The following is a 139,353-nucleotide window of genomic DNA, read 5'->3' as shown; positions in this document are numbered from 1 at the left end:
CCCAAATGGAACCCCATCTGCACTGCCCCTGGCACAGAAGGTACAACTGTTACAGAGCAGCCCCGACATAAAACGGGTTGCCTGGCTGTGGCGTGGAGTCCACAAAGCCTGTATGGAATTAGCTTTAGGACATCCTTTCCCCCCTAACACAACCAGTCCCAAATCTACAGGGGCCTTGGAGGTCATCCTACTCACTGTACAGTGGGAGAAACTGAGGCCAGAGAGCACCAGGGAAACCACCTCAGATCCCATAGGGATCACTGGGGATCAGACCTCCCTGCAGAGTTCTTTCCTCTAGAAGCACCCACAGAGCCCCTCCTGAGGGTTAGAAAGCGCATCCTGTTATGCAAACAGTACAAAACACTTCTGCTAGGAATCCTGGTGACTGGAGACAAAAGGAGGGGGTTGGGAAGTCTCAGGAAGGGGGGATGGGCCGATGAAGCAGCAGGGAAAAGGAGGGTGTGGTCCAAGCCAGAGATTTCCAGGGAACCGAATTCCCCTAATTTTCCCATACCTCCATCCGGGCCTTGCTGCCCAGAGGGACCAGCCGGAAAGCAGGGAAGAGGAGGGGCAAGCCTTCAGGCCATGCTGGAAGGGGCCTGGGTTCTTTTTCTTCCACTCCACCAGCTCAGGAATGTTCCTAAGCTGGGGGGCAGGAAACCCCAGCCTCTGGTAGTGGCCTTAACCCCGTAGTTACTCCAGGAGCCAGGTGGCAGTAAACAGATGAGGGTGGGTGACTCAGTGTTCTAGTCATTTCTTCCTTTCCCCTTTGCTGGGAGGAGAGAGCTGCAGACCCTACTGACTCCGCTCATCCTTGGGCGTGGGAGGGAGGTGGTCAAATCCCTCCTTTAGCTGCCATCACCTACACACGCTGGCTCTGACCAGAAATGGAGCCACCCTTGTCGACTCTTTCCAAACTGAGGGGACCCCAAGAACCAAGACCCACATCCCTGGAAAATTCAAGACTATTTTCTCACCTCTTCTACCCACCTAACTTCAGGGTGCCCATATAACCCCCACAAACCTATGAGGAGGCTGATCCCACCAATCCTTGCTGACCCTTAGGCCAGAATAGGAGGCACCGCAAACACCAAGCTGGCCTGGCCTCCCCAACCCTGCTTAAGGGACCCTAGGCCCCAACCCTGTCCCCTGCCTCCTCGTTCCTGCAGAAGGTGGAGTCTCCGCGTCCCAGCCCCCAGTGTACTGTTTCCTCTCTGCCATCAGCAGTCCAGCCCCAAACTTCTGGGGAGCCCTGCAGTTCTCTGGGACCCTCCGAAGGCCCGACTTCCGCGCTGGGCTGCGACCTGCCCTCAGGCGCGCTGCGCCACCGCAATCCAGCCCGGGTTCTGGATCCGGACCCTCCTGCTGCCCCCAGTGCCAGGGACTTAACTTTGTGGTCTCCAGGTTGGTCCCTAAGCCTCCCGGGGCTGCCCGCGCCCTCCGCTCCCCGGAGCGCCCCCCTAGCGCCCGCCCCTTACCTGGGCCGGGCTGGGCAGGCGCCGGGACCCGGGTCTGGGAGACGCGGAGCCGACGGATTCCACTCTCCGGCGCTCCCCCACTCTCCAGACCTATATATGGTCCCCCCCCCTCCCTCCCGCTCGTCCCGAGAAACTTCTGGAAAGTTGGAAAAGCTTCCGGAGGGCGCCCCGGCTCAGCCAAAAAAAGCCAAAGACCTCCCCCAACCCGCCCAGGCTCCCGCCCCCTCCCTGTCCGCGCTCTCCCGGCCCCTGGGTCCTACTGCCCCCCTGGTCCGAGGAGCGGCGGGGCGCCCCGCCGGGACCCCAGGCCTCGGGGGGGACTAGCGCGGGGTCCAGAGAGTCGGGGCGTGCTTGGACGCAGCGGAGACTCAGGACCCTGTGGCCCCCGAGGTGCTGGGAAGGGAGAGTCGGGCCACCGAGAGGAGGGGACGTCCGGTCCCCAGGTCCAGTTCCCAGGATAGGAGTCCCCCCACTGCACCCCCAGGCTTTCCGCACAAATCAGACTGTCCTTGAATCACGTTCCTAGCAGCAGCATCTCCTGCTTTGCAGGGGCTCTGCCTGCAAGTGGATCTGTTCCCAATTTTCCAACTGAAACTAAACCGGGTCCCCCTGCATGCTCCCTTCTGGGGGAGGGGGCAGTGGAAGTGGGGGGGTGCGCTCCTTCTTTGCCTCAGGGAAGTGGTCAGAGGTAGGAGGTAGGGCCCTTCTCCATCAGAAGATATTTATCCTGAACACCTTAGCCCAGATCAACCTCAGTGACCACCCTGAGGGGGGAATGGGAGCAGACCTAGCGTCTGACCCTCACCCCACCAGAGCCACTGGGGAACCTCAGTTGGCCTGCCTGGGCCTGGGGTGCACAGGAAGGAAGTTGTGCTAAGTACTATAGGTGTCCACTAAGTAATAACAGTGTGTGACCCTACGCAAGTGACTTTCCTTTTCTGGGCCTCAGTTCCCTTGGCTGTGAAGTGTGGTGCTAAGTCATTCCTGGCTTCCTTCCACTGTCTGCCTCTCTCCTTGGTCATCCCTACCCTCCTGCAGGTTTGGGACCCTCCCACAGAGAGCCTGTCTCACTATCAACTCCTCTCATCTCATCCTCCCACAACTGATAGTCCTTTAGCTCTGAGCTAAGATAAGTTACTCATTTCTGTTCTAGGTGCTGAAGACACAACTAATAGGACAAAGTCCCTATTCTCAAAGATGCAGCTTCTCGTGTTGGTCCAGAACTCAGAAAGACAAAGGATTGCTTAGAACAACCCTGTTCCGCCTAAAATCTTTAATAGTGAAACGATAGATAACAGAGGGGCACGACATGGAGGAGAAGGGACAAGGTAGAAAGACACTTTCTTCATTGATTCCGTCCTTCAATCAGCAAACTGTTGAGTGTTATCTTCCTTCCAGGAACATCCCGGGACCCCTCGATCTTGGGAGTAAAAGAATCCCAGCACCCAGCAAGTGATTCATCTAAGTCCTTGGCAGCAGAGGTGGGAGATGGACGCTTTCTGGCTATCCCAGCCTGGTGGTGGTGGCTGCTCCGCCGGGGTCAGGGTGCTGCTGCTCAGAGCCTGCTTACAAGAAGAGCTGCAAGTGGAAAATGTGAGATCCCCAAAGCTACAGACTCTTTGAATCAGGATCAAAGAATCAAAGATTATTTGAATCCTAAAGTTCTCATCATAAAACACTATTATCTTACTGGAAGCCTCTTGGAATCTTTGAATCCATGTAAGGAATCTTAGAATGTTAACTCTCAGCCACAAAGAATTTTAGAATAAAAGTGTTAAGGAAGAAATGACAAGGCATGGCAGAGGTTCTGGATTCCTGTTTGCAGCTGCAGGCAGAGGTCTTCTCTGCATATCCCAAAAGGGCATGGCCCCAGGCACCTCCAAGAGCCAGGAGCTCACCCTCTTTGGAGGCAGCCCAGTTTTCTTCCTTAGGACACTTCTGATCATTAACAAACTCTTGCAACCTTAGAGTGGAAAAAAAATCTCTTGGGTGTGATGTCCATCTCTTTGGGGTGCCTGTCCTTGTTCTTGTGCCTCAGCTCAACATTGCTTTTAAGGACTTTTTAGTTCTTGCTGTGAAGGAAGCTGCCAGAGTTACACACTAAACCCCACTTTCCACCTCACACCCCACCTCCAACTAAGCCCTCAGATGGTGATTGGTCAATGAGCTGAGCGTCCATCAAAGCTAGAGGAATGAAGGAATCACAATCCCACAAAGACTGCCTTTCTTCCACTCTCTTCCATCTCTCAACTCTCCTAGTCCTTTGGAGTGAGCTGAGTGCTGTGCCTGTCAGTGGCTGCCCTAAGAGGGAAGGGTAAACTGAGGCTTCTGCTTTAAAATAAACCCACAAGCCCAGAAGGTCTGAGTAGAAAGGACCAAATGTCTGGCATTTACAGACAGGGAAGCTAAGGCCTAGGGAAGGGGCTGTGTCTAAAGGCCCTCTGCCAGCCTCACCAGACCCCTGCCGTAGCCTCACTTGGGTCAAGAAGCGTCCTCCACAGCTTGTTGTGCTGCATTATCTCTGTCATCACCCTTTATTGTCACTGAATGTCACTGGGGGCTTTGGTACTCTGAGTCCCCAGAACCAACTCAAGTCACGCCCAGAAGAGGCACTTGGAAAGTCTAGCCTGTGACAGAGTGGATTGGGCACCTAGCGTGGCCCTCTATGGAAAGGAAGGCAAGGAAGGGCTCCTTTAAATTTCCAAGATCAGGAGAAAAATGTCAAGGGCCTTTGCCACAGTATTCTTAGCTCTGAACCCAACCCAGACACAGCTGACTCTAGCCCTTCCCCCACAGTCCCAGGGTGCACTTTCTGGAAAAAGCATTCTTTTTAAAGTGGGGAAAGACTGTGATGCAGAGAAACTCTCCAGCATTTTGTGTCTGGATTCTCCCAGTGCCTTGGCTCAGAGCCTGAACTGCTCCTGCCCCCTTTTCTCCCCACACAACTAGAGCCACAGCTGGAAATCCTCTAGGTCCCAAGAGGTGTTAGCAGCGGAAATAGAAAGCCATCCAGCTCAAGTACAGTCACACTCTCCAACACAGCTACACTGGCAGAGAGGAAAGCAGGCCCAGAGAGGGCGAGGGATCCACCCAAGGTCACACAGCAAGTCAGAGGTGCAGCTGAGCCAGAGCCCAAATCCTAGGCTCCCAGCACCCTCTTCCCTCATACCACCCTCTGTGACCCAGGCAGGTAGGCAGGCCCGGGTCAGCCAGGTATTACAGAAACACCTTTCCCGGGCCCTGGGACTAGAGTCAGAGGACTGGAATCCCACAACAGAAACTAATAAGTAGTTAAAGTCTTGGCACATGCAGACAACCACTTCTAACTTTCAGTTTAGGCAATGTCCCCATTTTAAACATGAGCAAACTGAGGCAACAAGTCACCACCAGAACTGGGGTCTCAGCCGGGTCTATTTGTCCTTGGGAAGGGGTTGTGGCAGAAGAGAAGCAACATTTGTGGGGCACTTTGCTGTGGCCAGGGCCCGGACTGGGCACACTCGACAGTGGAAGGATGTGTAATCTTTTTTTCTTTTTTACATGGGATAACATGGGCACAGAAAGCTCCAAGACGGGCTCTCTCCCTGAGCCGGGGACGCCACAGTCAGCTCGCCTTGGAGACACTGACCAGGAACCAAGAATGTGCTCACAGCCCAAAAGCATGAGTCAGGGAAACACAATTTCTGCAATCTCTGCTTCTCTCTCATGGAGCAAGGGGCCTTCTGACGGAGAGAAGGGGCTGTCCTGCAGGCTGCCACGTTGGAGGGTGGGAGGCTGCGAGGCTGCAGCGGGAGGGGGAGGGGAGGGGAGGCATGTGGTTCCTTTCTTCCTCCTCCCAGATCAAGCCCGCCCCCCCCACCCCTCCCATCCTAGTGCCATGAGAAGTCCCTGTTCCACTGCCTCGCCCACAGCCCTGCGGCAGCACCCTGGTGACACAGCCCACTGACACACCCGCTGCAGCACAACACATTAGCCTTCGGGCGGCCCACGTACACACACGTCTGTGTGACTCTAGCAACACAACTGCCCCGTGTGCGGGACTTATGCATGCTTTACAGGCACCTACACAGGCACAGCCTCCAGGGCACAGGGGACAGGCTGGAAGTCCCTGATTCCATCTGTCTGCGCCCCTTACTAGCTTATAGTTTCTCCTCTTGGGGCTTCATTTCCCATTTGTAAAATGAGAGCGTGTAACTTTTTTCTTGCCAGCTAATCCCTGCCAGTGGACATTCCCCCCTGCCTTCCCCTCAAACCTGCAGGCTTTTCTTGAGTACCCACCATGTGTGGGGCTTAAAACCCTTCGAGGCAAGGATACAGTTCCCCTTGGGAAATGGGATGAGCCAGTGCAAAACACAGGCGGGCTCCACCATTGTACCCTCAAAGCCCTTCCGGGGCCCTGTGAGCCCTGGAGGAAATCCAGGCTCCTTTGTTGCCCTCATCTGCTTGTATGGGGCCCACTAGGTGACCAGCGCTCCCAGCCTCGGGCAGACACCTTCTTAGACCTTCCTAGGGTCACAGCTCAGGTTTGGGGAATAGGGGAGCACATTTTATTTGGGGTGAATGAGGAGCTGTCTTCCTTCTCCTAGCCTCCCCATCCAGGCCCCCTCTGGCACCCCAAAAGTTCAGGTGGTGTGAGAGACAGTTGCCCTTTGAACAAGGCAGGTTTGGACTGTGTGGGCTCAGACTGAACATACACTTGGATTTTCTTATAAACAGGTAAAATTATGGTATCTGTTCAGTACTGCAAATGTATCTTCCTTACGATTTTCTTAGTCACGTTTTCTTTTTTCTTCCTACCTTTATCGTAAGAATACAGTATATAATACATAAAGAATATAAAATGTTGTTAATTGTTATTATAGATTTTCCATTGACTGCTGAACTCTTAGTATTTAAGTTTGGGGGGAGGTGTCCCTGGGCAAAGGGAGAAGAACCCAGACTAGGAGTCGCTGAGTGACCTTGAAAGCTCTCTGCACCTCTCTGTTCCTCAGTTTCCTCATCTGAATCATGGGAATTCAAGCAGGATCTGGGAGAATCTGAGAGATTCATTTTAGGCAGGAAGACGGGTCCATCCACATTGTTGGCAGGAGAAGTTGGTTGCCTTTTCTAGAAGGCAGTTAGCACTGGAAGCTTTAAAGATGTTCCAGAATCATCTCCTGAGCCATTGTTTATGATAACAAAAACTGGAAACAAGCTAACTGTCCCCCCGATGGGGGCTGGGAAACCAAGAATCTGGGAAAAACCAAAAGTGAGTATGTTCTTTATGACCTGGTGTTGACAAAAGTCTTACGGTGAAGAGCAAAGTGGAGAAGAATGAATGTCTTGCTTCTCTGCGCAGATGATCCCGAAGTGGGTGAGAATCAGACACTATTCCCTGCGGGCAGGGGGAGAACCAGGGGAGGGAGAGGGGAGGAATGACTTCTCTTTCATCCCTTAAGGATTTGGGGACTATATGAAGGTGTTACCTATTCATACATTTAAAAATTATTCTGGAGGGAGAATAATTTTTAGAAATATATCCAAAGGGAACTAATTTTTAAAAGATTTATTTATTTATGCATACAATAATGGGGTACAGGCCAAAGGTGTGGGGGGTGAGAGGATTCACCAGAGACAGAGTGGGGAGCAGAACAGGCAGACTGACGACATACACTGCTGAGGGGAGCAGCGGGTGAGACAGGAGAGGTCTGCTGCGCCATGTGGGTAGCTCCCTGGCCGGGGGATCAAATTTGTGCTGTAGCGGCTGCGGCTAGCTCCATAGGTTGCGTCTTAACCCCCTGTGCCACCAGGGAGTCCCAGAAATGGTTTTTTTTGAAAAGATAGATTTATTTATGCATACAAGAACTGGGGTATAGGCCAGAGGTGCATGGTGGGGGGTAGGGGTGAGAGAATTCACCAGAGACAGAGTGGGGAGCAGTACAGTCAAATCTACTGAAACACACTGCTGAGGGGAGCAGTGGGCGAGACAGAAAAGGTCTCCTGCGCCTTGTGGGTCACCTCCCCAGTCTGGGATGGAACCTTGCTGCAGTGGCTCCTAATAGCTTCATAGTGCTGAGATTTAACCCGTTGTGCCACCAGGGAGGCCCCCCAAAGGGAATGAGTTTTGAAAATATGAGCACAGCTACGTGCACAGCTGTGTTTGTAGAGGCCCAGAATTGGAGACGGAGTCAGCAAGGGATGCACTAGGGACAGGCATCATTCTAACACTGCAGGCAGTGGAGCTGAGGGAGAAAACAGAGCCATTTATAACATGCCATGTTTATGAAAACTCCGCGTGCAGAGGCACACGTGTGGAGTGGCGCCACATTCACCAGAAAGTCAGTGCTTACTGTTTCATGATTTCCACTTAATTTTTAAAATGCTTCTGCTGTTTGGAGATTTTTCAAATAAGTGCACATTAATAAAAATTAGAGAGTGATATGTATGATATTCACAGGAAAAAACGGGAAGGAAACACTCATAAGTGGTTTAATACTATTTATCTTTGGAAATGGAAAGATGCATTAGCTCTGCTTCTTCAATAGCATATGCTACTTTTATAATCAGTTGAAAAATAAAAATCAATGAAGTGGCTAGGAAAGAACCTCCAAGGAAAGTCAGGCCTGGAGTCTTGTCTGGGTGGAGACTGGGGAGGCTCAGGCTGTGGGGCCAGGCCTGGCTTGCCCACCACCACCACCAGGATTTCATGGGAAGCTGCAGGCAGGGAAGAGTCCCGACAGAGGTCACCCCTCACCACATGTGAGGGGCAGGAATACGTGTGCGGACATCTGCAAAAGATGGCCTGGGGGTGTAACAGGGTGGCCCCCTGCCCTGTAACAGGAAGTCTCAGAGGAGCTTCCTTATGAAGGCAATTTAATAGGCAAATGGTAAGGTCACCTTGGTGTTCTTAAGACTTCTCTGCCTGCTGAAGGGGAAGTGATTGAAGGAGACCAGAGAGAATGTCGCAGTAACCCAGTATGACCTGCTGGTGACAGGGCCGTGGGACTGGGGGTGTTGGGTAAACTGTGGCAAATGGCCCCTTCCTGAGATGGAGGCTGTGGGGAAGATGGTGAGGGCTGTGGTTTGCAGATTGGAGACATCCAAGAAGCTGTAGCACCCGCGAGTCTGGCCTCAGGAGCAGCTCAGGCTGGAGATGACAATTTGGCACAGGCGAGGAATGGAGCCATGAGGTGGGGGGGTGGATCAGGGCAAGTACAGAGGGTGAGAGGAAGAGAAGCCGGGGAGAAACAGCCCACGCTGGACAGAGGGGGACCTCTGCCATCTTCAGGAAGGGATGTCAGGCGGAGCTGGAGCTGACAGGCCCCTGTGGGGGCAGGGCCAGGGGAGGAAGGCCGTGCTGAATGGATGGAGCGGTGGCGCCCCGCCCCCCTTGGGGAATGCTGAGGGAAGGTCCTGGCTGTAGAGTGGTGATTCTGTGTGGCGGGGTGGGCCAGAGCAGGGGTCTGTACACTCGGCCAGACCCCATTGGCTGGCGGGTGGAGCCAGCACAGAGACAGGCCAAGCTGATGCAACGTGGGCCTATCATTGCAGGCCTTGCTGAAGGAGATGCAGCTGTGCTGGCCGCTGCCCAGAGGTTCCAGCAGGGAGGGGGTTGTGCTCAAGCAGCCAGAGCTCTGGGACTACAGCCCAGCCAGGCGTGAAGGCTGTCTTTTCTGGGACTGCTCTGACTCAGGAGAGAAACACGCCTTTCATGGAAGCACCAGAAGCCTCTGCTCTGGGTGTGTGGGTGTGTGGATGTGTGTGTGTGCGCGCGCACAGGGCGCAGCTGATGCTGCTGTCCTACAGCTGTCCCTGGCAGGCTCAGCCAGATGGAGAAACTGCAGGGAGGAGATGACACCTGCAGAGCATAGGCTGAGAGCGGAGTCCTAACTATCTGGCCCCTGGGTCTATGCTCTTGAGGCCTCTGACTAGTACATGACTTTGGCAAGTCCCTGAGCCCTCTGGGACTCAGTTTCCCCCATCTCTTTATCTGAGACAGTGAGTTGTGAAAATGAAGGTGAAATGAAATAAAAAACAGGCTGGGGGTTGGAGCATGGCAATGATAAGGCGAATTGGACCATTGCCGGGGGAACCTGTAAGAGAGGGCTTACCCACATCAGGGAGGGAGACTTTGAAGAGAGAGGGCTAAGTGACAGGGAGCATGAGGGGCACAGCTGACCAATATGGGCACCAAACCAGGCACAAGAGAAAGGGAACTGGTATCCACTGATGTGTGCCAGGAATTCTGGAGTTCTGTGAGGGAGGCATTTTAATTCCCAATTTGCAGAAGAGGAATTTGAGCCTCAAAGAGCCTAGGCATCATCGAGCCTGGATTTGAAGTGAGGGTTCCTTGCCTTCTGTCCACCACAGCCACCAAGGCCATCTCTGAGGCCACCGGAAGCTCCCATTAGCATCACTGATGGCCAGGACTCGGAGCTGCCCAAATCTTGAGCATTTACTCCAAGTTGATTCTTTGTTAACCTCCCCAGATCCCCATGTTAGGCAATGAAGAAGGGGAGCTGGGAGAGTGGCGGCCAGGTCTGAGGGAATCCAGGGTATAGGTGGGGCTCTTAGAGGACAATGTAGGCTGAGGCTCAGGGACTGAAGGGCAGTTTCCTCAAGCGCCCCTACATAGGGTCCCAGCCCAGGAAGACCAGCAACAGTGAGGCTGATTACCAGGAAAGGTCTCAGACACAAATCTAGACATCAAGGCCTAGTCTGAGGAACAGGGCAGGATGTGGAAGTCTGGCTATTGGAGCCAGACTCTAGGCCCCTGAGGTTAAGAACCACCCAGCACAGGGGCCCATCAGAAGGCAGAGCTCAGCAACATTGCTGTAGTGAGCAAGTGTGTGTGTCTTTTGTTTTGCTTTTATTTTTTCTCCTTTTTCATTTCTTTTTCTTTTTTCAATGAAGTATTTTTAAAAATCAAAATCAGGGGCCTCCCTGGTAGCGCAAGGGGTTAAGCACTGCACTATGAACAATCTGCAGCTTCTTCAGCACGAGTTTGATCCCCGGCCAACCAGGGAGCAACCCACATGGCATGGCAGACCTCTCCTGTCTCCCCTGCTGCTCCCCTCAGCAGTGTACTTCGGTCAATCTACATGTTCTGTTCCCCACTCTGTCTCTGGTGAATCCTCTCACCCCCCATACCTCTGGTCTGTACCCCAGTTCTTGTATACATAAATAAATATTTTTTTTTAAAAAAGGCTGTTGCTATTTAAAAAAAAAAAATACTGCAAAGGCAGTAACTTAATTCTATATAAATATATTCCCCTATCATCCTGGAGGTCAGAAGACTACAATGGGGTTGCCCTAGCAGGGCTATAATTCTTCTAGAGGTCGTAGAGGCAAATTTGGCTCCTCTTCCTTTCCAGCTTCTAAAGGTCACCTGGTTTCCTTGACTCAGAGCCCCTTCCTCCATCTTCAAAGGGAGTGGCACCTCCCCCTTCAAATCTCGCTCTCTGGGCTTTGTTTTTGTTTGGTGACTCTGACCACCTCACATCTCTTATATAAGGACCCTTGTGATTATACTGGACCACTGGGATAGATCTCTATCTCAAGATCCATAATTTAATCACATCTGCAAAGACCCCTTTACCATGGAAGGTAACATCCATAGATTAGGCCATGGACATCTCTAAGGAAGCCTATAAAAGCTCTGGGGTGAAAAAGGTATCTCAAAAGAGGAGGTTACATGTGCAAAGGCCCTGAGGCTAAAATAAAGTAGCCATTTCTAGGATCAACAAGAAGGTCAGTCTTCTAGAAAGTGGTACTCCAGGGCCTCCCTGGTGATGCAAGGAGTTAAGCACCGCACTATGAAGCTATCCACAGCCTCTGCAGCACGAGTTTGATCCCCAGCCAGCCAGGTTGCTACCCATATGGCACAGCAGACCTCTCCTGTCTTGCCTGCTGCTCCCCTCAGCAGTGTATTTCAGTAAATCTGCCTGTTCTGTTCCCCACTTTGTCTTTGGTGAATCCTTTCACCTCCCCGCACCTCTGGCCTGTACCCCAGTTCTTGTATACATAAATAAATAAATCCTTAAAAAGAAAAGTGGTACTCCTTCTAACTTGGTTTGAATCAGCTCCATCCATGAGTCCAATCTCACCATCATGACTAATGGGGTATGCTCCAGGAACCCTGGATGAAGCAAGACAACCCTTGTATCTCTTTGCTGCTTAAGGTCATCTCCTCCATCCCCCTGCTTCTAGCTGGTCACCCCTTCACATGCTTCCAGCAAAAGTCCAGGATGCTTGAAGAAGCTGCCTGCCCAAGTGCTCACCTGGAGCTAGGAGCTGAACTCTGGCCGGGGAATAAGCCCAGTCCCTGCTACCTGCACATAATCCTGCTCTTTCTTCCCCACTGAAGGCCAGAATTGTATGGCTGAGGAAAGATGGGGCCAGGAAAGGCTGGGCCTCGAGCAGTGGAAGCAGCCATCAATGGCCAGATTGTTAGCTCTGGCTGCAGAGGGGAGGTCTGGCTGAATGCAGCGTCTATGTTCGTGAGGTCAGGATGCCAGGTCAGGGTTCTCCTGGAAGTTGGGCCTTCACCTCTGCCCAGACCCTGCGATGTGGCATCTGTGGCATCCCTTGTACCCACCCCTCCCCGAGGAGCCTGGCTGTCACTGGCTGACTGATGATGCCACTGGTGGCTGGATGGTGGCCTTCCCTGTAGGCATGTAAGCTCTGCAAGGACAGGAACTATCAGCGCTGATGGCCACCTGTCCCAGCACCCTGCACCCAGGGCTCGGATAAGTCGTTCCATAAATGCATGCAATGAAGGGATGAATGAGTGAGGGAGTTGCCGCCCTCGCTTCATCGGGTTACCTCCTCCTGGACCAGGGTACCAGTGGCCTCACTAGTTTGCCTGCCTCTGGGTTTCTCCTCCACGCCATTGCCCCAGGGGGTTATTCTAACACACCAGCTGGTTATAACTCTGCGGACACCCACAGGAAGCAGCCAAGTCCCCTAACCTAGCCGCAAAGCCCATACTCAACAGATGTTGAGGGGCGGGCACCAGAGTCTGACTGAACGCAGCATCTGTGCTCGTGAGGTCGGCATCCCTTCTTCACCTCCACATTCCCGCCCCTTCCCGAGTCCTCCACCACACCCTACACGTCCCATCTTGATGCCCTAGGACTGTGGCTGCTGAAGTCCAGAATGTTTTCTCTTCACCTCCCCTCCTGGGTGACTCCTGCTTGCGAGTCAGGCAACAGGCTCTTTCTAGCTTACCACCCCCAGCCTCCGCCCAGCTCCCCCAACATCTCCTCCCCACCCCATCCCACCCAGTTAACCGCCAGTTAAGCGCTCTGTCTCCCTCATCAGACCCCAAGCTTCCCAAGGGCAGGGGCTGAGCCTGACTCGTAGCCTTGCTACCGCAGGGCCCTGGAAACCTTCAGACACAGCTTGCGCTCAGCAAAGGCGTGTGTAAGGCCTGCCCAAGACAGTGGGTGGGGTCTGAAGCCAGCTGAATGGGTGCATCTGCCCTCTGGTGGTCATTTTGGGTCACTGCACTTTTCCGTGGCCTTCACCAGGGTAATGGACCTTTGGAACAAGGATTCTCAGAACGTGGCCCCAGGACGACGCAGGACCAGCCGCAGGAGCATCACCTTGGAACTTGCTAGAAATGAAAATTTGGGACGTCACTCCAGTCCGATAAGTCAGAAGCTCTGGGGGTGCGGCCCAGCATCTGGCTTTCAATAGGCGCTCCAGGTGACTCTGAGGTAGACAGAGGTATGACAACTGATCTCCCAACAGTCCCAGCGAACAGCACACACCCCTGCTAGGGTGGCTGGATAAAATACAGAATGTCCAGTCAAAGTTACATTTCAGCTCCACAGCAAGAGATTTTTATTGCAAGTATTGCAAGGGTCACACTTACACTAAACAATTATCCATTGTTATCGGAATTTCAACTTTAGCTGAGTGTCCTGCTTTTTTTTTTTCTTTCTAAACCTGGCAACCCTAAGCAAAGAACCCTGTCTTGGCTGAAGGCTCTGGTGTCACCATCTTGAAATTCTTTATCATTTTTGAGCATGGAACTCTGCATTTTTATTCAGCGTTAGTAGCCGGTCCTAGAAAGGACCCTTACCAAAGCTGTACTTGGAATATTCAACACCCAGAACTCAAAGACAGGTAGAGCCAGACCTCCAGCAGTTGAGCTGTACCTCTGTTTTCCCAGCTCCCCCGTCCCCCACACCCCCCCCTTTCCCCCTCCCCAACTGGGTCAAACGTTCTTCCCAGATTTGACCTACTTCTGGGTCAATCTCTTCTTCCCACATTTCATTATCTATTTTTTACTATTTGCTGCCTGTATTCTTTTTTTTTTTTTTAAAGATTTATTTATTTATGCATACAAGAGCTGGGGTACAGCCCAGAGGTGCGGGGGGTGAGAGGATTCGCCAGAGACAGAGTGGGGAACAGAACAGGCAGACTGACTGAAATCCACTGCTGAGGGGAGCAGCAGGCGAGACAGGAGAGGTCTGCTGCGCCATGTGAGTTGCTCCCTGGCTGGCTGGGGATCGAACTCATGCTGCAGAGGCTGCAGATTGCTTCACAGTGCGGTGCTTAACACTTTGCGCCACCAGAGAGGCCCCAACAGGGAATGTTTTGAGTGGTGGGAACACATAGAAGGGCTAGGAACCCCACCTTCCGTTGGAATGACTCAATGGGATCTATGAGCTCTGAACTCAGATTTATGCCCTAAACTCAGTGCCCTAGTAAAACAGAAAGGATGCTGGCTATTTTTACTTTAATTTTTCACAGGTGAGGAGGAAATTGTTCTACTATTTTCTATGATTTGATTTAAAATGACCTTGAAAGCACTGAACAGGCACACAGATGACTGGTGCAACCAGTCATTGTCCCAGTGGCTGATGTGTCCATGGGGGGTGCTGACACGTACCTCTAATTTCATTTATGCCCACATGTTGAAAAAAAAAAAGAAGCAAAGTTCAAAGTAACATCAACACTCCAAAATCTCCGGTCTAGACGGGGAACTCTGCCAGGCAGGGCCACCTCAGAAGCGGGAAATGCAGGAAGAGCACTGTGAAGGCAGGACCCTGCTCTCCCTCCACCACCATCTCTGGCTGCCCCCAGCGGCCTCTCCAGCCTCAGTGCAAGGGGGCGGGGAGGGCAGAGGACGCTCTCCCTGCCCTGTGCAACTGCAACCTGGCCTGGGGCCCTCGGGCAGATGGCCAACACTGATGCCTTCACTCTTGGGAGCCACCTGGCTGGGTTTCAGGGAACCTCCTCTTCAGGGAGCCACTCACCTATACTTTCCTTGAAGAACCGCATTGGTTTCAGCCATTTCCCCTTTTCAGGGGGTTGCATCGCTTCCTCCAAAGCGGCCCTCAGGCAGCTGGACACTGACTCAGGCAGGCCCCCATTAGTCCAGCAGAAAGGCAGGCAATCTGTGCCAGTTTACCCTGGTAAGGAGCTGTGACAGTGTGACCAGCTCCCCCTTCTGCCACCACACACAGCCCCCGCTTTAGACTCTGCCTCTTTGTCCCCCAAAGTCTAAGCGCACATGTCGAGCTCTCTGCACAGCTCTTTGGAAGCTTCAAAACTTGAGGTCTGGGACCACACCACCTGCTGGCCTGCAGGATGACCTGCAGATGCTGGGGTCTCTTATCCGAAGCTTCTGGAGCAGCTGCATGAGAGGCCAGTCAGCAGGATAAGCCTCATTCCTACCCCACCCCTCAATACCCATTGTCCCTTGGATTACCTGGATAAAACCTGCTCCTCTGTAAGCCTCTGCTCAAGCACTGCCTCCTCCAGGATGCCTTCCCTCTCTGCTCCACAGAGGAGAACTTCCTCTCTGGTGTGCCCACCATACCATGTTCACTCATCCATCAGAACAATTATTATTAAATTTTTTTGGTCTTTTTTTCCATCAGACTGTGAGTTCCTTGAAGAACCCCTGGATGGCTTCTGGTGTACCACCGGGTCCCTGGTGTCTAGCACATGGCTCCGGGCACAGAGGAGAGACACTGTAGTAACAGTGTCAGTGACAACCTTTAGGAAAGTGGATGTGCCACTTTCCCTGTGTCAAGCTTCATGGCACATGGCCTCATTAATCTCACCACAGCCTAGGGAGGTAGGTACCATTATCCCTGTTCTCAGATGAGAAAGCTGAGGCGGAAAAGGTGAACTCGCCTAGCAGGGGGCACGGGTAGAAGAGAGCTGGGATCTGAGTGCAGAGACCCCTGCTGTCCTGAGATGGGTTCAGCCATGCTTGATGTGTCTGGGTGCAGGTGGAGAGGACCCTCCTCAGGTCAGCGTGGTTGCCTCAGACCTCGGCAGGCTGAGGTCCTGCTTCCATGGGGGTCACGGGATAGGCAGAGCATAGCCATAAAGAAGGCTGAGGATGTGTTTGGGGGTTGCAGACTTCTGAGGCCCATGCTAAGTCAAATTGTAATTGAGCTGCTGCTTCTTTTCCTTCCTGACACTCATTTCCTTAGACTCTTACTCCCTGCCTCAGTCCCCCAACATCCGGAGGCTCTCAGATCAGGAAGCTCCCAGGACTTGGGGGTGGGGGAGTGGGGGGGCGGTGAGGAAAAATGCTTAGAAGTTGGTAGATTGTTATGGCACCATGTCCGGGTGCCCCCTGGGGTAGCGATGGTCCTGGCTGGACCACAGCTCTGAGGTGACCACCTGTCTGGGCTTGCTCAGGATTGAGGGGTGTGGGCCTTCCAGGGCTAAAATAGAAACAGTCCAGGGCAGACCAGAGGTTGTCACTCCGCAACAGAATCCACAAGGGGGCCTCCCTGACGGCAAAAGGGGTTAAGATGCAAACTATGAAGCGGTCCACAGTCACTGCAGCACAAGTTCGATCCCCAGCCAGGGAGCTACCCACATGGCGCAGGAGACCTTTCTTGTCTCGCCCACTGCTACCCTCAGCAGTGTATTTCAGTAGATCCATCTGTTCTGTTCCCCACTCTGTCTCTGGTGAATCCTTTCACCCTCCACACCTCCGACCTGTACCCTAGTTCTTGTATGCATAAATAAATAAATCTTAAAAAAAAAAAAAAAGAACCCATAAGGGATCCTTCTACTCATTAGATGTTTCTGGACCCTGAGGAAGCATTCCTGGGAAGAAGATATTGTACTCACTGCAGATGTATACACACAGATGTGTCAGAGAGCAGGGCCTGGGGCTCAGAGTGACCACGGTTTGCACCCTCTCCAGCCGTGACTGACCAGGTGGCCTTAGGCCTCTGTCTAAAACCTCGAGTCTCCTTACCTCTCTCTAAAATGAGGTGGGTCACATCCACTTTATAGGTCTGTTGTGAGGATGAGAACGAGATGACTCAGAAAAAGGGAGGTGTCACCAGCGGATTAAGCTCAAGTAACAGCATGCTAGAATTGTTCTGGTTTAAATTAGAGTTTGTTTCTCTCTCAGATAAAAGTCTGGAACTAGATGGTGCAGGAATAGTGTGGGGTTTCTGCTTCCCTAAGTCCTTGGCATTCAGGCTCTCTCCAGCTCAGGCTCCTCCATCCCTAGAGTGTGACCCTTGTCTTTAAAGACCAAAATAGCAGCTGGAGCTCCAGCCGTTACATTCGTGTTCCAGGCAATGGACAGAAGGGGGACCAAAGAAGCACATGCCCTTCACTTTAAGACCACTTTGCGGAAGCCATACACAGCAATCCTGCTTAGATCCTGTTGATCCCATCAGGGTCAATTTAAGAGTCTATGAAATGGGGCCTCCCTGGTGGTGCAAGGGATTAAGCACCGCACTATGAAGCAATCCTAGCCTTGGCAGCACGAGTTTCATCCCTGGCCAGGGAGCTACCCACATGGCACTGCAGACCTTTCCTGTCTCCCTGCTGCTCCCCTCAGCAGTGTATTTCAGTAGATCTGCCTGGTCTGCTCCCCACTCTCTCTGGTGATTCCTCTTAGGCCCCACACCTCTGGGCTGTACCGCAGCTCTTGCATGCATAAATAAATAAATCTTTAAAAAAAAAAAAAAAGAAAGGGGAGAAAGATGAGAAAGATGAAGAAGAGGAGGAAGAATAAGCTGGTTCAAGTGCAGTTTATTTTTCTTGTCTATAAATTATTTAGCCCCCTGTACACAACTCACTCCTTTTCAAGAAAAAAATTGAAATGTAAGGCCGTGTAAGATTTGCTTTGAAACTGTACAGTGTCTTTTTGTTTTGTATTGCTGTTGGTTTATTTTTAAAGATTCATTTTATTTATTTATGTATACAAGAGCTGGGGCATAAGCCAGAGGTACACGATGTGAGAGGATTCACCAGAGACAGAGCAGGGGGCAGAACAGGTGGATCTACTGAAACACACTGCTGAGGGGAGCATCAGGCAAGACAGGAGAGGTCTGCTGTGCCATGTGGGTCACCTCCCTGGCCAGGGATCGAACTTGTGCCTTGATAGTGCTGAGACTTTAATCCCTGCACCACCAGGAAGATCTTATTTTGTATTGTTAACATGTTACCCAGGTGTCTTTAGACAGCTTTGTCCTGGGGTTATTTTCTTAGCCATAATCTTGCCTGGTACAGGATGGAGGTTGTAAATTGGTATGGAAACTTAAAGCAGGTTCTTGTTGGTGCACAGCACAAATTGGTTCTATATGGGGATGGGAGATTTTCATCTTCAGTTATCTCTGATACAGCTTATATGAAATAATTATTGTTCTGTAACTGAAGATCACTGTGAATTGCAAAAAACCCTAAAGTTTCAGCTGTTTTGTTGACATTTTGAATGCTTCTAGGTAAATACACTTTTTTCATTAAAAAAAAATGGCAAGGCGGGAGACTAGGAGGTTATTGTTAATGGATATCAAGCTTCACTTTGGGAAGATGAAAAAGCTCTAGAGAGGAATGATGGTGATGTTTTCACAACAATGTGATTGTACTTAATGCCACTGAAATGTTTAATTAAAAATGGTAAAAATGTTAATTTTATGTTATGTATATTTTACCACAATGTTTTAAAGTGTAAAATGCTTGGACTAGGGCCTAGCACACAATACATACTCCATAGCAGACATCAGACTCTCCCAGGGGGCATCACCAAGGTCAAAATTCTTTTCATAGTGACACTAAGGCATCATTTGTCTTTTACCCTGGGGTGATCTTGCACAGATGCGGCAAAAGCACTGGGGGTAAAAAGGGGCTCACATCTACTAAAGGCATCATCCTCTTTGCCATGCCCTTGTGGTAAAACACTGCCAAGATCACTCAAGAGAGTCTTTGATAAAACAATAAATGCTACCATTCATTTTCTATTGACCCTTGAACACACATCTCTATAACATTCTGTGTGATAAAATGGTACTTCCGCTGTGGACTGAGGCATCAAGGTATTCTCCAGGGAAAAACATTTGTGCGATTGTTTGAACTGTGAGCTCAACTAGCCATTTTTTTCATGGCACATCATTTTTACTTGAAAGAAATATTGACAGGTAAATTGTGGTTTTGCACACTTGAGTATCTGCAAGACATTTTCTTAAAATTGAATAAAGTGAGTCTGTCATTTCAAGGTAAAATGGCAGTATTTGTTACCAGATAACATTATAAAATTCCAGCTTTTAAGTAAAAACTAGAATTTTGGAAAACTTGTGAACTTGGAGACTTCCCAATACGTAAAGACTTCTGATGAGATCAGAAGTGATATTAATGACAGATTTTTTTATATTATATTCTAAGATTTATCAATATTTGAAGGATCTGCATAACTTGGTGAACCATTTTCCCCCAAATGACCCATGCATGCTGTTGCAAAACCATGCATTTATAAAAAGATACAATCCAAGTGTGAAAGAAATCAAAAGATTTTAGGGCCTCCCTGGTGGTGCAAGGGGTTAAGAGGCAACCTATGAAGCTATCCACAGCCACTGCAGCACCAGTTCAATCCCTGGCCAAGGAGCAACCCATATGGCGCAGCAGACCTCTCCTGTCTCTCCTGCTGCTGCCCTCAGCAGTGTATTTCAGTAGATCTGCCTGTTCTGCTCCCCACTCTGTTTCTGGTGAATCCTCTCATCCCCCCTGTACCCTTGTTCTTGTATACATAAATAAATAAATCTTTAAAAAAAATAAAAAGTGCATTAACATGTAATAAGATTACTTTAAATTACTTACCATGGTGTTTTAATTTCAACATAAAGTCAAAAATACTGTTCAAATTTTTAAAATGTCAATATAAATTATAAAACCAGTAGTTTTTTGGGGTCCTCCGTGATTTTTTAGGTGTGAAGAAAGGTCCTGAGACCAAAAAGTTTTGAGAACCAGGGCTTAATGTTAATGCTATGCTCTGCACCAACCAGTATTAGGCAGGAGGGGGCAGCAGAGGCAGCCAAATGACAGCAGCTTTGATTTTTTTTTTTTTTGGATTTTTTTTTTTTAATTGAAGTAACACTGGTTTATATTGCTGTTTGTGTTTATTTGTTTATTTATTTATTTAAAGATTTATTTTATTTATGCAAGAACCGGGGTACAGGCCAGATGTGCATGAGGGTGAGAGGATTCACCAGAGACAGGGCAGGGAACAGAACAGGCAGACTGACGAAATACACTGCTGAGGGGAGCAGCGGGCGAGTCAGGAGAGGTCTGCTGCACCACATGGGTTGCTCTGAGGCCAGCGGGGATCAAACAGGCACTGCAGAGGCTGCGGTCAGCTTCACAGCGCTGCGCTCAATGCCTGCACCACCAGGGAGTCCCCTGTTTGTGCTTAGTTAATTTTTTGTTTATTTATTTGTGCTTGTGGATTAGAAGTATAGGCTCTCTCCCCCAGGTGTTACCATACCACACCCACCACCAAAACCCCCATAGTCTACCATAGGAGTCCATCCTGCTCTCTCCCCTTCCCCTCTGGTAGGCTCAGTTTTACAGTCAGTTTTCTAGCTTTAGTTCTTAGTTTGGCTTTATCTGATCCTTTGCTTGGTGTCTCCAAATTCCACATATAAGTGACACCGCCAGTATTTATCTTTCTCCTTCTGACTTATTTCACTGAGCATAATCCCCTCCTACTCTAACCATGTTGCTGCAAATAGCAAGAGTTTATCTTTTTTGATCACTGAGAAATAGTCCATCGTGTATATATACCATACCTCCCTGAGCCACTCATCTGGATTTTTTCAGAGAGTCAGCTCAAGTGCTACTGTTAGGGGGAAAATGATGTCCCAAAGCAATCTGGGAAGCCACCTTGACACCCCATACCCTCCCACCCCCCACTCCCCCCCAATTAGGCAGCCTGGACTGTGTTCACAAAGTGCTCCACACACCTCCACTGCTGCACACTGCCACTGCAGAGAGCCTGGGCCTGGGGGCTCCTTGATGTGGAGGGCAAGGCTTCCTCACTGTCCCCTCCCTGGGTGTCTAGGACTTCAGCGGCTCAGGACATGCCGGGATGAGCTGTGAATGTGGGATGAGCTGGCAACACAGAAATAAACCAGACTGCATTTCTTGCCCTCTATAAGCTCACACACTGGTGGGGAAGCTGAACCACAAAGAGGCCAAGATCCGAGGGATTTGGAGGCCAAGAGAAGAAGAAGAGGCTGCAGCATCACCATCTCCAAAAGAAGGCACTGCACTACACACTGGGGAGTGGGGCAGGTCTCTCAGAGGGAGCTGGAAGGATAGAGAAAACTCAGTGACCAAATGGGGAGCAGCAGGAGAGCTGGGGAAAGGATTCCAGGCTGGCAGAGTCCAAGCAGAGAGGTGGGAAAGCAGGATGTGTGAGGGCCATGGTGTTCAGTGACAACTAAGGAGCTCACCCTACCTCCAGCAGACAGTGAGTGGCAGGAGTCAGGGCCTGTGGGTTTGGTGCTCTGTAGTGTCCCCTGCCAGCATCCAGCACCTGCCTGCACACAGTGGGTGCCTGCAAAGATTTGTTGAAAGCAGGGCCTCCTGGTGGCGCAGGGGTTAAAGTCTTAGCACTATCAAGCTATCACCAGTCACTGCAGCAAGAGTTCAACCCCAGGCCAGGGAGTTAACCCCCATAGCGCAGCAGACCCCTGCCTGCTGCTCCCCTCAGCAGTATTTTTCACTCGATCCATCTGTTCTGCCCCCCACTCTGTCTCTGGTGAATCTTCTCACACACACACACACAACCCCACAACTCTGGTCTATACCCCGTTTCTTGTATGCATAAATAAATAAAAATAAATCTTTAAAAACAAAAAAAGATTTGTTGGAAGCAGATCTTGAGGAATGTGAAGTGCTAACACAATTACACAATTCGGTGGCTCTATTTAAGTAAAAGAATGCAAAATCCCTAATGTAAATACCAAAGTGAATGTTTATGGGAATGGGAAGGAGCTGTGGGAGAGCTGAAGCTGCAGCCACTTCACAGTCCATCCTCCTCTGATCAGAGAAATACTAGAATAGTGGAAAGTTCTTAAAGCTATGGAGGCCAGGTTGACAAGACTAGCATTTTTTGTCAGCCCAGGAGTCCCAGGTCCAGGGTCAGCCTCTGAGCCCCCAGTCAGCCTCCCAGGCAAGCCGCTGTGACCATACCTCTGGCAACCGGCTTTATAGGCCTCTCCCAGGTCAGGTTTCCTTCCCTCCCCCGCCCCCAGGAGATTTTCTCCCCCCTTCAAGGGGCCAGAGGGTAAATGTGGGTGTCTGAGAACTGTTTGCTGGTCACCTCCTCATGACCTTGAGCACTCCTCTCCCAGGCCTCAGAGGTCACTGAGGCTCATTCTGAAAGCTTTCTTTTCATTGTGGTATTCAGCTCATCTGACCCACTGAGGAGGCTCTCCCAGCGGGGCAGCCAGAGAGTTGAGAGCCTCATTCATTCATTTTCTGGTGCTGAGGTCTTACAGGGGCCAGCAAACATTCTGCTGGGTGGGGGTGCACTGCCACAGAGGGGCTCACCTCCACCCAGTGGGGCCAACTGGACATAAAATACATAATCATAGTTTCCAAGCAGAGATTCCCAAAGGCAGATTGTTGGGGGAGCCCAGGAAGGCTTCTCAGAGGAGGAGACACCATTTGAGAGTGGGAACAGCATTCATTTAACAATTATTTGTTCAACATATACTATGTGCCAGGCTCTGTGACACAGCAGTATAGACAACAGATGTGCATTTGCCCCAAAGGTTCTTGCCTTCAGCCCAGAGGGCAGTAACTCAGAAGAGAAGGTAGTAAGGTCTCTAGTCAAGGGGAAAAGCAGGAGCAGCAAAAGACAGCTCCATCCCACTATGGATGGAGCTGAGAAGTTTGGTGTGAGGGTTGAAGGTTGTGATTGGGACACAAGGCTGGTGGGGTTGGCAGAGAACAATAATGGAAGGGCTAGAACACCCAGTTTGGAACTTAGGACTTGATCATGCTGCCAACTGAGAGCCATAGAAGGTTCTGAGCAGGGAAGAGAGAGCACTCTCTCCCTTTCCCAACCTCTCCATGGACTTCAGCCTCCAGCTCATTTTCTTCCTTGTTCTTCCAAGCAGACTGTAAGGCTAGTGCACACTGAAGAAGGATGGGGCAGAGCCTCAGGGGCCAGGCCTCAGTGAGCACTGGAACTCTTCAGTAGAGGCTTCACACTAGTTGCCTCCTGTGGGCTTTCAATGTATTCATGCTACCTCCTTTCCTACAAAGTTCGTCTTTCCCTTATCAGTGTCTGACTTAAAAACTTCCCAGGATCCCCTCTGACAACTATTGAGTCCAAATTCAGGGTCTTTAAGGCTGGGCCTCAGCAAAACCCTACTGGGCTCAAGGCCAGGAGCAAGACTCCAACAGAGTTCTTGACCCTTAGGATGGTGTTCAAACTCCCTTCTGGCCCAGCCTATCTCTCCACACTCTTACCTTCTCATTGATTCCGCTGTCTGTTTCCCAAGAGCTCCAGGCCCCTGAACTGTCTCCTTTTTTAACAGAACAATGTTTTCCTGGAGGGTCTCTTTCCAGAGCACTGCCTATTCCCTGAGGCTCCCTCCTAACCCAGCTAATGCCTATTTCTGTCCCAAGCCTGCCTGTCACTCCCTCTGGCAACCCTCTTCTCCCAGAATAGACTCAGGGGCCCCCAAAGGTGTTCTTTCAGGCTCAATGACTTCGCATATGCTGTTTCCTCTGCCAAGAAGACCCTTCCCTCTGCCCTTTAAAGTCTAGTACCTCTGCAGGCCCTGCCAGGTAGCAGCATCATTTTCCTTTTACAGGCCAGAAAACAGAGTTTCAGAGAAGCCAATTATCTTTTCAAAGTCACACAGCTTTGTCCTAGAATAGTGATGAGTGGAGTGAACCCAGGGCCAGCTGCACAGTCCTGGAATATCACTTGGGCCTTCTTTGCTCTGGTATCTTCATCAACAAAATAGGGTGCCTCCTGCACAAAGTTAGTGGGGAGACTCAAAGAAAAGATGTACAGTGGGACTGCCCAATCTTCACTCCCCAGACCAATGAGGGGCTCTCTCATGTCATCTCCCTGAAGCACTTTCAGCACTCACTCATTCATTCATTCATTCGTTCATTCCCTCCTTCCAATGTCTGTTTGGTGTCCACACTGCGCAGGGCGCTGGGACTCAGACAGTCCAGCAGAGCTTTGCCCCCACGGCGCTGGGGGAACGAAGGGACGGGAGCACGAGCACAGACACTGTGATTCTGCTAGGGGGAAAATGATGTCCTAAAGCTAATCCCATACAGGCTTCGTGCACTCCACCCCCACCCCAGGCCAAAGCCAAAGACACTGGGAACTCCAAATCCCATCACCACCAAAGTGAAGGTGGCTGGGACCTGAGGGGGGGGTTAAACAGCCAGGTGGATAGAAAAGGCAGACACGTGGGCTTTGGGGGACCCCATTTTGGGCTCTCCACCAGCTCGCAGCGTCCGGCCAGCTCTGAGAGTGCCTTTGGGTTTCCAGGTCGGCGGATCGGGTAGGACGCATTAAAGACTTTATTTCCCTATTTTCTCCCTGAGTTGTACATTTTCCTTATTTCCCTTTCCCTTGTAAATAAACCTTTTATGAACCTTTTGTGTGTGTCTGTAGTAGAGTATTCATAAGTCCCTTGTAAGCGCGCGGGTGAGGACCCACAGCCAGGAACCCGTTCAATATCGGGGCTGCCCTATAACAATTTCCCGACTGGCAGTGTGCGCGCGCGTCCGCACACCCCTCTGCTCTGGACAGCGCCAAGCGCCGGCTCCCCCTGAAGATACGCCTCGGAAGGGGGAAGCGTTGGGGAAAAGATCCGAGCTTTATTTTCGAAAACATATTTTTCACCACTTCCTGAAATCTGTGTGTGTCACTGAACCCACGCTCAGCTCCGCGCGCCGGGACCTGGAGGCTGGCAAGGGGGGAGCACAGCGAGGGGGTGTCCCAGCATCCCGGGGAACCCCCCCGGGACTGCAATACCCCCGGATAACCCACCCCGACCCCTGTCCCTAGCCCATGCCTGGCCCCCGCACCAACCCAGGGCCGCTCCCCACACAAACGAACCCTCGGGTCTCTTCCTTCCATGGGGCTACCCGCTGCCGCGCCCCGCCTTTGTCCTCTCTGCAGCCGCACCCCTCTCTCTTATCTGCCTCTCGCTGTCCGAGGTAGAGTCCACGCCCAGCCGAGCGCCCCGCTTTTCCCACTCTCTGATTGGCTCCTGCTGCACGGCAGCGCGGGGCGGGGGAGGGAATCTGGGGCGCCCCCGCCCCTCGCCCGGTGGCCGTGCCGGGGGCGGGGCCTGCGGTGACTCCGCCTCTTTGGGGCGGGGCCGCGCTGGGGGTCGCTCGGACTCCGGACGGCGCCGCCTCGGCTCGGCTCGGCTCGGCCCGGCTCGGCTCGGCTCGGCCCGGCTCGGCCCGGCTCGGGCTGCAGCCCTCGCGGGGGAGGGCGGCGCGGTGACAGCGGCTGCGGCGCGCGAGCAGGGCCGGCGGGGGAAGGAGAGAGGAGGAAGCGGCCCGCGGCCGGAGCGCTGGAGCCGGCCGCGCGCCAGGAGCGCCCCGCTTGCTGAGCGAGCCCAGCCCAGTCCCGTGGGGGGGGGATCCCCGCCCCCCGCGGCGCCCGCCCCGCCCGCCCGGTCCCGGCTCCCGCGCCGGGACGCTCCCAGCCCCGAGCCCCGAGCCCGGCGCGGCGTGGCCAGGACGCCCCAGAACCCGACTTGGGGCGCCGGGGAGGGACGCGCTTGACCCACCACGCGGATCCGGGCTGCGGACTCGACCCAGCCGCCCTGTATTGTGAGGGAGCCCGCAGCCCTCCGCCCAGGGGAACTCGGGGCGCTCCCAGACCCCCGACGGAGTGCAGGGGAGCCCGGGCGCCCTCAGTCTCTGGCTCCCCGAAACCCGAGCGTGCAGCTGCCTGCGACCGGCGCTTCGGACTTGGGACCGAGCGCGCGCCCAGGAAGTCCAGCGCCGGGGCCCCGGTGGGCTGGGCCGTCGGACTGACCGGGACGGGGCCGTGCTGCTGCCGGAGCCGCCGCCCTCCCGCCGCCCCGGGCGAGGGCTCAGCACTTGCCCCGAAGGTACACAGCCCCCCACCGCCCCCCACTGCCCGGCCCTGGCGGCGGGCGAGAGCCGCGAGCTGCAGGTGAGCGAGCCCGGGTGCCGCGAGGGTGGCCCCGGACCCCGTCGGGGCGCGCGGGGCCGCTGCGGGCGCGCGGGGAACAGTGACCGGGGCTGGAGCTGGCCAGGAGGGAGCGCGGAGGAGGGAGGAGAGGAACCCACACTTATTGAGCGCCCATTGTGCGCCGGCCCGCGCCCCACCCCGCGAAGGGTCCTTCCTGCGAGGCGCGCTGCTCTTCGGGGAGACGAGAGGTGTGCGGTGCGGTCACGGGCGCTCACCGCGGGGCACGCAGGCTCGGGGGCTGCACGACCGCGGTCAGAAGGTAGTGGGGGAGAGCGGTGGAGGGGAGCCCATGGGGCCATACCAGCCCTGATTTTAAGCCTGGGCAAGTGGCTTCTCCTGGCCTCTCCCTCCCAGGAGAAGTCATGTCGCCTCCCAGGAGAGGTGACCCAGAGTTGAGGGCAGAGGTGGGAAGCTTCCCAGTTCCACAACTTTCCTCCATGTTGGCCCAGGTTGGAGGAACGGCTGTCCCTGACCCTAAGGCCAGACTCCAGGATCTCTCAGGCACTCTGGAGGTCCTGAGACGCTGCTTCTGTGCTTAGGAATTCACCGTGGAGGTCCCCAAGTCAGAGCTTGAGGTGCTGTGACCCCTGGCTCAGCTCACCTCTTCCCATGACCACTGGAGTCCTGGAGGTGGGGTGCCAATTGTCCAAGGTCCTAGTGAGTGGTTGAGCCATCAGCACAGTTGATAAAACTTTCCCAAACATCCTTCAAGGTATCCACTTCCCCTCCCCAGTTAGTATCTTCTCCGTGAGCGGCAGAGGCTTTCCCCAGCCTGATGTGATGTGAGTTTAGGGTGACCACCTATGAGGTTGCTGTGAGTCTGTGGTTAGTGCTGGGGACCAAGACTTGCCAGCAGCTTTATAGCCTTTGACTCAGATTGAAGGTCTGTCTGATCTCAGCCTGCCCTGGACTGGGGAAACTGCAGGGCACCTCTGGCTCAGAGGGGAGGGGCTTGCTCAAGGTCTCCAGGCTCCTGTTGGGGGCACAGTCCCAGGTGTCTGGATTCCCAGGCATGCTCCTGCTGCTGTCCCCTGGGGCCGTGCAGGGAGAGGGGTGTTGTGAAAGAACCCTTGGCATGGACTCTGTGGGCTCTTGTTCTGGGTGGGTGAGGGGAGGGGACATGGTCCTGGTCTGAGCCTTGTGCCTTGACTGGGACTAGTTAACCCCTGCTGTGTCCATGTTCCCAGAGTCTAGGGGAAAACACCTTGGAAAGCCCCGGGGAGTTGGAGGAGGGTGAAGAGGTTAGTTACAGTCTGGAAACGCAGCCCCTGGGGCAGGAGGAGTTGGGAGGAACCTGAAGAAAAAGTGACCAGAGGGCTTGGAATCCTCCTCACCTGTAGGGTTTCAGTTGCTCATGATAATCTCTGCACCTAAACAAAGCTCCTCTTTGCTGAAATACTTTCATATCTGTGATCTCATTTCTTGGTGTGTGGAAGAGCCTGGAACCTGGAGTGAGTTTCCCGGGGAGCCTCCCGGGACCTCTCAGACACATCCAGGGCTCCAAGCCTCACCTGTAAAATGGGGTCAAGGCAGCCTGTGTGTACCCTGCTCGGATAATGGGGCCATCCCATCCGGTAAAGTGTCAAGTGCTAAAGAGTTCTTTGTGTTTGCCAAGACCGGGCTTATTATTAAAGCCTACCTTGTGTGTGGGAAATTGGCTCAGAGAGGTGAAACCACCTGCTCAAGGCCTTTGAGTTTGTTCGGGAACCCAGTGCCAACTGTCCAGGAAGGTTCCCAGATGGAATAGGCGTCGTGGCCATGAGCCCACAGTGGGGTGGGCTGGGAGGCACGGGCAGATAGTGGTACGTCAGACAGACTGGCCGGCGTGGGTCTGCTCTGCCTCCTGCTCCATGTGGCAGCTCATCACTCCTTGGAGCCCCAGCCTCTCTGTAGGCCAGAATTCTCCTTCCCAAGGTTGTGAGGATTCAATGAGATAAACACACAGTGCTTGGCCAAATATCTATTTCCTCCCATGTAAAGAAAGGAAGTTTGAATTTTGACCAGGAAATCTGGGAAAATTCTCACTTGCTTTCCATTAGGCTGGTGGCTGCTGCTGCTGCGGGCTCACAGACACGGCTCCGCCAGGACTCTGGTATGGGTAAGGAGTCCCCAGACCGCCTCCCTGGTCTTAGGGCCTTCTGGAATCTGCTTCGTGACCCTGCAAGGGGCTCTGGATTCTGACCCCCCCACCCCCACTCCAGGGCTATTAGCCTTCTGCGGGGTTGGGGGGAGCTGGTGTTCATTCCCTGTGGCCCATTGTCTGGCCTCCCTCGGCACAAAGGTACAGTGAATAATTTATGACTCCCCTTGCACTGGGAGGCAGGCTCAGGGAAATTGCTCTGCTCAGCTGAGCTTTTGAACTCCACCCGAGGAACTGGTGGTTTGTGTTGGTGCTATAAACAGTCTTGGATATGGAGTTGGAGGGTAGGTGGAAGGGGCCACCAGGATAGGATGAAAGAAAGGGACATTTTAACCTCAGCTCTGTCTCGGGGGACCAGGTGGACTCAGAGGAAACCATCTGAACCAAGTTACCTTAGCTAGGATCAAGGTGTGGGCCTCTGATTCAAAAGAGTGGGGAAGGGGAAGGTTCAGGGTGAGGAGGGTGGCAGGGGACTCTGAGAAACGGAGTAATCCTGAAGCTTCAAGAAGGAAGGTGCCTGGGCTGGGGCTAGAGGCAACTTACTGTAGAGAGTAGGGGTTCTGACATCAGTTCAAGGTTGAATCTTGGCTGTGCCACTTACTGTGGGAGCAGGGGCAAGATCTTTGACCCTGCCAGGCCTCCGTTTGCTCCTCTGTAAAATGTGGGTAGTGTAGGGGCAAATATTCCAGGCCAAGAGAAAGCAGGGAGACAGGCGTCCAGGCAGGCAGGAAGGCATGGGGAGACGGGAGGCAACCCTCCCTTCCCGTCCCTGCGCCCCCTCTCAGTCTCAAGTCCTTGCGTAGTCATTTTTTTTTTTTTTAAGATTTATTTATTTGTGCATACAAGAGCTGGGGTACAGGCCAGACGTGTGTGTGTGTGTGTGAGGGGTGAGAGGATTCACCAGAGACAATGGGGAGCAGAACAGGTGGAATGACTGAAATACACTGCTGAGGGGAGCAGCGGGCGAGCCAGGAGAGGTCTGCTGCGCCATGTGGGTAGTTCCCTGGCCGGGGATCGAACTCGTGCTGTGGTGGCTGAGGATAGCTTCATAGCTTCGTCTTAGCCACTTGTGCCACCAGGGAGGGCGCGCCCCCCCCCCCCCCCCCCCCCCATAGTTGTCCTTTTATTACCCTCTTCTAGGCCCAGGTGTGTGCAGGTCCGTACTTCCTGGGCCCAGGTGTCCATAATCTTGGTAGAATTGCAAGACCACAAGTGCCGGTCATAGAGGCAGGCTGCGGGAGGGTGGGAAAAATAAAAATAGCCTTAAAAAAAAAAAAAAAAAATAGCCTTATTCACTTCATAGCCGGGCAGTAGTTATGGGTGACCGCAAGGTCACATATGTAAAGCTTGCTTCTCAATAGGCACTTAGTGAAAGGCTGCTTCATTGTACATGAAGTGGGGTGTGCTAAGGCCAAAGATGTATGGTATAGTGGGCAGAGAGGTGGGGAGAACTGGAATTAGTGCTGCCGAGGTTTGTGGGGTCAGTGAGGGGGTGGAGAAGAGGGGTGAGTCATCAGATAGTAGAGGGGCTTGAATGTCAGAATTCACACTTCAGAAAGCATCACAGAGTCCCCATTTAGAACTCCTTGGCTCCTTCTTGCCTGCAAGATGAAGACCAAGCCCCTTTGTGCATTTAAGGCCTTCCTCACCAGAGCCGCCCCGGGACCCCTGGCTTAAACACAACATATGTGGCCCTATCACTGCCCTGGCTTGTGGGGTTTCTGCCGTCAGAACCACCGTCCCTGCCTCTGCTCCGCCCACCTCCCATCTGGCAAGGCCCAACTCAAGTCATCAGTCCCTCCAGAAACACTCCTGGATTATCCAACCCTTTAACACACCACGGGAATAGTAATAAGTAATACCAGCGCGTCATATTTTATATTTTGTCGACTGTACCCGCTTACTCACTAACTGCACGGTCATGATGATAACAATAGCTAAAGCTTTGAATACTTACTAGAAGCCAGATGCTATGCTTAAACACTTAAACATTCTCATTCACAATTATGGGAGGTAACCACTGTTACCCTCCCTCCCCGATACTGGGGCTCAGAGGGTGCACTGTCTCAAGGTCACGCATCTAGACATGTGGGGACTGAGGAGTCAAGCCCTCGCTCCTGACTGCCCCTGAACGGACAACTTGACAGCTCTAGAAGATGTCTGGTCGGCTCAACTCCCCACCCAAGTACCTCGAGAGCACGCGTTGCATGTCAAAAGCTTGAAAAAGTCTTTTTTTCAAGGGTGAGGGAGGGCAGTGCTGGATGAGTACAGAGCCCAGGAAGGAACCCTTGGCAGGGCAGCCAGGCCCTGCTGGCTGTGCCACTTGGGTGCATCCGCCTCCCTCTGTGGTCTTGTTTTCCTGAGCCTATAGCGAGTGGGGTGGTGACCCAGCTCCCGGAGCTCCGGCTTTCTGCAGTGTCCTCCGTGACCCTGGAAGGTGGAGGAGATCACAGCATCGGGTCCAGAGGATGTGGTGTGTTGGGCGGCTATGATTTTTGGCCTGGCTGCTCCTGGGCAGCAGGCTCTGTAGTTAGCTGCTGCCTCACCCAAAGGAGGGCGGCGGCCTGGGCTGCAGGCAGCCTGGTCATTAGCTGGGCAGAGAAGACCCTGTGATTGGGAGCTGGCAGGGCCAGGCCAGGTTGGGAGGGCTGCAGGCAGGCTGGCCCAGCCACAGTGGGGTCATTGGCAGGGCAGCTGGCAGGGAAGCCACTATTTCTCCTCTTGCAGTCTCCAGGGTGGTGGCAGGCACCCATCAGGCACTAGAGTGTTGTAGGCCAAGGCTTGCCCTTTCTCCTATTGTGGTTGTAGGGAGTAAGCAGTGAAGAGTCTTCTAGATGCCTTCTAGAAGCGTCCAGGACTCCTCTCAAGCAGACAGAGTCCATCCTTCTCTGCAGATCGATAGCTGTCACCCCTGACTGTGCTCTGTGCAGTGGGGTTGTGTAGATGTTCTTCCCTTGCCACCCTGGCAGAACTAGGTTCTCTGCCACCTCCCCTCAGAGCACCTGAGAGCATGCCTGCCACAAAGTGATGACCCTCCATCAGGGGAGGCAGTGCCAGCAACACCTTTGTCAAATCACTCAACGTTTTTACCGCTCTTTTCTTCCCTGTACAATGAAGCCGATAATAACAGCGTTGTGGAGGTTCAATGAAAGGGGCAGCAAGGTGCCCGGCCAGGCCTGGCATGCAGGTAGGTGTCCCATCAGTGTAAGTCCCATTGTCTATCCCCTTATTAGCCTGGTGAACAAGTGACTCAGTAAGAAACTGACTGAAGAGTTCTGCCAGTGATGCCAGGGGAGAGGAGATGCCTCCCAGGTGGCAGGGAGGACCTCCCAGAGGAGGACACTTTGCAGACTGGGGAGGACTTCTGAGCATCAGGTGGCATTAGCAGAGCTGCGATCCCACCACCTTCCTGGCCCATAGGAGGCTGTCAGGCCCGAGGGCCCCAGCTAAGTTCAGGGCTGTGAGCACTACTGGGGTGTCCAGAGATTTGGTTCCTTCAGGCTTCCACAGCAGGAATGACCTGGTTGGAGGAGCCGTCTGGCCCAGGCATCAGGTGCCAGGTGGGACAAATCCTTCCTTAAAGGGGAGCAGCTTTCATATGATCTCGCACAGACACATCCAAAATGTACCTTGATTGGGGATTTTGGTCTGGGGGAGACACAAACATTAAACAGACACAGAACTGGCACAGTATCAAGAGTGAGCTCCCAGGCAGGGCTGGGTCATTGAGGCCTGGGGCTGGTGGTAGAGGGTAACAATTAACTCACAGCTCGAGTGGGAATCCTGTTTCTGCCACTTACAGGCTGTGTGTCTGGGGGAGGTGGCCTAACCTCTCTGGCCTTTGTTTTCCTGTCTGTGAAATGGGGATGGTGATGGCACCTTCTTCATGAGGTTGTGGTAAGGATAAATGAATTTGACTATAAAGTGCTCAGAAAAATCACTAGCCCATGCTAAGCACTCAGCACACGTTAGCTGTCCTGAGCTGTGTCTCTAGCCCGTGGCAGAGTCTGGAAGAGCACAGGTATTTGGGAAGGGCATCCAGAATGGATCCCAGGCAAGGGCTGCTTGCCTTGCTCTGGATGGATGAGCCGCTGCATAGGGTTGGGAGGGCACAGAAACAATAACACAGAATGTGCCGTAACATAAAGCGAAGGCCAGGGGCTGGGGTTGCCCCGTGCTACATGGGGTGCTATTCAGGAAAGGCTCCCTAGAGGCGATGCTTGGAAGTATCATTAGCACATACACGTGCATACACACCCCAGCGCTGCTGAGACGTCAGTGCTAGCGTCAGTGCTAGCGCTGAGCTCAGAGAGCAATGGCTCCTGTGCAGAGTAGCCAGCTAGGGTAGAGCTGGGGCACACCCAGGTCTGCCTGGCTCCGCAGGCCTTCCTCTTCCCTCCACCCCATGCTGTCTCCCCATCTGTGACATTCCGCTTAGAGGGCATGAAGAAGGCAAGGAGGCAGGTGGGGAGGAAGTGTGGGCTCAGTCTCAGAGGCCCAGCTCTTCCTAGGCCTGGGACCAAATGTCCTACAGAAAAGAATAAACAGGTCTTGCTCAGAGTTCTTTTATCTTCTGCTCCCAGGGCTCCCCCAAGCCCCAACACAGGTGGTCTTCCAGGATTAATCCTGCAGCTGTTTAACTTTTGAAGGAGTGGACACAAGAATTCACCTCCCTCTCCTACCCGAAGGCCCAAAGGGAGTTTCCTTCTACTGACAAAGGAATCAGGACCCCGCCCCACCCCAAGTATCTTAAAGGAGTTCACCCCAGAGGTTCCTGAAGTCAGGGCCCCTTGTGTTGCCTCCTTGGTATGGCTGTGGGGCTTTGTCTTTTGCCTGGTGTTTGCCCCTCTTTGTAAAATGGGGTCAGAGTAATAAAGTCTTCTCTCCTTCGAGAGATGTGGATGGGAGAAGCTTAGGTGGCCTCTGGGCGCATAGCTCTCAAACTTTGCTGCACACGTTAGAATCATAGAAAACTTTTAAAGAATAGAAAACTTTTTAAAATACAGCAATTGACTGTCCTCTGTGGCTGCCTCCTGTCGCCTCCCTGGACAGCACCTGCACATTCCCACAACCAGTAGCTCTTTGCTTCCAGGCCCATTGCTTCTGGGTCGCATGGCTCTCCCTGGGGCCTCCTGGCCTGGGGAAGTGGGGGTGTGGAAAGTCTCTGCACCTGATACTCCTGGGTTCCAACACTCCCCTGCTCCCAGCTTGGGTGTCTTCTCTGAACCTTGATGTCCTTCTCTGAAAAGTTTAACCGTTGTCTTTCTTTAAAGGGCCATGGGGACCAAATGAGGCCGAGCCGCCAGTGCCCACCACATTGGCAGTCGCCATAGAAGCTGCACATAGCCCTAGAGTCCTGCAGCAGTCAGGCCCTGGACTCCCCCTGCAGTGTTCTGCTACCCAGTCCCCACCCCCGGATCCCCCCCAAGGCTGACTCTGAGATGGCAACCTGTAGGGGAGGGGTCAACACCCAGCTTTGGGGCCCTTCCTTGCCCCCCTTCTTTCTATAAGATAAGACAGCAGCAGGCATTTTGCTTTGCTTGGTTTTGTTTTAATGGCCAGAGAGCCAGGTTCTCCTTAACAATGAAGCCTTGTCTGAATCTGCTTGTTTTTCCAACCCGGACACCCAACTGCACCGCCCTCTTGGGGCCCCTGTCCCACCTGGGAGAACTGAAGAATGTCAGGGTTTTTTTCCATCTAAGGGAGGGTGTTGGGAGACATTGGAGGCCTCTGTCTGGCCTTCACCAGTCATTGACCCCACACAAGTCAGCTGCCTCTGCTGGAAGCCAGTTCAACAAAATCAAGGTAGTTCCTAGCGTAGGTTTTGTGTATAGAAAAATTTGTGGTTGAGTCCTGGCTTAGTCACTTGCTGGTGCTATGACTCTGGGTCAGTCATTTCTTTGGTCAAATGCAGAGATAGGGTGTACTTCCCAGTCACGCGAAGCGAATGCATTGCTTGGTATGTGACGCTCAGTGCCTGCCGCGTGGCAAGCACTCAGACAGTCCGTGATTGTCCTCCGGAGGAGCTGAACTCTGCCTCCTGCCCCTGCCTTCATGGTCTGTCCTGTCCCCCAGCCTGCTCTGGTGCTCAGCTGGGCCCAGGTGGAGAGAGTGGAGACCAGCACACTTCGTCCAGCATCCCTGCAAACTGCTGTTCTATAACCTTTGTTCCACGAGTCCTTGGAGGAGGCCCTGAGGGCTGTCCCAGGGTAGACTGCAGAAGGTGGTCATTGGTGACCCAGCCAGAGAGGAACCAGCCCAAGTGAGCTACTCCACCCAAGGAGATAGCGGTGCCCAGGGAGCATGATGGCCTAGGGCGTGGGCCTGAGGGTGCAAGGGGAAGCGGCAACTGTCTCACAGGGGCTATGGTCTGCAGTAGGGGCAGCCAGTCTACCTGGAACACCTGATGGGGAATAAAATCCTAAGTATCTTTCATCCTTTCTCCAGTTGCCCACCGGGGCATCTGTGCCGGAAGCCAGTAGCAGCGAGTCCAGTGCAGTTCTTGCAAATCAGCCCCTGGGGTCCCAAGAGGAGAGCACATGGATGCGTCCCTCACTTTGGAGTCACCGGTCTCACACTGCTTGGAGGCAGTTTAAGGATCATCCCTTGTTATCTGAGTCTAACCTTTTGAAGGGATCTCAGCCCCCACCCCCTAGGCAATCCAAAAGCATTCCAACTGCTTCGGTCCTCTCTGGGAGAGTTCTGGGGTACCCAGCTTTTCAAATCTGTCTCACTGGAACTGCTTTAGCACCCTTTTGAGAAGATGCCCAAGCCCACCACTTCATCCAGCTGTGCCCTCCATGCACTCTCTCCCCCTCACCCCCACTCCGCCCTGTCCTCAGAGGCCCTGGCACTGAGTTGTCTGCAGCCTGAGCCCCTGGACAGCCTGCTTTTGATTCCTCATCTTTGAAATGGGCAGAGCAGAGTGCTTCACAGGGGTGTTGCAATGAATGGAATGAATATTGAGTATTCAATGAAATGAATAAAAGTGAAGTGGTTAGGAGGATGCTGGGCTCAGGAGTGCCCGGCAAGGGACAGTTGTTGCCATTATCACAAATAACCCAGTGTGATGCCAGTAATCACACGCCCAGTGTGACTGTCACGCCCTCCACCCAGACTCTGCTCTAGCATGTGTCCCGCAGTGCCCTGCGGCCTGTGCTGTGGACACTCACCTGTCAGCAGCCCACCTCCCTGCTCAGTCTCCTCCTCCTCAGTCTTCTTCTCAAAGCATGTACTGGGAGAAGTAGCCTCTCCTATCAAGCCTCAGTTTCCTCATCTGTGAAGACGGGATTATCGACTCAGCGTCCTTAACTTCTGCCCCCCCCTTCCCCCAACGGGCCACCTGCACTGAGAGCTGGGAGGAGAGGACCTCATGCCGTACTGCTCTGGAGGAGCCTTGGCTAAGGGTGGAGTGAGCAGGGCAGAGCCCATTTCTCTTCACGGGGTAGGCTGGGCCTCCGTGAGCAGGAGACAAGCAAAAAAAAAAAAAAAAAAACCATCTCAGAGGAGAATGAGAGAACTTGGGGAGGCTTCATGGATGAGGCCTTTAAAATAAATCTTGAAGATAGCTCAGGACCACAGCTGGTCCAGACTGGATGGGAAGGTCATTCCTGGAGGTGGGGATAAGGAGGCATGAGCCGGGGGCGTGCAGTGAGGGCCGTAGCAGGTCTTGCAGCCGGTGTTGAAAGGTACAGTGATCTGAGAAAACGCTTGTTTTCCGGAATCAAACAGACCTTGGTTTGAATCCTGCCTCAGTTTCTCGTTGGTTCTTTGTAGGGGAGTGGCCTACAGTCAGGTGGCTGCAGAGAAGTCAGGGACCAAAGGGGCTTGCCTTGCTTCATGCCACCTCCCCCAAACCAGGCTACAGGTGGTTTCTGGGGTGGCTCTTGCTAGGGGCAGCCTTGTCGCAGAGTCAGGCAGGCATAGGTCACAGTGTTAGGGGGAAATGATGTCCTGAGCTAATCCCATACAGGCTTTGTGGACCCCACCCCCACTCCAGACTAAAGCCATCAAGACCTTGGGAAAGACAAATCCCATCATCACCAAGGGAGGGTGGCTGGGACCTGAGGGTGGAGTTGGGCAGCCAGGTTGGGTATAAAAACCAAACACGTGGGCCTTGGGCTGGCTCGCTATTGCTAGCCTCCTGGCTTCACGGCTCCTGGCTGGCAGCCAGCTCTCAGAGCGCCATTTGGGATTCCAGATCAGCGGATCGGGTAGGACTCATTTAAAACTTTGTCTCCCACTTTTCTCCCTGAGCTGTACATTTCCTCATTTGCCCTTCCCTTGTAAATAAACCTTTTATTAACCTTTCGCGTGTGCCTGCAGGAGAGCACTGATAAGTCCTTTTAAGCGCGCGGGTGAGGACCCACAGTCAGGCACCCCGTTTTGTATCGGGGCTGCCCTATAACAACTGTAAGCTGTCAGTGAGCCCAGTGCTGTCCCTGGCGTAGCCACGTGACATGCTCTCCTGAGAGGTGGGCAGCTCCCAGGGGCAGCCTCTGACCCCCTCCCCCAGAATGGGCCTTGTTGCCAAGCTGAGGTGTTTCCTGGGAACCAATGAAGACCAGCTAAAGGGAGTATGGGGTCGGGGCCTCCCTGGTGGCGCAAGGGGTGAAGACACAGCCTATGAAGCTGTCCACAGCCACTGCAGCACGAGTTCAATCCCTGGCCAGGGAGCTACCCACATGGAGCAGTAGACCTGTCCTGACTTGCCTGCTGCTCCCCTCAGCAGTGTATTTCAGTCACTCTGCCTGTTCTGCTCCCCACTCTGTCTCTGGTGAATCCCAACACCCCCCACACCTCTGACCTGTAACCCTGTTCTTGCATGCATGCATAAATAAATCTTTAAAAAAATAAAATAAAGGGAGTGTGGGGTCAGGCATGTCTGGGACATGCAGGAGGTGTGGGCCAGCCCTCCAGGCCTATGATGGTAGGGGATGTAAAGAGAGCATGTGGTTCTCACCAAGTAGGAAGCCGGAGGCATAGTCAGGGAAAGAATGGCAGCTGTGTTGGGGCGCACATGGAAAGTGCCTGGGAGGCTCCCAAGGCGTGGTAGGTCCTGAGGGTAAGCTGGGCAGGCCTAGAATGCAACACCCCTTCTTTATAGCTGGCCACCGCTGAGCTCCCTTTTCCTCCCTGATAGGACCCTCCCAGCATCTCCACCAGCTCAGTCTGGGTGTCTGAGGAGGGGCTGTGAGATGCCTGTGGCGGGCGTGGTGGGCCTTAATCCTCAGACACCTTCCTGAGAGGGAGGTGTGTGGGCTTCCAAGGCAGTCCTAACTTTGAAGCCCAGCTCTGCCTCTTTTGAGCACAGCTTTGAAGACATTGCGCAAGTCACTTAACCTCTCTGAGTCTTGGCTGCCCGTCCTCCACTAAACTCATCTGATGAAAGGTTAGAGCCATTTGCTGAGTCCCTTCTTGGAGTAGACCCTTTCCCATGTGAACTCTGTGTCAGTCCCACATTTTGCGGTGGGGAATCCTAGGTTCAGAGAGATGAGACAACTGCCTGCGGTCCCTGGCCTGGCTTGGGGGCGAGGGGAGGAGTAGAGGGCAGAGAGAGGCTGCAGCCTCAATTCCACACGGCTGTATGGAGCCTGGGCCAGGCTGTGCCCTCTTGGCCCTCCCCAGGAGCGGGGTACCAGAGCCAGGTCCTCCTGAGTGAGGCTGTCTCCTGGGAGTGTGTGGCCCGTTGGCCTTGGCACTGAGTGACCCTGGTCGGCTCTGGTTTCTGCCTTTGCTGCTTGCTGGCTCTTTTCACCCTGACCCTTCATTCTGCTGCCCGCAGACCTGCCTCCAGCCCAGCACCTCCTTTTTTCCTTACTGCTTCAATGCATGTCTCTCCTTCCTGATTTGCTACTTTTATCAGCTGGGGTCTAAAGAAGGGGACAACTGAGCTTATTAGAATCAGTTGGTTCATTCATTCATACCTCCTTGGCCAGCCATTTGTTGATCTTGGGTCTTGCTAGCAATTCCTCCCTTCCTGCCTCCCTTCCTTCCATCCATCCTGATTGAGGGCTCTGCAGGGGCTTGTGATCCCTTAAGACATGACCACACCCTCCTGGCCATACACACAGGATATAATGATGTATGTAGCAAATGCTGGGACAGGACTTTACAGTTTGTAATCTGCCTCTGCTTGCATTACCACCCTGAATCTTCACAACAGCCCTGAGTATTATCCCCACTTTGCAGAAGATGAAAGCAACGCTCAGCAGGATGAAGGCCCCAGCCCTATGGCTAGCACCCATCACAGAATTACAATCAGAACTCAGGTTTGAGTCTGGCTGATTATTTGTTCCCTCCTCTGTGCTCAGTTTGAAAGCTCTGTGGTGCTCTGTTCATTGCTGCTTGTCACAAGGGCTTCTGGTTAGTGCTTTAGGCCGAACCTTCTGCATATATAAATCTGTCAGTGCAGGAAGCATGACCTTAGCTGTGTGCCAGCCACAGATGCCTTTTAGTGTGCAGACCTTACCCAAAGTGCAGTTGGTCCACACCTCCCAGACTGTGTTCTGAGGATCACTAGTTCCCTGGAATTAGGTAATTTACAGGTCCCAGGATATGCTGGGGAAGAGACTAATCTTTTCTTCCTCTTCTAGGTCTATATGATTGGAAAATAAATTGACGCATGAGAGATTAACAGGAGAAAAGACAAACTTTAATTATGTTCATATAGAGGCCCATGCATAGAATAATGGAACCTCTCATCTGCTCTTTCAAGTGAAGTTTTATAGTCTAAAAGAGGGAGCAATAAATCTATGAGGAAACAACAGAACAAAGAATTTTGCAATTTAAATAAAAAGGAACTTTGCCTGGTTTATCTACATATGCATCTGAAACAGACCTCAGAAGCATGAGTCTGGGGTGATAAGGCTGTCTCTCACCTCCTGACCACCACTGAGATTTATTTCCTGTTTTCAGGGAGACAGATAATTAGGCAAAAAACATCATTCTGTTTCTTAATTTCTTCTAATTTAAAATTATCAGCGTGCCGCTTAGCTAAGTTCCAGACAGCCTGTCGTTGGTCCCAGCAGACACATGGACAAACATGGGAAATGCTAGGCCGTGTGAGTCCAAACAGGACGTCTCCAGGCCTTTATTGTGTTGGTATGAATTAGAGCTCTCCAACAGAGGCAGGGCGTGGGGCCAGTCTTTCCCAGGCTTGCGTGGACCTGTAGCAGCTTTGTTACAGAGCCGGCCTGGGACTAATCGTAGACACAACACTTTGGGAAGAGCTGATCCCTCACTTTCCCGTTCTGCACAGGAAGCCTCCAGCTAGAGCTTGCTTTTGACCCCGGGCTGTTTGCATTTTGAGAGAAGATCACAGGAGCACAGTTTAGCCCCAGGAAGGAACTGGTAATGATGTGGAGTTACAAGAGGCTGGGGGAAGGGGAAGGTGGAGATATTTTTATTCTTTCACCCACCAGGCAACATATCTCAGACATCCACTGTGCGGCAGGCATAGAGCCAGCTTTGGGAAATGCTAAGATGAGGCTAAGAACCTTCCATTTCATTTTCCCATACCCACTAAGAGTTTTAAAAGAAAGACAAACCCAAGCCTTAAAAGGAAGAAATAATTTTTAAATTGTTCTGGGTTTCGTGGAGGGTGTGGGCGTGTATGTGTCACATTTACTCAACGCGGGAGCACTAGTCCCAGGTCCTGAGGGGTGATGAGACAGTTCCAGGGACAATTACCCTGGGCAGAGTGCACAGATGTTGTTAAGGGAGGTCAGGAGCCCCTCAGGAGGGAGGAGGGGGGAAGGGAGACTCCCCTGGGGATCCATCAGCCTGAGCTTGGGGGATGAGGCTTGAGAGAGGCTGCTAAGAAGGGCAGAGGTTACTGGTGGGGTGTGGGGGATGGGCAGGCTCTGGCCAGCTGGGAAGGGCATTTTTGGAAGAGCAATAGCCAGAGCAAACTTATATTCATCTTTAAGTTACTGTAAGAGGCCTGGTGATGGGAGTAAAGGGGAAAAGAGGGGGTGCTGGAGATGGCCTGTAGAAGCTGGCTAGGGCTGACCAGGAGGGTGCAAACTCCTGAGCAGTGCCCACCTGTCTGGGAGCACCTTGAGTGCTGGAGCCATGTCTCGTTCATCCCAGTGTTTCCAGCATCTGGCTGGTGCCCAACAGTAACCTCTGCCCTTCTTAGCAGGTTTGAGGACTGACTGGACTATCACTGTGGGACCTTGGACAAGCCCGTCCCCTCTGGACCTCTAGCTGCTCATGCTCATGGCAGGGCAAGGTCGCCTAGCACATTCCTTCCAGCTCTGAAGGGCTCTTAGGGAATTCTTGGTGTGCGTGCAGGGCAAGACCAGACCTTTTCTCCTGCTGCCTTCAGGTCCTCTGGGCTTCCTGATTGGCCAGGGCCAGAAGCTCCCAGGTAAAGGGCAGCTCATTTGCTGGGGCAGAGGTCAGGATGGCTCTGCTGGTAGAATTTGCTTCTCTTTCTCTCTTTCCTCAACTGTTGGCCTGATAAGCACTGAATGAATGGCTCTGGATGCCCCCTGGGGCTCTGAGGCCCTAGACCTTGATTTGGAGGGGAGGGGAGGGGAGCCAGACTGGGGTGGAGGGTTGTGTGCTTGGACAGGAAGTTCTGTTTCTTCCATCCCCGTGAAAGTGGGCTGGTTACTTAACCTTCAGCCTCAGTTTCCTGGGCTTTTGTGAGATCAAGTTTGTGAAACTGACTTGCCCCACAAACATGTCAGTCGTTCTTTTTGTTAATATTTATTTGTCCAATTTCCTTTAACCCCCACCTCCACCCCCTGCCCTGGTCACTGGCCCTCTGGCCAACCTACTTCTTTCCGGGAAGAGCTTCCTGGCAGTTGCCCACTGTTCTCCACGCAGATTTCTCTGACTGGATACATTTTATCCAGGTCAATGCAACAGGCACCTATGAATTATGTACAAGTCGCACACATAGGCCACAGGGCTGTGTGTTTGCACTCCTGTATTTGTGTGCGTCCCAGTGGGAGGAGAACCGATCTGGCCCTCTTGTCTGCCCGCCTCTGGGACCAATGCTACCCCCTTTCCAGCTCCATCCCAGAGGCCTGCAGTGTGGGAAGGTGGGGTGAGCATGTATCAGGAATTCTCCTCCCGAGCCTGTCTGTCCGCAGGCTGGGTCCAACAGGACCTGCTTGGCATTCAGGGGACTCTGGCCTATGTCCCTGGGTAGCTGGGGCGAGGTTGGGAGGCATACAGCCTCAGGGACAGAACAAGACAGTCACACACACACACACACACACACACACACACACACACACACACACACCCATGCTCTCTACTTCCCATTGATACCAGTAGACCTTAGTCAGGGGAGCTCTGGTGTGGACAAAGACAAAGCTTTGTTTCAGCAGGGCTGGGGGCACCCCTTCTAGGGGTGGTGAAAGCCGCACTGCCCAGGATGGGGGTGCAGGGGGTAGGTCTAGGGTATGCCCAATACCCATTCCCCCAGAGCCCAAGGGTCCCTCTCAGTACCCACGTTCCTGAGTGGCACCCAGATAATGTCTTGCCCCACTAGGACTGAGGTCATGGGCAACAGCTGGGCTCAGCTGGCACCTGGGGGCATCATAGAATGGTAGATTCTCCCTCTGCTTGCGCTGGCTTGAAGCCTGGGAGGAGCTAGGATCAGAGAGGGAGAAAGATAGCATATTACCAATAGACATGAACTTGAGCAGCTTATTGAAAAAAAAAAAAAGCCCATTGATAATAAATATTCATTTTCCCCTGTCCTAAAGGGCCTGACATACCTGGGTAGCTCAGGTACCCCTCAGGACTTGCTCCACTGTGTACCCGTGCAACCTCACATTTGTGACATAGCCTCATCAGTAAAACGATCAGGCCAACCCTAATAAAGCTAATATAAGGTCAAATCAATCCACCCAGTGACGGGACACCCCCTAGATGCCATGTGCACAGTAGGCCACCAATTTGCAGAGGGGGTTTAATTCTAGCCAAGAGCAAAGAAATTAGATGATTTAAGTTCCTTGAAATGGATGCAGCACAACACTGCACCAATAGGTGCTCACAATACTCTCACCTATGACGCAGCAGAGGAACCTTTAAATCACCAGGGTGTTGTGGGAACCTCCCTTTAGCACCAAGCAAGGGAGCCCTGGGTGCGAGGCCTGACTCTGCCATCTTCGCCAATGACCTAGGGTGAGTCCTAGTCTCCCTGTCTCTGTCAAAGGACATGATTATGAGCACCTAACTCTCAGGGTTGTGAGATTCAAAAGAGGAATGATCTACAGCGCTCTACTCAGGGAGGAAAGGCAACTGATACTCAGTGGGTGCTTGGGGGAGGGTGGCCTGGGGTGCAGCCAATGACTCCAGCAGCCAAGGCTGGGTTCTCCCTCCTGATGACCAGCAGGCTTGTGACTGCCAGCCGAGTGGAGCCTCATCTGCTTTTCTTAATGGGACAACTGGTTAATTAGCCTCTGTTTCCCTGACAAGTACCCCCGTGAATGTTCCAAACATATGTCAGGGTCAGCCCTTGTCAGACTGTGTATGTGCTCAACTGGCCAGCCTTGGGCATGAGGCTGTGACCCACTGTCTCACTCCCTGATTCTCAACTTGCCCCTCAGGTGATCCCAAAAGGCAGTGACTTGGAACCCAGGGAGCAAGAGACAGCCCTGTCCCTGGCTCCAGGATGTTAAGAAGGTGAAATCCTTGTCAATGGTAGGGTCCTGGCTAGGGGAGGGGGCGTCCCACTGCCAGCATGGGACTGATTCTGATCCCATCTACTGCCAGTGTCCTGTGACTCTGAGCACCTGACTTTTTTGTTTTTTTCATCTAAAAGAGGTGGTCCTGGGAAGCTGTGGCCTAAAGCAGAGCAGCGCAAGGTGAGGGGTGCTCTCTGTAGCCAGGCAGACTGTCCCCTAAATGCCTCCATTCACCAGGCTTGACCTTGGGCAGTGACCCAGCCTCTCCAAGACTGTCTAAGGGGGATGCCGGCCCTGCCGGTGAGGTGGGATAGGCCCTGCTGGCGCTGAGCAGACACGAAGAGTGGATCCTGGCCCTGCAGCATCTGGCTTAGAGATTTGGGGGCAGGGGGCCGGGGACCCTCAAGGCAACTTTGGCCTATCTGCTTCTCTCTGGCTTCTCCAGAAGTGCCCAGAAGCTCCCCAGAAACTCTTGCCCCAGGGGAGCTGTAAAGTGGGGGAGCTTTGCTGACCCTGATACCAAATGTGCTAGGGTGGGAAGTCCTTCTCATGAAGGAGTTTGAGGGGCAGGGGCAGGAACAGTATGGCGCCGATTTCCTTTGCCTCTCAAGGGAAGGAGTGGGGGTCCACACACTACAGCTGTCCTCAGGGCTATGTTGGCATCTTAGAACTTTGATGTTCTGGAAACACAGAATCTTTCTATTCCTGAATTTTGGAAGCACTGATCATAGAACTTTGGAATCTTGGCTCGATGAAATCAAGACTTTGGGAACCAGGCTAGACTTGGAAGTGACCTTCGCAGCTAAACTGCCATCCAGCCCAAGCAACCCCTCTGCAGACTCCCAGACACCTTGGTACTGGGGGTTTACTCTGCAACACCCCTCTTCAGGTGTCAGCTCCAGTAAGATCTCAGGGCTGCCCCTTGTCTCCTTGTGGGCATGACTGACCCCAGCCTGGTCTGGGGCTGGTGGCACTGATGGGCAGCTGGGGAAGAACCAGGCCCCTGTGCAGCCAAGAATAGAAAGCTTTGTGCGATTAACTAGCAGCCTGATCATATCAGGCCTCCCAGCCAGGCCCCAGGGACTTATTAAGCAGGATATGGAGCCTCCTTGGGTCTTCCTGGGTGGAGGAGGGAGAGGGTGGGTGAAGGGAAGAGGCAGCTGTGGCTCCTCTGGGACTGACTGCTCTCATTTCATTTCCACATGACGTGGAAGGTGATTTTACTTTTTCCATCAAGTAACACTCGTTGCTTCTCCCTCCTTGCTGGGGCTGGCTGGGGAGCACCCTCATGCTCCTGGGGGAAAAAGCTCTTCTGAGAAGAGTTCAAACAAACAAACCGACCTCTGAGAGGAACAAACAGATCGATGAAAATGGCTTTGTCTTTGAGGAGAGAGCTGATGGTGGAGTCCATTTATTGAGTGCCTACTGCATGCCAGGCCCTGGGCTTGGCAGTTTGTCCCTTGCCTCATCTAACCCCACACAAGGGTGCTAAGGGGAGGCATCCCTACACCATGATACCCATCAGGACACCGAGGCCCCATTAGTGCTTGGCAGAATTAGGATTGGATCCAGACACTGGCCCCCCTCGTTTCTTCTGGGGGCAAAGGATTCCCAAATCAGGGGAAGTGGTGAAAGTCAGAATTCTCGGAGATAGCCCTGGCCACAGAGGACCTCGTCAGTTCAATAATTTGTACTTTGCCTCAGTGTTTGCTTCTGTTCCACTCTTGGCTGCCTGGAGTAGGAAAAATAGTGCTGGCTTGGGAGGACACATTATGTTCCTAACAAATATAGTACGTACAGGCACCTGTTTGCTGAGTTGGAAAGAAGCCCCTTGGGTCTCAGATTCTGTGACCTGAGAAGAGGCTGCTTGAGGCAGGATCGTGAGGCCACAGCCCCAGATTCCTGGTCTTTGACCAGGGAATGTCCTGGTCCCCCTCTCTCTGCCCCTATTCCCTGTCCTCTCAGCGATTATCCCAGTGGGAGAATTGAAGGACTCATGGGCCTCCTTCAGATTGTACAGTGAGGAAGAGGGAGGCCGCAGAAGGACAGGGACTCAGCCAAGATCACAAAATAAGTGGCCTGGGAGCTCATATTTGGTGTTCCTTCCAGGCCAGTGCTGGCTCCAGGGGCCCCCTTATCTGTGAAGCCCACCAGAACTCCCTTCCCTAACAGCCCTCCTAATCCCGATACCCCAAGAGTAGAGATTTCTTATTTAAATATGGCAAAAACCACATAATAGAATTTACCGTCTTTCTCGCGTGTGTTGAGTAAAGAAGTGTTAGCTCTATTCACCTTGTTGTGCAATCCCCTGAACTTCTTTCATCTTGCAAAACTGAAATTCTATACCTATAAAACAACAGCTACTCAACCCACCCCAGTACCCATAGCCACCGCTTGCTTTCTGTTTCTAGCAATCTGATTATTCTAAATACTTCCTATATGTAGAATCACGGAGTATTTGTCTTTGGTATCTGGCTATTTTACTTAGCTTCATGACCTCAAAGTTCATCCATGTGTGTCAGAATTTCCTTCCTTTTAAGGTTGAATAGTTCCCATTGTATGGATATACCACATTTTGTTTACCCGTTTGTTGGTTCATGGACACTGGGTTGCTTCTACCTTTCACTGTTGTGAAAGAGTGGGGGTTTCCAGTAGAATGGGCCTGGGTTGGATCCTGTCCTCCATCAAGCACATTAGCTGTAAGTCTGAGACCTTGTGACTTGCTGCTGCACCTACGAGGGTCACTGCAAATTTTAGAAACTGTGCGTGTACTGTGCCTCGCACACAGCAAACTCCAGTAAGTGGTAGGTAGAATTCATTCTCATTGGTCACTTCTTTCTTTCCTTTTTTTTTTTTTGAAGATTTATTCATTTATGCATACAAAACTGGGGTACAGGCCAGAGGTGTGGGGGATGAGAGGATTCACCAGAGACAGATTGGGGAGCAGAACAGGAAGACTGACTGAAATACACTGCTGAGGGGAGCAGTGGGCGAGACAGGAGAGGTCTGCTGCGCCGTGTGGGTAGCTCCCTGGCCGGGCAGGGATCGAACTCATGCTGCAGAGGCTGTGGATAGGTTCACAGTGCTGTGCTTTACCCCTTGTGCCAACAGGGAGGCCCTCATTGGCCACTTCTAGGGACAGATCCCTTTTGTGGTTTATAAGATCACAGATTATAGGACCCACATACATCAGCTCGCCTTGTCCCCCATCCACAAAATCAGCTCAGCATCTGTTGAGTCTTACAACAGTGGAGCTGAAGAGTACTGGGAGCTGGAGAATGGAGCTGGAGAGGGACAGGGACTTGCCCAAGTCCACAGAGCAGGTCCATGGCCATGCTCGGATGGTGGACCCCGAGCCTCCAATCTCCCAACCTGGGGCCCTTCTACAGTGGGATCCAGGGCACTCCAGGGGCCTGTGTCTACCCTGCAGTGTGCACGAAGTGGGGAGCAGGGAATTGAGCCTTTCAGTCATCTGTGAGGGGCAGAGGTAGGTGATATCTGAGCTCTCCTGACCAACATCTCCCGGGCTGTGGGAGTGGAGCTGCCCCAAGACCAGGGGTGCTGGTCAGGTTCTTTTGGTGCAGTCTTGTCTAAGGTCCTGGCCTTGCACCTAGGAACCCTGCCTTCCCTCACTCCCACCTAGCTGTTCCTTTGCATATTCCTCCCCTCTGTCATTTACTACTCAGGCATAGCCTTGAGTAGTGTGGATTCTGTGGGTGAAATCCTGGTGCTGCCAGGTACTAGCTCCGTGACCTCAGGCAAGTTGCTTAACCTTTCTGTGTTCTGTGCTATTCCTCCATAACAAATCAATCCAAAAACACAGTGACTTTGTATAAGAACAATCATTTTATTATCTCAGTTTCTGTAGGTCAGGAATTTAAGAGGCCTCAGCTGAGCTTCCTGCTGAAAGACTGACGGTGGCGAGGAGCTGGAGCAGCTGGAGGTTGGCCAGGCCTCTGTTGCTTTTCATGCAGTCTCAGGGCTCCGTCCGTCTGCAGACCTGTCTGGGCCTCCCCATAGCATGGCAGCCTCTGAGCAGTCAGATTGCCTGCATGGCTCCGGGCTCTGGCATGAATGTGCCAGTGAAGGAGACAGAGCTTAGATCACATTTGATGACCTGACCTTGGAGGTCTTGGAGTGTCACTTTAGCCATTAACAGGGGAGCCACTTCTGAGGTGGAATCAGTAGGACTTGAAGAGGTCTAGATTGAGGGGTAGGGAGGGGTCAGGAATGATGGGTTCACACCCGGATGTTTGCCTAGGGCCTTTGCATTGGGTTTGCATGTGCTGTACATGCCCGCATACCCACACTGGCTGGCTGGCTTTCCTTCCCTCTAAGATATTGGACCGTCTGTGATTTCTCTGCTCACAGAGGCTCTCCTGCAGGGAAGGTAGAGGGGTGGCTGGGCGACTTTCTTGGCAGAGGGGGTAGAGGTGCCGGCTGCCAAACCTGGGGCTTGGACAGGATTCCTCCTCAGTCCCAGCCCCGTGGTGGGGAATGACCCTGTACCCCAGTGCTCTCCCCTTCTAGTACCCCTCCTTATTGCGGGGTCCAAGTGAAACAGATCCTGAGGGTTATGATATCCAGGTCCCCTCATATAACAGATGTGGAAATAGAGGCCCAGTGTAGGCTGCAAATCCTGCAATAAGTTCATAAAGGAGCCAGGTGCAGGCCCTTCCGGTGACTGCAGCCAGGTGCCGTGGCACTGGGGCTGCCTCTGGTTCAGGTAGGAACAGGTACCTTTTGGGGGCAAGGTACCTCCCCGTCAGATCCTCCCAGCCACCCTCTGGGTCTGTGTTCACTTCTGAGGAAGGGTGTGCCTGGGAACAAGAAGAGAAGAGAGGAGCTTCATAGGTAATTTGGTCCTGGGAAAGTCACCTCCTCTCTCTGAGCCTTGGTTTTCTCAGCCTTAAAAGGAGTGTGAGAACTCCCACCGCAGCACGGTGGTGCCAGGTTTTTAGCCGCGGCAGGGAGCCGTCAGGGGCGACTGGGAAGGGGTATGCGAGCTGTGGTTTGGAGACAAGGCGACAGGGCTGGGAGAGGCTCCTAGACGCCCGGAGAGGGACCAGCGTGGTACAGCCCTCCCTGTGCGTCTGAGAAGGGCCCAAGGGAATATTAGGGTGGGATTGCCTCTCTGTGCAACCTCCCACCTTTGACTCTGAAAGGGAGAGCGTGTGATGAGGGAGGGCTCCCTCAAGGAAGAGGTGGCAGAAACGTGGAGGGAAAGGACTGAAGCAGGCAGAGCCCCGTCCTGGGGGCTGTTGTCCCTCACCCCGCTCGCCCGCCCAGCCGCCCCGAGAGCCAGCCCCAAGGTCCAGCCGAGCCGACCTCGACTCCCGGAGCGCAGGACTCCCAGGGAAGCTGGTGCCCCAAGGGAGGCAGTGGCACAAGTCCACACCGCCTCCAGGAGGCTGGGTCCTCGCGGCCCTGTCTGCACATCTGCATGAGCTGTGTGCTGGAGCTGCCGAGCGCCCCTGTCATTTCCCCGGGCTATTTGTGAATGTGTGCTGTGTATTTTTGTATGCCTGTAAGCATTGCGTGTGCGCTCACACAAGTGTGAGGGACCCCTTACTTCCCCCCCAGACCTTGTATGCTAGTCCCTTGTAAATGGCAGACAGGTTAGGCTGTCTCTGAAGAGGAATTAGGTGCTCATGTGTCTTCAGCCCTGTGGAGGGGCAGAGCAAAGAGAACCTTTGCCCCGGGGAACCTATGGGTTGTGAGCAAATCCTGACCTCACCAGTGGGCAAATTCAGCAGAAATACAGCTTCCCAGGTTTGGGGATGCTCTCCTGGGGTCCCTCTGTGCTGACCTTGGGTTGGGTGCTGCTACCCTGAGTCAGATCAGACCCTGCCCTGTGCTTCTGAGCCACTCAGTGTGCAGCTAGACATTAGCACGGCTGCTGAACTGAAGGCTGTACAGGGCACAAGACAATGGGAAAAGGAATGCCTGAGTCAGGGAGGGCTTCCTGCAAGAGGAGTTTGAGCAAAGACCTGAGGGATATTGGTGGGAGATGAGAGGGGAGCAGGACTTGGTGCCAGATGAGATATGGGGGAATGTGCATAGGGGAGGTGGGAGGGTGATTTCCTCTTCCAGTTCTGGGAGATTTGGAGAATGGACATGCCTTGAGATGGGGGGAAGGAGGGAGCAGGTTGAGGGGGATGAGAAGAGTTTCTGTCGGGCCACTGTGGGTATGAGGGCCGTGGATGTCCCGGGCATCACTGGCGCTTGGGCCTTGAATTTGGTCCAGGCAGACACCGGGTAGTAGGAAGCCATAGGAGTGGATGATATCACCCAAGGAGAGTGTGAAGGCAAGGAAGGAAAAAAGCTTAGGAAGCGTAGTGACAACATGAAAGCCTGGCTGGAGAGGGGCTGGCTAAGGGCTGGGGGCAGTCTAAGTGCGAGGAGAGAGCCAGAATATTGACTGGTGTCCTGGAAACCAGGGAAGGAGGATGTTTCCAGCAGGAGGGTGAGGTCCACAGTGTCAGGGAGAATTGACGGTGTCAGGGAGAATTTACTTGCATGGAGGTCACAGTTGAACTTGATGGGAACAGAGGGTGGTAGGGTTAGCAGCAGGGGGAGGGAGAAAGTGGAGACCTGAGGATAGGCAGCTCTCAAAAGTTTGGATGGGAATGAAGGAAAAAAGGGAGTAGCAGCTTGGAAGGGGTGAAGGGGATGAACTAGTGAGACTCAGGCTATTTTATTGCTGCCTGGAGGATGGGCAGGCGGGGGTGGGGGGAGGTGAGGGTGAAGCTCTGGCCTGTCAATGCCTGCTGTACCCTCTGCAGCAGTGGCGGCAGAAGTGTAGTGGCCAGGGGGCATCAGGAAGGGGTGGCCCCGTCTTAGGGGATGGCTGATGAGAGCAGAGGCCCAGGAGGAGGCATGACAGCACCCTCAGTCCTGCATTGAGCTCTGCAGGCTCCAGGCCTCCATCTACTCTGGGTGTGTATGTGGGGAGGCAAGGGAGGGGCGTGGAATCAGGGGCGCTCTCCTGCATAGACTTTTGACCTCCTAAGAGGCAGAAGTCCCACAAACTCGGAGCATGCTCGTAAATGAGCTTCTAGGTCAGTGGTTGAAGCTCAGGACTGGGTGGGGTTGAACTCAAGTGGTTTTGTCTCCAGTGCTCACCTCAATGGCTTCATAGACACTTCAAACAAGAAAATCCTGGCATGTCACGCTTTTGAATCCCCTGCTTCAACCCCATCCTGAGGCCCAGCTCCCAGTGACCGGGAAGTTCTTCCTTTGGGTCTAGCCTAAGTATATCCTGCTGTGTGTTCCCTTCTGGTGAACTTGTTCAACCCTGCTCCACAGAGCCAAGCCCATCAGCCAGCGGCTTTAAGTGTTTTTACAACTTGTTTTCATGAAGTTGGTTTGAAGACTCTCTGCATTCCCAGAATGTCAGACCCACCCTGATTCACAAGGATTGGCCAAAACAGGATCCGAGCCAACGAGAGGAATCTGAGGACTTAGTCATCCCCCTTGGAGCAGATTCTCCTGTTCTCCAGTAAAAAATGAAAGCAACCAAGTAGTGCTGGTGGCTAGGAAGGGACAGTGTTCGGGGTGCAAACGGGCTCAGCGATGCTGGTGGTGGACAGAGGGGTCAGAGGTCAGGCTTTGCATTGGGTGGACCTCAGCTTCAGTCTGTGCTCTTTCCTCCCCACGTGGGGATCTTTGACAACTCTGAGCCTCAGTCTTTGCATCTCTGAAATGGGAAAATTAACAGTACCCAACTCATAGCTTTCTGAGGTTGGGTGATCCAGAAGCAGACCCGAGGGCAAGGTTTGTGAGAGTGATTTATTAGGAAGTGTTCCAGAAAAAAGAATGCTAAGGAAATAGGGCAAATAGAAGCAGAAAGAGAAGCAGTGTGATTTCAAGCCTGGCCCCTCTGAGGGGAACTTGGCTCAGTCCCCAGAGGAGCGAGGGTGGCAGAGCTGGCCACTAGGGGCAACTTAGATTCCCACCCAGTCAGTCGCTGGTCAGAGGGTCCCTGGAGGATGACCAGGCCAAAGACAACGGGATCCCCGCATCCTGAAAGCAGTCGACCCACCCACTTCCCAGGTGTTGGCCTTTGGAAGGGCCCATGGGCCCCCAGCCTGCCGCAGAACAGTAAAGGGGTCCCGGCGGACATGGTGGGGCGTAACAGGATTACTGTGTGTATTATATGCTAAAAGCATACGCGGTGCTGATTATGCAGAACCTGGCGCCGATAAGTAATAATTCTTCCCCACTCTAGGAAGGGGGAGTACAGAAGAGATAGCCCCGGCTTGTGTGGTCAGCAAGAAGCAGGACCTTCTGAGAGCTGCCCTGTGACCTCCAGCCTCAGATGCTGGCTCATCATTTCTCAGCCCCAGAGGCAGCACAGAGCCCCAGCCTGGTAGATCTTGTCCCAGCCCCTAGGGCTCTCCCCAGTGACTTGGTTTCAACTTGGCTGAGGCAGTGTCCGCGACCCCACTAGGGCCTGTCCTATGCCCTGAAGCAGCCCCTTCTGAAAAAGTCTGCTTCTGTGCCTCCTCCACTTCCAGTGCTGCCAGCGCAGCCCGGATGCGGGATGACGCAGGTCAGGGCCATGGAGGTGCTGAGCGCCACTGCAGAAATCAAGGCCCTGGGGCCCATCTTCAACTGACCTGAATGTGGCTTTTCTGCCCAGCCCAACCTACGCCCATGTATCTACTGGTTTTTTTTTCTGTAGAAGGTACTCAGGGCTCGCTTATGGAACTCGTGTTGTTCAGCGTGTCCCAGGAATGAACAAACAAAACAGAAGCTGTGCTTCCAGATCTCTGACTGTGATGACTTTAACTGGTGACGTCAGGCTGGGTTGGCCCTGATGGAACCTGCCTGGACCTTCTCTTGGGCTCTTGCTATCATAAGGAATGTCACCATTAGCTGGCCTCCTCATTCGGACTCCTGGGAATCTAACCCTGCAGGGCACAACAGTCTGGATCCTATTCTAGACTCTCACCTGCTGTGTGACCTTGGCCAAGTCACCTCTCCTTGCTGAGCCTCTGCCCCATGATTCCAACCAAAGTGTGATATTGCGCTCACTAAAATCAGGTGATTTCCATTTGATGTTAATACCCGTTTGACTGGTAGCCAGAGAGGGGAAGTGATTTACCAGTGATCACACAGCAAAAGGGCAGAGGAGACCTGTGCCCCACCCCAGGCTGGTAACCTGAGCCTTATCCTTTATCCTTCTGCACTGGACCCACCCTAGTCTGATTCGGGCCCTGAACTAAGGGCCCAGCAGTCAGGATGGGCTGAGCTGGGTCAATTGCTGCTATGTAGTCATCAGCTCATCTGGCAACCACTTATTGGGCATTTATTGGATAAGGGGTTCTGTGCTTAGAGAGGCGATGCCCTGCTTTCACAGGAACTGAAGTCTAATATACTGCAAAGCGGCACCCTTTCCTGAGGCCTGGGGAGCTGACACACCCAGGCGTGAGGGTGGATGTGGTATGGTGGCATCCGAAGAGGAAGTGGTCTGAAATGTCCAGGGCCCCTCCCTGTCGTGCTGTCCAGGAGCAGGCACAGAGTGACTGGGGGAGTGGGTGCAGGGAAATCAAATTTGCTCCCTCCTGGGTATTTGCTGCTGTCTGAGCCAGCTGGGCTCGGCTGGGGGTGATCCTGGGAGACAGTGCAGATCTATTGCCAAGGCTCTCTGTACCCCTCCCGCCCCTGCTGCCACCACCTCTGTTTACATGTGCTCTGTGCTCCTTCAGCAGGTGCCTCCTCTGTCCCCTGGAGCCTCAGGGCCTCTCCTAACATAGGAAAACACAGGAAATGTGTTGGTGACTGGATTTATGGTTGTCTAGACTGGCTTTAAGAGTCAGACAGTATGAATCGTGCCTCTGCCACTTGCTCTGCTGTGTCCTTGAGCAAGAAGACCTAAATCCCCTTGAGTCTCCATTCTGCCATCTGTAGAATGTACTGCGATGCGAGATTAAGAGGACTAAGTTGAGCAGACAGAGACTCTCAGCTCTCTTCTCAACATCCCTTCCTCCTCTAGAACTTGGCTTCTGCTTTCTGGAAGCTCTGTGTATAAGATGCTGGAAGGATGGTGGGCAGGAACACAGAGATTTTGCAGCTCAGATGTCAAGGGGTGGAGTTGCATTCTGCTGGCTTTAGCCCCAAGGGTTTGCTGTGACCAGCAGGCACAGAATAAGTGGGCAGGGGTAGAGGTTGACTGAGTTGGGGTGCTGAGGAGGAGGAAAACAGCCTTGAGGGACAGAGGTGATTGGGTCCATTCACTCAGCCTGATGAGGCTACCAGCCTGGGGTGCTTTCACAGCAGGTGCTGGATCTGGGACCTGAAGGACTTTAAGGCGTGCTGGGCCTTGGGGGAAGCCCAGTCAAATCACTGGCATCTCCATTGAGAGAATTTGCATTGAAGCAGCTCTGGAAATAAGACCTGATCTAGGCCCCACAGCATCTAAGCTTGGCGAGTGTAGAGCCTGGCTTTGGGGGAGGCAGGGCTGCCAGCAGCCCGGTTGTTGCTCAGGCTCCCCGCCCAGGTGGCCTGAGCCCCAGGGAAGTGAGAGTGGTGGCGGGGAAGTGGATAGCAGGAGGAAAATACAAATATAAGCCGGTGTCATTTTGTCAGATTTATGAAGGTTATAAAGCAGACCAAGAAACTGTCATATAAAATAGTTTGATTTTCCCAGCTTGACAAATATATCTTCCTAATGAAAGGTTAAAATACTCATGTCAATTTATGGTTTTATATGATGGAAAGTGACAAAATATCAGGAAAGACTGAATTTAATTATTACACAGCGGGGTGCTTTGTCGGTGGGCTGGTGATGTTCAGATGAGTAATAAGACAATCCATTTTTATTTCATAAAATATATTATTTTCATTTTAACAAAATCATGAATTACATTGTTATAATCAAGAATTACATCATTTGAAAATTGCTTATTGATAGTAATAATTTAAAGAATCAAAAATAGAATTCAGTTGTATTTAAGATGTATGGAACTTGAATGTATTTCTATCAAAAATGTAAATTAAAGTATTTGTAAAGAAAGTCCTACCTATTTTATGTTTTCAAAAATTATTTTTATTGTTACGTTATATATGAAAATCAAAACAAAGCAATAGCTGCCATAATCAACACATTCAGATTTTAAAGTAAAATTATTTAAGTAGAGGTGAAACAGTAATTCAGATTTTGGAAGAATTTATTAAAATGAAAACAATTCACAATTCTGGTGTTTTGTGCCCATCAAGTTACCGACAGAAAGAATTAGTATCACATTTCCTATTACATTATTACATTTATTTGAGTAATATGAATTGTTAAATATTGTAAGATGGCTTCTCAGCTGCCATGTGCATTTACTGTGAATACCACACTAATTCATGAGTACTTTTAGAACCACAAATTGAAACAGGGAGAAAAGCCAAAAAAAAAAAAAGGGTGCTCAGCATTACTGGGAAGCGAATATTTTGTTATGCAAGAAGCTATTATTGCATGTTGCAGTCTCAGAAAAAGGATTTGACAAGTTGAATTTGTCTGTGCCCCCAAACATCCTTGCCACTTAGCCACCTGCCTCCCTTCACCACCACCAGTGGTGTCCCTCACCCCATTGGAACAGTGAAACCCACAGACCTTCATCTGGAAGAAGCCCTCCCTTGTTTTTCAAGCCCAGTAAGTGAAGAAGTTTTGACACCCCAGAACCCCAAACCTGCCTACTCTAAATAGGTCCTGCCATCCACCACATCAAGACAAAACATACTCCAGTGCATAAGATCCTTAATGGAAAGGAACTGTAATACAGAAAAGACAAAGAATAGAGTTTCCAAACCAAGCACCCAAAGTTACCCATCCCCTCGTGGGTAAATGCCAACGAGGTTGGCCCGAAAGCCTGCCACAAGTCTAAGGCACCTTCTGATGGGGATGCATAATAAAGGGGCAGAAGGAGCACAACCAAGATAAAAGCTGCCAAGATAAAACCTCCCTCTGCATCTCTCACCCACGTCTGTTTCAGCCAGTCCAGGAATAAGCAGGCGCAGCTTCTTCACGTGTCTCTGCAACTTGTGCCTCCTCCAGGTCTCCTCGCTCTTCCTCCTGCTTCCTTCCCAGTCTCCTCTCCAGCTTCTCCTCCAGCTCAGCTTTACCCTTCCTTGGGTGGGGCAGGGAACCTGAAACCTCCCCTTTTCCTGGGAACCACCCTGTTACAGTTTCACTGGGACCTGAGTGGTATTAGGGGAATCGATGTTTAGGATTGTGGGTTACCTGGATGGCGTGTGACAGGGGCCCGTGTGTCCCCCCTAGTGCATTTATTAGTGAGTATGTCCCAGTGCAGTGGCTCTTCTCTGCGACTGAGGGTGACTGAAGGACAGGCCTTCTGGCCAATGAGAGCTCCACCGTGCACCTGAAGACAGAGTACTTACTGGCGGTGCTTGTGCTGCTAGGTGCTTTGACCCTAGGAACCTTTCATCCATCTACGCATTGAAACCTGTGCCCACTTCTCCCAATTCTTCACTTCCGTGTAGAATACCAGGCCATGGTGGTTGTGTGGTGCAACCCCACGGTCCTACAGCTGAGGGACTTGAGGCTCAGCGAGAGGCAACGATGCACCTAAGGTCCCACAGCAGAAAGGCCCCTGGTGAGTGTTCATAGCACACTGGATGGGTAAAATCTGAATAGGTATTGCTGTGTCACAATGAGCTTCATCAGTCTCACCTACTCCAAGCACCCCCCACTAGGCCCTGGCGAAGTCCTCCAACAAGGGGGTTTCTGCTTGAGGAGCTGCTTCCTGTTTGGGGCTGAGCACTTCCTTTAAGTGACTCACAGGTTCCCACTGGCCCCGTGCTCAGCAACCACCGAGGGGGTGGAGGCAGACTCAGATTTTGACACCCCTGCATGAGACTCCAGCTGAGTAACCCTAAGATTGAGCATGCCAGAGACAGAAGGTAGGTGGTAGAGATGGAAGGAATTTGCTAGACAGCTCTTCCCACCCAGCCTGGTGGGCAGGGGTTCAGGTGAGCATGGGGCAGCTTCTCAGCTACTCATCCCCAGTTTGGTTCCAGAGTGGCTGCTGCTGATAGCAGAGCTGGGACCCCTCAGGTAGAATTTGGGGCACTTTTCCCTGCAGAAGGACAGCGAGGTATGATGGAAAAAGCACTAGCCTAGAAGTCATAGACTTGAATTTCTGACAACTTTCTGGTGACCTTGTTCCGTGCCCCTTGTCAGTTCCGAGCTCAATATATTCATGCTTTTCTAACTAGGGAAGGCTTGCTGACTGTGACATTTTGTGGCAGCTTGGTGTTGCAGAATTTCCATGAAGAGATTTGGGTTTGAATTCTGGCTCTGCACCTTGCCAGTTGTGTCCACCTCTCAAAGCCTTCATTTAAAAAGTTGAAATAATAGGGCCTCCCCGGTGGCGCAGCGGTTGAGCGCTGGGTTGCGAAGCTGCCCGCAGCCTCTGCAGTGCCGGTTCGATCCCCAGCTGCTCCCCGGCCACCGGAGGAGGGTCCCACATGGTGGCAGACCTCTCCTGCCGCCCGCTGCTCCCCTCAGCAGTGTGCTTCGGTTCTTCTGCCTGCTCTGCTCCCCGCTCTGGCTCTGGAGAATTCTCTCACCCTCCCGCGCTTCTGACTGTACCCAGTGCTTGTATAATTAAATAAATGAATAAAAAAAAAAGAATGAATGAATAAATAAATAAATAAATCTTTAAAAAAAAAAAAAAAAAGTTGAAATAATAGTAGTCACTCTAAATGTTTTACACAATTGAACCCTCAAATCAACCCTATGGTATAGGTTTTATTACTGTTGTTGCTGCTGCTGCTGTTGTTTTGTACGTAAGATTGAAGCACAGAGGGGTTAAGGAACTTGCCCAAGGTCACAGAGTAAGAGTCCGTATTGGTAACTTGAGCTGTTGTGACCTCGATGGCCATGCTGCTACCCACCTCTTGGTCCCTGGACCTGCAGCATCAACTTCGCCTAGGAGCTTGTCAAATGCAGAATCTCAGGTCCCAGCCGGTCGGACTGCATTTTAACAGAATCTCCAGGTGATTTCTTTGCACATTGAAGTTGGAGAAACTCTGCTCTATTTATATTATTCCCTCTGTCACTTAGGCCTTAAGATCATTATGGGAGATACAAGGAATATGTGTATTTGTAAACTATAAAGTGAAATGCATTCAGGGCGCTATGGAAAACGGGCAACTGGAGGTGGAGGGAAGCAGGGTTGAGGGTACGCCAGGGGCCCACTTCTCTCAGTAGCAGGATATCTTTTTCAAGCTGTCTCTGAGCCCAGCTGTGTCCCTCTCCAGGCCAAGACTGAGTCTTGGATGTGTGCTTCTTGCTGGCATGTGGCTCCAGGGTTCGTTTGGGTAGGGAGAGAGTTCTCACGTTGACACAGACTTGGGTTGGGGACAGGCCTGATGTATCATTGCCCTGGGTCTCAGGGCACCAGAAGCCCTGGGGCCTAGCCCTTGGCTCTTCCTCAGTCTCTGCCAGCTGATGTGACTTAAGTGACTTAAGTGGGCCCCAGTGGAGGGGGATCAACCTCTGAAACCTGCAGGGCTGACCTCGAGCCCCTTCCTTTTCCTCCCCATAGCCTGTCCTGCCATCTACGGGGCAGGAGGGCTGCCTTGCAGGCCAGGAGCTGGTGATGGGGGAGGTAGTGCATGAGTCAGAAGTCAGCCACGTAATTGCTATGCCCCAGATCCCACCTCCAGCCCCCAGGCCCTCCCTCAGTGGCTGCTTTAGAAGAACAGCTGGTTTGGCTGCTGCCACCAGTGAAGCAGGGTTCTGGGCTGCAGGAAAGGGCAGCTCCTGGTTTCATCCCAGGGTGGCTGGATCTTGGATCCCATTTCTGTGGGTCCTGAGGGGAGCAGGTTTACTGGGTTTGGGGTTGAGGCTGGTATGTGGGCAGCACAGCTGGGAATGGGATGACATGTGTGGGGTCTCAGGGCCCAAGACTGGATCCCATGTCTCCTTGGCTCACACACCGGCATGGTGGCTCCTCCAGGACAGGGACGAGGTGGCTGTGAGCTAGCAGAGGTGGGCTCTCACTAAGGGTCCAGTGGAGGGGAGAGGCAGACTAGACTGATGAGTGATCTGACTGGGTTTGTCCCCTTGTCCCTTCAGCTATCCCGGTGAAGTGACATCACCACCTCGTGGACGGGACATCCCCTGGAGCAAGCTCACAGCCACAGGTACCTTCTTCCAGGTAAAGAAAGAAGATAGCAGGGAGGGAGAAGGGAGTTGGGGATAAGTTGCAGAGAGCAGCTCACTGGTTCTAAAACAATGTCCGCCTCTCCCAATGAGAGGGCACTCTACAGTTAGCAAAACAAGGCAGGGGGTCCAGGGACTACTGTCCCATGTTATGGTCAAGGAAAAAAATAATCCTGAAGCTCTGAGCAGAGCTGTCTTTTTTAGTACAATGTGCCAGGTACTTAATTAGGTACTGTGTATACATTAGCTCATTTCATCCTCACAATGTGAAGTTGGAGCTATTATTATCCCCACTTTATAGATAAGGAGGTACAGAAGCATTAAGGAAGCCACTGGGCTTTAGACCCAGGCCAGCTGACTCTGAGTGCACATTCTCAACCTCAGTGATTTACTGCCTCCCCAGAGCCAAGTATTAAACTAAGTTTCCTTGACCTCCAATTTGGGAATTTAATGGGCTCCATTTCCAGGGAAGATTTGTACTTTAAGAGAAAATCCTAGAGAAAGTGAAGCTTAAGCCAAAGGAATGAATGGTAAATGGTGGAATTGGAGGCTTTGAATCATGGAATCCCAGCCAACTCCTGGGACTTTCTTCCACAGCTTTTGAGTGACGCCAGTTTTCTTTGGTCACAGAAAGGAAACGTGGAGATTTGAAAGAGGGGAAGGGAAGTGTAGGCCCCAGGGTTTCAGCCTTGCCTGCAAGTAGAGGAGCTCACATGATGAGGAAGAGTTGAAACGACAGGGATGAAACCAGTGTGCTGTGCTAAATCTGAGCTCACCTTAGACCAGACAGGAACAGAAATGTGCAAACAGATACAAACGTCTAAGAAAAAATTGGAGGAGGAAACAGCTGAGACACTTTTAGTAACTTGACGTTTTTTGTAATTTGGGAGAAAGCTAAATATTATTCACCAGCAGAATGGGGACCAGCTCAGAAGTGGCTCTGCAGTTGTGTGGTTTGAGAAGCTCTCACAGGTTACTTCTTTCCTTGCTCTGCACATTTAACTAGCTTTCCTGACTTCCAAGTGGTGCCTCCTGGGTAACAGAGGCGTGGAGCCCTGCTTGATGACTGCTCTAGCAGGACAGGCCTGGGGAATCTCGTGTTCCCCATGACTGGTACAGGGTCACAGACACTGTGGTCTTCAGAAATGCTTGCCCAAGTGGATCAGAAGTCTCCGCATGGGGAAGCTCTCAGCCTGGTGGGCAAGGCAGCCGTTGAAGCGGGTGATTATCATCCACAGAGGCCTGTGATCACGTCTCTCGGTCTCTGCCAGCTGATGTGAGCATAAAAGAAGGAGGCAGTGAGCCTGTGGGGGCATCGAACCAGGTATCGCACAGGGTCCATCTGTTAAGATGGATGGAATTTGGATGGGGATGTGTGAGCCATGGTGGGGTTTCCTGCCCGAGGATCCAGCGTGAGCACAGGCATGGAGATGGAAAGGCTGGGTGGGGTGCTGTGCTGGGAGCAGCTTGAGAAGAGGAGGGGAGGCCAGACAGGTAGGTTGTGAGTGGAAGGAAGCCAGAGGAAGATTCCTTAAATGGCAGGACTTCCTCCTCTTCCCATCCCCCGGGCCTGCTTGGGAAGCCTGTTTGTATAATAACTCTGCTGTTTTACATAAATAAATAAAATAAATCCTTGCTTTCCATTCCCCCAGGGTGCAAAAACTGGGCAGAGACAAGTTTGCTCAGCACAAGTCTCTGCCAGACTCAGCTTCCTCCTTCTCCTCCCATTCAGGTGCCCTCCCCCACCCCCACCCCCTGCTCCTGCCACCCTGGACCTGGGGAGAGGCATTGGAAAAAGTCAGCCTGGGCCCTGTGACTGAATCACCAGCTCCTGGGAGGGGTTGGGCGGCAGCCTTGCTCACCAGGTCCTGGGCCGGCCCATGAGGCCCAGCCGGAGGCTCAGGGGACACTTGCTTACTCTGCTTTAGGGAGCAGCAGCTTTAGGGACAACTTGTCAGTGCCCATGGGAGAGCAGGTGGTGGGGGCAGGCAGGTGGTTCCTCTCTGGAAGGCCATCCCAGGGTTCTAGCTTCTAGTGCAAACCCTGAGCCCTGCAGGGAGGGAGGGGCCGTTCCCGGGATGCAAGCTGAGCAGGCCGCCCTGCTGGGGAGCCACCGCTAGAAACTGTGCACAGCCGGCGGGATGACTGCATGGGAAGGGGTCTGGATGCAGTGAGTCCAGGTCTGTCTTGACACTGACACTGGGTGACTTTAACAGTCCAAAATCCAGGGTAATTCTGGATTACCCTGGGTGAGGTGATTCTAAAACTCAGGTTTGGAGAGTTTGCAGCAGAGATTTTGAGGTCTGGGATACCAAGCTCTGCTCTCCGGGCAAGGCCTGGTCATCCCTGGTTACTCAGCCCAAGTTGACTAACCAGACCTGTACCTGTGACCCAGAAAAGAGAGATTCAGGGAGGTCCTTTCTGTGCCAAGCCCCTGGGCAAGGTCCCAAGCCTGCCTCCTGTCCAGCCCGTGGCCCCACACATGTCCCAAATATGAGGGCCTGTTCCTAAGGGCCTTCACCGAGGGTTCAGCTCAGCATACCTTTCCTGCGCTCCACCAGCTTCAGTCTCCTCACCTGTAACTTGAGGATCTGGCCCCTCCCTGTGGGGCTGCTGTGATGCCTCAGTGAGCTGATGTGCCTGGAGGCTCTTTGTAAAGCCTAAAGCACTGCTCTTGCGGTCACAGCGGAGCCGCCCTTGCTGCGATAAGATCGTCTCCTTGAAGGGAAGATCCACCTTGCCTTCTCTGGGACACTCTCTCAGCTTCCAGCATTCCTGGCCCACGGTGGAGGCGTCTTTACATTTAGTTAGTGAGCCTTCAGTTGGGGCTGATGGCCCCAGAGGTGCAGTCGGAGGGAGCCGGCCCCTCCTACAGGCAAAGCAGAGAGCACTTCCCACCAGAGGCAGCGGTGAGGCTCAGTGGTGAAGCGGGTGGAGTGTGCCTGCTGGGAGATTTCACTAGAGCAAAGGCATCAGAGTTCTCTTGGGACACCAGTGTTGGGTAAACAGGAGCCTGGCATTACTGTGGAAAGAGATTAATAATGACCCTAATTATGGTGCGATTGATTCTTTGAGGGTTCTTGCTGAGCCCCTGCCACTGACTAGCTTTTCCCCAAATAATGAGTCAGTGATGGGCTCCTGGGGATGCTGGCCCACCTTTGTCCTTTTTCCTCCAAGGCCTCCCTCCTGCCACCTCCTCCTCCGGCTTCTTCCAGCTGGTAGCTGCTTCAGCTCCAGGCTTCCTTCCTGCCCCAGGCCTGGCTACCTTCTTTGCTGATTTCATTAGAATCTAGGCCTTTCTCTGAGGCCCAGGGAAGTGGAGTGGGACTCCCACATGGCCATGCAGTGAGATGATGGCAGCCCAGAGCTCCAGGTTAAGCCATCTGACGGGCTAAAGGGAAAGGGGTTGGTAAACCTGAGCACTGTCCAGAGGCCAGTCTTGGTTGGTTTGGGTTTGGTTGTTTGCTTTGGGAGATAGACCAGCTTGGGGTGAAGAGGGGCAGGGGCACATGGGGGCCTGTCCTGGTGCCCCTGGGGCCCAGAGGATGGGGAGGCTCTGTGGACACCAGATCCTGCCACCCTGCCTGGTGGAATCCACAGGAGGCTTCATTTGCTGACCAGAGCCTGGGAATGCCCTTGGCCCTGGGAGAGGCCCTGCCCACTCCTTCCTTGCTGGCCCCTAGTCTAGAGCCTCCTTCTGTCCACCTGTTGTGCTACAAATCCTCCCTTATTGCTGAATCCCACTTATATCCACCCTCTCTGGTGGTGGCCACGCAGTAACCATATAGGACCCCAGGAAACATAGGAGTTCTAGGCCCCAGGAGACACCCGGACCCTGTGGGTTCTGGAGGAGGGGTAAAGGGACCTCAGAAATAAGGTGCTTGACAGGCACATCTGCACTGAGAGCAGCGGATGGGCAGGGCAGTAAGAAAGCCCACAGGGAGGCCCTGCACTGGCGCCATGGTCATGTTCGCTGAGCATCATAAACAGCAGTCACCAGGGCCCTGTGCCTTTGATGCCTTGCTTGGGTTTTCTCCTAAGTGAGGTCTGGAGTCATCGCTGTGAGTTATCTAGGCCTGACAACCTATACCTTGGTCACTGTCAAAGGTGGTAGAGGTGCCTGGGCAGGGGCATCAAGATGACCAGGCCTCTGACCTGACCACAGGCCATCCCACAGCTTTTGTCCTGATTTTAACTGCTCTGGTCTACAGATTCAGGCTCCAGCCAGTAGTCCTGGGAATGGAGGGGCCTCTCACTTCAGACCAGAGGACTGGGGGCTTTGCTTTCCTTCCTTCTTGTTTGGCCCTCTCTGCTTTACTCCTGGGGTCGAGGAGGGAGCAGGCAGCTAAAGGGTTTTAGAGACAGAGTCTCCATGAAGAGCGTATAGTGCTGTTCAAGCCCTCTGTGATACAGAAAGGAAAGCCGAGGCCAGAGGCCTGGACAGGTCACCCAGCCTGCTGGTGGCTGAGCTCAGCCTCTCTGCCTCGGGAGTGAGCCAGGGCTGAGGCCCCAGTGGGGGCAGCCACGCCAAGAAGAGGGGAGCGGTTTCCTCCTCTCATGCTTGTTCTGCCTCCTTCCCTGGATCACATCAGGGCTCTGCCCGCCTCAGCCCTGTGCTCCTTGGGGGTTTCCTTTTCCTCCCCTAAGTTCTTCGCCCACTCTGTGGCTGTTTCCCTGGTACCAACCAAAAATATTGAACTTAGTCCTTTGCTATGTAATTTGCAGTTACATAGATGCAGTGACTGCCATAGCCCTCTGAGACGGGTGCCACAGGCCCGGGCTTTAAGGTTAGCCCCGCTGGGTTCAAATCTTCCCTCTTCCACAACTGTTTGACCTTGGGTGAATCACTTAATCTTTTGGACCTAGATAAATCAAAATATGTATTTAATTGGTAGACTTTTTAAGTCTTTTTTCTTTTAGAACAGTTATGACTTTTTTTTTTTTATAGAGGCATGTTTTATTTATTTGTTTGTTTGTTTGTTTGTTTTGTTTATACATGCACTGGGAACAGTCAGAAGCGCGGGAGGGTGAGAGAATTCACCAGAGCCAGAGCGGGGAGCAGAGCAGGCAGAAGGACCAAGGTACACTGCTGAGGGGAGCAGCGGGCGGCAGGAGAGGCCTGCGCACCATGTGGGACCCTCCTCCAGTGGCTGGGGAGCAGCCGGGGATCGAACTGGCATCGCAGAGGCCGCGGGCAGCTTCGCAACCCAGCGCTCAACCGCTGCGCCACCGGAGAGGCCCTAGAACAGTTATGACTTAACAGAAAAAATTGATCAGAGAGTACAGAGAGCCTCTATACATGCTCCCTCTCCCACCCCACAATGTCCCCCGTTATTAACATCTTTTGTCAGGATAGTACACTCATTACCATTGATGAGCCAGTGTTAATACAATATTATTAACTGAAGTCCATGGTTTACATTAGGGTTCGCTTTTTGTGTTATAAATTCTACGGGGTTTGACAGGCACACGATGATGCGTGTCCTTCATTCTAGCATAGCACAGATATGCCAGAGCCCATCCAGCTCTCCGGAGAGAGGACACAGATACAGGCTCAGCATGGCGCTGGCAGGCCCGCACACCACCTTCTGTAATGGGCTTCTTTCCTTAGCATGTTTTCGAGAGTCATGCATGCTGTAGCATGTATCAGTGTCTCGTTCCTTTTTGTTACTGCCTTGTGCCCTTTTATCTATTACCCCATCTAGTTCCCATTTCTCAGATGGGTAAAGTAAGGCTCAGACAGAGCTGGTGACTTGTGTGAGCTCACACATCAAGTCAGTTGAAGACCAGACTGGATTTCAGGCGCTGACACCTGGCCTGAGACTCCACTCTCAGGAAAGGGCAGGCCTGGGGCAGAGGTAGGGGGCGTGGGGTAGTGAAGGCCTGGCAGGTATGGAGGAGGCACAAGAGAGAAATGGGTCAGGTGACTTCTCTTGATGAGAGAAGACCCTCAAATGCTCACACTATTCTAGGCCTGACTCTTGGAAGAGCACAAAAGAGAGGCTGTGGAAGTTCAGGTAGAAAACTGGACTTTGGACTAAGGAGGATCCTGGATCATGGGACTCGGAGGTGAAGGCTTTCTCTTGCCCAGAGCCAGCAGGGGCTCCAGGCAGGGGATTTCTGAGGAATTTGACTGATATCAGCAGCCCTAGGAGGTGACGTGAAGAAATCGATCCATCCTAAGTAATGTTATTAACCCCAGCAGGAAGAGGGGGTGGGGGAGAGTGGGGGGAGCCTGGTCTCTGGGAGCTTGTCTAGCTGTGTCTCCGTTAGCTGAGCTTACAGGCCTCCTCAGAAGCACAGTCCAGGAAGCCCCTGGATCCCCTTCTCTTGCGGCCCTGTGTGGGTCACTGGGGAGGGAGGAGGGATTCACTCAGACTGTCCCACAGGAAAGATGGGGTTGCTGACAGTGACACACAGGGTGCCCAGGGAAGAATGAGGCACACCCAAGCTCTACCCCTGGGGATCCCTCTAGCCAAATTGGAGGCTCAGCAGAAGCTCCCTGGAGAAGGTAACATCTGAACTGAAATTCAAAGGAGTGGAGGATGTTAAGGGACAGCGAGTTCTGGACGGTGAGGCTGGAGGTGCTGGCAGATGCTGGTCAATTCCCTGTTAAAAAACTCGCTGTGGCTGTAGGTGAGAGCTTGGATTGGACGGGCAGGCCCCCACAGGGAGGCCAGAGGATTCCCAAGGTGCTGCAGGGGGCCTTGATGCCCCAGCCAGATAAGACACTGGCAACCACTAAGAAAAAGGGCCTCACACTGTGGGGTGACTCCTGACACGACATTTTGCCGAGGCTGGTCTTCAGCACCAAAGAGGAGAAAGAAGACCCAGGCCAGGGCAGAAGTTGAGGGGGTATTGAGGAAAGGACTGGGGCGCTGTTTGAAGCATGTTGGGGGGTGGTTGGGAAGGCAGGGTGCTGTGCTGGGTCTGCAGGACCTACGTGACAACCCTGGACACTGCCCGGAGCCACTGCTGTCTATCAAGAGGCAGATTGGGTGCCCTTGGCCGGGCCTGGTAACTGAAGCCCTGGGAGTGAGTGAAGTGAACCCCGGAGAACATGCGGAGGAAAGAGAGCCCCTGATATTATGAATAATAGGCACCCTCTGCCCTGCAATCATCTGGCCTCCTATAGAAATCAAGACAAAATGCTGTTACCCCATTTTATAGAAATCATAGCTCAGGAAGAGCCCTGAATGCAGTCAGTGGCTGAGAGATGAGTTCTACCTATCGGCTGCTCCCTCTTCCTGGGAAGATTGGGGGTGGGGGTGGGGGAGGAGATGTGGGGGTCCTGCTAACAATAGGGGCCCTAATTGGGGAGTGCACAGGGTGACACCTGACTCCCTCTGGAGGGCTGTGAACGTGGGGGTTCCTTTGTAAGCACACACTCCTTCAGGAGTGGAATTGGGAAAGTTCCCTCCCTGCCCCCAGGGCCCTCCAACCTGGCAGGAGCCAAACCAAGTGCAGCAACATCCCCATCTCATACTGTCCCCCCAAGCCCTGGGCTTGACAGCATAGACACCCCCCCACCCCCTGAGCTACACTTTCAGCTCCCCATTGTCCATATGGCTCCTTAGGGACCCACTGAAACAGGCTGCGCTGGACAATTCCCAGCAAATAGGAGAGGCTCCAGGTCAGCCCCTAATGCAGCTCCCTGCTCAGACTAGAGGCTGTAATGTCTGTTCTGAGGTTAGCATTTGGTGGAGGGTAGGGCATAGCTGGAGACCCTGAGGGAGGCCCAGAAGAGGAAGTAGTGGGTGAGCCTGAAGGCCAGAGCAGGAGCGAGTCCTGGCCCTGCCTGCTCGGTATTAAGTGCCCAAGGCTTTCCTTTACTACCCCCACCCCCCCATATGCTGTACTTACAGTACCAGCTCCTGAGCTACTGTAGCCCTGTGGTTGCAGAGTCCAAAAGCCTTCCCTATAAAGGGTCAGGCGGTGAGTGTTTCAGGCTTGGCAGGCCCTTTGTTCTCTGCACAACTATTCAACTCTGCACATAGTTACACATAGCAGCCACCGATAATACACAAATGAATGAGCAGGGCTGTCTCCTTTACAACTTATGGATGCTGAAATTGGACTTTTGTGTAATTTTCATGTGTCACCAAATATTCTTGTTTTGATTTTTCCCCCCAACCACTTAAAAATGTAAAAGTTATTCTTAGCCTGCGGACTCTTCAAAAATAGGTGGCAATGTTGGGTTTGGCCCATGTGTTGCAGATCTGAGCCCTCCCCCCCTCCCATTAGACAGAGCAAAGGTCCTGGAGCAAGTCTGCCTGAGGATGAATTCTATCTCCGCTGTGTGACCTGCAGCAAATGGCTAAAGCTGTCTCTGCGTCAGATTTCTCATCTGTAAAACGGGGATGATAATGATAATACTTTGGGACTGTAAGATGGTACAGCTGCTTTGGAAAATTACTTTTGGCAGTTCTTCAAAAAGTTAAATAGAGTCAACATGTGACGCAGCAAGTCCATCCCAAAGTATGGACTCGAGAGAAATGAACACTTCCACTCACACAAAAACTTGTTCATATCACCCAAAATGTATCAGCCCAGATGTCCATCAACTGATGAATGGATAAAATGATCTATGCATACAGTTGCATGTTACTGAGCCATCAAAGGGAATGAGATCCTGATTCATGCCGTACCATGGATAAACCTAGAAAACATGCTAAGTGAGAGAAGGCAGAAAAGCTCTTGTGTCCAGACTGCCCGCCTGTGACTCTGCAGGCCTCTCTTTTCACAAACCTTTCTCTTTGCAGCTTTTTCTGCCCACTTGTGTCTGTGCAAGCGTCCTTTTTTCCTTTCCTTTTTAATATAATAAGCCTATCCTTTTGGGGGGAAAAAAAGCCAGAAAGGCCATATTTTATGCTGCCCTTCATATGCAAGGTCAAGAATGGGTAAGCCCTTGCTGACAGAAAGCAGATTAGTGGTTGCCAGGGCCTCGGGTGGATTGCGGGGTGGAAGAGGGATGGAATCAGGGAGGGGGGATTGTGGCTGCTAAAGGGCATGGGTCTTTTCCCTGGAATGATGAAGATGCTTTAGCATTAGATAATGGAGATGGCTGTACCATTTCATGACTGTGCTGACCAATTCAATACACTAGAAACTGAATGGTGTACTTTAAAACGGTGCATTTTATGTTATGTTAATTACATCTCAATTAAAAAATAGTGATAATACTTATCTCACAGGGTCGCTGATGGAATTGGTGCATGCACAGCGCTTGGGACAGGGCCAGGGGCATAGTGAGCCTGGTATGTCTCTCACGGGTCCTAAGGAGCCCCGGGAGGCCACCGTGTCTGCCCTCCTTATATGCTCTCCAAGGGCCGAGGACAGGGCCTGGTACAGAAAACAGAGTTTTGACATTTTAAAGTGCCACAGGCTGGGGTTGAGTTAGGGTTGTTTAGTTGATTACTTGGACAAATCATTTGAGGATCTTAGCCCCAGGCTCCTCATCTGTAAAATGGGAAAGTAATAACAATGGCGTTGATGATTGGATGATGCCTGACATCAGAGTATGTGAGATGTCCAAAGTCAGCAGCCCCCTGGCCACACTTGGCCAATGCTGTCTTCCAGTGGCTTCCAGCAGGAATCTCCAAGGTGACAGGCAGAACTGGGGCACTTGCTCCTGGTGACATAAGATACCTCCCATTGCTCCACCAGCCCCTCCTCAAGACCCACCAGGCTGGCACTTCCCTGAGCCTGAAGGGTTAAACACTTTGGGGCACTAGAGGAGATTCCCAGATTGACCACATCCAGCTGTGTGACCACAGACAAGCACCGCCCCCTTCTCTCTCTGAGCCTCAGTTTGCCCAACTGTCCAATGGGTTTAAGACATAGTACCTACTGCTCTGGGTGGTTGTGGTGATCAAATGGAACAACAAATACAAGTGTTCACACCTGACCTGGGGTAAGCTTACATTCTGAGTGCTTAATACATGTCAGCTTTTCAGATGATTTATTGTGAAAGTCTACTACGGGGTAGGCGCTGTCCTAGTTAGTGGGGATACAGAGAATAAAACAGACAAAAACTCTTGCTTTCACGAAGCTTAGACTTTATAGTGGGAGTGGGGTAGGCAGAGAAAAGGCAAAACGTATATTTGAGAACATGATAGAGGAAAATAAAACTGAGCAGGGCTAAAGGAGCGTGGGGGACGGGACTGCACTTCTATAAAAGGTGACCTGGCCGAGAGATTTGAAGACCCGAGGAGAAGAGGGAAGGAGGGCGCCACGTCGGGGCTAAGGGGAGTGTCCTCCAGGCAGAGGAAGGGCCAGTATGCTGGGCAAGCATAACTGGAGGGGACAACGGTGGCAGGGAACAGTCCTGGGGGACCTGCAAGGGATGACTCTGACTCCTGGAGGGACAGGGATCCTTGAGGGGCTCTCGCAGAGGCTGGCCCACCCTGACTGAGCCATAATGACTTTTGCTGAGATGGAGATGACTCCGCCCTACCTTTGCCTTCCTGATAGTCCTCTGCTTCCTCCCGCAGGACCAGCAAGGGGCCTCCATGGGCGCCTGAGGGCCAGGCGCCAGGGCGGCGGGCAAGAGCATGGTGAGACACCAGCCCCTGCAGTACTATGAGCCACAGCTGTGCCTCTCCTGCCTCACGGGCATCTACGGCTGCCGCTGGAAACGCTACCAGCGCTCCCACGATGACACCACACCGGTGAGCACACCAGGACAAGGTCAGAGGGATTCAGGGGAGTCCAGAGCCTGGGGGAGGAACCTTAGCTCTGCCACTCTGCTGTGCCTCTTGACGGGTCAATTCCCCTCTGGGTTTCAGTTTCTCCTTTGTAAAATGGGCCCCTGGTAACTCCTGAATCCACCTGCCAGGTGGGCAGGCCTGTCTGTCATGAATGTAACCAGTTGTTAGCTTCCCTGTGACGGCCTGGGGGCTGAGCCGTCTGGGCTGGAGGGTTGTCCCAGGAGGAAGGGGTCACCCCAAGGTGAACAGAGGTTCTAGACTTCCTGGCGGAGCAGGATGGGCAGGTAGGGAGTGAATGGCTGGTGGGGAGAGTAAGAAGGTGTGCCTGAGAGCTGGCAGGGCTATGGCCTGGCACTAGGGCCTGGTCACCTGAACCACAGGCCTGTCAGAGCTGGCAGTGGGTGCTCCACTGGATAAAGAAAGCTTCTTCAGTGTCCTGCTCCCTGGCATTATCCCTGAGGCAGTATCAGCCTGTGGATCTAATTTCTTCTCTGAAGGAATCCAATTCCTTTAGGAGGGAAGGAGAGATAAATGATATTTATCTAAAAGCTTTGCTTCTGGAAAACAACAACTTTCCTCCTCCTTCCTGCCTGCCTGGCTGAACGAAGAAGCCAGCCTCCAAACTCGGCTGGCCCCACACAGGCTAGAGTGGCCGAGGGTTTTAGGGGAGAGGCCAGTGTTGCTGGCGAGCTAGATGGGACGGGGGCGGGGGGGGGGGCGGGGGGGCGCGTGGGAGCGGGGATTGGGAAGCCTGTCCTGCAGCCTGCTTGTTGTCTGCCTTCCCTTCTCTGCCAGTGCTAGTGAGGGACAGAGTGCTAGACTGAGTCAGGAGCTCCGGTTTGTGACCCCCAAAAGGTGAGAAGCAGGAATCACCTGGTGGGCACCAATCCCACTCTTGCCCTGTCCCCACTTCCAGCACATAGGCGGCAACATGCCAGACTAAGGTGAAGGAGAGACAGGGGCCTGCCCAGGGCCACAGAGCAGGCCTCTGGCAGTGCAGGGAGGCGATTCTAGGAAGGCGGCCCTGTCTCCATGGCAGGCCCTGCTGGGATCGCCTCTCCAGGGAACCATGTTTTACAGCCTCTCCCTCCTATACAGACATAGGACTCCCCCACCGTGGTGCACAGCATGCGGTCTGGAGTCAAGTGCACTTCAAGTTCAAATTGTGCCTCTTCTACTTGTACCTCCTTGAACTTCCTCGCCTGCGATAAAACACACACTGCTCTCAAAGAGCTGCTGGCAGAGGGCATGCAATAATGGCATGAGTGACCAGTGCAGTGCTAGCGATGACAGTCATCTGGACAAGTCATTCTGACCCCAAGCCTCTGCCTCTCCATCTCTGAAATGGAAGAGGAGCTGAGTTAAGACTTCAGAATTCCACAGCCACTCTGCTTTGCTCCCAGCTCCATTCTCCCCCTAGAAGCTGCCTGAAAGGGACAGGCAGCCAAGCTTTCTTCTGGTCAAGAAAGAGGAGCTCAGCTGTCAACTGGCACCACGTGTCTCGTGCCCGGCGCTGTGCTGAGCACTGACATGCAGCCCAACGCGTCTCCCATTTGTTGGGAGCTCAATGTTATCACTGCCATTTCACACAGGGAAGCGGAAGCCAGGGCGGCATTGACAGCTCGGAGTTCTCATAGCCATTGAGGGCTGTGTAGTCAGAAATCTCCATGTGGGGGCTGGGATGGAGAGCGGGAGGCAGCCGAGGCTGAGGGAGAAGGCAGATCTAGCTCCCACGCACGAAGCCCCTTGGCCCTCAGACATGCTGGAGGACGGCCTGTGTCCCAGAATCTCCCACACCTTGGTGGCCCAGGGCTGGCCAGCGGTAGGGCATGGCATCAGGAAGTGATGGCTCTTGACGGTGGTCATCACAGGGATCGGGCGGAGGGAGTGCTGGGCCAAGGCCGGTTTCGGGCTGACCGGGGTTGGGGTAGTGCGGGCTCTGCAAATGCCAACGTCTGGGGTGCCAGGTGGGGGCAGGGGACCACAGTCAGCTTGATTGGGAGAGGAGAGAGGCTTTTGCAGCATCTCTGTGTGGCAGGGCCACTGCAGGAGGGGCTGAGTTCACCTCAGGCAATGCAAGACTCCCAGCTGGGGGCACGTATCCACCCCCTTGAATCACTCACCCGGTTCTGTTCCTGCTCCTCCTACTTCCTGGTTTCCAGCCTCAGTTTGCACCCCCTCTCTGGAGCTGTCTCTTCTCTCCAAGTCCCTCCTGAGACAGCAGGGTGTGATGATGCGGGGGCTGGGCTCAGTGAAAGTGACTAGCAGCACAAGTTCCGGGGAGATTTCAATGAACCAACCGAGGCCCTGGAGTGAGCCCTGGGAGGGTTTGAGTAGGGAGAGGGGAGACCCCAACTTGGGGAAAGGGCTCCTACTTTGGGCTATGCCTCTCCTCATCCCCACCTTCTCCCCCTCCCTTGGGGATGCCCCACTCCTCCATGCACCCAGGCACTGCCTTCCTTTGGATCCTCTTGGGGGAGCCCCCGTGTACTTCCCAACTCAGAGAGCTTGGGTCAAGGCCCCCCTGGAAGCCAGATCTCTTGGGGCCTCATCTGTGAAATGGGTGACAGACGTGGTGAGTCACAGAGCATTATCTCTCATCCTCTGATTGGAAATGAAGTGTAATAGTTAACACTTATTGTGTACCTGTTGTATGCAGGGAGAGTGTGGCTTACTTGTTAATTGTTACGTTCCCCTGTGGGGCGTGTTAAATGCACTGTTTATGATCTGTTTACAGCAAAAACTCAGGAAGATGGGGTGTGGGAAGGAGTCTGTGTCTGTCTTAATAAGAACTTGAAGGAGGGAGAGCAAGGAGGACAGAGGTGAGGCTGGAGCAGTTGTTTGATAGGGGAGAAAGAGCACTGGACCAGGAGCCACTGGAGCAAGAGTGTCTTGAAGGCCAGACTAGGAGTCTTGGGTCTCCCTGGTTAAGACCTGGTCTTGTGGGGTGGGAGTGGATCCTGGGGAGTGCAGAGGGCACAGGGGGGCTCAGGGGAAAAGGAGCCTTCCTCTCTCTCCAAGCTGACCTCCTTCTTTCCTGCCGTCCTTGACATCTTCCCATCTCCTCCAAGCCTTGCCTCACAAGGTCGCCTCCCCCAGAACACACTTAACAAATAAGGAAACGGAAACTGAGGACCAGGAGGTGAAATGACCTATTCTCCTGCCCCCAGCTGAGGGAGTGAGAAGCCTGGCCCAGCGACAGCTAGGAAGGGGAAGCAAAGCTTTTTATAACTGGGGATAATTAATTGGTTGTTGTCTGTGACTCATTACTCTAATACTGCCAATTAAGGACTTGGTAGGACAGAAGACAGTTCTCAGGCAGTCCCCACAGGGGTCCTCTGAAGATTGTGTGTCTGTGGGAGGCAATACAGTCAGAACTGGCTTCTCTGCAACAAGAGGGATGTAGGTCAGACGCCCAGAGGAACTTCCCAGCCCAAAAAACTGAAGAAAACAATGACTGTCAACTCTCTAGCACTTTCATAGTACAATTTCCTATTTTTAAGAATTTTTTGTCACTTTATATTTTAAATTACGTTTATTGCAGTCATGTTAGTTTACAACCCTGTATATGTTTTAGGGGGTATAGGCTCACACCTCTGCAAATGTATGTTGTCATACCACTTCCACCACCACAGCCCCAATAATCCACCAAAAACAGTTGTTTTCTTTATGGTGAAAAATTTATATTTAGAATTAGCCAGCTGGGCTCAGCTTAGAGAATTCCAATTTTGTTGGCAACATCCAAAGCGTCATCGTCAGGAGCCAGTGGAACATACGCCTTCTTCTCCCATCAGGTCTCATCAGGGTGTTGACCTTGGCCATGTCAATGTCGTAGAGCTTCTTCACAGCCTGTTTGGTCTGGTGCTTGTTGGCCTCGACATCCAGTGGACACAAGTGTGTTGTTGTCTTCTACTTCATGGCTGACCCGGTGGTCTGGGGAATGTGATGATGTATGGGGGTCAAGCTTGTTTCTCTTGGGGGTCCCCCCTCCACTCCCAGGGTATTTGGGTTACTTTCAGGGCTGCAGTGTCTTGAACACCTGGAAGGCGGGTAATGTGCAAAACTTATTTTTTTTTATGTGTTGAGTGGATGTCCTTAGCACTGCTTTCTTGGCCGTCAAAGATTTTGCTTTGGCTTCAGCTTTGGGAGGGGTGGGGGCTTCCTTCTTTGCTTTTGGAACCGTCTTCCAAAATAGGCCACTTTTGAAGTCTATTTTAAGCTTGTGTGACCCTGTCCATCTTGAGGGTGGGGCTCCAGGAAATGTGAGTTATTCAAGCTTTGGAGATGAAGGCATAGTCAACTGGCTCCTCCTGGCACCCCAGGCCCTGTGCCCTCACCTTGTTCTACCAGTCTTGTCTGGGATGTACTGGTTACTTGTTCAGTCAACAAACCTGTGCTGACACCTGCTATGGGCCTGAGGATCACAAGTATATCAGACCTGGACGGGGTTTGATGGGGCACCTAGGTTTGAGAGGGGACAGATAGGAACCCATACACCCAGACCACCCAGGGTGATCAGCAGAGGCCCAGGGAAACCCTGGGCACAAGAACTTGCCTGAGCTGGTGCCTGGAAAGTTAGCCAGAGTGGGGAAATGTGTAAGGTCAGGGAGCTGCACATATAAGAGTGTCTTGTATTTGGGAATGGAAAGCAATAGGCCCCAATGTGGCTGTGGTGTCAAGAGGGGGGACAGTGTTCCTAGTGGGCCCAAGCCTTGAGATAGTATTGGGGAGCCTGTGCTCCATCCCGGGCAGACTCTGCAGGGGCCAGAGTAAATCAGAGAGGATGCTCTGAGGGGCCTGAAGTGGGGGCTGGGGAGCACAGGAGGTCAGATAAGAAAGGCTGAGGCTTCAGCTGGGGCACGAGAGGGACGAGAGACACCTAGAAGGTGTGATCAACAGACTGGCTGTGGAAGAGATTTTGGGTGATGACTCTTCATCATCCGGTGATTTCCAGCCTGGCTGGGTGAGGCAATTCCTGGAGACTGGAAGCCAGTGTGCTGTGCCCTCGGGGTGGGGGAGGGGGTGATGGCGTGAGGTGGGGCTTGGGGAGGTGGAGTGGTCTCTGCGGAGTCCAGGAATAGCACAGCGGGTAGGTGGAACCAGACATAATAAATCTCCCCATGCACAATTGCCTGACTCCTGGGATGGGAGCCCCCTCCAGCCATGGCAGGGAGACACCTGCTGCAGGGAAACGCCTGAACTACCTCCCCTCACCCCTCCACTGCAGCCGTCCCAGATAACCTCACCCTTGCACTGCTCTGTGCCTTTACTCGGGCCCTTGTACTGCTTGTAATGCTCTTTCCTTCTTGGCTCTGGATCATTGCAAATATCCTTTCGGCTTCTATTTTTTTAGTTTTTTTTTTTTTTTAAGATTTATTTATTTATGCATGCAAGAGCTGGGGTGCAGACCAGAGGTGTGGGGGGTGAGAGGATACACCAGAGACAGGAGAGGTCTGCTGCGCCATGTGGGTTGCTCTCTGGCCGGTCGGCCAGGGATTGAACTTGTGCTGCAGTGGCTGTGGATAGCTTCACAGTGCAGTGCTTAACCCCTTGCACCGCCAGGAAGGCCCAATATCTGTTCTTTTAAGAAGTTCCCCCATCCCCCTACCTCAAAGTTCTCCTCTTTCCTCTTCTAGGTCCAGTGGCTCCAGCCTATGATGGTAACTTTCTTTGTCTCCTGCTAGACTCTGAGTGTTTTGAGAACAGGGCCTGGGCCTCAGAGCAGGGGACCGGGCAAGGACTGGTAGGACAAGTGAGTGAGCAGATTATTTGAGGAACAAGTGAAGGAGTCAGTTAGGAAACAGGCCTGTATCTTGCTAACCACGTGTGTGAGGCAGGACCCCTGGTGTGGGGTGGTCTGGAGAGGGTGGCTGCCAGGGAAGGGTGTTGACTCAGCCATGAGACCTCCCAAGCCACCCACAGTGCTGGGGTTGGGTACTGCCGGGGGCAGGAAAGGGAGGTGAGTTTCCCAGCTGGTTCCCCACTTTCTTTCCTGTTAACAGCAGAAGGGTTTGTGACAGGGACGGGGGGCATCCCTGTTGTGACAGGAAAGAATGGATCCCACTCAAAAATCAAGGCAGGCTCCCTGGATGAAGCAGCTTTGGGATGTAATGGGATACAGGGTGTAACTGACCTCAGCCAGATGCACCTGGACATTCCTGGCCACTGGAGCTGTGGCCTGGATTCGACCCCTCTCCAGCAGTGGCTTACTGTATGACTTTAGGCAAGACCAGATCCTCTCTGGGCCTTGGCTTGCTGTGGGTCAGATGGAGGCATAAATCCATGTTCCAAAGACTCAGTTATATAACAGACACCATGTACCTCGTGTTCTGTACAAGCAAGACCACGGTTTCAGCCTTGGGAAAAAGCATCCTCCCTATAAACTGTCAGAGGGCTGGTTGTTCCTTTCTCTGGCACTTTGGGAAAAGGAGGCCCAGAGCTTCAGTTTTCACTCTTCTAAAATGGAGGCAAGTCCTCATTTTATCCTTTAAACTTGCAGGGTTGCCATGAGGATAAGAACTTGGGAGATAATATTATTGCATCCGTGAGAGCGCAGAGAGGCTGGCAGACCCCAGCTGGTTGCAGCGCAGGCAGCTGAGGATTTATGGAGGCAATAAAGCCATGCCGTCTCTGGCCCTCAGCATCCCCTGCACCCCACCTAGTGCCAGTCTGAATGGTGCTGAGGGTGCCCGTCATGGCTGTACCATACTCCAGGGAAGCAGTTATACTCTTGCTCTTGTGTTCCATGACTGCCCTGAGTGTATGCTTAGGGGGCAGGGGTGGAGCAGGAGATAGTGGGGCATCAGCAGGGGGCCATGACCACCCAGCTGCCCTGTGACCTGGCAGGGCCCTTTGAGGGGTGCCAGGTTAATCCCTCATAAGGGCTCCCAATTCTTTTGCTCATGTCTCCCTGTGGACGGACGAAACCCACAGGATGGGCGGGGAGAAACAGGGTGCTCCGGGCCGGGTTTATTCTCTTGCCTAATGAACCACTCTGTGTGCACCCCAGCAGAAGCAAGGGCAGACAGAGGGCTAATTGCTCAGCTCTCTGAAGCCCAGGAAAATAAATCCAACCTCTTAAGCTGTCAGAAGCTGGCTGGGGGCGGGGAGTCTAATCCCTTTCCCTGCTCGGCCCTAATGCTGCAATACATCTCAAACCTCCCAGGCCGCCCCCTCCCCTATATCTCCTGGGCCAGGGCCAGAGTAATCCTGCCAGGGCCTGCCTGCTTCTCCCTTCTGGAATAGAGCTCCCAGCTGACATTTTCTAGGCTTTTCCTGTGTATCCCTCCCCCACTTGGAACTTGGTGAGGGTGGAATAGGCTGATGATGGAGGATCTGGCCTGCAGGTGGGCAGACTCAGCAGGGTAGGCACCCCTCATGTCTCTGCAGTCCCTGTGGGCCGCATGGTGCTGAGGGCACAGAAGGATTCTGGGGCCTCAGAGCAGAGCTGGAACATAGGGGCCACATGGGCCAGCGCTCAGCCAGACACAGCTAGTTCATAGGCAAGGGATGCTTCAGAACAGACCGGAAAACCTAGAAACCATCCACACACATCCCAGGATTCACTGTGTGGTAAATGAAGCTAAAAATTATTGTGAATATCACAAATGCGGTAGGGACAGCTGAAGTGTCCATTTGGTGAAAGTAAAATTAGATCCCTGCCTCTTACCTCAAACCAAAATAAATTCCAGATGGATTAAAATGTGGGTTTTTCCTAATTTAATTTTATTTATTTAGGTTTTGAACAGAAAGGGCAGATATATTGAGATCCCTGCAAGGGAATAGGGGCGAGATGGAAGCTAGCGTCTGTGCCAGTATTTTTCTAATTTTAAATGCCTTTTTTCTCTTTAGGCAGCATATATTTGTTAAGAAAATTCAAACAGCTTGGAAAGATGTAAAGTAAAAGAAAATCTAATCTTAATGCTTTAGAGAAAAGGCTTTCAGACTTCTCTCCATCTACATATGCATCCACACGGAGCTGTGTGTAGATGGGTGGATTATAGATTTTAATGTAAATAGTGAGGCTGAGAAATTGCCAGTATAAAATATGATAAAATATATACTCTCAGGCCACCTTCCTTCAAGCAAAAGGCAGAACCTATAAAGGGAAAGAGGAACAGATTTGACTGCATTAAAGCTTAAATTTTTATATAAATAAAATTAAAGTCAATGATAAAATAAGAAAAATTTATACTCTGTAGGTAAAGGTTAATACTCTGATGTAGAGAAGGCTTTTATAAGCCCATAAAAAGCCAGGGGCCTCTCTGGTGGCGCAAGGGGTTAAGATGCAGCACTATGAAGCTATCCGCAGCCATTGCAGCACCGAGAGTTCAGTTCCCGCCAGGGAGCTACCTACATGGCGCAGCAGACCTCTCCTGTCTCACCTACTGCTCCCCTCAGCAGTGTATTTCAGTAGATCTGCCTGTTCTGCTCCCCACTCTGTCTCTGGTGGATCCTCTCATGCCCCGCATCTCTGGCCTGCACCCCAGCTCCTGTATGCATAAATAAATAAATCTTTTTTTTTTAAAAAAGAAGCCAGGTGCCTCCCTGGTGGCACAGGTGGTTGAGCGCCGCACTGTGAAGCTGTCCGCAGCCTCTGTAGCATGGGTGCGATCCCAGCCGGCCGGCGAGATTCCCATATGGCGCAGCAGACCCCTCCTGTCACGCCCACTATTCCTCTCAGCAGTGTGTTTCGTTAGTCTGCCTGTTCTGTTCCCCACTCTGTCTCTGGTGAATCCTCTCACCCTCCCGTGCATCTGGCCTGTACCCCGGTTCTTGTATAAATTAAAAAAAACAAAAAAGAAGCCAGTTCTCTGCAATGAAGCCTGCCTTGCTCCATGCCTGTAATCCTTCCCCTCCATCCTTGTCTCTGACTGAATCAAGGCTCCCTACCCTTATTATTTCAACAAACTTTGCTGCAAGTGTCTCTTCCTCCAGGAAGCTCTCCAGACCTTCCCTCCTCCCATAACACTGGCAATGTGCACCTAAGCAGCTGGTGCTTGGCTTGTTCACCAGACTCATTCCTAGGACTGGAGTTGCCTGGGGCTAATCACTCATCTGTACATTGCTAAGGGTGGAGTCCCAGCCTGATTCATGGTTTGTTCATTCATTTATTCATTCATTTATTTAGTGTCCCAGCCTCTGCCCAAGTGTGTAGAATCACTAGAAGCAAGTGGTGGTGAGGATATGGAGAGGAGATGCTGGAATTTATGAGGTGTGAGGTAGGGGTCTGAGTGCATGTGCAAATAACCCAACACCATCTATTGACTTTTCTGTCCTTTCTGCACTGGTTTACCATGTGTCCATCCTATATCCATGCTTCTAGGCCCCTCCTTTGCTTGAGTCTCAATTTCTCCACTTCTTAATTGGACCTATATAATGAATAAGGTGAGTTACATGATCTCTGAAATGTTTTGAACTCTTAATATTCCAGATTCCCACCCTACTCCACCGAGCCCATTTCCTCCTTAGTCAGACAAGGATAATTACATGTCCTGCTCCTTATTGCTTTGGGACACCTGGAGATGCTGGAGGCACCCAGACTTGGTTTGAGTTCTGGCTCCACGATTATGTCTGTCTGCCCTTTGTGACCTTGGGTAAGGTCTTTCCTCTGTTTTGCAAAATTGTGGAGAGGCTGAGATAAATTGAAGCAAATGGAGGGCTTTTATGAGCACTCCCCACCCCAACTTCGTGACGAGCATATGTAGATCTCTATCCTCCGCAGTCATCGTGGCGGGTTGCCAGTGAGTTGGGACTGGCAGCTGTCCTGCCAGGGTCTAATTCTGTCATCTCTGCTGGCTCCTCCTGGGACCACAGCCCGTGAAACCAGGCCTGACCTCTGTCCTCGTGATCACAGCACCTACCCCGGACGGGGTAGGCAATCTGGCTGACTGTCCTCAGCAGCTAGAGAAATTTGGTGTAACAGGGGCGGGGGAAGACTTGATCACTGTCTTCACATAATTAAAGGGCTGTCAGACGTGAAATGATAATTATAGGAAGGATCGAGGATTTGGCGACTTTCAGCTTACATCTGTAATCGTGGACCTGGCAGCCTGCCCGTGAGGTAGAGGTGATGTCATCCCTGTGAACAGAAGAGGAAGCTGAGGCTTGAGGTCCTGAGTGATTGTCCCACAGGCACGAAGCTAGTGGGTAGGAGGTCAAGAATTAAAATCCACCTCCTGGTATCCTCCAATCCCTCATCTTTGGCCCCAGTATTTCTTGCCCTTTTGCTGGCCTTGTTCTGTGTGGTCTGAGATACCTGGGTGCAGGGTGGCAGTGGAGGAGGCAGATTTTAGTTGCATTTCAGAAAAGGATAGAAGGGAGGGAAATAACTTTTGCAGCTGTGCCGATACCATACACATCACAGATCCTTCTGGACTGACATCCCCTTTGGTTGTACAGAGCAGGAAGCTGACACTCAGAGAGGATAAATAAATGTCATCTCCAAGGTCGCCCAGTCAGTAGTGGCCACTTAGGACACTGGCAGACTCTGTGCTGCTGGACTCCCAGACACCTCTGCTGGCTGCTATCTTAGGAGGAACATCTTTGGGTCCAGAGGAAACCACATAGCATCCAGAGTTCCCATCCTTGCAGCTGCAGAAGCAGAAATCTGCAGTGTTCCTGGCCCAGGATCTACAGAGAGGGCGACAGCGGGGGATAGGAGTCCAGCGGGACATTCTGGGCCAGGACTCTGAAGATGAAGTGTGTGCCAAGGCCAGGGAGGTGGCCCCTATCTAGGTGCTATCCCTAGGCAGAGTTCAAGCTCCAGGTTCTGTTTGGACTTCAGGGGAGATGCTGTGGGCTGAGGTCCTGAGTGTAGTCTCTGTGCATCCTGGCCTGGGGCTGCCTTTGGGTCTGGGGCAGGCCTGGGCGCACACAGCAGAGGCAGAGCCTCACCTGCACTTCCTGTGCAGAGCTGGGAATTGTGCCCATCTTGCGCTCTGTGACTGTCAGCCCCAGCAGCTAATAAGCTCTCTTTCCCTGTTCTTCCCTGAATGCAGATGGCTCTGGGTGGGTGAGACAGAGATGAGAGTGGTAAGGAGATGTGGCAATCAGCAAAAGACAGTGGGGAGGAGAAATGGGCATGGGAAGGGGAGGGGGCGAGTCTCATCTGCCTGCAGGGTGAGGCAGAGAATGGGAGGAGGATGCAGGGATTTGGGGCCCTGTAGCCTGTGGGGCTGGGGTCTCGGATTTGCCATCATAGCAGCTACCCTCGGAGCAGGAAGGGAATGACTTCCCCTCTGCAGCCGGTGCCACCCCTTCCTCCTGTGCTTTCCCCATTGGTTCCTCACGCCAGAACCTCTCAGCACCCTCTTCAGTGCCCGATGCCCAGGTCAGTTCAGGAACTGCTAACCTTTGTCCTGCATCCAGGTGGCTGAAGGCTCTAAACAGAAGACGGGTTCACCAGGTTGCCTTCCTTGGTAAGGGGTAAGGATAAGCTTGAGGAGAAGTCTGGGGTTGGCCCCAGCACCTCCCTGTGTCACATCATGTTCACCCACTCTTCTGTTCGTCACACCCTATCCAGGTACCCCCGTGTGCCCCGTTGTACATGGGCCTGGGTCATACAGAGATAGCATGACCATCCCTGCCCTGACGGGGTCCACAGGCTGGAAGGTCCCTTACTTTGTGCCTCTTGACCTGTGTCTCCCCATTTAATGTCAACCTTCCAAGGTAGAGGTTCCTCTTTGCATTTGACAGGTGGAATCCGGGGCTCAGAGGAATTCAGTAACTGACCCAAGTTCTGTCTACTCTGAGCCCCGTCTCTTTTCATCTTCACAACCCAGAATGCGAGTGAGGGTCAGAGTAGCAGGGCCAGGAGAGACAGAGAGGCTTCTTGAAAGAGAAAGAGGTTTGGCCTAGGGGTGGGCCTCAGAAAGAGAGGCAAAGTGAGCACAGGGCTCCAGAGGGCAAGGCTGAGCTTTTTGGAGAGTAGTTCAGGGCTGGCTCCCACGGGGCTGCAAGACACCTGGGTTCAGTCCCCCTCCCACTCAGTGACCTTGCGTTGTTGCTCCTGCTCTCACCTCTGCTCGCCACACTGAGCCTTTGTGTAAATTAGCAGAAGGCAGGACCTTCAGCCAGCATCTGCTGGGAAATCGTCACCACATGTGTGCACACCAACAACAACCACAGTATAGTGGCTCTGCCGGCCTTGGGGTCCACAACTCACTCAGCTGCAGGCAGTGGCCCTGCTCTGAGGCTCGTGACTTCAGACGGGTAAATACCCAAAATAAATCATCCCAGGCATTGTGCAGACCGTAAGTGGTGTCAGTGGGCTGTGCCCGCAGCACCCTCCCAGCGTGGCAGCTTCCCCGTGGCCCGCCTCCCGGGAGAGCAGAGCCAGGAGGGCTTGTTAACAGGCGGAGCAGGCTGGGCCTCCCTTCTGCTAGGACCATTAGTGCCGCTGGCAGCCTCTTTGTCAGGGAGCTGATCGCCAGTTCCTGGCCTTCCCTTCCCCTTTCTTCTTGCCCATCATTCAGTTTCTTCCTCTGATTGTTCTTAGAATAACCAGCCGCCTCCCGCCCACAAGCCTGTCTGTGGTTGGGGCCTCTTCACCCCCACCTACAGGCTCCCTGTGGCCATGGGGCAGGCTGCTGGCTTCCAGCTCCTAGGACTTTGGTCCTGATCTTGCCTCCAACCTGAACTCATGCCAGGATGAGGGTGCTGACTCGGATGTGCAGACCAAGCTCTGGGCTGGGGGCAGCCCCTCAGCCTTCAGCCCCAGGGCCCTGCCATGGAAGCAGGCCTGAATCCTGACTCTTCTCTGCCCCCAACAGCCCCAGCCATTCTCAGGTCAGGGCTCCATGAGGACATGGGGCTTGCTCTGCCCCCAGGGTCTTTCCATCCAAGCAAGATTTGACCCCATGCCTTTCCATAGATGGCAGACACAGCAGCCCGTGCGCTGAGAGCTGTCTCCCACCTGCCCAAAGGATGGGTTCCAGGCATCATCACTGTCATTTCTCTGTTTTTGGACAAAGCAGCGCTAAGCGAGGCGGCCTGGCACGACATGTGGTGGCTGTAGTTTGTCACCCGGGCTGGAGCCCTCCTGCACCAAGTGGAGCGTGGAGTGCTGCGCGCAGCTCAGCAGGGCTGGAGGCCTTTCCAGCTGCTGGGAGAGGCTGCTGTGGGCCTGCAGGAGCTCCCTGCCTGTTGGGCTGGGTTCTGAGCACCTGACTTGTGTCATCTCAGTGACTTCTCCCATCAGCCCTGTGGTGTAAATGCAGCAGGTCTTTGAATAACATCGTTTCACTCAATGTTGTTTGACTCTGATTTTGATGAGGTAAAAAAAAAAGAGTCCCTGCCAATGTTGAACAAAACGACCTTATTGGCAGACCTGGTTTTGTTGTATGGGATTTCGCTTAATAAAGTCACCGTTTTCAAGAACCTGTGGGTGATGTCAAGTGAGGACTCACTCTACTGTTACTGTCTCCTTGACAGAGGAGGAATCGGAGGCCGGAGAGTTTACGTTGGCTGTGACCCCGAGGTCGTGGAGCTTTTACGTGGAAGTCAGGAAGTCAGTTCAGACACTGTGCTGTCTCCTATAGTGCAGGATAGAGGCAGTGAGTGGATCCTGGGCATTGAGCAAGCTTCCCTTCCTCATCTTATGCTCATAAATGTTAAGGGAGTGCAGCCAGCTCAGACCCTCTCCCAGCAGAATCCACAGCCATTTGGGAAACACAGTCACATGAGCAAACCACACAGCACAGAGTATGAGTTTAAAGCCAGGAACACTGATGCTGGGGGAGCATTGAGCAGGGAGTGGATCCAGGTGGCAGGAATGGAGTCCAGGAAGGCTTCACAGAGGAAGTGACATCTGTGTCAGCTTGAAAAGCGGATGGGAGATCAGGCAAACAAGTCCAGGGACAGTCGCCCTTCCAGGTGACAGAACTGGCTGCGGGGAAGGGGATGAAGTTGGACCTGAGGTGGGGAGGGGGACCCTGATTGGCTAAGCAGAGAGGAGCCATCAAGTGGGTAAACTGAGGTTAGAGCCATAGCTCTGGGCTGGCTGTCCTGTCCAGGCCAAGGGGCCCGGCTATTCCTGGGCGAGCAGTACCTGGGCTGCCCCCAGCCCTCCAGCCCCTCCAGGGGAGGGCAGACTTGCTTCCTTCCAGTGCTGATTTCCCTTCAAGGAGTGCTGGTTCATTCTGATGTTCTCAGCAGTTTTCCAGAAAGCAGGATGTTCCCAGCTTATGCTTCCGAGATAAGGGGTTGGATGAAAGCAGGTAAACCCGAGGCCCAAGCAGGAAGCTCTTTCAAACCTCTAAGTGGCCCCTCAGGAAGCAGCAATGCTGGGTCAGTGGCCCTCACCACTCTGCCTCCTCCTCAACAGGAGACAGAGGTGACCTGGTGCAGCCCAGCGGGGCCTGGTGCCTGGCTGGGCACAGAACACTGTATTTCTTCAGGTCTTTCACGTGAGGGTTAAAGATCTTGTCTTGAATTCTCCACTAACTTGCTGTGTGACTTGGGCAGGTGGCTTTGCCTCTCTGGGCCTCACTGTTTTTATTGGTAGCTGGGCAGAGTGTGGAAAGAATAGCACCTGTTTTGTTAGGTGTGTGTGAGGAGGAGGGAGGCGGGGGATGTGACCTCCCAGACTGCAGATCACCTTGGTGCAAAGGCTAAGGGCAAACATGGGCTTTTCTCCTGGGGCCATCACCAGAATGGGGGTACTGAGCCACACTGGGAAGATCTCAGGCTGCAGCAAAAAGGACCCAGCTCTGGGTGGACCCCTAACCCTGCTCCCAGTTTCCCACCATTCTGCTGTTGTACTGGTCACTGCCCCTCTTTGCACCTCAGGCCCCCACAGTGTAAAGAGGCAATACTCCCTGCCTGGGAGGTTTGTCTACAGGAGGAGTCGGGCCCTGGGAGGCAGCCTGAGGTGCCAGCCCCTGACTCCATGTTCTCACTCTGCTCTTCTTCACTCTGCTCTGCAGTGGGAACGCCTCTGGTTCCTGCTCCTCACCTTCACCTTCGGCCTCATACTCACCTGGCTCTACTTCTGGTGGGAAGTCCACAATGACTACGATGAATTCAACTGGTGAGTAGGGCAGGGTGGGCAGGGACAGGGGCCTGGTAGGATGAGGGGAAGGTCTTGGGTTTCAGCCTTCCCCAGGCAGGTTCTCAGAGTTCTGCCACCAGTTCTCTGTTTGACCTTTGGAGCAGGGTCTCCATCAAGAGCAAGAGCTGGCAGGAACTAAGACCCACCAGGGAAAACAGGTAACTCCTTCCTGCTGTCCTGCTATCATTGAAAATAGAAACATAAGATGGGCAGGGATCAGCTTGGGCTCCCTCTTTGTAGACAAGAGCCCCAAGGCCCAGAGAGACCAAGGCATCAGAGGAAGACACCCCATGCCCTCTACCTCCTCACAGTTTTCACAGGGCCTGGGGCAGGGCTGACAGACATGATGGTGCTAGGATAGCTCTGGGTCCTCTGAGGACACCAGCCTCAGGTCCGGTGGCAAGGCTGTCTGAGACTGGTACTGGGTGTAGGAAGACCCTGTTTTTTCCTTTCCTGTTCCTGCCTTTGTCAAACAGTGAATGGCCATGGAAGGAGGGTGGGATCCTGTGTTCTCATGGGCGCTCCTCCACTGACAGGTGTGGAAACAGACCCCGGGTCATACAGTTACTCTGCAGAGTTGGGGCTTGTGGGCCAGGCCTCCTCACTCCCCATCCAGTGCTGTGTTCTTTCTGATCAGAAGTTCAGCGCATTGCGACTGTGAGCAAGTCCATGCTCCTCTACAAGCCTCAGATTCCTCTTCTGGTAAATGGGATAACTCCAACCTCTCCAGGTCATGGATGAAATGAGGTGACAGCAGTAAGAGGGCTCAAAGTTCCACAGAATCTTGAGGGCTGCTTCCTAGGAGGGCAGATTTCCAGCCCGCAGGCAGTCGGGATGTCAGAATCTGGAATTCCGGCACGCTGGGCTTCTGCAGGCCGTCATTCTAGAAGCCTGTGATGATCCTGAGATTCTGTCCTGCAGTCTGGGCACCTGCTCCCTGCGTCTGTTATTAATGAGCACAATAAAGGATGTACTGCTGTCCCCCCAGCAGCCTGGCAAGATGAGCCGGAGCCCCAGCTGGGTCCCAGAGGGGGCCCCTGGCCTTTATTAAATGCCATAAATCAATTATTCATCCTCGCAGGTGTCCAAAGACAGGCACTACGATGGGTAAATGGAATGTTCTCTCCTGGCCCTCGACTGCAGACCTTGGGCAGTTCTGCAGGACTGGAGGTCTGCTGCTGGAAGATCATCAAGTCCATCCCCTCAGGCACAGATGGTGAAACTGAGGCCCAGAGAGAGGCAGGGCTCACTATGGCCACACAACCTGTTAGTGCCAAGAACACATTTTAAAGACAATGTGAAGAGACTGAGACCTAGGGAGGTTAAGTAGCCTTCCCAAAGTCACACAGCAAGATGCAGACAGAGCTGGGACAGGGACTTGAGCCTGTCTGACTGTACCATGCTGTTCCCAGAGCTACCCCATCTAGCCAGAGAATGAGCTCCCTGCCACTGGGTGATTCAGAAGACTGGTGCATGCCCTTTTGGGGATGCTGCAGAGCTTGGAATTTAGGGATAACCTGAAGAGCTGCAGCTCCATTAGCCTGCCACCTCAGTTTTTTTTTGTTTTTTTTTTTAAGATTTATTTTATTTATTTATGCATACAAGAACTGGGTGTAGGCCAGAGGTGTGGGGGTTGAGAGGATTCACCAGAGACAGAGTGGGGAGCAGAACAGGTGGATCTACTGAAATACACTGCTGAGGGGAGCAGCAGGTGAGCCAGGAGAGGTCTGTGCACCATATGGGCTAGCTCCCTGGCGGGGGATTGAACTCATGCTGCAGTGGCTGGCAATAGCTTGATAGCACTGAGACTTTAACCCCTCTGCCACCAGGGAGGCCCCTGCCACCTCAGTCTTTTGGAGCCAGTGCTGGGATTCAGGAGCCCCTGGCCCAGCCCTCACAGTCCCAAGAGGCTCTGGGGATAGTTCATGGAGTAAGCGGATGTTAGCAAGACTCAGCTGTTCACACTGGGTGAGGAGAGCCAGGGAGGGACCTTCTGTCTCTTGCTGTCCAGGAGGGCTCTCTGCCGAAAGTAAGAGACAAGAATTTGGCAGAACTTTCTCAGGAGCAGTTTTAGAAGCAGATCTCCCGCCTCTTTGGGCCTCAGTTCCCCCAACTCTTAGTAAGATGTCAGCCAGACTTGGTGGTCTTGCCGGCAGTAGATTTTCCTCTGAAATCTGAGTGAAGGCCAAGGGAGGCTGCAGGGGAGGGAGGTGTGTCCTCACAGTGTCCCGTCCCAGTCCCCTGCCAGGGTGGCAGCAGGCCTGAAAACAGCTTAACTGCTCAGATGACCTTGAGGAAATTGTTCCCTTTCTACAAGCCTCATTTTCCCCAGTTGTATGAGGAAGATGTGGGTGGTGCAGTCTTTCTGTAGAGCCACTAAGGAGTACCTCTCAGGAGCCCTAAGAAATGCATTCCCCGGATGGTTTCACTTGTATGTGGAATATAAAGAAGCCAAACAAAGATCAGGAAAAAGACAAAACTTGCAAGCTGACCATAGAGCTGAGTCATACTGCAGGGGAGGGGGTGAGAGGGGTACACGGGTGGTGGGGAGACGAGCACAAGGGACTGTGGTGATGGCTCACGGGTGCTTTGGTGGTGGGAGATCTACGGGGGCTACACCTGAGGGGAGAAATAAAATGCTGTACAAAAATGAACAACAATGTAAGGGGGAAAGAAAGAGAAAAAATGCATTCCCTTGGCCTTATATTTCTACTTGTGGGAGTCTATTCTGGGGAAATAATTAGTAATCCAGAAAGATATGTACAACATTCTTTTTTGTGTGCTAATTTACAATAGTGAATAACTGGAAACGATTAATTGCCGTTAGTAGGAACTTGGCTACCCGTGGTATAATATTCATTCAATAGAAGATGCTGTGGTTGTTAAAAAAAGATCACACGTCTTAGGATTTTTACTGACATCAGGAAAATAATGTTACCAATAAGAGTGGACTGAGTGCTCACCACGTGCCTCGCCTCCTTTCATCCTCAAGAAACCCCATGAGGGTATTTGTTATCCCCATTCTGTAGATGAGGAAACTGAGGTGTCAAGATGTCGGCTATTACATTCTATCAAGCCTAAGACCCCACATTTTCACCTTGAAATTGCAGCGAGCGTCACAGCTGATGGCACCTTCGAATAGGGAAACCTATGGGCGCTACAGGTCGCCAAAAGGCAGAGCGAGGATTTGATCCAGCGGGCACCTCCCTCCACAGCCTTGCTCTGACTTCCATGCTATACAAAGTGGGGTCCCAGCTTTGCTGTTGATATATAAGTCTGGGGTGTGCCCACTGGAAGGAAATTCAGCCCAGTCTTGGTAACAGTAACCCCTGGCCGTAGAACCACGGGGAATGTTGCTTTCTCTGTGCCTCTGGCATACTCAGGCATTGTCCGTGAGGCCTCCACAGGCCTGACTGATGGTCAGGGAGACTGTGCAATCATTCCTGAGTGGGAGGGCCTGGTCGCTGGGCCCAGTTGCCCAGGAGCATCCTGTTTCCCTTGGAGTCCTGAGCTCTGCCCCTTCTCCCCTGGCAGGTACCTCTACAATCGCATGGACTACTGGAGCGACTGGTCTGTGCCCATCCTCCTGACCACGGCTGTCGCCTTTACCTATATTGCAGTCCTCCTGGTATGTGGGTTGTTTCAGAGGGTGGGGGGGGCTCATAAGGGAAGGGACATGGCCTGTGTCAGGCTGGAGGAGAGGATCTTCCCTGGTATAAAGAGGGAGCCAGCTTTTCCCAGGGCTTTGGACTGCTGCCCCTCTGGGGCCTATGCCCACCAAGGTGGGAGGTCAACTTGCTTTTGCCCCATCCTAGAATATTATCCCTCTGCCCTGACCCACTGAGAGCCCTCCAGCTATCTAGGCCCACTGCAGACTTCCTCTCAAAGGAACTTCTGCTTTGCTTCCTGCTGCCAGTAATCTATTCACTCAGGTCCGGCCCCAAGCTGGACTGGGGAGCAGGGTGGGCTCGCGAGGTGGGCTCAGTCTGTTTTCAAATCTAGAAGTCCCCAAACATTAATTTGGCAGTCCAAGGACAACAGGGTCCAGTGACCTCTTGAGAGGGAAATCCCAGAAAAGAAGGGGGGCTGGAGGCCTTGAATAACCTGGGAGAGGCCAGGCTTGGGGTGGGCTGGGCATTCCTCTCACCTACAGAGAGGCTTTGCCGACTGTGCTGAGCCAGGCCCGGAGCATCAGTGGGGAGGTGTCTCCAGAACTGGCAGAAGCCTCTGGTCACGCTCGGTACCCTAACTGCCGCCCCGTGGCCCCCTCTTCAGATCTTGGCACTATGTCACATTGCTGTGGGACAGCAGATGAACCTGCACTGGCTGCACAAGGTAAGGGCTCCTCCAAGGGGCTAGGAGAGGGCAGGGGAGAGGGCAGGAGGCCGCAGCGACAGAGAAAGCAGTGTCTAGGCGCTGGAGAGAAATCATCACTGTCCTAGCAGCTAACACCCAGCACTCCTGATGTCCCTGCACTGTTCTCCGGCCCGAAGCAAGTCATTTCCCTAACAGCAGCCCCGTGATGTAGGTGCTGTGTCCCTCCCAGTTTGTGGTTCGGAAAACTGAGGCACAAAATGTGAAGTCACCTGCCCAGTCTAAAGAGAGTAAGTGGGGCTTCCCCGGTGGCGCAGCGGTTGAGCGCTGGGTTGTGAAGCTGCCCACGGCCTCTGCGGCGCCGGTTCCATCCCGGCTGCTCCTCCCAGCTGCTCCCCGGCCACCGGAGGAGGGTCCCACATGGCACGCAGACCTCTCCTGCCGCCCGCTGCTCGCCTCAGCAGTGTACTTTGGTCCTTCTGCCTGCTCTGCTCTCCACTCTGGTTCTGGTGAATTCTCTCACCCTCCCACGTTTCCGATTGTGCCCAGTGCTTGTATGTATAAATCAATCAATCAATCAATCAATAAATCTTTAAAAAAATAAATGAATAAAGAGAGTAAGTGGAGGATTTCAGCCAGTGGCCTCAGAGAACCCGCTCAGGTCACAGCTCCTATCTCAGGCCCCACCCCTGCCCAGGCCTCCGCCAGAGCCTCACTCTCTCCTCTTATTTCTCTCCTGAGCTCCTTTCAACACTCTGATCCAGTGAAGTTATTCCCCGCCACTCCCACTGCTCCCGGAAGGACCCGATCTCCCCCATCTCCCCCGCCCAGCACTAGGGCCCTGCATGATGTGGTCCCTCCCATGGCCCCAACTGTTGTCCTGGGCCCAACATCCTCCGCTCTGCCACGTGAAACATCTCAGGCCTCCCAGCACGTCTGCCTCTTCTCTACTAATCCTGCCCTCCCTCTCTCTCGGACCTTTCCTCATCTCTCTTGCCTAAGCAGGTTTCTCAGGCTGTCCCAGCTGCTGCTCCCCCTTGTCCATTTCCATCCAACTCCCCTACCCCAAACCTCCCTAGTTGGGGAGCTCCCTATGGGCCAGAGCTGGCTTTCCCCATCTTCATGTTCCCAGCGCCCCACTTGGGGTTGGCCCCGAGCGGGGAAGCCGTGCTCTCTTGCTGTTTATTGCACGCATGGTGAGGAGGGGGTGCTGCTGATGCTCCTGGTGAACCCGCTGACTGGGAGCAGCACAAGAGACCCTCCCTGCCAGGAGCACCGGGGCCTTCGAGGCAGGAGAGCCACCTCTCTCCCCAGGGCCTGGCTCAGAAAGGGTGCTCAAATTAGGGAGGGGCAGATGTGTCTGCAAGTACCATGAGCCTAGGACATGAGTCCAAAGTGACTCTGAAAGGAGGGGCCCACTTCTATCTAGAAGGGGGGACATGGAACAGGAACTGGGTGAAGGACATGGTGAGCCCCAGTTGGGCTGAGGTGCAGGAGAACCTCCCTAGTTCACAAGCTGGGGAGTCAGGCCAGTTGACTGCAGAGGTGATGGGATGCAGCCTGTAGCTCCTGTCCCCTCCCACCTCGCTCCTGCTTGTCATTCTGTCCTGAGGCCTCCTCTGCATCTCCGTCTCTGCAGTTCCCTTTTGAGGTACTTTCTTCTCCCCGTTGTAAAGCTGCCACTTGAAAGAGCTGCACCAGCTGGCCCCCATGTGGTGTGCACACCCTGGGTCCTGCTTTGCTCTCAGCAGGCCGGGTCACACCTGCTTGATCCTGGCAGAGAGGCCCCTGGACACACTGAGCCTGCTAGGGCGGTGGATCAGTATAGGGAGTCTCCTGGAGGGGGGGGATCAGACACTGGTGCCAGCTCTGGGGTGCCAGTCCTGCCTGCCTTCCCCCACCCTTCCTCCCCAGGGGAATCCGCATGAGGACAGTCCCTTCTGCAGAGCTCATCCAGCCTTCAACTCACTGGGCCAGGAGGGAGGGAGTTCCCTGGGGCTCAGAGTATTGAGTAGGGGCTGGAAATTTTCATTCTAGCATTTGATTCTAAGGAATCCTTACTATTTTTCTAGTTTGTTTGCTGTGTTTGAACCTTTTTATTGGAGGGAGAGGGGAGGGTCCATCTAGTACATTGACATGGTTCAAAATTCAAAAGGTAGGTGGGACCTCCCTGGTGGCTCAAGGGATTAAGTCTCAAAGTTTCAGCACTATGAAGCTGTCGGCAGCCAGACCTCTCCTGTCTCACTTGCTGCTCCCCTCAGCGGTGTATTTCAGTCCATCTGCCTGTTCTGCTCCCCACTCGGTCTCTGGTGAATCCTCTCACCACCCCCTCTTTGCACCTCTGACCTACACCCCAGCTCTTGTATGCATAAATAAATAAAATAAATCTTTTAAAAAAATTAAAAAGATAGGAAAACAATACAATGCAAATCTTCCCACAGTGTTTCCAGAGACCTTTTAAGCATATGCAAATAAACATTTCCTTTTCCCCTTTTCTTTAAACAGAAGTAGTAGCCTACCTCTCCTTAACAGAATTTCTGGAGTTCACCTTCTCCTGAGCACATTAAGAACACATGTCTGTCACAGGCCCCTGCCCCATCCATGTCTAACCCACAGCTCCCAAGGGTTCCAGCTGGGCCCCTGCTGACGGGCCTGATCCCAGTCACGTTCAGTCCATTGCCAGGGCACTGTGGCAGGGGTCTAGGTGGGGTAAAGTGTGGGTACTTTTGTAACTTTGATAGTTCTAACCAGATGACCTCCTTGCCAGGGACCACCAATTGGTACTCTCCGGCAATCTGACTGCGCCCATTAAAGCAGCCCTGCTCATAAAGTCTCCGCAGATTTCTTCACGTTTGCCTGGGTAATGGGTGGAAATGGTAGCCCCATGCAGTTTTTGTTTTGCTTTGTTTTTTTTTTAATTTCTTTGTTGAAGAACTGGGGTGCAGGCCAGAGGTGCAGGGGGTGAGAGGTTTCACCAGAGACAGAGTGGGGAGCAGAACAGGCGGATCTACTGAAATAACTGCTGAGGGAGCAGCGGGCGAGACTGGAGAGGTCTGCTGCGCCATGTGGGTCAGCATCCTGGCCAGGATCTAACTCAGGCCATGACAGTGATAGTGCTGAGACTGAATCTCTAGGCCCCCAGGGGCCACTGTAGTTTTAATTTGCATTCCCCTTCTGCTGAGTGAGACTGGGCCTCTAACGCATGCTTAAGTCATTTGCATTTTCTTTGCTATCATCTGTCTCTCCATAGCTTTTGCCCTCTTTGCTATGGGATTTGGTCTCTGCTTATTTGCAGGAGCTCTTTATAGATTCAGAAAATCTGCAGCTGATGAACTGCAAATTGTTCTTCCCACTTTGTTGTTCACCTTGTGACTTTGTTGTGTTTTTTGCTATAGAAACTTTTTCTTCTCAAGGATTTGAATCTGTCATTTCTTTTTATGGTCCTGCGTTTTGTGTCAGACTTAAAAGTCTTTTCCACTCCATGGTTAGAAATCATTTCTCTCTGGTATCACCTGGTAATTATACATTTCTACAGTTTTTAAACATTTAAAAAAATCTTTTTGTGAGTTATTTTAGGGGCATAGTGTGATTGTACTTTGTTCTTTTTAGATGATGCGCCCGTGTTCCCGACTCTGTGGAGTGATCCCTCCTTTCTCTTCTAATTTGATATGATACTTTTATCATCCACTAGAATTTTTTTTCAAAAGATTTATTTATTTATACAAGAACTGGGGTACAGGCCAGAGGCATGACTGACGAAATACATTGCCGAGGTCATCCACTAGAATTTTAAAAATATATTTAGATCTATTTCTGAAGTTTTTATTTATCTCTTTTCTCTCTCTAGTCTCACACTGGTCCCACATTTAATACTACAGTTTTTACCGTGTTTTAATCATGATCTTTCTTTGGAGAGTCTGTTTCCCCCAAGTCCTGAGTATGGCAAGGCCCAGGATGTAGCTGGGAGGGAGTCCTTTGTAGCAGGCTGGGTACTGTGAGTGGGTCCAGGTGCCCCTTGGGGACTCCTCCCAAAGCCCCTGTTTCCCAGAAACCCCTCCCGGTTAGGGCTCCAGGAGAAGTCCAAGGGCCCAGGAGGTAAAGAGGAGGCTTGAAGAGTGCTTGGGCTTTCTAGTAAATAGGAGGCCTTTCCCCGAGATGCTGCCCTTCCTACTACTCACCACTGCAGCATCTGCCTGCGCTGGTTGCTCTGCCTGGCTTTCTTTCAATCCGTGCTGGTCTTTTTCCCTCCTACCTGCCCTGCTTTTAGTCTCCTTTGCTAGCTCCATTTCTCCCGTCTCTCCTGTCGCTCCTGTCTCTCAGGCATCCTGAGGCTCCTCAGATTGTTCAGGCTCTGACCCTCTGCCTGGTGGCTTTTCCCCTCCTAGATTGGGCTGGTGGTCATCCTGGTGGCCACGGTGGTGGCCATGTCGGCAGTGGCTCAGCTGTGGGAGGACGAGTGGGAGGTGCTGCTGATCTCTCTGAGGGTAAGTGGGGTTTCCTCCCCTAAAACTGGAGACAGAGTTGCCTGCCCCATGGCTAGTCAGACGCCATCGGACCAGAGTATAACCAGAGTGTCCAACATGACTGGGAGCCAATGGCCCCCCTCTGCCCCGTCTCACACCAGGGCACAGCACCATTCCTGCACATGGCAGCCCTGGTCACCATCACCGCGCTCTCCTGGATCATAGCAGGACAGTTCGCCCGCATGGAGAGGTCCTGTGAGTACGACTGGGTGGGACCTGCCTCTCCTGGGCCTTCCAAGTACCGAGGCCAGCTTGTCCTGCCCTCACCTGCATGTTACCTGGGTGGCCAGGGGCTAAGATGGAGCTCTCACTCTTGGCGTGGGGATGGGGGGGATAAGGAGGGGTGGATTTCTGATTCAGAGTGACTGGAAGGTTCCATGGAGGGTTACAGACTTGCTGGCCTTGCTGAGTCCCTGTATCTAGAGGACCAGCATGATTCTTCCCAGAATGATTGGGGGATACCTTGGTGACCTGAGGTCCCCTCAGATCATCTGAGTGCTGACAGGTGGAGGGAAACGTGGTCCACTGTCCCTCCTCAACCTACCCAGGGCTCACAGGGTGGGGGGTCTGGTGGGAACAGAAAGGCTTCCCCAGGCAGCACTCATACCCTGTGTCTGCAGCCTCCCAGATGGCCATTCTCTGTACCTTCCTCGCTGTGCTGTTTGCCCTCTACCTGGCCCCTCTCTCCTTCTCCTCTCCCTGCATCATGGAGAAAAAGGACCTGGGCCCCAAGCCCACCCTCATCGGCCACCGTGGGGCCCCCATGGTGAGTGCCATCAGGGGGTCCCAACAGTCGGTTGGGGGTGGGGTGGGCAGAGCTGCCATTCCAGGGGGAGAGGGCCAAAGATATGAGGGGGAGGACCTTGGACCTTGTAGGGAAATAGATATAGATATGATGCCTGTAATGCCTGTAATATAATTTTAGCAACAATTTTTAGCCCCTGTTGGGGAGTATAAAGGAAGGGTTGATGAAAAGGCCACATGAAAATACTTGGATGGATCAAATCCGGAAAAGCCCTGAAGGCATCTTAGTAAAAAGTTTTCACTTTTATCCAGGAAAGACATAGGTGGGGCAGGCATCAGGCCAGGGCCAGATACTGCTGGACTCTGGGTTTAGAAGGTTCTGGAGAGACATGCGGGGTGTGGGGAGAAGGAGCGGTAGGTGTGAGCCCACTGCTAGGGGAAGGCGTTGAAGTGGATTGAAGGGAGGGAGGAAGGAGTCGGTGTCCGTTCATTCCTGCTCCCGCTACGCACCGGGCACCTGGTGAGCCAGAGGCCCTCCTTCCGGTGAGAGGGCAGCTGGGCCCCTTGGCAGCGTTGGGGGCCTGGCCAGCCTCTTCTTTTACTTGGTTTCCTCATTTTGTGCCCTGGGATCATGAGAAAGCCTGGTCTGGAGGGTCCAGTGAAGCAGAAGTTAGCGTGTCTGAAGTGCCCAGCTGTGAGCCTGGTACACAGGAAGGAAGAGGCAGACATTCCCCTCATCTTGGGCAGCCCTGTGCACAGCTCCCTCGCCCACAAAACCTCGCCCCCCAACCCTGGGTCTCCGCGGAGCAGTACCAATGCCCGCCTGCTGGGGGCGTGTGGGGCCCGTGAGAGCTTGTTCTTACTTTTTTTTAATGTTACAAATATTTATTTGTATTTGCAATGTTTTTCATATATTTTTATTATTATTTGCTTGATTCTCAATATAGATATTTTTAAATGTAAAACTTTATAAAATTATCCATAATCCCACTTTTTTCATTTTCTTATTTCCTTTTTTTTTCTTTTCAAATTGGTGCATTTTTTAATTTTTTTTTTATTTTTTACATCATTGTTCATTTTGAAACAATATTTGCTTCCCCCCACCCCCTCAGGTGTGGTCCCCATAGAGTTTCCTTCACCAGTGTACCCGTGCACCATCACCGCAGTCCCCTGTGCTCCTCCCTCCCTCCCTGATTCCTCTCCCTCCTCCTCCCCTGCAGGATGTCTCTGGTTTGTAATTGTCCGTTCTTGCTTTGTTGTGTTTTGTACTGTTGTTATTTTTTTACACCGATGTCTTATTGGGTTTCCCTATATTCTTGCTATAAGTGAAACCATCGGATATTTTTCTTTTTCTTTCTGGCTTATTTCACTGAGCAGAATTCCTTCTAGCTCCATCCATGTTGCTGCGAATGGCATGAGTTTATCTCTTTTGATTGCTGAGTAATATTCCATTGTGTATATGTACCACATCTTCTTGACCCAGTCATCTGTTTTTGGGCATATGGGTTGTGAGCTTGTTCTTGATTGTCACAGAGTGGGAGCGCTGTGGTTTCGCTGAATCTCAGGATAGTCAAGGAGGACTACAAAGTAAATGTTTTGAAAGGAGGTGTCAAATCTGACAGGACTGCAAATCACTCCGAAGATCCTTCCCCTGCATGTGGTGCACGTCATTGTGTCCATTTTCTAGATAAGTCTCAAAGTTCTGTGCCCTGAGCTGCATCCTGGTGCTCTCCCACTACACCCCATACTGGTCTCGACACCATGGAGGCAACCAGCCGGGAAAGGCTTTGGAATCAGAGAGATCTGGGCTTGGGGTCCAGTTTTGCTACATGCTGCCTGATGGATGGTTGTCATCCATCCCCTTGGAGTCTGATGTAAGGAAATTAAAAGGCAGCTTTCTCGGGTGGGTGGGGCCCAAGGCTGTGGCTCCTGCCCCACCAGATTACCCACCACACCTACTCTGGAGTGAGGGGACCCCAGCATGGATTGGTTTTTAGTAGAAAACTTTCAAATACTCACAGAAGTGGAAAGAAGAGTATAATGCACTGTATAATGAAGAACATGATGGTAATCTAATACCATCATAACATTTGTCAATATTTTTTTGCTATTCTTGTTTCATCTATCTCCCTGCTTTTTTTATGCTCTAGTATTTTTTTTTTAAGATTTATTTATTTGTGCATACAAGAACCAGGGTACAGGCCAGAGGTGTGGGGGGGTGAGAGGATTCACCAGAGACAGAGTGGGGAACAGAACAGGCAGATTAACTAAAATACACTGCTGAGGGGAGCAGCAGGCAGACAGGAGAGGTCTGCTGCACCATGTGGGTAGCTCCGTGGCCAGGAATCGAACTCGTGCAGCAGAGGCTGTGGACAGCTTCACAGGTTGCATCTTAACCCCTTGTGCCAACAGGGAGGCCCCTTTTGCTCTAGTATTTTAAAGCAAATTCCAGCTATTACATCTTTTTACCATTCATACTTCAGGGTATATCTCTAATGCAGCAGGAACTTAACATAGCCACAGCCACAATGCTGCTGTTTGCCTGACCAAATAAATAATTCCTTTATTTTATCTAAGATTGAATGCATATTTAGTTTTTTTGTTTTTTTAAAAAATATCTTTTCAGGGACCTCCCTGGTAGTCTGGGGGTTAAGTCTTAGCACTATGACCCCTACGGCTTGAGTTCAATCCCCGGCCAGGGAGCTGACCCACATGGCACAGCAGACTTCTCTGTCTCACCCACTGCTCCCCTCAGCAGGGTATTTCGTTAGTCCGCCTGTTCTGTTCCCCACTCTGTCTCTGGTGACTCCTCAACCCCCCCCCCCTTTCTGGCCTAGACCCCAGTTCTTCTATGCAAAAATAAATAATAATTTTAAAAAAAGAAAATGAATTAAGTTTTAAAACATATATGTATATAATATATATTATATATCTTTTAGAGAGTTGAGTTGTTAAAAAGCACACATGGTGTATCTGGTTGACATCTAAGTATATTTTCATCTGTAACTGTACCCTTCTTTTTTTTCTGTGTGCTGTTTACATGTTGAGGTAGCTGAGTCATATGTCCTGTAGAATTTCCCATGGGGTGCATCTGACATTCTCATGTGGTTTTTGAGGGATGGACACGGGGTCTAACACAAGCCCTCTGTGTGTCACTGTGATTGCAAGTATATCTCCCGGGAATCTCCCACTGGCACTTCCTGAGTTCCCAGGTTGGCCAGAGAAGGCCAGGCTTCTATACCTCTCTCCAGGAGGCCTGCACCTAACCCAGAGAGACCTGAGTTTTAAAAGCCTCTTTTAGAGGCCTCTGAAAAGAGGCTTTTAAAACAAAGTCCCTCCCCCAATTTCTCTGCACAATCCCCCCCCCCCCCAACCAGGGTCTTCACAGCCCCTGCTATGACCCTTTGTAGCTCCCTATGTAGGCCCAGCCTACATAGGAGGGGGTGTTGGTACCTCTTGAGTGGTCACTTGTGGAAGGCCTGGCTACAGGACATTTAAAGGCCAGGTGCTCAGATGTAACTGAATCCTGCTCTACTTCTGGGACACTTAACTGGGAGACAGGGAACAGGTTCTGCAAGGCTGCTCTGCTCTGGGGAAAGGGAAGAAAGGAACTCACTTTGTAGACATACTAATGCGTGTTATCTTGTTATAGAGCAGCCCCGATATTAAACGGGTTCCTGGGTGTGGGTCCTCACCCGCGCGCTTTAAAGGGTCTTATGAATACTCTACTACAGACACACACAAAAGGTTAATAAAAGGTTTATTTACAAGAGAAAAGGAAATAAGGAAAATGTACAACTCAGGGAGAAAATAGGGAAATAAAGTCTTTAATGCGTCCTACCCGATCCCACGACCTGGAAACCCAAAGTCACTCTCAGAGCTGGCCCGGCCGCTGCGAGCTGGCGGAGAGCCAAAAATGGGGGATCCTCCAAAGCCCACGTGTCTGCCTTTTATATCCACCTGGCTGCTTAACCCCACCCTCAGGTCCCAGCCACCTTCCCTTTGGTGGTGATGGGATTTGGAGTTCCCAGTGTCTTTGACTTTGACCTAGGGTGGGGGTGGAGTCCACAAAGCCTATATGGAATTAGCTTTGGGACATCCTTTTCCCCCTAACAATCTCATCTGTGAACTTGATAACTGTAGCCCACTTTATGGCTTAGAAACTGAAGTTCTGGAAAGTGAGTGAGGTGGTGGCCCAAGTGGTGTCTGGGAAGTGGAATTGCTCCTTGCGTCCAGGCTGCCTCCCCGAGGAGAGGAGTGCATTATGTGGTGGGGAGCAGCACAGCCAGAGGGAGAGGAGATGGAAATGAGTGGGGGTGGGTGGGAATGACTTGGGCTTGGGAAGCCTTGCCACCTCACCCCCTCACTGCCTGCTGCTCAGTCCCTGTCTTCCACCCAGCAAGTGCCTGCACTAGCCCAGTGCTCGGCGTGGTGCTGACCTCCAGTGGCAACAAACGCTATGACAGGACTTAGGGTAGACAGAACTAGCCTCAGAGATTTTAGAAACCCAACCCTCCCAAATGGGAGGACCCTCAGAGAACAACAAATATACACCCCTACAAGGGGTAAATGTGGAAAACTGAGGTTCACGGGAGTAATAGTTTCACCCAAGGTCATGTGGCTAGATGATGATTGCCCTTCTGATCTTCTGGTGCTGATTTCCAAGGTTAACAGCTGTCATTATAATCACTTTCTGTATAACAGGCAACATGCTAGGGGCTGATAATCCAGGAACCAATCCAGGATATAGTCTTGTCATGTCTGTATAGATGAGGAAACCCACTGAAATCACCCGATACCCACTGAAACTCTGTCATCCCATCTACCCATTCCTCTGCCTCTGGGTATACATTCAGCCCAGCCCCAGACGGCCACACAGGCAGAGGGCTCTAAAAAGCCCTCTACCTCCAGTGCCTAGCTCAATGCCTGAAGACACCAGTGATAGCACAGCGACTGTTGCTACTGCTTATTAAGTGGTAGCTACATGTCAGGCATTTACATATATTGGCACTAGCCACCCCTGTCTCCCAAAACCTGTGAGGCGGCCATGATTGAGCAGATGAAGAAACTGGGCTTTAAGAAGCTGCACAGGTTGGAAGGTGGGGGGAGACCCACACAGCTACTGCTTAGAAGAGTCAGAATTCAAATTGCGCCTGTCCCAGCCTCCCAACATGGAATGTTCTCTGTTGGCTGATGAGGGGCACATCAGCTAAGTCTCAACTCTCCCCTTACCATTCCTTTCCTCCCCAGCTAGCCCCAGAGCACACACTGATGTCCTTTCGGAAGGCCCTAGAGCAGAAGTTGTATGGGCTCCAGGCTGACGTCACTATCAGGTAGGTGTGGGGTTTGGGAGTAAGGTATACCTCCTTCCACATCTCCCCACCACCCCCCCACCTCCCACCCAGCATCTGCATCTGGGTCTCTGCTAGAGAGACCTCAGTTCCCAGAGCCTTGGAGATGGGAGGGTGGAGCCTCAGATCATCCACAGCAGGTCAAGCGCATGGTAAATGCTAATCAACCTTGGGCCAAACTCCAAGATATAAAAGAAAAAAGAGCAGATGCTCTTAGTTCGAATGGTTGGGGGCGTGGGGGATGCAAAGAAGGGAGGTCTGGGCTCCTGCCACAGATCTGCTTGAGGGAAAGACCAGATCTATATGGCTCAGCAAGATGGCGCTCAGAACTGTGATGAGTGAAGCAATCAAGTTGCAGAGCCATATGTTCGCTAGTCTGTCATTTCTATTTTAGAAGGTCACCCAGCAGTGACTTGTGCATTTTCCACATGTAGATGTAAGTACATATTAGTGTAAAGGGCAGGCCGCGTCTACACCAATCTAGCATCATCTCTGAGAAGGTGGGGGGGACAGCATTGAGGCCTGAAGCCGCACAGGCTGCACTGAGCGCACACGCACGAGGACACTGTCTCCCGTAGGCCTCACAAGATTGTGGATTTATCAAAACTCTTGAGCAGATGGTGTAAAATGCCTTGAGGAATTGGCATGGTGCCTTTTCCTATTCCCCCCATATGGGCTATTAGCCGCCTCCATGGTGAAAATCAGGATGGTGGTGGGGTGGAGCTGGCGCTGCTCATGATGCCTCACATGGACTGGGTTCTCAGCCAGGTTCCATTGACTGACTTGTGGACCTTGAACTAGGCACGCCCCTCTCCCAGCACAGCTGCCCCGGTATCACACGAGGTAGTAACTGCCTTCCCCAGATGCAGGGAGAATAGGCCCAGCAAAAGGGAGTCCCCCACAGCCCGCTGTCCTTGGGCAGACGGGGCCGAGGCCCAGGGAGGGCAGCCCGCCTGGTGGGTTGGTGTAAGTGGGTGGGGAGGAGTGTGGGGTAGAGGGTGGTTGTTGGCGGGCAGGAGCGGGGCCTGGGTGGGCCGTGACTCGGGGCCCCCTCTCGCAGCCTGGACGGCGTGCCTTTCCTCATGCACGATGTCACTCTGCGGCGCACCACCAACGTGGAGGAGGAGTTCCCGGAGCTGGCGCGCAGGCCTGCCTCCATGTTCAACTGGACCATCCTGCAGAGGCTCAACGCCGGCCAGTGGTTCCTGAAGGTGAGGCCACTCCTGTCCCAGGCTAGGCATGGAAAGTGGGGCAGGGACCCCATGGGCTGAGAGGGCCAGGGGTGGCCCTGGGCTCGGGTGACCTACTCCTAGAGCTTTCTTGACTCTGCCAGGCTGGTTGGGACCTCCTGGAGCTCCTGCCACTGCAGCTTGGACATCATGGTCATCACTGCTTATTCTGGTTCTGTCTCCCCCATCAGAAAAGTTGATGGTGATGATAACAGTAAATAGTTAAAATTTTAAACACTGGCAAACCTCTGGGGGGATGATGGTTTTCTGATCTGAAATGCTACTAAAGGAGAACTGCTAGGGTCTAGAAGATGTTCCAAGCAAACCATTCTTTTGGCAAGCAGGGTTTGGCCTAGGAAGGTGAGGATTGGGGTCTCCGAGAACCCCCACAGGGCCACAGCCATCCATTTGCCTGACATACACACTCAAGCACCGCCAGACACTGGCAGCTCAGTGGCCTTCACACTCCATTGCCCAGAAGGCCCAGGAGTGGCTGAAAGGACTGGTGACACAGTCCTGTGTGTGTCCCTGTCTCTGCCAGACCGACCCCTTCTGGACGGCCAGCTCCCTGTCACCCTCCGACCACAGGGAGGCCCAGAACCAGTCCATCTGCAGCCTAGCAGAGCTTCTGGAGCTGGCCAAGGGCAATGCCACACTGCTGCTCAACCTGCGTGACCCGCCACGGGAACACCCCTTCCGCGGCAGCTTCCTCAACATCACGCTGGAGGCCTTGCTGCACTCAGGCTTCCCCCAGCACCAGGTGAGGCCCCCAGCTCACCCCTAGGAGAACCCCTGCCTTGCTGGAGTCCTGCTTCAGCTTAAACTCCCTGTCCCCTCACTGCCACATTTGTAAAGTGTGGGGGGGGGGGTCATCTCCTCACTCCTTTTCAGAGTCAGGGTGATGGAGAACAAGAGATTGAAAAGGGGAACAAGAGATTCCTTAAAATGTGCAAAGGGCACGAGTGGGTCCAGGTTCTCGGGACACCAGGCACCTCTTCAGCTGAGCCACACTTCTCTGTCGTGAATGTTTGGGCTTCAGAGGAATGCGACACCAACGCGTGACAGCACACCCTCACCACTGCTGACCACATGCAGAGTGACTGGCATGGGATGCTAGTCTAGAGGGGAGACTCCTGAGATGTTGCAACCAAGTGTGGTCCCCCAAAGATGATTATTCCATTTAAGCTCTCACCATGCGTCAGGTCACAGCTCTTAACTCCTCCAGGCTCTGAAAGGCCGACACTCTAACCCCATTTTACACAAGAGAAACCTGAGCCTGCTCCCTCTCCGCCCGCAGGTCATGTGGCTGCCTAGCAGGCAGAGGCCCTTTGTGCGGAAGGTGGCTCCCGGCTTCCAGCAGACCTCAGGCTCCAAGGAGGCGGCCGCCAGCCTGCGGAGAGGCCACATCCAGTGGCTGAACCTGCGCTACACTCAGGTGTCGCGCCAGGAGCTCAGGTGCCCGCCCCGCCCCGCCCCGCCCCGCCCGGCCCCGCCCAGGCTCACCCTGAGGCGGACTGAGATCCTCTGGGCAGAGGGCTGGACACGCAGGGTTCAAAGCTGAGAGGTTGAGAGCATCTGGCAGGCCTGGGAGCAGAGTCCTTCCTCCAGGGACAGTTGTGGGGATGGCACAACCTCATGAAGGGATCATGTCTGGGCTCCCCACGCTGGGCCCAGAGGCACCCCGTCCTCGGGCTGACCAGCCTGGCCCCCTGCCCCACAGGGACTATGCATCCTGGAACCTGAGTGTGAACCTGTACACGGTCAACACGCCGTGGCTCTTCTCCCTGCTGTGGTGCGCGGGGGTCCGGTCCGTCACCTCCGACAACTCCCATGTCCTATCCCAGGTGCCTTCTCCCCTCTGGATCCTGGTGAGTTGGGGGATTTGGCAGGGCGGGGGCAGAGGACACCTCGAGAATGGCAGGGAGCTGCTCTAGCCACTCATGGGCTCTCTCTGATGTGGTCTCAGGGGTGGGGGAAACACAGAGTGGGGGTCGAGGCTTGAGGCAGATTTTCACGGCCTGTGGGGTCCACACAAAGGTGCTGGAGGCCAGAGGAGCCTGGGTCTGACCAGAGAGAAGTGAACAGCTACTTGGTTTTTTTGGGGTTTGGGGAATAGTGTGTCTTGTTTTACTAGGAGGGAAGTCATTGGGGAAAGGGCATCATTGAGAACACTCAAGTCGGCTGGTGCGTACAGCCATTAATACATTTTTAGCTGCCCTAGCACCTGCAGACAGGCCTGAGTCCAGTCCCAGCCTTACCACTGCAAAGCTTAGGGATCTTTTGACCTCCATCCTGGACTCCCACTGCCACCTCCCTGAGGACCTAAAAGGCAGGTGGAGGGTTTCCGTGCAGCTGACAGAGTGCCAGGGTCAGCGAATCAATCTAGATTATGGACCGTTACGCCCATCCACCAGCCCATTGTCCTTAAAAACCTCCAAAGGCTCAGCACAGGACGAGGTGAAATGACTGTGACAGCAGCAGGGATGAGCACACTCAAATTTCCAGGACACAGTCGTTGACCAAGAGCAAGAAGTGCCCCTTACCCCAGCCCTGTCCCCTCCCCTCAGCTTACCTGAGATGGAGGTGGCCTGGCCAAGGGGCCCTGGTGGAGCCCCGAGGCCCTATCCCTGCAGTGACACAGCACTCTTCACCTGCATGGACCCACACTCCCTCACACACACCCTCACTGTTACCAGTCTGTCTCTCAAAAAACTGGAGAGCTTTCTGACCTGAGCCCCCTTAGGTGCAGGCCCCAGATCTAACACCCCACCCAGACCTTTCATCTCACTCACTCTCCAACCCCCAGGCTCCACGTCCACAGCTCTCAAGCCCCTGTCCCTCCAGGCCCTCCCCACCCCTGCTCGATGGTGATGTGGGGTCCCCCTGCCCGTGGACCCTCTGGAGCCCTTGTCTGTTCTGGCCGTGACTGGAAGCCGGCCTCGGGCCGTCTGTCCACAGCCCCCGGACGAGTACTGTCTCATGTGGGTCACCGCCGACCTGATCTCCTTCACCCTCATCGTTGGCATCTTCGTGTTCCAGAAGTGAGTAGGCTCTGACCACCCTGCGCGGGCTTCCCCGCCCCAGCCAGGTGAACCTCTTCTGAGCCCTGGGCCAGGCGGAGGTGTGACAGCCGCCCTGTGCAGGGAGGAGGGGGGCTCCCGCCGGCTCCTGCGACCCAGCCTCCGCCGGAGCCGGGTGGCTTCTGAGAGGAGCCCCCACACCGGAGCCCAGAGCCAAGCTGTGCCGGGATTTGCCGTGTGGACTTGGACGCGTTCCGGCCCCAGTCCAAGCCCGTGCCCTCGCCTGCTCCCCGCGGCACCCGCGGCTCCCACCAGCACTCAGCGCCGGGCAGGCTCCGGCCTCGCCCCAGCGACCGTGGGGATGGCGGGGAGGTGGGGTCGGACCAGGGGAGGGTTTAGGGCCAGCCAGGAGCCGGGGTTTTATTCTCACCTGACTTCTCTCTCTGTCCCATACCGCTCTGATCCGGCGCATGTCCCTCCTCTCTCCCCTTGCCCCTCTCTGCTGCACTCTGGCATCTCACAGCTATCACTTGATCAGGTAATTCTGGTGTGGTCTCCCTCCTCCTCCTGTTCCCTTTTTTCCTCTTCCTGGCCGCCCCCTTCTCCAGCTCCGTTTGAAATCCTGCTGTGCAGCCTGGCTGGGCCTCCCTCGCGGCCAGGCACCTTCCCAGACACCTCCCCTCGCCTGAGCTTCCTCCCCTCCCCGCAGCCCACCACACCCTGTCTGGCCCTCCGGCCCTCCTGCTGTTTCTGGGGATGGGGATCCAGCTTTTCCTTGCAGGTTGCTGACCTGACCTCTCTGCACTAAGGCCCCTCCGCTAGATTGGGGGCCTGCCAGGAGAACCCCCACCTTTGCCTCTCCCATCACTCATGGTTTACCTTTCTCAGTCTTTCTCATTTTCTGTCCTTGACTCCCGCCTTGCCCCTGCTCCATACTCACAGCCTCCCCTGCTTTCTCCTGGGGAGGCCCCCACAGTGGTTGAGCTTCCTGTCCTGGATGTGCTTGGCTGCGGAGACCCTGGCCCACACTTTCCTTGTAGGTTTAAGGTTAATTTCCAAGATGAGATCTAGGTTTTAAGGATGGAGCTCCCGGTGGTCCAGTGCCTTTAGCCCTGCGGATCAAGCAGCTTCCCTGATCAGCTTCTAGGGAAACTGTGTGTTCTCTGACTGTGTTGCTGAGCCCAGTAGAAAGACAGGTACCCACGCGTGCTGCCTGCACAGGAGGCAGGTCTTCACGCACAGAGCCAGGATGCCGCGGAGGCCTTAGGAAGGCCCAGGTGCTGCTACAGAGAGGGTGAGCCCGCTCAACACAGCCAGGAGGCATCGTCGCTGTCTCCCTGGAGTCAGGAGAGGCCTGATGGAGGAGCAGACCCTGGGGAGCATTTCCCTGTGGGCCTCGTCCTTCCATTCATTCACTCAAATGTGGGTACCTGCACAGCAGGCACTGAGGTTGGTGCTGAGGACACAGCAGTAAATATGACACCATATCAACATCCTCAAGGACATGTAGGGCGGCCAGCCCAGCCAGAGCACAGGCTGCCTTCCCTCTGCTTTCTGCTTTCCCTAGTCCGTCTCCTCTGTTCATCTACCCTTCTGTCTGGCCATCGGTCCATCTCTGCTGCGCTAACCCCATCTGGAGGTCATTGATTTTCTCATGGAGTCTGGGCTCCCTCCACCTACCCCAGTGGGGCTCATTGCCCTGGGGGGTTGGGTTCTTGTTTCTGAGCTGCCCCCTGTTTCTCTCGGTGGGAGTGGGAGTGGGGGCCAGAATCCTTCTGTCTGGGTCTGTCTAAATTCCAAGACCAGAGATTCGGGGCTAGTTCAGAGAAGCCACGACAGCACAGTGTCCACTCTCCCTGGCCCTGCAGGACCCGTGTGGTCCCACTGTCAGCCTACGAAGTTCACTTTACCCCCGCCTTGCTCCTGCCCAGCCATCAGAGAGGTAATCACGCCGGCCTGACCCTCCCGCTAGGGAGTGGGGAACCCCACTCTCCCGGGGCCGTTGGAACAGAGCAGCAGCCAGCCTCACCACGACACCCTGGCCTCTGAACCTGTGAGACCACTTCTGAGCAAAGCGCACACATGCTCACAGCTCCCTTCGCCTTCCTGCTTTCCTTTACCTCCTCTCTGGGGTCCCCCCGGCTTTGCTCAGCCTGGTCATGCTGGTGGAGCTGTGGGTAACATCAGTTGGGACACCCTGAGATGGGTGGGTAGGTTTCAGAGTCCCAGCTACTAGCCCCCCTCATTTGTCTCATCCAAAGAGGGCCAGGTGCAAAATTGGGGGCACCTTAGAACCAAGCCAAACCACCTTCCTGGGCAAGGGGAGCTGATTTAGGATCCCAGAGGTAAGAGAGCCCGGCTGGGCGTCTGTGCAGTCAGCAGAGTCAGAGGCTCTGGAAGTGGGCAGGATCCCTGCTCCCAGGAGAAGGTGGGGAAGGACCTGATGCCCGTGGGGCCATCTCTGCAGGTGGCGCCTGGGTGGCATACGGAGCTACAACCCTGAGCAGATCATGCTGAGCGCCGCCGTGCGCCGGACCAGCCGGGACGTCAGCATCATGAAGGAGAAGCTCATCTTCTCAGGTGTGCAGCCCGCAGACAGGCTGAGGCTGGAGGTGGCCTCGGTTCTCTGCACCCCCCACACGCATGCACAGTCACTCACAGGAAGGTGTGTGTGAACCCCGGCCCACGTGTAGAAACCTACCCCGCGCCCCATGTGGTCATCCAGCGTAGGCCCTGTCCACAGTGTCAGGCCCGTGGGGGGCGGCTAAGGGCGCCGCGAAGGTAAGGGTTACGGGAAGGGGGTCTGCTCTGAAGGCCTATCCCGCCTGGCCTGGCTCACACATAGATCGAGTTGTGATTTTGATTTCGCCCCTCCTTGGTGCCAGCTTCTGCGGATATTCCCAGTCTGGTGGAGGTGGCAGCTGGATAAACAAACCCATGGAAAGCGGGTGTCGCTGGAGCACTGCCAGGTGGTGGTGCTGAGCCCGAGTGGGGTATAAGGGAGGAGGAGGTGGTCGTGGTCACAGTGCCCTGGTGCAGTGAGGAGATCTGGGGGCCCGCTTTGCAAGGAGGTCACACAGTTGCCGTGGGAAGGATGGGGAGGAGGGGCCCGGTGGGGGTTTGAGGTAAGGGCTTAGCGTGCAGAGGGACGGAGGAGCACGCCAGGCAGCGCAGCATGTGCTCATCTGTGAGGGCGCACTGCTTGCTGGGGCTTGACGGGAGGAGCCATTGGCTGGCTCACCCCAAGATGGTGCTGAGGGGTGCTGGGGCCCTGAGCATGTGATCGGGAGCTTGAGCTGCATTCTGAAAGCAGAGGCGGGTGGTGGGTAGGTTTGGTTTTGGCCACTCGTGCAGTAGGACTGTAACGCAGTACTCAAAACAGGTGGCTTAAGCCACAGAAGTTTAGTCTCACACTTCTAGAGGCTGGAAGTGCAAACCAAGGTGCAGGCAAGGCTGAGGGTGGGATCTGGTGCAGGCCTCTCCCCTTGGCTTGTAGGTGGCCACCATGTGTCCACATGGCACTCTCCCAGCATGCATGTGCATACCCTAACTTCCCCTTTGTGAGGACACCCGTCATGTTAGGTCAGGGCTCACCACTTAGTGAGCTCATCTGAACCAGCTGCATCAGCAGTGACTGCGTTTCCTCGAGCCTCAGTCTGACGGAGGATTATGTAGGACTTAAATATAAGAATTGGGGGGGGGAAATAATTCAATCCATAATGTGGAGGGTAGATTGGAGGGGGAAGCTGGAGGCAAGAAACCAATAATTCAGGCAATAGATGTGGGTAAGGCACAGAAAGGAGAGATTTGAGAGTATTTAGGAACCAGAGGTACCTGGGTTCAAATCCCAGCTCTACTCCAACTAGCTGGGCAAAGGGAGACATCACCTGACCTTATTCAGTGTCAGCCTCATCTGTAAAATGGTCTGGCTCCTCCTCACAGGCACTTGTGAGGGTCAGCTTTGCCCAGAGGGGTGCCTACTAAGCACTGCCCGAATGAACCAGGCCCACTGGGGATAATTACAGTTTTAGGGGGGCTGGCTCCAAGGATAATGTAATCACCACTCACTCACTGACTCCTTTACTCATTCATTCAACGGTGAATGCCAGGTGCTGTTTTAGATGCTCAGGACACAGCTTCTTGCCTGTGGAGTTCTGACATCCCTTTTGCCCTCACTCAAAAGTCCCTTCTCACCTGCACACCACGGGTGGACTGGAGAAGTTTCCCTGGTCCTCGGGCCACACTGGACAGCTCCTGGGAGAGGTCGCCAGCCCAAGGCATCCCTGGTCCCCAGACCCTGCACTGTGCCTGGCCCAGAAGGGGTGGGTTTTTATGCTAGAAGGCAGAAGACCAGCCTCTAGGCCTGGCAGGTCATGCCCGTCAGGTGCCTGCCCGTCCTGGAGTGCTGAAGGTCATTCACTGAGCCAGCTGCCCAATCCAGGTTGAGAGGTCCACTGCAGGGGCTCCCAGCCAGGCACCCTGATGCAGCAGACCGTCTCTGAGCTCTGCTGTGTGTCCTGTGCTGTGCCAGGCACTAGGGACACGGACACCTAGCCTCCCTGTCCTCCCAGCCCACCCCCCATCCTCAAGATGCTCCAGCTGGGGAGGGCCACAGTGACAGAACAGCATGAGAGGGGGCAGGTCAGAGGGAAGCAGGAGGAGGCTTAGGGGAGGCTCTCAGGAGCTGGGATAAGATGAGAAGAGTTGAGCTGGGGTTTAAGAAAGTTGTGCATGAAGAGGTCCCTCTCAGGAGACGCGCCAAAATGTCAAAGACCTGGGAGAAGCAAACACAAGGCGCCAGGCTCAAGAAGGTACAGATAATTTTCTGTAGCCAAAAGGCAGCGTGCAAGGGGTAAGGAGCCTAGCGTGAGGCCAGAGGGTTCAGCAGAAACAAAGGGGGATCTTGACTGCCAAGCTCAATACCAAACCCACACCCAGAGGTCTCAAAGGCTCCAGTGCCTGCCTGAGAGTGGTTGCAGGCCACCTTCCCCGCTCACATCTGCCTCCTCTGGCCCAACAGAGATCAGCGATGGCATGGAGGTCTCTGATGAGCTCTCCGCATGTTCAGACAACAGTTACGACATGTACGCCAATAGCACCACCGCCGCCATGGGCCCCCGAAGGAGTGGTGCCAAGACCCTCACAGATCGAAGTGGGCCTTAGCTGAAGATGTGTCTGTCTGTACCTGACATGGAAACTGGGAACCCAGGAGAGCTGGCAGAAGTGCCTGGACTCGGAGTGCTCTGGGAGTTGGCTCCACGGCCTCCTCACGGGCTCCAGCCCCTTGTCAGCCGTGGCCTCTCTTGAAGAGGCTCTCCGCCCCAACGCCCAGCTGGGCCAGGACTCCAGTCCCTCAGATGCCCCTGCAGGCCTGGGACTCCTTCTGAGAAGTATAGCCGGGGCCAGGCTCTCCCACACTGACCTGGAAGCTGTGATGGGTCACTGGGCCCCACCGGCCCCTGTGGCAGTGGAGGTGTGGACGCCCTCCTGTGTCTGTCTTCCTGTCCATGCTGTGAGGCAACTGGCTTCTCCATTTTTATCCAGCCTCCAGGGTCTGGGCTGGGTCTCTGCCCCCAGAAACCCTGCTCTTCACGTCAGTCTCAAAGCACAAGGAGCTCTGGCCCAGGAGGGAAGCCGCCTCGGTGGTGGGGACACTCCTCCCCAACCAGCCTCTCACTGCTGCTGGCCCCTGCCCCAGGAGAGAGCCTGAGCCATGTCCCCTGGGAGCAACTCAGGGCTGCCCCGTCTCATGCCCAAGTGTCCAGCAGGGCTCTAGGGCAGAGTGGCCCAGAAGCCTGCCAATTCACAGACTGACACAACCTCAGGTTCCCATGACGGTGGCCACAGGGCAGTGGGCATGGGGTTGGCACCACCTGGGAGAAGTGTTCTGGCTGGTCAAGGGTGGGCATGTGGAGGGAGCCTGACGGGCCTTGATCAAAGTGATTAAAGCTGCCATCTTGACCTGTGTCATCCCTGAATTGTCAGTGGGAGGTTGGGGACAGCTTGCTGCATTGGGATTCTGCTTCGAGATAAACCCAGACCGCTTTAAGAAACCATCCTCAGAAACGAATGGAAGGTGGCAGGGAGGGTGGCTGAGTCCCACCCTAAATCACCATGGGTGCCTGGAGTTCCTTAACAGCCCCAGGGGCGGGGACCACTCTTCCCACGTTGTGGAGGCATAGACTGTCCGGGAGAGGTAGAGGACAGCCGAGGCCACGCAGCTTAGAGCAGGCAGAGGCAGAACCATGCTCTGGTCCGGAACATATATGCTCCTTCTGTTACCTGGGGTCGGTGTGGCAGATGGGGAAGACAGGTCCATGTAGGGACGAACAGGTCCTCACACAGACGTGGAGGTTTTGTGAGCTCCCTCCGCAGGATGCCTCTCCCCCGTGGCAGGGATCTGAGTGACTTCTCAGACACTGGACCTGACAGGAGGTACATTCCTAGCACAGTGCAGCACCTGGGCCAACAGCTAAAACAGAGCCCCGGAGACAGGCCAGGCCTGTAACTCCCATACTTGTCCTAAGAGTCTGTGTTGTGTGGTCTTGGGTATGTCCTAAGGGGTGAGGGGGAGGCTAAATCCCACCTCTAGCCTGCAGTAAATAAATATGGTACTTTCTGGGAGCCAAGGATGTGGCCCTTCTCCAAAACAGTCTTCTGAGTAGAATTCTTAGGATCTGGCACCTTGAAGGAAAGGAAATCTCCCCCCAGACAGAGGCTCCCCATATTAATCTCTAGGACTGCCCCTCAGGGATTCATAAGGACACTCACCCTTCTCCTCTAACCCCACTGAACGTGTGGCAAGTGCCCCCCGCCTCCTGGGGCAGAGGTCGCCCCGCCTCTCCCTGGGCATGAAGGAGTATGAGAAACCTGAAATGGCTGGGACAGGCATGAAGCACATTGTCTTAGCCCAGGTGCCCCAAAAGCTTCCTCTCTAGCCTCTGGCAGGTGCACCAAGAAAAGTGGACTTGACCTTCCTTGCCAGCCCCTTCCTGTCCAGGCAGTCCTCATGGGGGGTCTCAGCCATTGTGGGCAACTTGAGACCTCCTGGAGTCTTCAGGAAGGGGTGTGAGAGTTCTCAGTGGACAGCCGGTCGGGATCCCACTCACCAGAGTCCAACACTGTAACCCTCCCCCCTCCCCAATGCAGGGCCAGCCCCACTGCCTCCCCTCAAACAACATAGTAAGGATAGTGCCACCCCCCAACTGGGCAGATGGCCGGGGTTGTCTCCATCCTCAGCTAAGCTGTGATCAACCCTGTTTGTTGTCCCTTCACCTGGGGTTACTGAGAACCCCACCTTCCTGATGCCCTCCCTATATGGCCTTCCCCCAATAGCCTGACAGCACATTCATAGGCAAAAGGAGGCCAGGCCCTTCAGCTTCCTGCAACCGCCTGCAGAGCCACCCCTTCCTCACTCCATCAGGCAAGCCCACCCTCTACTACCTCCAGACCCTCCCTGGATCCACAGCCCCGCCTTCCACGTACACACACCAAAGTTCCTGAGAGCTGACATCCTTTGGCACAGCAACACACACTATCCTATCCAGGGAGGGGGCAGAGATACAGAACAGACTCCCTCAGGCCTCAAGACACCTACTTGGCCACATCCTGCTCCCTCCCAGCACAGCCGCTTCCACCTGGCCTGCCAGCCTGGCTCTCTAGCCCCAAGCATCAGTGAGGGAGACGCCCCATGGCCCAGGCTGCCATGCAGGCCCTCTGCAGCCAACAATTCTGGCAGAGCAGGAATCCTGATTATCCCTCCCTGGAGATGGGAGCCAGGGTCCATCCAGCCTCTTATCAAGGCAGTGAGTGTCTCCCCAAGTTGCTGCCCTGCCCTGTTCCATGAAGGCAGAGCCCCTCACCTGCTCCACAGACTCCAGGCCCTATAGCCCTTTCAGAGGCAGCAGAGGATCCAGCACCACCAGCCTGAGGAGGTGCCTCCCTCTGACTTCAGAAGACAGGACAGCCCAGAACCCTGCCTTGTTGCTCGCCCATCCCAACCAGGGCTCCCTCAAACCCCCACACCTTGCTCCAAGGCTGTGCGTTGTGTGGCACTGAGTGAAAACCATCTTGACTCCATACCAGACACCTGACAGAACACTATACACACACACACACACACAGACACACCACCGGACCCCGTCACACAGAAGTGAACACTCACAGACAGAGAGAGGCAGGGACACGAGACACATAAGCAGACACATGACGTGCCGCAGTGACATGTCACTGTCAAGCAGAAAAATGGCACAAGCAGCAGCAGCGAGTCCTGGCCCTCTAAGCCGTGCACACCTGGAGCCGCATGGTCACCCAGCCACCCCAGGGTCACTGTGCCCCACGTGCCCCCACACAGGTCCCCGGCAACCCTGGCCCATGCACAGCCACCCAATTACACCCCATCCCTGGGGCAGGCGCTTACACACACACACCTTCACACCTGGGCATCTTCCAGGGGCACAGGCAGCACCAGGTCACCCCCAATCCAGGCACACGGTCAACCCCATACTTATTCCGCCTTTCCCCTCGTTCCTGCTCCCTCTGGGGCTGGTCCAAGAGTGGAACAAAAGCCCAGCATCCCCTCCTCCCCTCCCCCTCAGCGCTCCCTCCCCTCCCCCTGGCGTCCAGCCCCTTTGTCCTCCTGCAGTTGAGCCAGAGCAGGATTCTGGGCAGACCGGCGGGGACTTTAGAGCCCAGGCTGCCAGGGGTGCGGGCGGCAGGACGGACAGCGGTGGTCCAGCGGTTGGCAAGAGCGGCTGCAGCAGCGCGCCAGGGAGAGGGCGACGCCAGGTAAGTGCCAGGTACATGCGGGGCAGGACTAAGACTCAGGGCTGCCTGGACAGTGTGGTGTCTGCCAGTCTGAGTGTGTTTGTGTGAGTGGGTGTGGGCTGAAAAAGAGGCAGGGATGGTGGCACATCAGCTTCCCAGGGCTGGGCCCACCAGTCTGCGTCAGGACCCCTGATTTGACGTGCCTGGGCTCTTAGCTGGGCGGGAGAGTGTCGACAGCTCACGTCCAGCTGGGAATCCTCATTTCCATGTTTGGTGTCCTGCGGCCCCGTCTGGGGGTTCCAGTGTGTCCACAGAGCGGCGCAGCATACAGCAGCGGGAAGGATGAAAAAGTACTGGCTGCTTCCCAGGAGGGGATTCCCCCCTCCCCTCCCCACCCCTTCATACCCCGAGATGGTCCCCTGGGCCTCAGACTTTTCTGCAAGGAGCAGCCCGGCCTTCCAAGATCTGCTGTCTAGGATCTCAGTTTAGCGTGCAGTTGCTCCCCCAGCTGACCAAGACTAGATGAGGATGACTCAATGACTTCTCTCAACCCCCCTGCTGGTCCTGGGCTGCTCCTTGCCCCCTCACCCCTCTTCAAAAACACTGTGGCTGGACACATAGGCTTGCAGAGCCTGCAGCCAAATGGGTCCCTTTACTTGGGCAAAGTCGTTAACTTGCGGGGACCCTGTCTATCAGGTTGCTCATATCCTGTGAGGCTGAGACAGGGGATCCACCACCCGGATGACAGACAGGAGCTAATACTGGGCAACATCCAGGGCACAGGGATCTCCGAGGAGGCAGAGCAGCTGGGGTCAGGAGAATGGAGGCACAGGCAGGGGCAGAGCTGGGCTTCCCAAGAGTAAGCTGCCACATAAGGGAGTGAGCGCCCTGTGGCTGGAGGTATGCAAGCAGAGACCTGTTAGTTCACAAAGGCTCATGAAAACCAGCACAGGAGGGTCTGTGTCTGCAGTGCTTTCATAGACACCTCTTTTGATCGTCACAGAGGAAGGCAGTTTCCTCATAACAAATTTTATTTTATTATTTTTTAAGGATTTATTTATGCATACAAGAGCTGGGGTACAGGCCAGAGATGCGGGGGGTGAGAGGATTCAGCAGAGACAGCGGGGAACAGAACTGGCAGACTGACTGAAACACACTGCTGAGGGGAGCAGCAGGTGAGACAGGAGAGGTCTGCTGCACCATGTGGGTTGCTCCCTGGCAGGCTGGGGATGGAACTTGTGCTGCAGAGGCTGCAGATTGCTTCATAGTGCGGTGCTTAACCCCTTGTACCACCAGGTAGCCCATAACAAATTTTAAAAAGGGGGAGGACCTAAAGAAACTTCTCAGGGTTGCGAGGGTCAAATGATGCTTCTAGGTCCTTAGAAGCATCTAGCACATTTGGCACATTCCATTTTCTTGAGTGAAAACATGTAAGGAAACACTGAGTTTGAGCTATGTCCCGAGCACTTTTCCACATTCCATTTAATAATCACAAAGTCACAACCTTGGGAAGCGGGCACTGCCATCCCATTCCAGATGAGGAAACTGAAGGGAGTGGCTAGGGCAAGTGAGCAGCAAGTGGGGTGGAGGGACAGGATGAGGACTTGAGGCTGATCCCAGAGCCGTGCTCGCTGCTGCCCCCTAGTGCGTCCTTGAGAACTCTAGCGCTCTAGAGAAAGGGCCAACTTCTTGCCTGGGCGCTCACCTCAGGCTCACCTTCCTGCAGGGCCTTTGCACAGGATGGAGAAACCCTTCCTCTACTCCTTCCCTTCCCCTGGCCAATTCTACCCATCCGTCTCAGTCTGAAAGTCCCCTCTTCAGGATCACCTTCCCTGATTGTCCTTTCTATGAACTCCCCTAGCACTGCATTTCCCCACGAGACCCCTGCAAGCTGCAATCTCCAGGAAAGCAGAGACTATGCTGCCTCACTCTCTGGCACAGAAAAAGCTCTCGATACATACCTCTTATACTAGAGCACTCGACTTTGAACAGGGATTAACTGAGCACCTACTATGGGCCGGATCCAGTGTTGCTGGGGGAAGAGCAGATTATGATGGATTTACTCGGTTTTGGTCAATGGGGAGCACCTACAGAAGATGGGCAGGAGACAGGATGGGGTGAGGAGAGGGAGGGAGGGTTACACTCACCTCACACACTGAGTCTGTGGGATAGGCCTGAATTCCTGGCCAAAAGCTACACAGATTGTGAAAATTCAAGTAACTTCCCAGCCCTTCCCCCTCAGACCTTGCGGGTTCCTGTCTCCCTGCTGTAGGTAGCCAGGTGACACTGCTCTAGTCCTTGTTGGAACCACAAATTTGTCTACACTTTTGTAAATTGTTCCTTTAGTTGACTTTCCTCAAATTAGTCCCAGCTAAGAGGCTGCCATGGAAACCAGATCCCCCAGGGCACAAGCCTCGGGGCTGGGCATGACCAGCTTTGCAGCAGCTGCAGGTGCCTGGAAGCTGAGTGGCAGCGGAGGTTTCCCATCCTGCTGCTCCATCATGTGCAGGTGGAGGCCAGTGCACGCAGCTATGAAAAGCGGTGACAGTAGCAGGAATTTTTCTTTCCTGCTTCCTAAGGACAGCTCCTTCTTTGGGGCTAGCCAGGTTTGAGCACTGGAGCCACTAGAACTGGGGATTTTCCTGCCCTCTGCACAGATGTGCTGCCTCTGGGCAGCACCCAGGCTGTCCTGCAGTGGGAAGCTGCAGGATGGCTTCTCAGAGGCCCACTGGTAGTCCGGGCACCTTTGAGAGCTGTGCACCGCTTTCAATTGTCCTGCACTGCATCCCGGTGCTGTTGTCTCCACTGCTGTCTGGTCAGACCCCCATGCCCCTTCAGACATGTGGGTTGCTGCGGTGTCACCTCAGCAGCCCCATCTGTGAGCACCCCCAGCAGCCACTGTGTGTTGGGTCCTGGTCTACTGCTTGCGTGTGCCACCATGTCCAGGTGCCATGTGCCACCATGTGGCACATGTGCCACCATGTCCATGTCCAGGCCCTCATTGATGAGACAGCCCCTCCTGGGACAAATGGCCTTTGTTTGGGCCTTCTGATACTGCAGACACTATCTGTAGTGAGACAGCTGCCACTTGCAACCTCAGATACACTTTCTTTTTCCGAGGTTGCCATCTGTCTCCTGCCAATAGAGACAGGAAAACAGTTAGCAGGTTTGAGGAACAGAAAGGGCAGCTGAAGTGGGTAAGCAAGAGTGAAGGTGGTACAACAAGGCAGGGCCTCGCCCTTTAGATAAGCAGGGACTAGATTCCTGTAGCCAATTAGGCATCTGGGTGGGTGGATGGATGGATGGGTGGATGGATGGATGGAAGGATGGATGGATGAGTGGATGGAAGGATGGATGGAAGGATGGATGGATGAGTGGATGGGTGGATGGATGGATGGGTGGATGGGTGAATGGGTGGGTGGGTGGATGGATGGATGGGTGGATGGGTGGATGGATGGATGGGTGGATGGATGGATGGATGGATGGATGGATGGATGGATGGATGGATGGAAGGATGGATGGATGAGTGGATGGGTGGATGGATGGGTGGATGGATGGAAGGATGGATGGATGGGTGGGTGGATGGATGGATGAGTGGATGGATGGATGGGTGGATGGATGGATGGATGGGTGGATGGATGGATGGATGGGTGGATGGATGGATGGATGGATGGGTGGATGGGTGAATGGGTGGGTGGGTGGATGGGTGGATGGGTGGATGGATGGATGGGTGGATGGGTGGATGGATGGATGGATGGAGGGATGGAGGGATGGATGGATGGAAGGATGGATGGAAGGATGGATGGAAGGATGGATGGATGAGTGGATGGGTGGATGGATGGATGGGTGGAAGGAGAGCTGAATGAGCACGCACACGCCTGCGCACACTCGTGAATGGCGGAACGCTTGAACGACTGAGGGGCCTCCTGGCCTCTAACTCGGCCCCAGGCAGGCGGATGTCCCCACTCTGTGTTCCCTCCCCGGCAGGATGCTGGAGGGCCCCGTGCCAGAGAAGACGGAGCCGGGCTCTGAGGCGCCGTGCGCGGGTTCCTGCCACGCGCAGCGAGTCCTGCAGACGCTCAACGCCTACCGCCGGAGCGGCACCCTCACCGACGTGGTGCTGCGCGCCGGGGGCCGCGACTTCCCGTGCCACCGCGCTGCGCTCAGCGCGGGCAGCGCCTACTTCTGCAGCCTGTTCGCGGCGGGCCGGCCGGAGCGCGGGCTGGCGGTGGTGCCCGTGGCGCCCGAGGCCCCCGCGGCGGCGCTGGCCGTGGTGCTCGACTACGTGTACGGCGCGGGCGTGCAGCTGCGCGCGGAGGACGAGGCGGCCGCGGTGCTGGCGCTGGCCGAGCGGCTGGGCGTGGCGGGCCTGCGCGAGGCCTGCGCGCGCTTCCTCGAGGGCCGCCTGCGCGCCGCCAACAGCCTGGCGCTGCGCCGCGTGGCCGCCGCCTTCTCGCTGGCCCCGCTGGCCGAGCGCTGCGGCCGCGTGCTGCGCCAGGCCTTTGCCGAGGTGGCGCGCCACGCCGACTTCTTGGAGCTGGCGCCCGACGAGCTGGCGGCGCTGCTGGCCGACCCGGCGCTGGGCGTGGCGCGCGAGGAGGCCGTGTTCGAGGCGGCCATGCGCTGGGTGCGCCACGACGCGCCCGCCCGCCGCGGGCAGCTGCGCCGCCTGCTGGAGCACGTGCGCCTGCCCCTGCTGGCGCCCGCCTACTTCCTGCAGAAGGTGGAGGCCGACGAGCTGCTGCAGGCCTGCGGCGAGTGCCGCCCGCTGCTGCTGGAGGCGCGCGCCTGCTTCATCCTGGGCCGCGAAGCCGGGGCCCTGCGGACCCGGCCGCGGAGGTACGCCCTGGGCCGCCCCTGCGCTCCGGGAGGCGCGCGCTCCCCTGCCCCTCGCACAGCCCTCCAGCATCTTGCGATTCCGTGCTTTCGTCGTGCCTCTCCAGGGAGCTCCAGTCGGTCCCGCGGAACTTCTGTAATAGGCTTGGTGCTGGGGGTCTGCCCGCGAGGAGTTGACAGTCCCACGCGGGAGAAGCAGGGATCAGGGTGCACACTGTTGCTCTTAGCCACCCACCCGTGGTTCTGAGGGTGCACAGGTCTTGTCGTGGGTGCCTGGAACGCTCTGTGGTTTGGGAATACCCTTAACCCGCCGGGAGCGCAAACTAGTAAGGGGTATGAATAGACAGTGCCCGGGGGGGAGGGAGAGAGGAATAGACAGTGCCTGGGGCACTACCTCCACGTCCCCATACCTGGACACCAGCACGGGAGACTTGAGATGGAGCAGGCGAAGGTTTTACCTGCCCAGGGGTAGGAGACAGGGTGCCTCTGTCTCACCACTGATGCCTCCAGTACTAGGTACTGGACCTGGTACAATTTTTGTCAAAGGAATTAGGTAACCAGTGGCTAAACGGCTTGGAAATTCTAGTGAGGTCAGAAACCAGCAGGAGAGGAGGCTGCTTTGGTGTCAGGGAGTGCAGCCTGGTTCAGTGGAATTAGTGACTAGAGGAGGGGGTAGGAGGTGGTTACAGGAGGACGTGGGCAGGGGAATGAGGCAGCGGAAAGGTCAGAAAAGGGCGGTGAAGAGAATGAGTTAACATCAGGCTAAGTCGGCTTGGACGGCGGCTCTGATGTGCCAAGGCCTGGAAGCCTTCATTTCGGCCTCTGCGAAAGGAGGTATAAGCCCTAATAGAACTGTCTTTAAGTATTAAATGAGGTGATTTTGCTATGCAAGGGTCAGGGCTCTGTAAAGATTGCTTTCCTGTGACTTCGAGGGCGGTGGAGTGGGGTAAGGTTTAGTGACCTTCGTATCCAGACAGGTGGAAGTGCAGCAGGACCGGACAATGTGGTCACCCTGAGGGTGGGTGGGCCGCAACGTGGGGTGTGGGTAAACGCGCATCGGGCTTGTCCTCACGCCAGATTCATGGACCTAGCTGAAGTGATCGTGGTCATCGGTGGTTGCGACCGTAAGGGGCTTCTGAAGCTACCCTTTGCCGACGCCTACCACCCAGAGAGCCAGCGCTGGACGCCGCTGCCCAGCCTGCCTGGCTACACACGCTCCGAGTTCGCCGCCTGTGCTCTCCGCAATGATATCTACGTGTCCGGTGAGGGCTCGCTGAAGTGGGGAAGCCCTGCAGAACTAGCTGGTTGCCTCCCTTGTGCCCACCCCTTTTGTTGTTCCCTCGCACCTGGCCATGGAGTGGGGTTTTTCCCTTCTAACCTATAGTTATTGGCCGCAGTGGCACGTAGTCCTGCAGAGCCAAACACTGGTGTGACTGCTTTTTATTAAGCAACGTCAGCTTCCGTTCATACAGTATGAGTCACTTCTATTTATGTACTGTGTGCTGGCCATTATGCTAAGCAGCCTAGCTATCATTTAATCGTCCCTAAAACTCCATTTCATAGATGAGAAAACCAGCTCAGAGACATTAAGAATTTCTCGGCTGTTTAAAAAATGACAGTATTAGGTGAGACACAGATTTGTTTGATACGAATAGATTGTGTCCTCCTTGAAACTTAGTCCCCAGAGACTCAGAGAATAAAATAGTCCTTGCTCCTCTGGAGTACCCTGGAGAGGGAGATACAGAAAGACTTGACTTGATCACCAGACAGAATATGATGGGAGTTCTTAGAGTCTCCAGGAAATGCCACTCAGGAAATCTGGCCTAGCTTCATGGAAGGAATAGCTTTTTAGCTAGGCCTTGAAAATTGGAGGGGATCACATAAGCAAAGGTACAAAGGCAGGGATGTTCAGAAAAGGACCCTCAGAACTCCAAAGTGCAGGTTGAGTGTGTCCAGGAAAGGAGAGGAAGCTATTGTAGATGAGGCAGGAAAAGGAGGAGGCCTCGGTAGACTGCACTTGATGTTGTAGAGAGCTTTGAGTGCTTGGGGAATGAGCCAGGAAAGCCTCAGAGACCATCTAGGCCACACTTTAGTGCTGGACAACTTATCCAAGGTCACTGCTGACGTCTGAGCAACATGTGGGGCCTCTGCTACGTGCCTGTGGGAACACAGATGTGGCTTAGGTCAGGGGCTCAGGCTGAGGGACACAGTCCCTGCATCTGAGAGGTGACTCCCTCGGGAGTCCTAGGGCATCAGGCATGGGCAGGGAGAGCATGGACCACCTCCTACCCCCTCCCATAGCATGTACCAGTGCTGATCTTGGGCACTAGAAGCTCTATTTGGTCATGGCTTTGGCAGTGAAAGGCCTTGTGGGCTGCAGCAGGTCATTTCTGCTCTCTGACTTATTTGGAGTTTCCTGTCTATAAATTGGATACAAAAATCCCAACACTTCATAGAGGGATGAGGACATGAAATCATGACGGTGACAGCAGAAGTGAGGCAGGATTATTGGGTCACCCTCTACCCCTCCAGGTCCCAGTGTAAGTGGCTGTGTTTTCCCTCCATCCCCAGTGTATTCCCCATGCTGGTCATGAGGAGTGCCCTTTGCACTTGCCTTCAGTAGAGTTCTAAGTGGCCCACCTTGCTTCCTTAAGCACATAGCCTGTCATCCCACAAGGCAAGTCACCCACACAGTGAAGATCAGCTCCTCCCAAAGTCTCTCAGGACTCTTCCCTCAAGACTCCCTGCTTGTTGTCCTAACTCAGACCTTCACAACACTCCTTCAGAGTACACGGGAATAGGCCTGGAGTCCCAGACCAGCTCGGGAGGATGTCCCTTAACCCTTCCTTTGCATCTCAGACCTTTGTTTCTAGTTCTTGGGGGGCTGGGATGGGTCCAGGGGATAGCAACAGGACCTGGGGGCAACTGCTGCTTCTCTCTCTCTAGGAGGCCACATCAATAGCCGTGATGTGTGGATGTTTAGCTCCCATCTGCACACCTGGATCAAGGTGGCCTCGCTGCACAAGGGCAGGTGGAGGCACAAGATGGCGGTGGTGCAGGGGCAGGTAGGGACCGCAACAGCTACTGCCCTGGTACAGCACAGGGGCCCAGGTACAGCTCTACAGACATCCAGGAGGAAGGCCCTCTAAGACCTTCTCTAAGAAGGAATCTGGGGCCCCCAAAAGGGAAGGGATTTGCCCAAGGTCACATCATAATGCTAGTAGGAAGTAATTACTGTACAGTACAGCCTAGTGGTGAAGGGTCTGAGCTCTGGGGCCAAAAAGCCTAGGTTTGAGACCCCCACCCCAAAATGTCAAGCTTCTTTGTAAGCTCTTTGTAAGTTTCACATCCCAGTTTCAGAAATGCAAATAAAAGTGCTTTTTAGAATCACGTGAGGTGGTGCACCCTGAATCACCAGCTGTGGTCAATATCCTTCAGCTCGGAGGGTATTTCACAGCCCTAACAGCATGCAGGGCCCCCCCATCTTCTTACCGGGGTTCATAGGGAAAACTGCTAAGGGAGGGCCAGTGACAGCTGGTGACAGGTGGGGGTGGGCCCTGGCCGGGTCCCTGCTCTGGCGTGGGACAGTTTCCCGCACACAGCGGGGCGGTGGGGCAGAGACCCCGAAAGCCCTGACTCCCGGCGCCCCCTGACCTCTCGGCAGCTGTTCGCGGTGGGCGGCTTCGACGGCCTGCGGCGCCTGCGCAGCGTGGAGCGCTACGACCCCTTCTCCAACACGTGGGCGGCCGCGGCGCCCCTCCCCGAGGCCGTGAGCTCCGCCGCGGTGGTGCCCTGCGCGGGCCGGCTCTACGTGATCGGGGGCGCCCGGCAGGACGGCGTCAGCACCGACAAGGTGGGCAGGGAGGTTTGCTGTGCGTTAGGGGCGGGCCCGGAGCTTGCATGCCTTGGAGTTTCCTGCTTGATCCCATCAACAGCCCGAGGAGTCACCCCAGGTTTCAGGCGAGGGATGAATTCAAGGAGGTGAGCCCAAGGTCACACGGCAGGTCATCAGCACAGCTGGACCCAGATGTTTGGGCTGGTGGCATGTGGGTTTTATAGACTTTAAAAATTAAGGGCAAGCGTGGTATTATTTAAAATGTTTTTCGTCCATTCAAAAAAATTATTGAAAATTTAGAAGACAGAGAAATAGAAACAAACAAACAAAAAAAACCATAATCTCACTTTCAGGATAACTGTTATTTTCTATTTTGGTGCAGTGCCTTGCAGGCTTCCTCTGAATTGACCTGCTTTTATTTTAGTTTTGTGTTCGCAGTGTCAGTAAAGTTTGCTTTCTTTTTATTCTCTCTTCTAAGTATAAGCACTGTGCACCATCATTTCAGTGTCTGTGTAATAGTCCACGGGCGGGTGAGCCCTAGTTTACTAACTTAATTTGGGTGGACACATTAGGCTTACAAAAACTCATCCTCATCATGGCCGCCCCCACCCTCCCCTCACGGCCTGGCAGGCCTGTGGTCCTGGGACCAGAATCTTTTCCCCACTAGGATCCCCTCACCCCTCCTATTCCCTGACCCCTTCCCTGAGGAGTTGGCTGGGGGCCCGGCCCTGTGGTCGCCAAGCACCGTAGACCTGGGGGCCTGCAGACAGCAGTAGGAGAGGGGGCTGCAAGGTTCCGCAGCTGCCATCTTGTCATGACCTCAGAGCACCGGGAAGAGGGAAGAGGGTTGACAGTGTCTGCAGCCAGGACGGCATCTCCCTGGCACCTGCTCTGAGGACCCTCTGTGGCAGATATAGAGGACCTCCACCTCCTGATGTGCAGATCCTCCCTGGCCTGAAAGATGAGGGGGCCATCTTTCCAGGAGCAGGAGCTAGAATTGGAACTCAAGTGCGCACCCTTGAGGACAGGGACGGTGGGTCTTCTGCACACCCCAAACACTAACTGCAGGGCACGGGCAAATGCTAGGTTGAGTGAGTCCCTGTAACCACACTGCAGAGGCAGGAGTGGACGGCAGGGCAGTGTGGGGTGGCGCTTCAGTGCCGTTCCTCCGCCCCCCTCAGGTGCAGTGCTTTGACCCCAGGAAGGACCAGTGGAGCCTGCGCTCACCAGCACCCTTCTCGCAGCGGTGTCTTGAGGCGGTCTCCATCGAGGACACCATCTACGTGATGGGGGGCCTCATGAGCAAAATCTTTACCTACAAGCCTGGCACAGATGTCTGGGGGGAGGTGGCTGTCCTGCCGAGCCCTGTGGTAAGTAGAGGGTCCTGATCACGCTTCCAGGCACTAGTTCTGGTGAGAGGGAAAGCCTGCTTGTGAGGATCTGGTTCTTGGAGGCAGTGAGTCACTTCGGACTGACTCCCCACGAGGCACTTTTACAACATTCTCTAGTTTTGTTCTCACAGTGATCGTCAGCTTTTCCTTTCACAGCTGAGGGCGATGGCCGTAGAGAGGCTGCAGCTCAGCCCGGGGCCACCAGTTAAGCCATGTAAGGCAGGGCCAGGTGCCTAGTCCCAAGTGCCGTAGCCTGGGGGGCGGGGTGTGGGCTGCTCTTGCTCCTGCCCTGAAGACCAGCAGAAGGTAGCCTGTGGTGGAGGGTGGGGGCACAGAGGGGAAGTTCCCCTGCCCCAGAGATCTCAGAGAAGGGAGATTCTGGCCCTTGCCTCTCCCTCCTTTTGTCCCCATTCCTGAAACTCCAGAGACTACACGGGGTGTGGCTGCCCTCGTGGGCCTTGCCGGTTTTAAGCGTCAGTGATCCTAAGAGCCTGAGATTTCTGGCTCCTCTGAGCCTGAGACCTTAAGGTGGTGGTGGTGGAAATTATTGTCACTGCATTCCAGGCACCACGTCAAATGCGTCACATGCGTAACCCCCTAGCTTTTAAGAGGAGCTTATGAAGAAGGTAATATTATTCTCAGTTGGCAGAAAATAAAAGGAAGGGCCCAGAGAGGTTGAGTGACTTACCTGAGGTCACTCAGTGAGGTTGCAGTCAGAGCTTGAACTCCGGTCCATCCCATCCCAGCCTCTCTGCCATCCCAGCTGCCTGCTCATTTTCTGTGGGTCAAGATTTTACTGTCTGACCTGGCCAGCCAGGTATGGACAGAGCCACAGGCTAAGCTACATGGCTGACTGTCTTTCTCTTTGTCCACCCAGGAGAGCTGTGGCGTGACTGTGTGTGACGGGAAGGTCCACATCCTTGGCGGGCGGGATGAGCACGGGGAAAGCACTGACGGAGTCTTCACCTTGGACCCCAGCAGTGGGCTGGTGGAGGCCCAGCTGTCCCTGCAGCGCTGCACCAGCTCCCACGGTTGTGTCACCATCATCCAGAGCCTGAGCAGGTGACTCAGACTTGCAGAGCGTGAGGCAGAGCGCTCACCTGACAGGCTTCTCGGGAAGCTCACTCAGCTCCTTTCGTGGTGCTGCCATGTAAATAGCCCCTGAACTTCTTGCCCCCCTTGCCTGGAAACAAAACCACCTAAAAGGCTGGGTCTGTCTTCCAGCCCAAGCCTGCTCCGCCTGGAGAAGCAGTGCCCCGTGTCTGCTTTCCTGCTTTGATTCTTTGCAAAGCATCTTCGTTCATTCTGTCACTCACTTTCACAACAGTGTGGACACTTTCTAAAAATTATTAAATATTTCTTGCATAAAAGATGTATGTTTCATATAGTTTCATAATGTGTTCTCAACCTCTAGCTTAAGAAATAGATTGTTACAAACATCTGTGTTTTTTCCCCAACTAACTCCCCCTTCCTCGGTCCTCCCATAGGTAATCACTGTCCATAAATTTCAGATTAGTAGCATTTTTTTGGTATGAGCTAGACATTCTCTGCATTTTAATGAGAAGAAACGGCATTAAAAAGATGAGACTCATCCAAGGCCACATACGTAGTGAGCGGGAGTCTGTGACTCTTATTAGAATCTATGAGGAATGCCTGGTCAGGACGGTTCTGTTTCAAACCACCCCTCTCCCAGTCAAACACCTGGCTGGGATAAATAAAATTAAAAACCAAACAACTGAAGAGCGAGAGGCCTGCATCAGCTTATAAGTAAGCAAACATGTCCAAGGACCAGAAACAAGAGTTGTAAAGCCATGTGCCAGGCAGAACTCAAGGCCTGAGGTTCAGACTGCAAGAGTCTTAACAAGGCCTGAAAAATCAGGCTCACGGCTAGAACACAGAGCAGCTAAAACAAGGCAGAGTAAAACAGTCGTGGAGCCCTGAGCGCTGCAGAGTCTGGGCTCACAGCACACTCCACAGCCGGGGTGGCCAGGCTGGCTCTGCACCTGGATGGACCTGTGAGACCCAGTGTCCACGAGAGCAAGCCCCTGATGCTATGATGAACACCTGGAGTGGCCTGGGTCTCTAGAAGCAGCAACACGACACTGCTGGTTAGGGATGGGTAAGCTCAAAAATCGGCCCTAGATCCTGAGGCCCTGAGGATCTCCCAGGCCCCATCTGGACCCCCCCCCCCTCATTTGCACTGATTGATTGCCTTTTGAAGAGGCTTCATCTGCTCCTCACATCCAGCAGGGGATGGCCCAAAGGCCCTCCCCATCTTGCAAAGCCCCAGGGCCCTGTCTGCATGGTCTCTCCAGCTGGGGCTGGTCCATCACAGCCCAGTACAAAGGCCTGGGTCCCAGCAGAGCTCCTACCCTCTGATTACCCCAGATTAGGGATTCTGTGACCATCTGGACACAACTGATAAAGACAGAGAGGGGAGGGGAGCCTGCCTGCCCCTACCCTAGGGATAATTCCCAGTCCAAAACAAAGAAGACACTGAATGGCTTGCCTACCCTGATGGAAGCCCAAGTGCAAAAGGTAAGGCCAATGCAGGGCAAGCTCTCCCGTTTCCCCCACAATGCCGTGCATGTCCCCAGGGCTCTTCTGTCAAATGCTGATGCCTTTTCCATTTTGACCACCCTCTGCTTGCGTCCCTTTTCTGTCCCTCTTCTCCATCTGGCATATGGCCAGGCCTTTATGTGTGACATCTCTGGGCTACCACTTACCTTCGGGTGCCCTCTGAGGCAAGAAAAGTGTTGACTTCATTTTTGTGTCCCCCAGTGCCTGGAAGGAGGCCCCCCACTGATTACACTAAATCAGAGCTTCCTGGTTTTCTTTTACCTGTGAGGGAATATTACCCTCCCTCCTCATCCCTTTAGAGTCTCAGACCTTTGAAGCTACTTGGTTCCTAAGGTCAATGGGCTGGTCAGTAGTGGCAGAGCAAGCCTGGGTCCAGCTATTGCCAAAGCCTACTCTCTCCACGTGGCCACAGTGGCTGCTAATTGGCGAAACCAGCATAGAGTGCAGCAGAGCACCCTTTCTGTTCAGAAGGAGAGATGTCATTTCCCCCATGGAATACCCCAGCCCAATGGGACATTTTTCCTGCCCTTAGGAGCCTCCAATTGGATGAAGGGTGACATGGTTCATGTTCCTGATAAGCGAGGCTCGCAGCAATAAAGAAAAAGGGGGTAGTCATATGTCGTAACTTCCTAGGATCACTGGTTAGACTGAGAGGCCATACAGAGGCCTTCTTGCTCCTAGTCCATGGCTTCCCCACCTCTCCCACCAAACCACAAGTCCTGAGCACTGAATTTTAGTCATGCAGGTTTGCTATCCTCTTCCTCAGCAGAAAACAGGCTTACCTCTTGGTATATGGTTGGTAGCCAGTGGACCCAAATTTAGTCTTTGAGTTGTTTTTTCCCTGAGTTCCATTTGTAAGGGTTAAAATTTTATGACTGTTATTCTTCACGGGCTTCCAAAGAATAATGAGGAAACTTACCAATTAAAAAAAGAAACAAAACAGAATAAAGCTCATTTTATCTCACCATTAGCATATGGATTTATTGGATTCTTTTATAAGTATAAAATACATTGAGATTTTGATGGCTTTATTTTTCCCTGTATCTTGAAAAACTATTTCACCATTCTAAAAATTATTTCCTGTTAACTCATCGGTACTTCCCAACTATGTCTAACAAAACAAAGATGATAAGAAAATGGAAGGATGATGGTATTGCCTCAAAGGAAGAGGTAATAGTGAACATTTGTTTCCATGTTGCATTTCACAAAGCATTGTGTACCATCTTTCAAGAAGGTGGAAGTCTAGAGATAGCCATTAAGAATTCAGGATTCCAGGACATCAACAATAAAGATGTTTGTGGAGACTCAACCCCTGTGGAAAGGGAAATAAAAGCAACAACTACCACTTGGGATTACTTCAAGTTAAAAAGCTTTTACAGAGCAGGAAAAAAATATACGTCAAGACATCCACTGAAAAATATTCATACAACATATAATCAATGAGGGGTGAATCCAAGATAAATAAAAAACTTATAATTCAAAATAGAAAAACAATAAACGGCCTGCAGTTCACCAAAGAGGTGTATGAAAAAATGTTTGAGAGAACTGCAGGTTAAAACCACAATGTGATACCACCTCACACCTGTGAGAATGATCCAAGTATTGGAGAGGATGCAGAGAAAGAGGAAATGCTATTACACTGCTGGGAAGAATGTAAACTGCTACAGCCAATGTGGAAATCCATCTGGATTCATCTTAAAAGACTAAAAATGGAAATACCATATGATCCAGCAATCGCCCTCCTGGGCATCTATCCAAAGAACGTGAAACCATGGATGCAAAAAATGACATGCTCTCCCGTGTTCACCGCGGCACTATTTCCAACAGCTAGGACAGCCTACACCGTCATCCCGAGATGACTGGATCAAGAGCATGGGGTATATCCACACCACCGAATTCTGTTCAGCCATAGGATGAACTGCAGCCATTTATAGCAAAACAGAGGAAGTTCAAGGGAATGGTGTGTAGTAAAGCAAGTGACAATGCAACAAATCCTGGACACTTACAAAATGGATGAGTTGACAATGTAAAATACTTATAAAAACTAGTGGACATTAATAAACACCACAAGGGTTCCGAGGCTCGGAGGGAGGGAGGAGGGAGTAACCAGGGGGATACAAGGATGGTTGTGGAGGGAAAATCTTAAAGTAATCTGGGCAAAGAAAAATTTTCTCAAATTCAAGATTTTTCACTTTCCAACCATGATAATGAGAAAAAACTGACAGTACAATCACATGTATTAGAAAAATCAGAACATGAAGGCAGACATGCATATCAGTAAACAAAACCTTTCCTTGATAAATTTTCTCAAACTAACAAGAATTAGTGACTAATATATTTCTAAAAACAGAAAGGTTATATTGCATTTTCAGTTAAGTCATTCAATGGAAGGACTTTGCCACACAATTAAGACAAAAACCTAATATTCTTTCATCTTGTCATACTTAGCCCCCAAGTCTACTTGGTAATTTGTTACAATTCATAAATGGATACATGTTGAAGAAAGCTGTGTGCAGATGAGACTGGAGGGAAACCGATGCTGTAAAAATATTAAAATGCATTGGCTTGGTCAAGCCAATCTTTTCAAGTCTATAAATAAAAAATGTTTTAAAATTATGGAGCAAGAAAATGGCTGACCTCCAGCAAAAATTATGAGCCGTGAAAAAGTTTTAAAGTATTGCTCATTAACAAGGCAAGTACAGAACAAAACAACTCCCAGAAGCAATAAACTAACGCCTATTAGAGAGGTACTGAAACCAGCAGCTACAAGGTGACACCCCAGCTTCACACTGACAGTCACTGAGCATCTCACTGCCCTCCAGGGAGTGCTCACTTAGGGTCTGTATGCCTTCAAGACCAGGATAATAGGAAACTGATAGCTGCTTTAATTCATATATATGGACACACACAATAGTGTTTTCATAGGATTGATTTTAGTGATAGAATTCATATACAAAAATACCCACCTATATGAAATGCAAATCCAGTGGTTTTTAGTACACCCAGAGTTGTGCTGTTAATACTTACTAAGGGCCTCCGCGGTGGCGCAGCGGTTGAGCGCTGGGTTGCGAAGCTGCCCGCAGCCTCTGCAGCACCGGTTCGATCCCCGGCTGCTCCCCGGCCACCAGAGGAGGGTCCCACATGGCGCGCAGACCTCTCCTGCCACCCGCTGCTCCCCTCAGCAGTGTACTTCGGTCCTTCTGCCTGCTCTGCTCCCCGCTCTGGCTCTGGTGAATTCTCTCACCCTCCCACGCTTCTGACTGTAACCAGTGCTTGTATAAATAAATAAATAAATCTTTAAAAAAAAAAATACTTACTAAAAATTTATAATAAATTTTTTTTTACATCTCCCTTTACTCTTCTGTAAATTATTTGTGAAATGATTTAAAAGGTGGTTGTCTACTGGACCAGTGACTGGTAATGGCCATTTTTCCTGGTATATTGGGTGTAAAACTAGTGAGCAAAGGCCCACAGCCTCTGAGGCCCCTCCCGCAGCGGGAAAGCGGCACCACCACCGAGCTGATACTCTCCCTCCTCCTTGTCTGTAAAGCAAAAATATTCTCAAAGACCAGGGGACCCAAAGGGCCCAGCTCCTGTGGCGCACACCACACAAAGGGCTGCCCCGCGCAGGCTGGCCTCCGGGTAGTGACGGCCTGCCAGCGGAGGCGGGACGAATCCATCAGTGTGGTCCTCCCCACCGCGTAGACAAAGGCCCAGCTGCACCTGACCGGCTGTTAGCCTAACAGGACCGAGCAGAAGCGGGGTTTCATTTGGATTTCAGAGCAACTGGGGGGTTCGTCTTATGAAAATGAGGGTTTGGGATCAGGTCAGTTGTCCCCAACCTAGGGTCTCAGGTGTCCTCAGCAGTGGAGATCTTAAGGTATTCTGAATAGTTTTCAAAGCCTCAGAGAAAACTACACGTCCCCTAAAACGTCTTGCAAGGGTTGATAAAATCACTGTAAAATGAGCTTGGCAATGGAGCCGGCCCCTTACAGGGCCGTTGGACAGGTCACTAACTGAGATGTTCACAGCAGGCTCAAGGCATGCAACAGTGATCTCACTGCTTGCTGGTAGCAGTAAAAGGTCTAGCCCATGTGGTCGGGGCCTTACAGAGGATGGACAGAGTCCATTATTATGAAGTAGCTGTCCGTGACTCCCAAAGTAACAGTTACTATGTACTAACACTTGCTGTGCGTCAGGCACTGTGCTAACAATTCCATATACAGAGGAGCAGAGGAGGGCACGGAGATTTAACTGTTGTGCCCTGCGGACTGGCTTTTTATTCATAGTTTGGCTTGAAAGCCTGGGCTCTTAACTGTTGTTTATCTCGAGAACGCCTACAACAGCCCTGTGGCATCGAGGGCCAGGAAGATACAAGGTCACCCTTGTGCTGTTACCAGGACTTGAACCCAGGTTTCTAGCCGCCAAGGCCCAGCCTCTCCCATCACTTCTCAGATCCTCTAGGGTAAGGTAAAAAGTATCAGGCTTTTCTGCCCTCCCGCCATTAGGATAGATGAGGGAACCCTGTGGTCCTGAATGCATGCCTGATGGCGGGCACTTGAAGTGGGTACACCTGGGCTGAGAGACTGAGTTTATAAGGGTGGCGTCACGAGCACGCCAGCAGAAGCAAGAGAAGAAGAAGAGACGCAGAGAGAAGGCCAGAGAGCCCAGATAGAGTGAGGACTTGCTGGGGGCTGGGAGGCCTGCCAGCCTCCCGGCCCCCCAGCACCCCTGCTGCCATATGCCTGGTAAATCTAAATAAAAGACCTGCAAAAGCCACTGAGGACCCTGACTCCTCCTTTACCCGGTCTGCTGGGTCAGAAAACCTGCTCAGTGGCTGTTCCTGCCATTACAATTGGCGTAAGTCGGCAGGATGATCCATGCAGATGGGTATGGAGCCCTCCGAAGACCTGGAGGGACTAAGGAGTAACAGACTATGTTTGCCTGTGACGACGCTGGAGGCGCCATGGCGGCACAGAAGATGGACAAGGTCCTGGAGCTGCAGGATAAGACCACTCCGGGAGGAGGAGACGCCTGAGAGGACCAGCCAATGACCCCCAAGGCAGCAAGAATTGTCGGGGAAGAGAGGACAACGATTCGATTCGGAGCTCGCCAGTGCTGATGCAGGGAGAGGCCTAATGGACTGATGGATTTGGACTGACAATCCCGCCAGAAGGCGGAGGAACTTTGGCAAGTTAAGTTTTTGGGACCCTGGGGCGGGGAATGCTATTGTTTGTAAACCCCAGGAGATGGGAATCTGGGGTGGCCAGTGGGCTTTGATGGCCAAAAGCAGCCTGCGTATGCCCAGCAGCTAGGCAGGAAGAAAAGCCAACTAAGGCAAAAGCTGCTGCTGCTGCTGAGTTTGGGAAGCCCTGAGTGGCTGTTAAGCACTCAGTAAGCTGCGGAAGGCCAGTGAGTCTCGCGAAATCACCTGTGGGTGACGCCCTGCTTGTTCTTGAGCGAGGGTGAGGAGCTAAGGAACCGTCTTTGGGGGACGGGTGGGGAACGTGGCTTGGGGTGGAGCCCAAGCCAAAGAGGGGACCCAAGAGAGGCCGCATGTGGAGTTTGGATCCCTGACCCATGTGCTTGTGCAGTGGGTTGGCCAGAGTGCAGGGGTCTGCGAGTCGCATTGGTGGCTATGAAGGCCGAGTGCTGGAGCGACTGCAGACAGAAACCCTGAGGGTTGGCGATTACCCCCAACAGTATAGAATCCCAGTCCTGGAGTAAGTGCATCCTGGGGGTGGATGTGGTGTGTGGCTTGAAGGCCAGGAAGCCTGACGGCTCCTGGTGTGTGACAGTAGATGCCCGAGTGGTTCCCCTCCCTCGTATGAGCAGTGCCTTCGGCAGCAGATTTGGTGGATCATCTGCTGGTGCCAGTAATCTTGTCTTTTGCCACTAGGTTGGGGCCCTGCCTGGATTTGTGTTCTGTTGTATTTTATGTATTTTGTTGTTCTATTGTGATGTATATTTGTTTTTGTGGGCCATGGCTGCAGTGTTCTATTGCCAAGAGAAACATATACACTGTATGGCAGAAAACCCTGAGGGGGTGGACTGTAGGGTAAGGTAAAAGTATCAGGCTTTTCTGCCCTCCTGCCATTAGGATAGATGAGGGAACCCTGTGGTCCTGAATGCATGCCTGATGGCGGCACCTGAAGTGGGTGCACCTGGGCTGAGAGACTGAGTTTATAAGGGCGGCATCACGGGGACACCAGCACAAGCCAAGAACGAACGGAGCCGAGAGCAGGCCAGAGAGAGCCCAGATAGAGTGAGGACTTGCTGGGGGCTGGGAGGACTGCCAGCCTCCCGGTCCCCCAGCACCACTGCCTGCCATATGCCTGGTAAATCTAAATAAAAGACCTGCAAAAGCCACTAAGGACTCAAGACTCCTCCTTTACCCGGTCTGCTGGTCAGAAAACCTGCTCAGTGGCCGTTCCTGCCCTTACACCCCTTTGTAAAGCACCCTGAAGAGAAAGGTATCCCACACCCCAGAGGACAGCCTTGCCTACTTTGGTTGACAGGTGAGCTGAGGTCTGTGTTGAACCTCCCCCTAAAGTGTTCACAGCAGCGGGAAGGGGAGCAGGCTCCACAGATGATCACTCTGCTGTAGGGTCCAGCAGCCTTCGTTTTTTTTTTTTTTTTTTTTTAAAGATTTATTGATTGATTGATTGATACATACAAACACTGGGTACAGTCAGAAGAGCGGGAGGGTGAGAGAATTCACCAGAGCCAAGGCAGAATGACCGAAGTACACTGCTAAGGGGAGCAGCGGGCGGCAGGAGGGGTCTGCAAGCCATGCGGGACCCTCCTCCGGTGGCCGGGGAGCAGCCGGGGATCGAACCGGCACTGCAGAGGCTGCGGGCAGCTTCGCAACCCAGCGCTCAACCGCTGCGCCACCTGGGAGGCCCAGCCTTTGGTTTTTTTTTTAAAGATTTATTTATTTATACATAGAAGAGCTGGGGTGCAGGTGAGAGGATTCACCAGAGACAGAGTGGGGAACAGAACAGGCAGACTGACTGAAATACACTGCTGAGGGGAGCAGTGTGGGGATAGGAGAGGTCTGCTGCACCATGTGGGTTGCTCCCTGGCAGGCTGGGGATCGAACTCATGCTGCAGAGGCTGCAGACTGCTCCACAGTGAGGTGCTAAACCCCTTGTGCCACCAGGGAGGCCGCCAGCAGCCTTTGTAAGAGTAGTTTGCAAACCCAGATTCTGTTTGGGAGTACAACTCCCCTGCATGAAGCCCTTCCCCCCTCACCAGTTTCTGTGCTCTTTGCCTGGTTCTCCAGTCCACACTCTAGGCGTCCTTCCCTTGCGCGATGGGAAAGCTGGTCAGCTCCCGGCCCATTTGAGGCCCCTGTCACCAGCTGCCAGGAATGCTAATAACCAGAGTCTGACACTTTGGAGCCCGACAGAAAGCTTTTGTCCGTGAAAGGTGTTAGCATTTGCTCCTGTGACGCCAACAGTCTTATTTCCAGGGCTTTATAAAATTTTTACTGCCAGCACCATACCTTGTCCATCACGGGGAGAGGTGTAGCAGTTGGGCCACTTCCAAAGTGGAAGCCAAGGGGTCAGTTTGCTTTCTCTCCACTGCAGGCACCTGGGCCAGGCAGGGATGACATCCTCTAGGGTGGCTTGCATTTCTGGATGGGCTGTGGCTACTGACTGCTCTCCTAAGCTCTACATTTACCTTGTGTGGTCTTCTGAAAAAGATTAAAACCTCCAAATTCTCTCCCTTTCTTGATCTGAGCAGTGCCTACAAGGGATGTTCATGTAAAGTAGTTCAAGCTATACACATGTATTAATAACTTGCTTTTACACACGTCACACTTAAGTTTATTTTTCCCTCCCCAAGCTGCTGCTTTGGTTCCTTTTATTACAGCACCACCTGGTGGGGAATAGCAGCACTACTGAATCCCAGACACTCTCATTTTAGACAACTGCAGGGCAGAAGACACTAGGAAAATAAGGAACTCAAATCACTGAAATCAAATATGTGTCTAGTACTATGCCAGTACTAGCTGCTAAGACTCTACACCATAGTTTTCCCTGTTTTCAACACCCAGTGCTGTGGATGCTTTAAGACATCTAGTTACTCCCTCATTACTGGGCACACACACAGAGGTCCAAAAATAAATACAGGAATAGAACAGTTTCAGCTCTGTTTAAACACCAACATTTCCAGTAGAATTGCAAAATGGCAACAGCTTTACCCTCCAAGGATAAATAAATCTTACAAATCATCCAGTCCCCATGGTACCCCAACACAACAGCTGCCTATCTATTTGGGGGTGAATAGAAAAAAAAGGTACTCAAATCTCACTTTACATACACCCTCATTTCCGAGACTTAACACTAGCCAGTCTGTTCCAAGCGTCATTTCAACCCCCCCAGAACACTTAGGATGGCTTAGAAAGGGGTGGTCTGGACAAGTGGAGAATTAAGAACCATTTGTACTCAGGCTCTAGGTCCCAGCCATGACACACCACATGCAATTCGTGAACCCACACCCTGAAATACCACGAATTGGCAATTACCGATGAACCATGCCAGTGGTTAGAGAATTCTGGGTGTCTCCACTCAAGAAATGTCACAGTGAGATGTCACTGTGAAGACAGTTCAACACAAACACCACAATGTCAGAGGGGGAGAGTGCCCATTTGTCAGTGAATCCCCATAATAATCCAACTACTGTGGCTTCCCGCACGCCAAGCAGTAGAAACACACAGGGTTTGTCTTACGCAGCTTAGTCTCGCTGAGAAGACCAACGACTAGAGGCCCCGCACATCTGTGGAGCCAGGCTCTCTCACCAGGCAGTCTTAGAGCCACCAGGATAAAGAGGTTGCCTGACTTGACTCTCAGCCCATGACAGTGTCACAAAGGCAAGTCCCTCCTCAGAATGTATACAAAGCATGAATGCCTGCAGCATGGTGTGACTCAAGACGCAACCGGCATCTTTATTTTCTATGTGCAACACACATTTCCTTATGCATCAGAAAATCCTCTAAACCTAAATCCTGAACTACAGGTTCTAAAAGTGCTGCCCTGTTGGCAGCCAGGCTGCACCTCTCCCTCAGTGTTGGTTTTCCCCCACATGTGTTCTCCCGTCTGGCCCTAACCACAGGTGAAGCCATGAGGACTGCAGGGAAAGGACTGACGCCCGGAGAAACACCGAGCCTGGCAGCTCTAAGAATCAAGCCAGGAAAGCTGCCAAGGGGCAACATTACCCTCAGGCTGGATACTGGACATACAATCATGATCTGGTCAGGCCACGTGTCTTTTTAAAAGATTTTATTGAAGGTCCTTACAGAGCAACATCCAGACTCGATGCAGGCTGCCATCGTGCCCCTGAAACCAAACAAAGTAAACAGTGAGAACTGAAAGCTAGCCTTACTGCTGGGTCCTTTCATTTCCCAAAATGGGCCTACACTCCCCTTTAGGGTTTGTTTTTTTAAATGATTTATTTTTATTTGTTTATGCACACAAGAACTGGGGTCCAGGCTAGAGGTGCGGGAGGGAAGAGGGGGAGGAGACGATTCACCAGACAGAGTGGGGAGCAGAGCAGACAGATGCACTGAAATACACTGCTGAGGGGAGCAAGAGAGACGGGAGAGGTCTACTTTGCCATGTGGGTAGCTCCCTGGCCAGGGATTGAACTCATGCCACAGTGGCTGGCTATAGCTTAAGAGCGTTGAGACTTTTCCCTGTGCCACCAGGGAGGCCCTATTTAGGGCTTGTTATCAAGATTAACAAATACACACACACAGAACCGAGTACAGGAGAGGGTTGATGTTACTGTTTTAAGGAGACTCAAGGACTGGCAACTAATTATAAGAGCCCTTGAAAATTTGTGAGCAGGTAAGAGAGGACAATAAAGGAACTCTCCTATTTCAAACACAATAGTAAACGTAGGAATTTGGGCTAAATGGGCTCCTATGTTCTCCCATGTAAAGCAAGTATAATCCAAGTTTTATTCACCAAGTGGCTACCACAGTGTGGGATACAAAGTATTAATGGGGAGACAAAGGAACCCCCAACAACCCCCTTCAGAAATACCTGTTATGCTGTGGGCACCGGCTGGGGCATGGCTGGCGGCTCTGGCTTCCCACCCTTCTGTTCCGAGATGGGGGTGGTGGGCAGTATCTCATCTTTAGGCTCCACGATGCTCACGTGGTCAGGGAGGGGCTTCTTAGGGCCAATCTTACCACTTGGGTCCCAAGGCAGCATGATCTTTACTTTGATGCCCAGCACACCTAGGAGATGCCACCATTAGGAGAGGTAGCTGTGGTTTCACATGCCCCCACGACGCAACAGGGCAGTAGGTTACTCAAACACCCTTGTTTCTGGCCCCTTCTCAGACAAATGCCTCTAATCAATCAATAAACAGGACACTTTTGCAAAAGGAAGTCACGCACAGCACCACAGAACGTGGCACTGACAAGACCCAAGTGCACGATGTGACCTTTCTGACTCGTCATCGTATCATCACCGAAGGGTACGCAGGTGGCTGAGACAAGGACAGCTCAATTCTGATGAAGCTCATCACCAAACCCAAGGGGTACACACAGGCTCCACTACATCCGAGGCAAATTCCACACACTGAGGTGTGCGTGGGATGGCATTCCTGTCTGTTAAGACCCCTGGCCCCAAGCTTGCCCTGCTGCTCACCCTGTCTCAGTAGCACGTGGCGCACGGCAGTGTCGACGTAGTAGTTAACAGGGTCCCCGCTGTGGATCATCAGACCATCCACAAACTTCATGGATTTAGCCCTCTGTCCTCGGAGTTTCCCGGATACCACGACCTCACAGCCTTTGGCCCCACTTTCCATGATGAACCGCAGCACACCATAGCAGGCCCTTTGGGAGAGCAAGAGAGAGCATTTTGTATGATTACCAAAACCAGGACTGCTCAACCCCACCCCACATTAAAGGTAAAAGGGCGCAAAACCCCAATAATATACTAGTCTACACTATTTCCAAAGTTCCTTTACTGAAGTACAAATTTGATCAGAACCTGGCCCAAGGGGAAAAAGTTCTCATCTACACCTATCACATCTAATCTCAGGCTAACTCTTAGAAGTTCCGCCTAACCAAGTGCTTCTTAACCTTGGTTGTTCTTATAACCATTCCCAAAAGGCTAAAAGACTAGAACAAAGTCCCCAAAGCCTGGGCCCCACAGCAAGGTCAAGTACATTTGCAGCCTGGGGAGAGTGGTCAAGTTCTAGCTTGTTCTCGCTCTTACCTCCCAACTATAGTTGAAACCACATATTTAAAATACTCTCCAGGTAGTGCAACCAAAATCAATACCCACACCAATGAGCTCATAGTTATCAAGCTGACAACCACCAATTCTGGAGCAAGCCCTTATAGTCCCACCTTGGCCAACAGAACTGCCTATATAAAATTTGCCTCAGGATTTCTAAATCAAGCAACCAGTAGAACCAAGAAGTATCCCAGTCAGAGTCCCCCTTTATGGTTTACTAAAATATTCCTCAACTTATCAGCAGCGGGCCAGCCACCACTTTCAACAGGGAAGTTAAGGAGTTGAGACCTATCACAGGCATACCCATTCATGTTATCTAATTTCATCTAATCCTCACCCCCCGCCCCCCAAATCACATTTAGAGATAGGAGATGGAGATCCAGGGATCAGAACTTCAGTTAAGTTACTCAAGTCTCAGAAATTCTAAGTCAAACTTTGGTGCACAAAAAATTACCAGGAGTAATTAAGAAAGATGACCAGGCTACACCCCCATTTTCCAATTCAGTGGGTCTGGGGTGAAGACTGAGAACTTTCATTTCTAAAAAGTCCTAAAGATGATCAGTGTTGTTGGCCCAGGGACCAAACTTTTGAAAACCACCGACAGTGGTAGAACTATCCTTCAAACCCTGTGGGCAGCGTTTTCTATCACCATCTTCACAAATCAACACACCTACAGCAGTTCTTGGCGTCCTTTCTCTGCTGAAAAACCTTGCAGGGTTTGGCATTAGGTACCCCCTCATTTCCAGACACCTAAACAAGGCATACCAGATTTAAACTGCACCAAGAACCGCCTGCTATAAAATCTCATCAGTAGGCCCAACTCCAGGACCATGGCACCTCCTTTATAGTCCATCACTGCTGTTACTACCTATACACAACCAGATTTTAAGCTCTCCCCCACGAGGCCTAGGTCTTCTCGCTATATTCCCAATGGAGTTAACAGACAATGGAGCTGAATGACTTCAACAGGAATCTTAACCTCCCCTTCCTGAAGAAATTCTATTTTTGCTCTACCCCCAAAGCACTGGAACAGTTCACTACAGGACTGACTTTAAAAACGTGCTTCCTTTATCAGTCTATCTCGCCACTGCCAGGTCCGTGAGGACATAAATCAGAATTATCTTACTGCTGAAACCCACAGAGACTAACAGATGACCACGCAGAAAGTGCATTTGTTGAATTAACAAAATGGCAAACACATCACATCTTGATCCACAAAAAGGCACAAACATTAAGTCTCAGGACACTTACCTCCTCACAGCAAGGCCTCCAAGGAGTTTGTAGCGCAGAGACTCTGCTTGGGCAATGGCACACAGGCCTCGTGTGGCCACCTTTTCAGCATAAAGCTTTAAAAAGGAAAACAAGGTACATCTTTAAATTTGTTATCTTTGTTTCAACTAAAAAGCTGCATAAAAAAGCAGGTAGCACTTGTAACCCGGAAGTACCGAGGCACTTTTACTATCCACACCTAGCACATTCCGTCCACTCTTAAATCTCAGTTCTTCCTACAGCCACACCAAGGACGGAGCCAGACAATCCATCACGTATCACTGCTCTATCCAAGGTGAATAAACTAAGTCTTCTGGGGGACGGTAAAGATTTTTTAAAGTATTGCCTGAAAGAGCCACTGCCAAGTCCACAATAACCTGTAGCCCAAGGTGGGATCACTCACCTCTACACTGCCCTCAGGAAAGCCAAACCTCTTCTGAACCACAGCGGTCAATTCCCGAATGCGACGGCCTTTCTCACCAAGAACATTCTGTGTCCTGGAGAAAAAAAAAGACAATTCGTGGCTCTCACAATTTCAGGTGTAACTTTAATCCTGCACATACACAGTAGTAAAATTTCATTCTTCTGATACAAGTATAAATTATGAATGATACAAGCTAGAGTTAGAATTAAAGTTAAGGGGGGAATAAAACCCCTACATTTCCTAAAGCCAGATTCACTGTCCCCTTTAAGTTTCCAGAACAGTATACACAACATCTTAGTATATACAGTGATAGGTGGCAGTCAGGAAAATTAAGTTTTACCTGGTGGCTAAGATGATAATTTCTGTCCTGGTTGGTGTAACTCGGACTTCAACTCCCGAGTAGCCATCTTCAGCCAGCTCCCGAGTGAGGAACTCGTTCAGTTCAGCTTTGAAGATGCCGTCAGCGACAAACTAGCAGAAAGTAAAATTCAAAATGAGAACAAAGTGCAGGCTTACTTTTCCTGCCCTAGTTTTTCTGCTCAAGCAACCCTCATCAAAATCCACCACCACCAGTAAATGACATGTCTTCAGTCTATGATTCTTGGTTTTTCAACAGGCATGGAATAACCCTTCTCAGACAAATGCCTCTAAGTCATCTTTTGGAAGTTCTTTGATGCAGGGACCCTTAAAACTGTGCCACAGAACGCAGCACAGAGCAGGGCCACGCGAACAAAGGTGATACCTCCAGTCAGACTCGTCATCATCTCTTCACTGAAGGGTTGAGACCATCATAGATACGCATGCCGAACATAAAACTGCTCTACAGTGGGCACATTTGCAACTCATTCATTCAGCACAACAGGCACCACTACACTTGTAGTTGGGAAAACAGGTAGGGACTCAGTTAAGCAGCCTCGTTTGTGGACACACCGTCCTGTTAGCTTTCTTCTCTTGAGGTACCTATGTCTTACCCCTAACTAGAATCGACAAACCCTAACTCACAAGCGTGTGGATTTAATTTTAACATCGATGTACGTACACACAAAATGGCAAATTGCCTATTTCTAAAATAAATCGACTTTACAGCCCTCCCATTGGAAGATTTAAAGTTAAATGCCAGGAAGCGTTGTTCCCAGGCCCCAGCCCTATGCAAGCCCAGGCCTTTTCCCAGATGGGAGCAAATGGAGCAAAAGACAAAAACAACCCCCCCACCACCCCAAAACTCGGCAGCTTTTCCAGTAGCCGTCCTCGGGGATGGAGGGCTGCGCCCGGAGAGATCTAGAAGACCGAAGCCATGGCAGAACTACGGGGAATGGCTCACGCTGCCAAAATAACACGTTAACTAGTTCTACTTGTCCACCACGAAATGCTCACAGGCGCCTTCCTCCGGGAAGCAAGGGCGCTCGGGGCTCATCTCGGCGCTGTCCTCCCTTCCCCGCCACATTACGACTGCTCAGTTCGGGCCCCGCACTCAATCCACCGCCATCCCCGGCCTGTGGGAGTACCACTAAGTCCAGGCCACTCCCTGGGGCAGCGCACCGAACTGCGGGCCTCAGTACGGCACCTTGAGAAGCCACTGAAGCGAGAGGCGCTGCAGTCCCCCAGATGCAAGCCCCACGGTCTCACCTTCCTCTTCTTGGAAATCTGCACCGCCATCTTGCCGCCGAAAGGAAAGGAAGTAGCTCGTGGGCGGAAGTGGGTATAAAGGGCGCGGAGTGACGGCAAAGAACTGCGCGACGTCGGCACCTAAGGGCGCTCCTGGGAAATGTAGTTTTTATGTTAGGAAGGCCTTGGGGAAGGGATGCGTGAAGACCCTCCTATGGGGGCAAACGGGAGATGACCTTCGGAAACTCAGGAGAGTTTAGACTCCAATTTCATTCGTTAAAAAGTGAGAAGTGTGAGGCGCTGAGATGGAAATAACACGTGTAAGTTCTCAGAACAGAGTGGAAGCCTGGCCCCTATACTCTGTGAAAGAGGAAGAAAGCCCCTCAATGAAATTCATGTAGTTGCTCTTCCAATCTATATCCAATTCCTCCTTTTGGAATAGTAGCTAGTATTTAGTAAATATTCTAGGGCATAGAATAGTCTATGCTCTTTATATTATTAACACACACTCATCAAAAAACCCCCATCAAG

General features: G+C 52.9%; 4 protein-coding genes and 2 non-coding genes across 10 annotated transcripts in view; 2 read left to right on the top strand and 4 right to left on the bottom strand.

The window, feature by feature from the left end:
* The window catches only part of SERPINH1 (serpin family H member 1), a 9,864-nt gene extending 8,186 nt beyond the window's left edge, over positions 1 to 1,678 (bottom strand). The window contains exon 1 of one of the 2 annotated variants that reach the window (XM_037522981.2): positions 1,479 to 1,678. The gene's annotated coding sequence lies outside the window, so the exon portion shown is untranslated. The remainder of the gene's footprint in view (positions 1 to 1,478) is intronic. The other variant, XM_037522982.2, reaches the window with a different exon arrangement.
* A 24,132-nt stretch (positions 1,679 to 25,810) lies between these two features.
* On the top strand, positions 25,811 to 109,095 carry GDPD5 (glycerophosphodiester phosphodiesterase domain containing 5). Of its 4 annotated transcripts, none has more exons than XM_054699546.1 (17): positions 25,811 to 25,905; positions 57,830 to 57,897; positions 68,410 to 68,586; positions 83,553 to 83,656; positions 87,212 to 87,305; positions 87,953 to 88,012; positions 92,377 to 92,475; positions 92,616 to 92,709; positions 93,135 to 93,280; positions 98,509 to 98,591; positions 99,670 to 99,820; positions 100,380 to 100,598; positions 101,136 to 101,293; positions 101,559 to 101,706; positions 102,797 to 102,879; positions 105,326 to 105,438; positions 107,879 to 109,095. In XM_054699546.1, the coding sequence occupies exons 3-17, from the start codon at positions 68,470 to 68,472 to the stop codon at positions 108,019 to 108,021; spliced, it is 1,812 nt and encodes a 603-aa protein (XP_054555521.1). In that variant the 5' UTR covers positions 25,811 to 25,905; positions 57,830 to 57,897; positions 68,410 to 68,469; the 3' UTR covers positions 108,022 to 109,095. The 4 variants fall into 4 exon arrangements, with proteins under 4 accessions (XP_054555521.1, XP_037378877.1, XP_054555520.1 ...); XM_037522980.2 differs by having other exon boundaries at positions 57,830 to 57,911; XM_054699545.1 differs by lacking the exon at positions 25,811 to 25,905 and adding an exon at positions 54,791 to 55,647 and having other exon boundaries at positions 57,830 to 57,911.
* Positions 109,096 to 111,519: 2,424 nt separating this feature from the next.
* KLHL35 (kelch like family member 35) lies at positions 111,520 to 123,044 on the top strand. The gene is made up of 7 exons (XM_037522978.1): positions 111,520 to 111,645; positions 115,612 to 116,463; positions 117,538 to 117,722; positions 119,407 to 119,525; positions 120,125 to 120,313; positions 121,477 to 121,665; positions 122,564 to 123,044. The coding sequence occupies exons 2-7, from the start codon at positions 115,613 to 115,615 to the stop codon at positions 122,750 to 122,752; spliced, it is 1,722 nt and encodes a 573-aa protein (XP_037378875.1). The 5' UTR covers positions 111,520 to 111,645; position 115,612; the 3' UTR covers positions 122,753 to 123,044.
* Positions 123,045 to 133,519: 10,475 nt separating this feature from the next.
* Positions 133,520 to 138,911, bottom strand: RPS3 (ribosomal protein S3). The gene is made up of 7 exons (XM_037522977.2): positions 138,844 to 138,911; positions 137,558 to 137,688; positions 137,197 to 137,290; positions 136,776 to 136,870; positions 134,931 to 135,118; positions 134,319 to 134,515; positions 133,520 to 133,610 (listed from the first exon to the last, which is right to left on the bottom strand). The coding sequence occupies exons 1-6, from the start codon at positions 138,871 to 138,873 to the stop codon at positions 134,322 to 134,324; spliced, it is 732 nt and encodes a 243-aa protein (XP_037378874.1). The 5' UTR covers positions 138,874 to 138,911; the 3' UTR covers positions 133,520 to 133,610; positions 134,319 to 134,321.
* On the bottom strand, positions 134,612 to 134,756 carry LOC119256420 (small nucleolar RNA SNORD15). Its single transcript, XR_005127755.1, has one exon. It is a non-coding gene; the product is annotated as a small nucleolar RNA SNORD15 (small nucleolar RNA).
* On the bottom strand, positions 137,846 to 137,994 carry LOC119256421 (small nucleolar RNA SNORD15). Its single transcript, XR_005127756.1, has one exon. It is a non-coding gene; the product is annotated as a small nucleolar RNA SNORD15 (small nucleolar RNA).
* Positions 138,912 to 139,353: the final 442 nt, after the last annotated feature.

The sequence above is a fragment of the Talpa occidentalis genome, unplaced genomic scaffold (assembly GCF_014898055.3).
Source record: "Talpa occidentalis isolate TD23 unplaced genomic scaffold, MPIMG_talOcc4v2.1 talOcc4.3, whole genome shotgun sequence".
Classification (NCBI taxonomy): Eukaryota; Metazoa; Chordata; class Mammalia; order Eulipotyphla; family Talpidae; genus Talpa; species Talpa occidentalis.
The sequence above is the reverse complement of the archived record's forward strand: the minus strand, read 5'-3'. Positions and strand labels throughout refer to the sequence as shown.

Coding starts and splice junctions, on each gene's coding strand:
- GDPD5 (XM_054699546.1), top strand. CDS start 68,470: ATGGTGAGACACCAGCCCCTGCAGTACTATGAGCCACAGCTGTGCCTC. Junction 83,657..87,211: donor GACTACGATGAATTCAACTG/GTGAGTAGGGCA, acceptor CTCCCCTGGCAG/GTACCTCTACAATCGCATGG. Junction 100,599..101,135: donor CAGGCTTCCCCCAGCACCAG/GTGAGGCCCCCA, acceptor CTCCGCCCGCAG/GTCATGTGGCTGCCTAGCAG.
- KLHL35 (XM_037522978.1), top strand. CDS start 115,613: ATGCTGGAGGGCCCCGTGCCAGAGAAGACGGAGCCGGGCTCTGAGGCG. Junction 116,464..117,537: donor CTGCGGACCCGGCCGCGGAG/GTACGCCCTGGG, acceptor TCCTCACGCCAG/ATTCATGGACCTAGCTGAAG. Junction 121,666..122,563: donor CTGTCCTGCCGAGCCCTGTG/GTAAGTAGAGGG, acceptor TTGTCCACCCAG/GAGAGCTGTGGCGTGACTGT.
- RPS3 (XM_037522977.2), bottom strand. CDS start 138,873: ATGGCGGTGCAGATTTCCAAGAAGAGGAAG. Junction 136,871..137,196: donor TTCCTGAGGGCAGTGTAGAG/GTGAGTGATCCC, acceptor TCCTTTTTAAAG/CTTTATGCTGAAAAGGTGGC. Junction 135,119..136,775: donor GGAGGCCTTGCTGTGAGGAG/GTAAGTGTCCTG, acceptor GCTCTCCCAAAG/GGCCTGCTATGGTGTGCTGC.